The sequence below is a fragment of the Argopecten irradians genome, chromosome 4 (assembly GCF_041381155.1).
Source record: "Argopecten irradians isolate NY chromosome 4, Ai_NY, whole genome shotgun sequence".
NCBI classification, from domain to species: domain Eukaryota; kingdom Metazoa; phylum Mollusca; class Bivalvia; order Pectinida; family Pectinidae; genus Argopecten; species Argopecten irradians.
Window position 1 is genome coordinate 48,532,757 of NC_091137.1, and position 144,179 is coordinate 48,676,935.

The 144,179-nt window shown below is 34.0% G+C and overlaps 13 protein-coding genes and 1 pseudogene across 20 annotated transcripts in view; 2 read left to right on the forward strand and 12 right to left on the reverse strand.

Moving 5' to 3' along the window:
• Positions 1–2,475: 2,475 nt before the first annotated feature.
• LOC138321879 (sec1 family domain-containing protein 2-like) lies at positions 2,476–13,075 on the reverse strand. The gene is made up of 16 exons (XM_069265885.1): positions 12,943–13,075; positions 11,736–11,923; positions 11,023–11,256; positions 9,892–10,035; positions 9,224–9,301; positions 8,777–8,908; positions 8,207–8,379; positions 7,656–7,752; positions 7,089–7,216; positions 6,569–6,784; positions 5,979–6,075; positions 5,399–5,462; positions 4,413–4,515; positions 3,912–4,067; positions 3,470–3,602; positions 2,476–3,065 (listed from the first exon to the last, which is right to left on the reverse strand). Exons 2-16 carry the CDS (start codon positions 11,907–11,909, stop codon positions 2,982–2,984), a joined length of 2,013 nt encoding a protein of 670 aa, XP_069121986.1. The 5' UTR covers positions 11,910–11,923; positions 12,943–13,075; the 3' UTR covers positions 2,476–2,981.
• Positions 13,076–13,141: 66 nt separating this feature from the next.
• On the forward strand, positions 13,142–20,466 carry LOC138321880 (beta-lactamase domain-containing protein 2-like). Its single transcript, XM_069265886.1, has 8 exons — positions 13,142–13,653; positions 16,526–16,717; positions 16,989–17,088; positions 17,683–17,788; positions 18,399–18,521; positions 18,915–19,102; positions 19,411–19,656; positions 20,261–20,466. The coding sequence occupies exons 1-8, from the start codon at positions 13,511–13,513 to the stop codon at positions 20,450–20,452; spliced, it is 1,290 nt and encodes a 429-aa protein (XP_069121987.1). The 5' UTR covers positions 13,142–13,510; the 3' UTR covers positions 20,453–20,466.
• On the reverse strand, positions 19,812–25,834 carry LOC138321881 (failed axon connections homolog). The gene is made up of 7 exons (XM_069265887.1): positions 24,474–25,834; positions 23,550–23,673; positions 22,931–23,133; positions 22,501–22,578; positions 22,107–22,225; positions 21,433–21,549; positions 19,812–21,087 (listed from the first exon to the last, which is right to left on the reverse strand). The coding sequence occupies exons 1-7, from the start codon at positions 24,602–24,604 to the stop codon at positions 20,996–20,998; spliced, it is 864 nt and encodes a 287-aa protein (XP_069121988.1). The 5' UTR covers positions 24,605–25,834; the 3' UTR covers positions 19,812–20,995.
• A 3,202-nt stretch (positions 25,835–29,036) lies between these two features.
• Positions 29,037–48,217, reverse strand: LOC138321884 (failed axon connections homolog; annotated as a pseudogene).
• A 515-nt stretch (positions 48,218–48,732) lies between these two features.
• LOC138322334 (uncharacterized) lies at positions 48,733–49,446 on the reverse strand. Its single transcript, XM_069266371.1, has one exon. The coding sequence runs from the start codon at positions 49,444–49,446 to the stop codon at positions 48,733–48,735; it is 714 nt and encodes a 237-aa protein (XP_069122472.1).
• A 2,137-nt stretch (positions 49,447–51,583) lies between these two features.
• Positions 51,584–59,054, reverse strand: LOC138321885 (failed axon connections homolog). Its single transcript, XM_069265889.1, has 7 exons — positions 54,820–59,054; positions 54,113–54,236; positions 53,549–53,751; positions 53,156–53,233; positions 52,774–52,892; positions 52,083–52,199; positions 51,584–51,713 (listed from the first exon to the last, which is right to left on the reverse strand). The coding sequence occupies exons 1-7, from the start codon at positions 54,948–54,950 to the stop codon at positions 51,625–51,627; spliced, it is 861 nt and encodes a 286-aa protein (XP_069121990.1). The 5' UTR covers positions 54,951–59,054; the 3' UTR covers positions 51,584–51,624.
• A 1,986-nt stretch (positions 59,055–61,040) lies between these two features.
• LOC138321882 (failed axon connections homolog) lies at positions 61,041–71,562 on the reverse strand. The gene is made up of 8 exons (XM_069265888.1): positions 71,245–71,562; positions 70,798–70,921; positions 70,352–70,554; positions 69,616–69,693; positions 69,065–69,183; positions 68,673–68,734; positions 62,179–62,233; positions 61,041–61,716 (listed from the first exon to the last, which is right to left on the reverse strand). The coding sequence occupies exons 1-8, from the start codon at positions 71,373–71,375 to the stop codon at positions 61,625–61,627; spliced, it is 864 nt and encodes a 287-aa protein (XP_069121989.1). The 5' UTR covers positions 71,376–71,562; the 3' UTR covers positions 61,041–61,624.
• Positions 71,563–80,468: 8,906 nt separating this feature from the next.
• LOC138321886 (probable cytochrome P450 CYP44) lies at positions 80,469–89,460 on the forward strand. The gene is made up of 9 exons (XM_069265890.1): positions 80,469–81,405; positions 82,237–82,474; positions 83,448–83,638; positions 83,900–84,095; positions 84,437–84,611; positions 84,979–85,145; positions 86,605–86,683; positions 87,273–87,435; positions 88,331–89,460. The coding sequence occupies exons 1-9, from the start codon at positions 81,177–81,179 to the stop codon at positions 88,483–88,485; spliced, it is 1,593 nt and encodes a 530-aa protein (XP_069121991.1). The 5' UTR covers positions 80,469–81,176; the 3' UTR covers positions 88,486–89,460.
• Positions 89,461–89,559: 99 nt separating this feature from the next.
• LOC138321888 (phospholipase A and acyltransferase 5-like) lies at positions 89,560–95,126 on the reverse strand. The gene is made up of 5 exons (XM_069265893.1): positions 95,055–95,126; positions 92,426–92,544; positions 91,948–92,134; positions 91,061–91,190; positions 89,560–90,927 (listed from the first exon to the last, which is right to left on the reverse strand). The coding sequence occupies exons 2-5, from the start codon at positions 92,526–92,528 to the stop codon at positions 90,901–90,903; spliced, it is 447 nt and encodes a 148-aa protein (XP_069121994.1). The 5' UTR covers positions 92,529–92,544; positions 95,055–95,126; the 3' UTR covers positions 89,560–90,900.
• An 8,556-nt stretch (positions 95,127–103,682) lies between these two features.
• On the reverse strand, positions 103,683–110,957 carry LOC138321889 (phospholipase A and acyltransferase 1-like). 4 transcript variants are annotated; one of them, XM_069265897.1, is made up of 5 exons: positions 109,127–110,957; positions 107,098–107,216; positions 106,616–106,790; positions 105,315–105,434; positions 103,683–105,178 (listed from the first exon to the last, which is right to left on the reverse strand). In XM_069265897.1, the coding sequence occupies exons 2-5, from the start codon at positions 107,198–107,200 to the stop codon at positions 105,166–105,168; spliced, it is 411 nt and encodes a 136-aa protein (XP_069121998.1). In that variant the 5' UTR covers positions 107,201–107,216; positions 109,127–110,957; the 3' UTR covers positions 103,683–105,165. The 4 variants fall into 4 exon arrangements, with proteins under 4 accessions (XP_069121998.1, XP_069121996.1, XP_069121997.1 ...); XM_069265895.1 differs by having other exon boundaries at positions 107,929–110,957; XM_069265896.1 differs by having other exon boundaries at positions 107,098–108,093; positions 109,127–110,956.
• Positions 110,958–112,620: 1,663 nt separating this feature from the next.
• On the reverse strand, positions 112,621–118,531 carry LOC138321887 (phospholipase A and acyltransferase 2-like). 2 transcript variants are annotated; one of them, XR_011208361.1, is made up of 4 exons: positions 118,416–118,531; positions 115,384–115,564; positions 114,754–114,883; positions 112,621–114,091 (listed from the first exon to the last, which is right to left on the reverse strand). XR_011208361.1 is itself a non-coding variant. In XM_069265892.1 (4 exons), the coding sequence occupies exons 1-4, from the start codon at positions 115,822–115,824 to the stop codon at positions 113,927–113,929; spliced, it is 564 nt and encodes a 187-aa protein (XP_069121993.1). In that variant the 5' UTR covers positions 115,825–115,831; the 3' UTR covers positions 112,621–113,926. The 2 variants fall into 2 exon arrangements, 1 of the variants encoding a protein (XP_069121993.1); XM_069265892.1 differs by lacking the exon at positions 118,416–118,531 and adding an exon at positions 115,737–115,831.
• A 1,771-nt stretch (positions 118,532–120,302) lies between these two features.
• Positions 120,303–125,442, reverse strand: LOC138321890 (phospholipase A and acyltransferase 2-like). 4 transcript variants are annotated; one of them, XM_069265900.1, is made up of 5 exons: positions 125,288–125,442; positions 123,719–123,857; positions 123,376–123,535; positions 122,849–122,978; positions 120,303–121,997 (listed from the first exon to the last, which is right to left on the reverse strand). In XM_069265900.1, the coding sequence occupies exons 2-5, from the start codon at positions 123,843–123,845 to the stop codon at positions 121,830–121,832; spliced, it is 585 nt and encodes a 194-aa protein (XP_069122001.1). In that variant the 5' UTR covers positions 123,846–123,857; positions 125,288–125,442; the 3' UTR covers positions 120,303–121,829. The 4 variants fall into 4 exon arrangements, with proteins under 4 accessions (XP_069122001.1, XP_069122002.1, XP_069122000.1 ...); XM_069265901.1 differs by lacking the exon at positions 125,288–125,442 and adding an exon at positions 124,413–125,197 and having other exon boundaries at positions 123,731–123,857; XM_069265899.1 differs by lacking the exon at positions 125,288–125,442 and adding an exon at positions 124,400–125,189.
• A 3,534-nt stretch (positions 125,443–128,976) lies between these two features.
• Positions 128,977–135,931, reverse strand: LOC138321892 (L-proline trans-4-hydroxylase-like). The gene is made up of 10 exons (XM_069265902.1): positions 135,807–135,931; positions 135,194–135,225; positions 134,537–134,618; positions 133,902–133,983; positions 133,124–133,234; positions 132,710–132,804; positions 131,687–131,780; positions 131,066–131,195; positions 129,799–129,950; positions 128,977–129,587 (listed from the first exon to the last, which is right to left on the reverse strand). Exons 2-10 carry the CDS (start codon positions 135,204–135,206, stop codon positions 129,477–129,479), a joined length of 870 nt encoding a protein of 289 aa, XP_069122003.1. The 5' UTR covers positions 135,207–135,225; positions 135,807–135,931; the 3' UTR covers positions 128,977–129,476.
• Positions 135,932–138,951: 3,020 nt separating this feature from the next.
• The window catches only part of LOC138321893 (E3 ubiquitin-protein ligase RNF26-like), a 5,595-nt gene continuing 367 nt past the window's right edge, over positions 138,952–144,179 (reverse strand). Inside the window, exon 1 of the mRNA XM_069265903.1 lies at positions 138,952–144,179. This exon is cut by the window's right edge and continues 367 nt beyond it. Within this exon, the coding sequence (XP_069122004.1) occupies positions 142,371–143,618 (1,248 nt within the window). The 5' untranslated portion in view covers positions 143,619–144,179 and the 3' untranslated portion in view covers positions 138,952–142,370.

The following is a 144,179-nucleotide window of genomic DNA, read 5'->3' on the forward strand; positions in this document are numbered from 1 at the left end:
ATGCGATCTGCTTTTTATACTTTTCCTTACTAAAAATAGCATTAATAGATAGCACACTTTATTTTAAATATGGTCACCTACTCTACTCCCTCTTCTCCCCCTCCCCCTTTTTTCTGATTGGCATGTAATTTATGGCACCTAATTTATATTGTTTAACATATTGTAATGATATATTCAAATTATCATATATGAAAGAATACACAACTGTTTGTTTATGTAATAAGTAAGGACAATATCAAGATTATGTATTTATTCAAAATATCTTAATCTAAATTAACTTCATCTCATTCAAATCCATTGATATTTATGATATATTCCATCTTCAATGATAGTGCAGTTATTGTATTACTAAAACTTGAATATAATATCCCTGACTGGATCCAAAAATACATAGGTGGATGACCACTGGCAAATAAGCCATTATGGACATTTAGGTTTGTATCCTATGTGTGGATAGATCCAGTCATTTATATTATATTCCAATCTCTAAATTATGATTATATATATTTTGAAAAACAATAAACTTAGAACATAAGTATAATGGAGATGATATCTTAAATACTATCCTTATCCCAACATTATTCATCAATACAATTGCTACAATATATATTCATGAATATGTTTAAAATTAGAATTTTGTTGAATCATATGTACCAAAAAACATGTCCCGAGTTTGACGCTTTATACAAAATATTTTGATAGACGGAGGAATTTGATCTATTTACCATGAGAAAGGTAGTGATCTGCTCTGTACAACGATATATAACAACCCGGACAAATACCTTTTTGTTAATACCTATATTGAAAATTGAGCGAAAGTCATATTTTGCTAATTTTGCGATTTGTTCAGAAAATCAATAACTTTCATTTTAAGATTGGGCGCAAGGTCTCCGCCCTTCTTTTCGATGATATGATGAATTCTGTCTTTAAAATTCCTCACCACCTCACAATTCTGTTATTCTACTTCCTGGAATGGACTGCATACATGGGTGACATTTTCATAACATTTCATTTACTTTAAGTAGGGGATTTTCCAACAGCATTGTAGAGTTCAATATATTCAGCCTGAATCTTCATGGTGCTAGAAAGTCACCAAAATGGGACATCATCGATGATGTCATCATTTCTATTATGACGTAATCACACAAAATTATGATATAATATGTACATTTGTACCCAATTAAGTTAAATTTTGGATACTCCAGCTTACCAAATCATTTTGAATTTCCATAAGAAGTTCAGTATTGTGAAAGTTATTACCTATCAAAGTTGGGACATACTCATTGTTACTAGGAGAAACTAATATAGGCAATGCCTGTTGTTTAATCATTTTTCGTTATTCGAAATAAAATTTGTCGAAATGAAATGCTTATCATTATTTCTTAGAATTTCCAAATTATAAAGGATAACAATAATAATTTTGTTCTAAAAGCTTTTGTATGTTATTTTAATGAATGTAGAGAATATTCCACTGGACCCAATATACGATTGCACACGTTAAAACATTTTACAGTTTACCTCCAAAGCCAAATTTGCATTGCCATGAAGCAGCAAATTAAGGTTTATTTTCAGATTTTGCTAATTAATTTCGCTATTTGGATTGTTTAATTTGTATTAGATATCTAAGACAAATGGATATGTTAATTGTAATAATGTTATAGGATACGACTGTTCAAGTTGGCTAACTTTCAAATCTTGCATATTAAAGGGACAATCCAGTCTAAGAGAACATTTAAATTTGTATATATATCAGATAAAACAAGTTCTAATGGAAATTAGATCAGTCAGTTTAACTGTGATATGCCTGAAACGCATATGGTGGTGACACGTGTGTGAAATATTCAAACTTGCTCGCTGTCCGCCATTACACACTGTGGTTGAACTTCTTGTATGCCGAACCCTGTCCCTTGCTCGTAAAGTAATGCAACTTTTGGCTAGAACATCTCAAATCGCTCTCACAGTAGTGTGTTTACCTTATTAGGTGAATTGTCTTGCCTAAAAATCATTTTATCACCTTCTCAGTGGTTATGTAGTTCATTTGTTTAACGTGCGTGACTTTGGAATTTGAAAATTGTCATCTTACAATTCACGCGCTTTATACCTGGTGCAGTACTTTGCATCAATTTTGAACTTGACTCTTTACGAATTTACTTCAAAGTTGTGCAATGCAATTACGATACGACATAACTTATTTTTTATTAGTATGTATTCAATAGCTCTTTGCTGAATCGGACAGGTGAATTTACAGGTCCCTGTTTTTTTCCTAATAATCACAATCTGCATTTCAAATAAACAGCTTTCCATAAAATTTAGGTGCAGTAAAACCGGAACTGGGTGAATGAATTTGACTCTGTGTACAATATAGATGTGAAAATGTGAGCAATGGTTTAATATCTATATATCTATGATTATACAATGAATAATTGTACAATTCATTAAATTGGCATAATATATTAATAAATGAACAAGGACATGTTGCAGAAATACAATAAATATTTATTAGCATCTTTGTATGACCTCGTAAATAAAGAGATAATTACAGAAGTCACAATGTTTTACATCATCTATACCGTAGGAATACATAATGAAACCATCCTGTTCAGACTCACCTCCTCTACAAGGGATTCTCAAACACTCTCCTTACAAATATAAACTCGAACTATTACCGTATTCGACCGAATAAGCGCCCCAACCGTATAAGTGTCTTTTTCAGGCCTCAATTTCGCTTACAATGACAAAATAGAGATTGAAACTGAAATCCGAAAAGATTTCTCGGTTCAATTTCTTTTGCAAATAAATTAATGGCTTACATACTGTGCAATAATTTTGTAAAATGTTAGATCAAATTTGGTCTTATTAAGCGCTCTTTCATTTTTTTAAGATTCAATCGCCCTTATCGCATATAAGGACGAATGCAGTATAACATATACGTATACATATATTAAATCATATTGCACACAAAGTCACAAACTCTTTGCTGATTAGTCCGGATTCAGGTTGTCCTGACACAGAAGTGCCTCTACAATGTCCTCTGGCTGACACAGTTGTGTACTCCCTACAATCACCTGAAAGAAGAAATAATATTTATCATCATATTCAAAGTAATCGGTCTCTATTAGCATTATTATTTTAGCAAAAGGAGATAAAATATTGTTTCCTCTAAACGACGACATTATAAAACCTTCAAATAAAGAGAAGATTATATTAATTCTTACGCTAGTAGTTATTTTTTATGAATTTCAAAAATGACATTGCAAAAGTTACAAGTTTTGTCTTACCCAAATCCTAATTACAAGTGTAATACAATCGTCACTCCATATAAGACGATACATTCTACTGTATATATCATAATCATCTTCTAACATTTTACAATCACAATGAGCTAGTTTAATTTAGATCATCACTGTGACTATTTTCGCCATTCTACAAAATCTATTGGAAGCCATGTACCTGTGTGGAAGCCATGTACCTGTGTATCGTTGTTGTGAGAAGCCACGGTGTCCCTGATCAGTTTGGTCTCGGTAGCTGTCACACCTCCAACCACAAACACAACCAAAACATTGTTGTCACTCGGCTTTGGCTTCGCAACGGTCCGGAACAGACTGGAAATTTAAAAGTTTAAATTCAACCTCTTCATGCATATTTTCATAATCTTTATATCAAAGAATTAAATCATTATCATTTATAATCATCTAATTGTAAGTCAAAAGAAGATGCCTTAAGTTACTTTGAGGAGTGAATATTATTGTATTTGATAATTTGAAAAAATGTATATATCAAGATTATGTTTCCAAATTAAATATTTGCACTCTATGAGAAATAATTCAATGTAAAACAATATTCCTATACATGTAATATGGAACGCGAAATCTAGCTGATTTTAGAAAATGTGTTTAGTCAAGTAGTCTTACCCAAATCCTGATTTTAACAGATCTGTAAATCCACTTGATATATATCCTATATCTTGAATGTCTCCTTTACTATTGTCAAATGCCAAATCCATCAGCTGTTTTAAGAATGGTTTACCTTTAGCAGGACTGAGAGTTGTGCTAGGATCTACCACAGAGCTAAAGAAAAGAACATATTAATACTAGGTGAACTGATTAACACATCGTACACTATAAGCATATTCTACAATGATGTTTTCATCAATAATAAAACTGGATTAAAAATAATTAACCTGACTTGATGTTGAGATCAGAATGGAGTGAACAGGACAGGATAGATGTAATGGTATAGGAGGGACATAATATACCTTCCCAGTTCATAGTCACAACATGAAGATAAGTCGATGCGGTGAGGTATAAAATGAACTATGAAATGACATTATATAAATCATGAAATTACCGTTTTTGTCTGAGAGTTTGAAATCAGTCATTAAGGAAAATGATGTATTTTTAAAACAAACATACCTCAAATGTTTCAAATTTTGTCTAGCTGAGCTCATTGCATTTAGCTTATCAAACATATCGTCTATAATAGCAGACACTATTTCCTCGGTGACAGGATCTCCCACTGACAAAGGAAAGTATATTTTATATAAATATGTAGCTAATTCTTGTTTTCTGCATGACAGGAGATACATTTACAATGGCTTCAAATTTACATATTATATGAGATATTTCAGTCGACAATTCATATTCATATGACATTGTTCATTAACATTTACTAAATGAACAGTCGGGCAAGGATGGCTAAAGTCGGTAAAAATGGTGTGAATGTATCCAATATAATTTCTTATGAAATGGAAAAATAAAATCTCTCGTCAAAATCTGTCTGCGTACGAAGAAATTAATTTAAAGTATGGAAATTCTAAAACGTCCTCCCGGCTCACTATGTCCGTGGTTACATTTCCACGCAGCCTCGCTTTCAATGCTTTCAACTTTTCTTTACTTTAATGGTCAGAACTGGGAAAGTAAGCAGAACTTGACCGTCGTATTAATATGTGAGAACTTTTGGAAGGCCAATGAACGCATTTAGACTGGTTTTCTTTGCCCGACTATTCACTTTAACAATTACTAAATGAATATTTTCAACACATTAATATGACTGTACATGTACAATATATATTCATATCAATAAATAATAATATCTATTGTTTTGGTAAAAAAATATTTATATATTAAATTGCACATATTTTAAGAAGATATAAAATAAACCAGGTACATGTAAATGATTAATCATGTTCTTCTTAGTTTTCTTTTAATTTCCATGGTTTGAAAACATTCATAATGACTTTCTATGCCGCAATTGTAAGCTTAAAAGTTCAGAGGCCTGAACATATTTCACAATCATAGCAACATGTAGTCCCTTGGCTGCATTCATTTCAACATGATCACAATGTTTATATTACATATTAAATAAATCATTCTAAGCTAATAAACAAAACATCACTTACCTAACATCTTTGTAATTTTTGGAAGATAATTCTTTCCTTGCACGATTTTCTGCACCAATATTTTCTATTAGATTAAAAAGAACAAGAATATTGATAAGTCAAAATCAAAATCAGAAATTAAGAGATTAATGTGATGTAGGTTTTCGTAATTTTTCATATTTTGACCTCAAAACATTTTTTAAAACCTGTTACTTTATATACTGCCTTTTTCATTTCTTTAATCATTCCCCAATTGTTGTATTTCTAATACTATTTTGAATACAAAATGTATGCTTGACACTATGTATGTATAATTGTGTATTTATAATAATTTTTTATGTTAAAAAATAGGTTTTGCCAATAACTAATTACAAATGTAATTCCCTCCCCTGAGAAAAATCTGAAACCCCAGGGCCATATAATTCACGATTTAGATTGGATTTATGCATTTGACAGAAAATGTGTGCAAAATTTCATTGAATTTGCTTCAGCAGTTTTGGAGAAATAGTAAAAATAGAAATAAAATTGTTAACAGACTAACGTTAATGATGGACGACGCATGGCGACAGACAAAAGACGTTCATATTAGGTCTATAATTACCTTGATGGTATCCTCCTCCTCGCTGTATCTAACGTCCACCCCTAACAGGGAGTAAACATACACAATCTGTGTAAGGACACTATCCAGGGTCTGACACCTGTTTACAACAAACAAATCTTTATCTGACCATTGTTACATATAGCAGTATTTCAAAGTTTTTCTATTTTTATTATTATAGCCACATAAAACTATAAAGTAATACTAAATGCTCCTTAGAAATATAAATCCTTTGTATCACAATAAGTTCCATAAAAGTTTTTGACTTCTTTAAAAATCTGTTGGCTTTTAATATCATCTTGATATAAAGTGCCTTATACACAACTATATATTAGTCTCTTGAACTATAATATAAGAATATTACAGATCAAAGAAATAATACCATAGTACAATAAAACAATGTTATAGTGAACCTTTAGGGATCAACAAATGCACTTCTCCATAAACATAGCTTATTATAGACATGTATTACAGATACCTTAAAGAAACGTAGATAGGGAATGGTAGTTATTGCATTACAATTACATATTTGTTCTAAGCATTTTCTTTATAAACATCTTTTACTGTATACCGGATCCACACATGTGACGTACATTTCCTCCAGGGGTTTGTCCTGAGAAGCCTCCATATTCCTCAGCAGAACAGATAATGGTCCCTGTCCCTCCTCACTCCCAACACTCTGTAGCATTAACTTCTCCGACGATCCCAATAACTCATACTCTTTATTTTGAGAACTCTTCAGACACTGACAGGTTGCCATGGCAACTTGAACAGTTTCTAAGTGATTTGAGATTGCTTTATAGTTTCCTCTGCAAGAAAAAGAATATAAAAATACATTCTGGTTAACAATTCATTTAAAATGTATTGAAGTTAATACAAAAATGAATTGAAAATGAATAATATTCTAACTGAAATTTATCTTTTTAAGTTCAAATGGATATATACATGTAGGCCTACACATCTTAAAGAGAAATACATTTGTATCCTAGCAAATCAAACTAGCATTATATAAATGTAAGTTGGACATTAATATCATCTAAAAGTGCTATCAATATTAAATTACATTTTAATATCATGATACATTATTATTTAATACTTGTACTTGATCCTTACTTAAATAGCTTTAATGTATTATCAAGCTGTTCTGCTGTGACACGGCCAGGTTTGCCTGATAATTTGACGGGTAGTTTTTCTGTTGAGGCAGCTTCAACAATTGACCTATTGACCTCCATGAGTCCCTCCTGTAAGTGTAACACAGGTACAGTAAGTTATAGCCATACTCTCGAAAACATGTCATAGGAAAGAAGACAGTAGAGTTATGTTTTCTAAATTAAGACAAAAGCAAGTCAATGGATCACAATTCTATTGTCTTTCTGTCTTGTAAATAATCATGTGATTGTAAGTTTCACTTTTGTCTTATTTTTGAGCTAGAAATGACTGAGAGAATTCAATCAAAACAGCAAGCATATACATAGTGTTGATACATAGTGAAAAAATAGTGTCCTTAGCAACCACCTATGTATAAAGACCACCTGCTTAATAAGACCAATTTGAATTTCAAGATCCCAAAATGACCATTTCAACACAATTCAACATAAAGACCATTTTCTTCTGTCCCTTAGATGGTCGTTATAGACAGTTTGCTTTACCCACAGTCACATGACAAATTTGCATACTTACCTTTACTTTAGATTTTAGAAGTGGTAGAAGATGTGACTGAGTTGTCTGCCCTTTACTGCCTGCAAGACTCCCAGGTGCTATAATTTCCTTAGATTCACTACAACAATAGGAACAGATATACATGGTAACAGCAGATCTAAAATAAGTTATGCATACTGTTCGAGATTCATTTTGTATTTTGTGCATAACTACACATAAAAAAATTAAAATACTATTAAGTAAACCATACAAATACAAGTATTTCTCTATATCTAATAGTTATGTATACTTATAAAACTTAAGACCATGCACAATTTCAGAGCTGAAGGAAGACTATCTTATTGTGCCCTACCAATGAAGGCTCCAATTCATGATCTGTGGCACCATATCATATATGTTGCATTTTTTTTTATCAAAACTGATTTAGATAAATTAGTTTCAAATAGTTATACAGTGACACATGTACTCTTAAACTAAATTTTTTTAGAAATCTTCATATTAAGTAAAGTCCAGTTAAATGGGAGAAAATACAAACTAATCTTAATCAAATTTATCAATTGAATCAAACCTACCTGTTGACCCTACACAAAGGTGTCATGTCCACTTTAATATCATTGTGATGTCCAGATAAACGAGGTAAGGTGCTGGTCAGTTTGTCCATCAACACCTCAGACTGGTGCTGACATGGTGTCATTAAGTCCATGTGACGGTCAACCAACAACAAGGAAACCTTAGATTGTGCTGACTGAAATAAGTAATATTATAACTCCTATTTAATGTGAAAACATCAAACTCTTGCTAAAAGTTTTTTATTTTTATTTTTTATTTTCTCAGTCACTGCAAAGATTGATTTTAAGCCTAGTGGTGCTATACCTGCCTTTTGATGTTCTACTGCGCATGGTTGACTTTACTACTTAACGCAATTTTTGGAGAAAGATATTTGTTTGCCAAATAGCAAAGATAAAATTCATACATAACTGTAGGGAAAATCGAAAATTGGCTACATATAACATATCTATGTAAGTCTTTGAGCATATCTATGAAAAGGTTTGTCCTCAAAATAATAGCATCTAACACTTCACCTGAGTATGAAAAATATTGTATGGATCATTACATGTTTTGTTAACCAATTTTCACAATACCTTGCGTCTCAGTTTCGCTGGAGGATAACTAGCTAACTCTGTTGCCAAAATTTTACTGGTCTGACCAACAAAAAAGCAATCTTCCTGGACGTTAAGCTCGCCTAGCATGCTATCTATACTGCCAACCAGCATCTACAAACAATAAAGGCAGAAATTTCCACAATAAATTGTGATTTCACACAAACAAGCATCAAGAATTTGTCTGACACTGAATTGTACACATTAATAAATCCTACATTGATATCAATCTTAAATAATATGTAATAATTTCAATTCATCCCAAGATTAATGATAATTGTTAGATTGCAAGCTGGATCATCAAGAAATTTCTATTTGCATCATTATGGCTTTTTTTTTTTAAATTGTTCGTCTATTTAATAAAAATTATCTGTTTTCCATTATTTACATTAAAAAAGTATTAATATTGAAGATAGAAGTTGAACATACCTTGTACATAATTTGCAAAGACTTCGGCAGGTTAGCAGCTTCAACATCTTTTAAACTGGAAAAGTTCTTGTTATCTCCCTTTATAAGAATCAAAATGGAAATTAAATAATTTATATCAACAGTTTATTTAATAACCCTCACACATACGGGTGAGTTTTAATCAATTTGTATCCATGAGGTATTGCAATTATTCAAATAAATGCCTAAGATAATGATTTTTTTCCAGCGAGGATGCATTTAATAGAAAACAAACTTTCAGAGTCTGAAGCTTGTGAGGGTATTGGATGGCAGGCTTTTATTTCAATAGACAATTTAATTGCTGCAGTGTTTTGGAAACTGAGTCTTAATTGATACAAATTTAAACTGTACAGTATTTCTTTATAATCTGGATATTTCACATTCCAAAGTGTTTAAACTAAATGATGTGACAAATTCAGTTGAAAGTGGAAAATTATTGACATAGAAAACAGCTGGTGGGAACATCTATTTGAGATTGGGTGTATATTGGAATTCATTCAACAAAACTATCATTTATGAATAAATCTTTTCTTTCATACATGTTATTTTTCAAATAATTAGAAAACAGTACATAAGAACCAATTAAGTCCTGTAACAAGGACTGTTTACAGGCTATCAAAACAATAAAAATAAATATTAGTGAGACTTACCCTAGCAGACTTGTACTGAAGTGAGAGACGAGGAAGGTCTGAGGACATTAGCGGAAACAATCTGCTGAAAGATGGAGTTACAAAGAGGCCGGGACTCAGGCAGGTGGCAAACAGGGGCATGTGACATACTTCAGCTGTATAGTTCTAAAAAGTAAAACATGTGGCAGACTTCAGCTGTATAGTTCTAAAAAGTAAAGCATCTCCCTGATTTAAAGAGTACATCTTAAATGTTTTTTTTACACAGGTACTGCATGTATTTAACCCAATAAGTGCCTGGCCATGTCGCTAAAAGTGCCCCTCCCCTTTTTGAGGCCTCATTTCAATGGCCCAGGCATCAGACCAAAACTATCAAAACTGTACAGGTTTGCAATAATTTCATCTTATTAAGCACCTTTTCATTTTTTTCATTTTCTAAATGCCCTGGGCGCTTATTGGGTTGAATATGGTAATTGCATTACTGTAACATATAGGCTAGGAGTTGAGTGGGTGACAAACAGGGATATTTAACATAGTTCTGCTGTATAGTTCTAAAATGTAAAGCATCTCCCTGATCTAAAGAGTACATTAGTCTTGTAATGTAGGATGTACTCTTTATTACGATTGTATATATAGACTAACATATGTGTATATTTATAGGTAATTGTTATTAATGTAACATGTAGACTGAGAGTTAGGCAGGTAGCAAACAATGGCATGTTACATTTGATATTTACTCCAAATTCTCCTATAAAGTCAAATATATCCATGGTCTACAGATCCTAAAGTTTTATAATGGCCGACCGGCTCTGGTCGATATAATATTGCTTTCACATACATGTACATGTACAAGCACTGAAAGCAGTTTATATCTCTATTTACATTGTAACAGAGTAATCTGCCCTTACCGCTAGGTATTGAATATGATGTCAGGTGTGATTGCAAGCATAACATTATACTTTTCAGAGAAATGATGTGAGTTTTGCTCACAAAATAAATATGTTACAATGGATACTTATCCACAAGGGAGGTAACTCTATAATATGCAGATATTGTATTATATCATAGCATATTGCAGGGTTACTTCCCTTAGAGGTATATCCATTTTAACCATTGCTAATTGCAGAAGGGATTATCTAACAACCATCACCATACCATGTTTCCCATCCACTCAAGCATGCTCTCTTCAAATCGTTCAAAAATCACGTTTTCATCTCCATCAAAAGACCCAGTGCGGCTAAACATGTGGACAGAAGGACTCATAGTAGTAATGACAACAGCATACTGAAGCTTGCTGGCTTCAATGATGTTCTGAATTACTCGACTGGTCGCCTCTTGTAGTATAGAGCTCACAATAAATAGGGCTTTCTTCTGTGTAGGATCTACACTCTGCAATTTGAAAAAAAAACAACTTTAATTAGAGTTTTATATAACCATGATTATAGATAAAATTGCTAACTTTCTAAAGCTATATCCATGTATATGTATACCACTACCAGTCTATTGTAGGGCTAATAAATTAAGATAAATGATATATATCTTTTTTTAGTTTGTTTTTGTTTAAAATAAACAAACAACAAATGCAAAATCTTTATAACACTTTTGTCATTTCATGAGGGCAATTATGTCAATCTTAAAATATTTTTAATTCTTCTAGTTGCTGACAAATCAAGGTACGTGGTACATTAGTAAATACCAGGTATATACCATATATATACTAGCTGTATTCCCATTATTTAACAAATTGAATAAACTTACACAATTACATGGCAATGCAAATCATTATATATCAGTTTTACATCTTAGACAGATCAATGACATAAACTTGGGTGTAGATTTTCTTTATAAAGGGTAAATAAATTCTGCACCTCAAACGATGAGAATTCCTTGACATTGACAGCTCCAGCATCCAACAGAAGCCCCAAACCTCCATTCCAATGAAGGTTCTCAGCAACAGCATTATCAGCAAATACTACAGCCCTGTTCACTTTCTGACAGATTTTCTGCCACAATGACAGGGTACTTTGGTGTACGGATTTCATCCTGACAACTAAAACTGAAAAAAATAAAGATGTGTGTAACCCTGGTAAATACTAGCCGCAATATATCGCTCGGCTAGAGAGAACTTTATGTAGGGACTCGGAAATGATGCTTCATGATACCTACAAAGGAATCGTTGTGACCCCTGGGAACTCAAGGAGTTCCTGGAGGGGAGTATGTAACCCTGGTAAATACTAGCCGCAATATATCGCTCTGCTAGAGAGAACTTCTCTTTAGCTCGATCGGTTGAGCGTGAGACTAGTAATCCAGAGGTCCCGAGTTCGATCCCTGGCAGAGGCAGGTATTAAATTTATTGTAAATCCTGTACCCTGTCCCCTCCAGGAAACAACTCGTCCTCAAGTTTCCAGGGGTCACAACGATTCCTTTGCAGGTATCGTAAAGCATCATTCCCGAGTCCCTACATGGGCGCCAATGTTGTAACAGGAGAGGAGAAAAAATCGAAACCGGGACCCTCTGAACACTAGCCGAGTGCTCTACCGACTGAGCTACCTGGTCACCGATGATCGACCCAGTCCGATCCCGCTACACTTCTCCCACCTTTCTTGAAGTCTTGGCCCTCGAAGACATACGAGACCCTTCCAAACACCACCACCGTGGGTTATTTAGTTGGGCGCCATTTGTCATCAGTGTGTGGTTTTCATAAGACAGACCCGTTTATTGGTTTACATGAAATCAGGAAAATTCAGCTAACTTTCTTTAGGGGTAGGGGCCGAATTGCAGCCCCCTCCCCAACCCCCAATGTGATGTGCTGATTACCTGCAATTAACAGCAATGTAATGTCATGTATGTACATTGTATCTAACTGTCTAATGTAATGTATCGAAGAACAACTATATTGTATTGTCAAATTTTATTACTGAACCACGGGTACTTAGCTCGCTGACAAAAAAAAAATATATAAGTATATATATATTTTTTGTCAGCGAGCTAAGTACCTGTGACTGAACAATTGAATTGTCCAATCCAATGCAACCGGTCATACTTTAGGATCAATACCTCGTTTGACATACGTACCATGGTGTTATAATATCCTATATTGCAGCTGTGCTGAAACGAAGATCTGTCTGCTACACATTTAACCGGAAGTAGGTTAACGTGTTAACTTTTTCCGGAATACTTCGGACTTTATGATGATGCTTCAACCAAAGGTTTAGAAATGCTCAGAATGATATATTGGAACTCTTCAGAGATTCAAGGTGCTCGCTTTTGAGAATCCGCGGAAACTTCAAAGGGAAATTAGGTCTATTGTTTTAAGAAGAATAGATCTGTCATTATAATTAGATGCAAATAAGCGGACAATAACATCTTTTAGAGCTGAACATCAAAATATGAATTAATTTTTATATGATTGCATCGTTTGCAGTCTAGCATAATAATTCTAATGATTTGTCAACGTGCAGTAGGCCTATGGCCTGATTTATCAACGTGTGTGTTATCACTGGTAATATATAGTCAAAAGTTTATTGTGAAGGTTTGGCCTGTTATCGTGACGGTAAATATGACTGGCAGATAACTCTAAGCATTTGTTATCATCATTGTCGAGGTGCACTACGGATCTTTCCGGAAATCTCTAGTTTTAATTATGGGCTGGCGTAAACACCTTACTGTACTTTCTGTAGCTGTCTTTGTTTATTTTATGTACACAAATTTCAAGGAGAGACCTTTACCACCTGTTGTTGAAGGCAACTTCCACCCGGATTTCAGAGAGGTTGCTAATGTGTTCAGGTAATATATATTTATCTGTATCTGTATCTGCATCTGTTACGCCGCTATATCCCAAGACTGCGGCGGGTAAGAGAGAGCACAGGAGGTGGTTAGTAGCGCGTTTCGAGTGCTGATCTGAATGCCTCGATACTGCTGCAATGAACTACGCTATTTTCCAGGTGGTTCCAATCTAATATAGTTCTAGTGAAGAATGAGTTTTTGTATTGGTCAGTCTTTGGCGATTTAACTCTGAAGCCTCTGTCGTTGTTACATATAGATCTGTGAACGATTTTGATGGAATTAAAGTCACATAGGTTCTTAGCAGTAATTTGTCTTCCCTGTTTTTTTTGGTATAAGGTAATCTGATGGAGTTATAGCTTGTATTATGAACGGGAAATTTATAAATCATTGTGTCTAATATATAGATTTATTATGTAGTGAAGCTTGTAGATAATGCAATAATCTGATATCTAAATATACAATATCAATTTTACATTACCATGCATATACATTTACATGTCAAAATATATGGAGAATTACATAATTCATTATCCAAAAAGATAAATATATTGCTAATAAAATGCATTTTTAAAGACCGTTGGATTTCATCAAAGACCACATCATGTTTCATACACCATCCTTAACTTAATATCAAACACCAAACTATGGCCAGTTGCCAAACTCCCGCAGAGTTAAAATAGGAAATGAAAAATGAAATGTATGTTAAAGTTTGTCAAAGAAAATGTTGTATACTGCATTGACGGCATAGGCTTGGGTATAGGAGAATGAGAAATGTTGGAAGCAGATAAGAGATCATCCTTTTACCAGCAAATATAAAATTATATGAAATATTTACAATTGATGGCTAGCCAGATATTATTCCATGCTATGTGCCTAATCCAAAACACTGATAAATCATACGTAATACTCTGCCACTGCACATCGTATAATTGAGTTTCACTTCGCATTTAGTCCATACTTTATAATTCAAATGATTATGATTCAAATGATTCATCTGATAGCTGGCACTAACCCCTCCACGACCCTGTATAGATATACGAGTCTGTTGTGTCGACGTCTGACCTCTAATTTACATGTACATATAATTATACATGTATGTCAAGTACATTGTACATGTACATATATACTGTACATAGGCCTATATAGTATCATGTATGTATTGCCACACCACATGTGATCATGACTACAGGCACAGGAGTTTGACGTTCTGTCAATAATAGTAGACATATATAAAAATAATACCCCTATGTGTTTTTATATAGTATATAGGGGTATTTTTTTATATATGTAAAATTATTGACAGAACGTCAAACACCTGTGCTACAGGCCAGGTGATTTTTGCATGTACAACTACAAATGTACATGGTGACTTCATTTACAACTAGGCCTATATATATAGAACATGCACCTGCAGAAACATATACATAGAGATTGGCAACTCCACCATTATTACAATCGGCAGATGTACCTCGATCTGTATATATGTGATTAGGGGTTTTTAGATAAACTCTTAAATACAATGTAGTTAAATACAACAGAATCACTTTGGTATATTATGAAAGTTCAGTGTTTTTCAGACAGTTGTTTGAGTACAATTTTGGATAGAAAAAATAATAGTCTAACTTGTATATTAATAAAACAAAATGTACTTCCGGTTTTGAATGCCTGATTTTCGAAAAACTATGTAAAATTACTGATTTTCATGCTTTCAAAAATCATATTAAATAACACAAATCGGGAAAACTGGTCATATCAAACCATGATATAATGTTTAAACTTTGTTTTGATGCAAAGATATCATGTTTAAATTATACTTAAAAGTAGTTAGCCAAGGCTAGGGAAAATGCCTATAAACTGGAGGTCCCGCTGCCTGTCAACAAAGACAAAGAAGCTAGGAGTTTCCAATCTCTATATGTTTTTGCATGCACATACAAAATACTGTAGTACATGTACATGTATACGTAGCTACAGACATGAGTGTAGATTACTCCATTTTAAGGCATTATGAATATGAAGCTGTATACAGCTGAATGATGTCCTACTATAAAATGTAGAAATATTTCTACTTTAACAATATAGGATTATAAGTGTTGTAATAAGTATCAACACTCATTTTAAGGTAGAAAATAATAGATTTTGAGAATTTCAAGATGCCCAATGTGCCAAATCAATGACCAGGTTAAAGGCTCAATGTCAGGGTCGGCATTGCAATATGATGTTAAATTTAAGTAAATCACCATATAGTGCACAATAACTGTAACCCTTTACCCTCTACTTCCTACCATGCATGTATCCTCTACCCTGTACCCTAGTGTACCCCAACCGTCTCTGTACCACTTAATTGTTCTGCCCTGTATATGTATATGCCTTGCACTCTCTACCCCTACGCTGTACCAGATTCTGTTTACTTGCATGGTCATGCAGTTCAGGTATAGTCCAATATGTTTCCCTGCCTTGCAGGTAGTGCATAAGAATATGTACCTGCTGTTCCTACATGATCATAAAAGGCGACTAAATTTAGTATCTTATATATTTTCTTTCTTCTTAACTAACTTTTTGAGTGCTCGCCCCTGTGAGGAAAGGTCTTGATATTAAACTCCTTAAACTTAAACTCCTGCTTAGCACTCGGCAAATGAAGGAACTGGAATGACTAGTTCTCATGTAGTTCTCATGTTGTCAGTGTAATGTGACCCCGTGCATATGGGGTGTGTTGCTTGGTGTATTTGGTGGCATATGCTTCAGTGATATAGCACTGAAAAAAAGGCCACATTACATGTACAGATTTCTCATTAAAACTGTATTGTTATAAATCCTGTTAATAATATTGTTTATGCCTCTACTAATGAAGTTGTAAATGATTGATAATTTGTAGAAAGCTGGTAGAGGATGGGACTGAGAAGGGAGCATCATTTGCGGTGTACTACCGTGGTAAACCTGTGGTGGACATGTGGGGTGGCTACGTGGACCTGGAGTCCGAGCAGCGCTGGAGAAATGACACCATAACACTTGTCTTCTCCTGTACCAAAGGAGTAGCGGCCATCGTAGCAGCTACGCTTGCTGATAGGTTTGGAGACAACTCTTAATTTCAAACATTTCCTTTAAAGTATAATAGACTTGGAGTCACTGGGTCTAAATTATTGATCAAATGTTGTAGTGCAATCAGTAGAGCATCTACATGTAGCTAGTAGGGTGAACTCCGGTCTGCATGAGGTTGAGAAACCTACCAAAGAAAGCATACTCTTGAAAAAATATAGCTTGGACTTGCATGGGCATCTGCCTATATATAATAAGTCTTTCAAATAGACTTTACATAAGACTCTTATTTTATGTTTCAGGGGACATCTTGACTATCAGAAACTTGTTTCTCATTATTGGCCTGGATTTGGTAAAAATGGAAAAGAGAATATCACTGTTGAGATGTTACTTAGTCATCAGGTAATTATCCGATCGTAGTTATAAATTTCATTATAAAGAAAAAAAATATATGTCATATTATATAACAAGTACCTTTATATTGCCAATATGTTACTTTTGAAATACCAAACTGAAGATTATCTGTCCATAAGTCTCACCTTCCTGAAATTTTGACATCATATTTTGATGTGTTTTTAATGACGTCACAATCAACAGAAGATGAATCCATACTTCACCCACATCTTTTTGGCATCTTGAAATCCCTGTATTGATTTGGAACATTAAAATTATTAAATAAATAACTTCGCCTTGCATAGTACAAGTTTCATTTAGAGGCAATGGTGATCAGGTGGTGTAGTGGTTAAGCCACTCATTTTTACCAAGCTAGCTGAGGTTTGATGGATCAGGGGTCACCTGACTGACCCCATGGTTTTTTCTGCGGGCAGTTACCTTCCACTCAAAGAACTCATACATGCTTTGATATTTAGTCCATCAAAAATGATTTATATCAAGTAATAAGTGCAATCAATATGAAATGAATAAAATCTGTTTTACTGTAATATAGATTTTGTACTATTATATGAATGAACTCATTTTCCTTCAAAATTGTTTAAGGCAGGCCTTTTAACAACTAATGAAACGGTCCCTCTACACTGGCTAGATACTGATCCAGAGAGATTGGAGACATTCCTGGAAAATCAAGTACCGACAATTGAACCAGGTATGGAATTATCCGATAATCTGACGAAGTATGAGGGGCGTATATGTATATTTAAAATATCATATAAGAATAACATTTAACATTCACTAAAAGGAGATATTTCATTACCTATGTTTTTGTATCAATTATTTTGTATACCCCCAGCAAAAAAGTTGTACATGTACCCCTCCTAACAAAGTACTAATGTTGGAATGATGAGGTTGTCCATCTGTAGACATCACGATTGAATATCAAATCCTCCTAAACTACAGCAGGGATTTCAACGAATCTTGGTGGGAATAATTCTTATAATGCAGTGTAGATGTGCATAACATATATCGGAGTAAGGTACGTCCAAGGTTTGGAACATTGTACCTCAAATGTTTTTAGAGTTATTCCCCTTTGTCGAAAAACTGTCTTCCAACTTCTCTTTCTAAACTACTAGAGAAATTTCAACGGAACTTGGTGGCAATAATCCCGATACAGTGTAGATGTGTGTAATATATCAAAGCAAGATACATCCAACTTTTCAGAGTGTGTAAGGGTATACGTTGGCCTTCTGGACGACAATTCTAGGTGGTTCAATTTGCATGTAAAACTGCCGAATGATTATCAGAAAATTCCTTTATAGGTTCAGGTATTGCCTACCATGCTATCACCTATGGGCTGTACGTTGACCGTCTGCTACCCAAGATTGACCCAAAGGGCCGGTCAGTGAAACAAATGTTTGAGGAGGATATTGCCAGTCAATTTGGTAAGTTTACAATCCAATCATCGTTACAGTAATGTCTATAAATGGGTTAATGTTTATTCATGCTATGTGGTCTTGACTAGAACTTTTAAACATAGTTTAAAGTTTAAATAGACATACATAATGTAATTTTTTGTAAAAGGTGATCTCTGCATTATTCAGAATAACTGCAATATTGATTTAACATTTCAACGACTTGAACCTGTTTTAAATTAATAAATTTATCACAAGTCAAAATCAAAAGCATTCTTAATCTCTAAGATATTGAATATTGCCCACTGATTTAGTATATAGTATGAACGATGTCAGTGATTTATGTAACTTATTATTCTTGGGTCATTCATACCAGGTATACATGTAATTGTAAGCTCTAAGTATGGTTTTATTTTGTTCCAGATATTGACTTTTCAATTGGATTAAAGAAATCAGAAGATTATCGATTTGCCCCGTTTACATCTCTTGACGTAAATAACTTGATACTCAAGTTCATTTTCATGCCTTCTTATTGGGATGTGTTGTTGACGATTATGTGGCCCAACTCTCTTGCTCTAACCGGCACTACTGCCATCAAGGAAACCCAAAAGGTAGGCAATATTGATAGCCATTTGAATATTTAACTGGAAAACATCGCCATTAATAGAAGAAGTAGGTTGATCATAAAATACTTTCTGCTCAATAGGTATTACTACAATTTGATGTATATCCTCCTTCCTTTCCCCTTACAATCGTTCTTACTTGTTGGTATCTGTACCGTTTTCAAAGCTTTCCCATTTGTGTTTCTGTTGAATCATAGGGCAAGCCAAATTTATTTTTTATCACAGATATTCAACAAATTAGTGAAAGAATAAGTTTAATGAAATTTATTTAACTTGTAACTATATTTGCCAAACAGATTGCGATGTTCAGGAATCCTGAGGTTCGACAGGTTCCTCTTGTGTCTTCCATGGGCCATGGTAATGCGCGATCACTGGCCAAACTTTATGGAATTCTTGCAAATGGTGGACAGGCTGATGGAAAAAGTATGATGTCACAAGAAATGATCCAGATCTTGAATAAGCCAGTCGTTTCTAAGAAGAGTCTTGACTTACATAGACCATCTACTTTTGGTCTTGGGGTCATGTTCACTGATAATCAACAGGTATGGAATTCATGGTTTACTGAATTCATTACCTTGATAAACAAACCCTTTCTGTCTCGCCAAACTTTGATGTAGAGTAGAGTTTTCTTAATGATTTGTAATTGATATGTTGACGTTCATGAAAACCATCAATTAAAATATAATAAAATCAAATATTTATTTCGATTATAAAATTATTTATTCATTTGATATGCAGGTATGAACTTAAGCAGTAATTCCAAAATATGTGTGAAACATCTACATGTTATGGTATTCACAGGACTGTCAGATTACTCCTATAAGCATTTGACAATGATTCCAATTACAATGACTTAATTACAGAAAATAAACACAAAAACAACCTTGAACCGTAGACAGTTTCATTTCAAAGTGTCAGAATAAGCACACAACTAAATGTGTATTAAACATAAATGTTATTCATTTTGAGGATTAAAAGTATCAAATTCAGAATTCAACGTAAATATTGGCAAGTGAAAATATAGCATAGTGATACACGTTTAAAATGTAAAGTGAATGAATTAATGGTAACAGCTTAGTGATTTTCATTCCACGCCACGGTTCCTAAAAGATGCTACACTACTTAACTTCTGCATTGTCTTTTCAGGGTGATAAGGTGTTTGGCCATTCCGGTTATGGTGGACAGATGTCCAATGCTGACTTGAAACACCAGCTGGGTCTAGCTTACATCACAAATCATCTATCACAGTACTCCTTTGGGGACGATCCAAAATACCTTGCTTTACAAAGCGCCACTTACAAATGTCTTCAAAAACATTCCAAAAGATATTCAAATTAAATCATACAATTTTACTCTCTTTTGTTTAGCTTTTCCTTTTTCTTTGATATTACCTTTAAAAACTTCATCGATCTAACCGTATGTTATAAATTAATAACATAGTGGAAACATTGCTACATGAACCTTACATTGTAATACACGTACTTCGTAATATCTGCCATGGCCACAAAATTAAAGGGGACTCAATATACACTTCTTTGTTTTCACTTTAAGGTTTAAAATTTATCGCCAGTAAATCAGCCAATCGGAAAGTGGTCTGGCAAAAATAGTGATAAGCGTTTATAATGAACAACCTTAGTCAAACGAATGGATAAATTTCATATTTATTAATTATTGAGCAGACTCATTACTACTTATAAGATATAGCAATGTATTTGCTTGTATTAGACCTTCGTACAACCCTAGTAACAAACGATCTTGTTTTGCTATATTAGAAGTAGAGGTGTTTTTCTGGCTTATATTGTGGAGCAAAATAAGACGAGTTACACAACGCAATTAATCGCTCGTGTTTCTTGGTTTAAAGACTAATTGCATGCAGTTTGGTTATTTAGGATTGCTTTTCTGTATAACCGTGTCCCAGTCTGGCCAGAATGTCTCCTTCATTCGATCACAGTAATCACAAAGGTTTGGATATTCTGTAAAAGAGCAATCATACTATCAGGGTTTGTCTGCATTTAAATGTATTGTTTTTAATCTTCGCTCATTTTTAATTAAATATGCCAAATTTGTAATACAAAATGTCCTTTTTTGTGATCTACATCGATTTTAGACCGTAAAGGTGAGATTATTTTTGTTCTAAAGGGCCTGCTTAAAGTATGTAACATTACCGAAATGTATTTTTAAAAAGTACATTTTTTTAGCATATTACAGATATTTTATTTAGGGAATTGGATTTTTAAGAATATAGGAATAACAAACAAACACTGCGATGGAGAAAATCAAATCTCTAATGATATATTGTGTTTATGAACAAAACCTACCCTTAATGACGGACTTCCCAAACCCTCCAAATGATGCCCATCTAATTTCTGCCAGAATTCCGAATATGGCACAGTCAAATTTGCACGCTTTATCGCCAAACAAAAATGGCTTTGATCCTGAATAAACAAAAACGAATTATATTCCATTGAGGTAGCAATTAAACAAAGAATGTTTATTGAATATGAAATTATGTTGGATTTGCATTCGATCAAAGTCTTGCGTGGCCATTGACAATTTAATTCGTCACTTTACCGACTATTATATCAAACTCTATAATTAACACTTAGTGGTAGATTGACTATAATTGTTTTTGTGGCAGCCATGTGACTGTATTAGGAAGGAAAGTGCAAGCAAATCATTTTGTTTTGTTATAAATCTCTTGGATGACCGCTAAATACAAGGTTGACTGTATTGGAAGGATAGTGTCTCTAACGTGGCCGCTAAATTGTTTGACTGTATTGGAAAGGCGATTGATAGCAAATAATATTAAATCTCTTGGTATATATTTTTAAACCGTTCTAGTTATATAAGACAGTGACTTCTGGTACCGCGTGTGCAATTGGAATCTGTACATGGCGGATGTACAGACTCCACACCCGACAAGGAAAACAATAGTGCGAGAGTACACTCGCACTAAAAACTGATTGTCAGTATTCTACTGCACCGTACTTACCTAGATAGTAAGACAATGACTTGAGATCTTCTGACATAATATGACGGATTTCGTCAGGCGAATATCGCCCTATACCGTGTGTGTACAACGTCTTCCGTACACTGCGCTTGAAAATCGTCCTGTAATAAATCATAATATATAGAGGTGAAATAGACTTGCTTATTTGTTCTGTATTTTATCTATGAAAAATACCAGAGCATCATAATGACAATACAAAAAGGAAAGTGTGCTTTTTCCAAGCATGAATGACGGCACCACATAATGAACGAATGGCTACTTTTTCTTTTACATTTTTTAAACAGATCAATTGAAGAAAATGTATACGGAAGGGTGAATCTTGTGCATTCAAATAAATTTAAGTCGCAGGATGCTGGAATCATTGAAAATAACTTACGTCATCAGTGACGGCATACCGAAAGAATTCCATCCTTCACAGGTTTCATCAAACACCCATCGATCTATTACGACACACCTAGGCAATCAAAACCCGAAAAAAATCAATCCGAAGAAAATGGTATTTTACCAAAAGTATATGCATAATGCACACAGATGCGTAAAAGTACAGAAGTTATTGGGCCAACCAATTATGACAACATTAAGAAAAGGTTGAATGAAGTCAAAAGACTGAGGTTTTCCCCCATTAATCGATAACACCTAGGCTACAACACAAATGCTTTATATAATAATTGTTTATGTTGAAAACTTAATTCCGTTACTGAAATTCCGTCCATAAAATATCAACGTATATCAATATAATGAACATATTTTTATTAAAAAATTAAACAATAACATTAGTTGAAAATATTGAATCGGAATGGACCCACCAGTATGTATTTTCCTCCGCCATTTTCTGGAAGGCCCTGCCGATTCCAATCTGCTCCGGTGTGAGCCCTTTATTCAGGTCGAAATTTTTCTCTTTGCTCAGAAACTCTAGGATAAACTCACTGTCCGGTATCTCCTCTCCATTGTACTCTAAAAACGGAATCTTCTGGGTTTGCTTTGCTCTTCTAAACAAACTATGCTCCACCTTCGGAATTAAATCGCAATTTAAGTCTTACCTTTGTGACTTTGACGTAGTGAAATGTTAACTAATTTAAATGAAAAGACACGACCCTAAATCATCTTTGTGTTATTGTTGGGACAGTTTGATGAGTTGCGATTAGATCTAATATTGAAGATATTCTAGAATAAAAATTACGTACTGCAATGAAATAGCCGGTGTCAGTTGCACAAATACATCCATTGATGTTAGAATAGGTAGGATCTAAAAACTTCTAGGGCAAGATAGCAGTCCACGTTTGTATATGATGTGATAAAAAAGAGACATACATGTAGCTGGTTTTAACAATCAAGATGATTTATGTTTTATCTCAATACTATTTGTCGAATGGCTTCATTGGCTTATTATTTTAATTTTTTTGTCAAATTTGACTGAATACTTGCCTCGTAAGGAATGCTCTCCATCCGAAAGAACGTCTCTAATTTGATAGCAAAGGGTGAAAGGCTGGGGACAGTCAGACCTCGCCCCATCTGGTGGATAACTATGGTGTTCGTAGGGTAAACTTTGCTGTTCGAAAAAATATATGTACTAAAATGTGATACATGTGTATACACATTGCCCCAATCCACGATTTATATGACAACATCGTAAAACATCATTATGCATCGCTATATTAAGATACAAGCTTCGTCATATTTAACTTTTTTCGTGGTATTAAATCATCCGGACTTGCTAAAGCAAGAAAACAATGTTGTTATCGCAAGTTTAAACAGGAGTAATATAAAGTTATATGTGCAATCACTAAGCGAAATGTTACTTTTTCATCGGTAAACTATTGAAAACCATTAGATTTGATTAAATAAACTGTGTGAACCGACAAGCTATCGTCGGTGACCCGAGGTAATTGCACTACACTACGCTACGCAGTGAAAAGTATAGCGTAGTGTAGTGCAATCAACCGTGGGTCATCGACGATACCGACTAACATGTTTATGCCATATAAACATTAGCTACAACACAGGATTTATGTACTGTAAAATTCTTTTTCTTATGCCTTTTGCATGTTTAGATAGAAACATACATCATAAATCACTTAACAATCAGTAAAAACACTAAAAACGTGAAATGAAATTGTAGACCTTAACTTCATGGTCTGATTGTATGTACTCGTTTTTAGCTTGCAACATCGACGTTGTTTACTACCTACTTCACCTGTAGTAAATAAAGTATACACTATATCCTCTTCTATACGCTATGTCTTATTAGACTGTATCGTAATACGAAAGTGAGAGGAACCCGGCCTTGCGAACTAGCGATCAAGGATACTTATATATTATTTACTATTGTCGCATCACATTTATCCATACCTTTTGGAGTGACGTCCCTTGAGAACCCTCCATACAGCTGCCAGCACCGCCCCTGTCAGGACTGTTCCCCCCACAGCCCGGACACCTACAGGGAGGTCTGCTATCACATCCGTTACCTTTGTCAGCGCCATGTTGAAAAGGTCACAAACTAGAACGCTCGCCGTGTGTCAAATAACATCGATGTGCACACAGAGAAAAGTAACGATTTGTTTTTTCGTTATAACATTTTTGTAATTTTTTTATTTTTTTTCAAATTTTGTAACACATTCGACATGACAATCAAAATACTTTTATTCTTCACATACACACTCATATACACCTTATACTATCAAATAAACACATCTAGAGAGACGAAAACAAAAACAACAGAAAAGAAAAACAAAGAGAAAGGAAAGAAAGAGAGACAGAGAGATGGTATTTAGAGTGGCACGTACAGTAAGCGAAGATCGAAGAAATAGGAAAATATATCGGCAAAAAAATCTAAATATAAAAAAATGTACACATCTATAATTATTATATTGTGAATATTTCAGGGTGAGGAGTAAGAATAAAAAGTTAAAGTTTAGCTATTTTTCCCAATTTTTCAAGTCTTTCTCAAATTTAATTTTTGCTCTTTCTCATGGGCTGTAAGCTATATGTTATATATGTTAATGCTATATGTTTCTGAGTATTATAATAATCTTGTAAAGAGTTGACAAGACCATTGGTACTGAGAGACTTATGGAGACATCTCATTCTATAAAAATACTGTTTCATAACTAGCAGAGTAACGGTATTCTGATCTGTGTGTTATTTCCCTTCGATCCACTCCGTCATTTCTGACAAAATGAAACGGAACGACTTGACTGTGATGTATCAGCATGACAAGAAAAGGGTGTAGATAAATTGATTAGCAAAGGCGGCCTCAAAGAAATCCTTAAACTAGTACAATAATTATGATGAACAATTAGAATCAACATATTTTATAAACCAGACATATATGATTTGTTGATTCCAGTTTGTGAAGTCAGTAGGTCATTATTATCTATTGTATCGGGGAGATTTAACACCATATTAACCGACTCAAATGTTCTTTGTTTTTATATTAGAGTTTTTTAACGTTAATAACCTCATATTGATATAATTAATATTTCTTTGTTTTCGTTCTAAACCGACTTTCTGATTGGCAAATTCTTTTTTGCATACTACTATGGAAAAAAAGTCAGAGAATGGCGCCAAACTCTGACGTTATCGTGACATCACAATAGAGCCGTTGACGTTGCGTATTGATTCGGAAAAAAATATCCCTTTGGGGAATCAATTGACTCGTATGTGTAAATGTATTTTATTTTAACAAGTAGTCTAGAAAGTTAGATATTAAAGATGCTCCACCGCTGACAAATGCTATTTTTTTCACTATCAAAGACAGGATCAGACGATTTAGCATTTTTCTTCAGTTACAAAAGTTACTTACTTTACACCATTACCACCTTTGAAAAGTTTGAGCTTCTAATTTTACTTCAAGTTAAAAATATGAAAAATAATTAATTGCATCCCGAAAAAATTCCTGGGCACTATATCTATATGGAATGAAGTACTGATTGCGCATGCATCAAAGGAAAATAAATTATTTATTTTTATTTTTTCTGTTAATTAGACATATATATACACGATAAGACATCAATTATTGTTAAATTGATGAATATCATTTATGGTCTGTCGGCGGTGGAGCATCTTTAACATTGATGTCACTATTTTTTAATTTCATCGGGTTATGAAATAAATTTTGTTTGCAAACTTTTATGAGAATCTGCTACGCGGATTCACACCGTTTACAAACAAAATTAGTTTCAAATCCCGATGATTAAAAAATTGTGACATCAATGCTTAAATGGATGTTAATTACAAAAAAGAACGATTGCCTTTAGACGGGACTCACATTGACTACGTAATGTTGGTGACCACAGGCGTGCTAACAGTACATGTACATATCAGTACAGATTTAATTTATGCCACTACTTTTCACTAACATAAAAATCACAAAAACCACAATAAATTGTAAATTTACCTAGTATGTACATTTGTATATTATCATCTAATATAATATCAATAAATCATAAATAAGATAGGTGACCATTCGTTATATGTCATATTTGATAGTTGTTACTTCTGGACGGTGTTCGCTTAATATAAGTCAAGTTTATCAACATTCATTGGCATGCATGTTTAGGGATGCTGCCGTATGATTAAGTTTAGCTTCTCTAAGAATTTTACATTTTCCGGCTTATCACCCTCACATATTAAACACTGATGCGTATTTACCAAAGATTTTAAGATAATATACCAATCGAAGACTTTTACGGACAAACCAAGCATATGATACCATAAAGATTTAGTTTGTTTTCCAGTTTTACGGCCCATCAGCAACTAAGGTCATTTAGGGCTAAACTACAAATCTTGTAATGGATCCAAATATATAATAATAGCGTCTAAATGATCTGGTTAAAACATCGGCGAATGAAGACTGATTAGTGCAAATACTGTATTTAATGGAATCGGTATAACTCGGAAAAATACACAGGCATAATGTCTTCAGGTCAATTTCAGGTCAAATTGTCCTGAAGATATATTACAAAGAGTCAATTACAAATGTCTACAACAACATTCCAAAAGATATTTAAATGAAATCATACAACTGTACTCTCTTTTGCTCAGCTTATCCTTTTCCTTTGACATATACCAAGCTTAATTAATCTAGCAGTATGATATAAGCTAATAACTTGGTGGAAACACCAATTGGGCCCTAATTGACACCTATTTGTTTTCGGTTTAAGTTAATCTGTCAGACAATACTGATTTTGCTGTCTGATTCTATTTTGTTATTTTCAAATGCTTCAATGCGCTCAAATGTTAAAAACATTAATTAAAGTTGAATTTATCCTCATTTTTGTTACAAATATCCCATGTGAAAATGTACATACAAAATGTTTATGTTTTTTTCTCTGTTTCTCTATTTATGTATTTTTTCTCTAAATACGAAGTGTTGTTACCTTGACCTAGAACAATTAACCACGTGCCTTTCTGTAGTGTACCTTATCCGGTTTTTCCAGCGTTTATGTGTGAGTGCGTCCGTGCGAGACCTTGTGCTATATTTATGCTATGACAATGGTTAACAGGCGATATATCTGCGATTTGGCATAGGGTTTCAATCGGTTGCTTCTATTGCAAAGCGTATGGAGGACCAAATTTTAAAAAGAGTCGATATATTATAAACGTTAATTTCGATTTCTTTGCCCATGAACATGTTATTTATCGTGACCTCTTTGTTTCTAGTATAAAAGCCAGTTTGGCATCTGTAATACTTATGTGCTTACAATCACATTTTAAGAATATTAATTTTTGTCATATTTTATTACTATTACTATTTTTAGACATGGATGTAGAAAAAAATCCAGGTCCAACTGAAAATGAATTGTCTATATTCCACCTGAATACACGAAGCATAAGGAACAAATTAGAATACATAGAAAATATTTGTGATGAGTTTAACATTGTTTGCTTTACAGAAACACACTTAGATGATCGGGTGCCTTCATCTGATTTAACCCTATCGGGATTCATGGAGCCATTTAGGAAAGATAGAAATTTTGCTGGGGGTGGAATTTTAGTCTACTACTCTGATTTCTTAAAATGCATACGGAGAGATGATTTAGAATTTCAAGGCGGAGAAGTAATCTGGATTCAGGTGGAAATAGCACGTCAAATTTTTTTAATCTGTACTGTTTATAGACCCGAAAACTCACGTCATCCTTTTTGGGAGAATTTTAAATATTCAGTTGAAAAAGCTTTAGAAAGTACACCAAATGTTATTATTGTTGGTGACATTAATATTGATATGTTAACTCTATCAAATAATCACATTTTAAAGCAAATTATGTTGGAGCTTGACTTAAGCAATGTTATAAATGAACCGACCAGGTATGGGGCCACAAGACACAGTTTACTCGATCCTATTTTGTTAAGTGATATTTCGAAATGTATAGATTCACATGTAATTTCAGTTGATCGTGATATCAGCGACCATGACGCATGTGTCGTATTTTTATCTACGCCTATTAGCCTTTCACGAACCTATATTCGTGAAGTTTGGTCATACAAACATGCAAATTTTGAAAAATTAAATATATTAATAAATTCTTTTGACCGGGAAACATATTTTTCTAATTACACGTCAATTGATATTGCGAGCGTTAAATTTACCGAACAGTTTTTGTTATTTGCTAAAGAATGTATACCAAGGAAAAAAGTATATATACGACCACATGATAAATTATGGATGAATTCTGATCTGCGGAAAGCCATCCGATTGCGAGATAGGCTACACAATGCCTCCGTCTGCGAGTTAAGTCCGCATCCAACATCGATAAGTTTAAAAGACAACGTAATAAAGTCAATAACATGAAAAAATATGCTAGAGAAGTTTTTTATGAAAATGTGGGCGATGTTATTGATAATCTTAATACTAGTGATCCTAAAGCATATTGGAGATTGGTAAGGAAAATTTTTAAACAGTCGAACAACAAAGAAGCTATACCACCTTTATTAAACGATGATACGGGAAATGTAGAAATAGGTGATTCTGAAAAGGCAAACATTCTCAATAAATACTTTTGTTCTATTTCCACGATAGATGACAGAAATAAACCTCTGCCTATTTTTGAATCTCGTACAGAATCTGTGCTTGAATCTGTTGTGGTAACCAGTAATGAAATTTGTGATATTTTAAAAATTCTTAAATTAGGTAAAGCATCTGGTCATGATAATATTAGTCATCATATGTTAAAATATACTGCAAATACTGTGTGTAAGCCATTGGCTCTTCTATTCAATATGTCATTAAATCTTAATATTTTTCCAGAAACTTGGAAAAAAGGTATTGTTCTACCCCTATTCAAAAAAGGGGATAGGCATTTGGTATCCAATTATAGACCTATAACGTTGCTATCTTGTCTAGGTAAAGTTTTTGAAAGAGTTATGTTCAAACATATTTACAATTTCTTTTTTGAAAATTCATTGTTTTATGAAAAACAGTCTGGTTTTATGATGAACCATTCAACGGTTCATCAATTAATAGAAATGTATAATACTATATGTTGTTCACTTGAACAAAAGAAACATGCCTGTCTTATATTTTGTGATATCTCCAAGGCATTTGATCGAGTATGGCATAAGGGTCTGTTATTTAAATTGAATGCGTATGGCATAAAAGGTAATTTGCTTAATTGGATGAAAAGTTATATATCAGGTAGACAACAGCAGGTAATTGTTAAAAACGAATATTCCAGCACAGGTTGCACCAATGCTGGAGTCCCACAAGGAAGTGTGTTAGGGCCTCTTTTGTTTTTAATATATATTAATGATATAGTTGACAATTTAGATAGTGTATCACGTCTATTTGCTGATGACACTTCTTTGATGTATTCTTCATCCTCTGTTCACGATATTGAATTAAATCTTAATAGAGATTTAGATAGATTAAACAGATGGTCTCTAGATTGGCTCACTAAATTTAATCCTCAAAAAACGGACGTTTTACTAGTATCCAACTCTGAAAACCTGCATCCCTTGCAACTTTCTTTTGGTGATGAAATTTTAAGATGCGTTGACAGTCATAGGCACTTAGGTGTGACATTTAGTGCAGATGCTAAGTGGTCGTTACACATTTCAGAAATTCAAAAATCGTGTATGAAAAAAACTTTCGGCATTACGTAAGTTAAAATTTTTACTCAATAGGAAAACTTTATTAAGGATATATAAAGCATTTGTGTTGCCTGTGTTGGAATATGCGTGCGAAGTATGGGATGGTTGCTCTCTGGGAGATGTTAACAAACTCGAACAAGTGCAGCTTGAGGCGGCAAGAATCATAACGGGTATGCCATCCTTCTCAAGTAAAGACTCACTCTATTTCGAAACCAATCTTGTACCTCTAGTAAAAAGAAGAAAAAATAAAAAAACTTATTCTAATGTATAAACTCCATAATAACCTAACCCCATCTTATCTGACCAATATCCTTCCTCCTAAAGTTGGAGAGCGATCCGCCTACAACATGAGAAATAGAGAAAACTATGTTATTCCGAAAGTTCGTTTGTCATGTTCACTTGAATCTTTCTTGCCATCTTCTATTAGATTATGGAATTATTTGCCTAGCAATGTCAGAGAGCAGCCATCCGTTCGTACCTTCAAAACATTGATACAATCTGATGTAAATTCTTTACCCGTTTATTATTTTACTGGGAAAAGGAAGTTTAATATTTTACATACAAGATTGCGACATTCGTGTAGCAGTCTGAACTATGATTTGTACAGAGTAAATATAATTAACGACCCATCATGCGCATGTGGTAATCAATGTGAAAATGCAACTCATTATTTTTTTGAATGTAGTCTTTATACTAGGCAAAGGGATGTTTTATTCCGTAATGTTTCACAATATGGTAATATTTCAATTAATATTTTGCTTTATGGTGCTCCACACTTGTCCAATATGGAAAACCAAATGATATTTCAATGGGTACAAACCTTTATTAAAGATAGTGCTAGATTTTAGGTCAAGTCTGTAACAACAAACTCATTTTGATTTTTTTTCTATTTCTTCTTCAATATTTTCTGTATATATACATAATTATATGATTGTATGCTGTCAAAGTATTGTATATACATGTATTATGGAGAAGGCATTATTAAGTTGTGATAACTTGTGCCTAATCCATTATTGTATTTTTGACAATAAAAAATATGTTTGAATCGAAAATGTATTCAAATCTGTCAGACAATACTGCTTTTGCTGTACTGTATTTCCTAAAATAGCACCAGCTGTACAGGTATAGATACTGTTTCCAAGTTCGGACATCTGTGAAACAAACTCCTAAGAGGCTTTAAACCTCCAGTCAAATATTGGGTTTTAGTTTGTTTATCAGGTATGTATCTATGACTCCAGTCATATCAAACATTAGTTATAATTGCAGATTAATTAAAAATTGACCAGAAACTTTACTAATAGGATATAGCAATGCATGTGCTTGTATGAGGCCTGAATTCATATAACCTCAATGATCGAGACAATTTATCGGCCGTGTTTCTTGGTTTAAAAACTAATTACATGAAGTTTGGTTATTTCATTCTCGGCACCCATCGGCTGTCAAGCTATCGCTGCCAACTGACAGAGTGAAATGAAAGGAAGTAACTCTGATGGATGAGAATGGGTTATTTAGGATTGCTTTTCTGTATAACTGTGTCCCAGTCTGGCCAGAACGTCTCCTTCATTCGATCACAGTAATCACAAAGGTTTGGATATTCTGTAACAGAGCAATCATACTATCAGGGTTTGCCTGCATTTAACTATATTGTATTTAATTTTCGCTCATTTTTAATTAAATATGCCAAACATTGTAATACTTGTTTGTGATCTACATCGATTTTAGGCCATAAAGGTTAACTAAATTTTGTTTTAAAGGACCTGGCACCGATTTCTCGAAACAAAAGGGCAGGAAATGTATGACTTAAGTCAGTTTTTGACTTAAGTTTGTTTCGAGAAATCGGGGCCAGCTTAACAATGTAATATTACCGAAATTTATTTTTAATAATACAATTTCAAACATAAGGAATAATATTAATAAAATCAATCATGGAATTTTGTTTTTTGCTTATTACAGATATTTTTATTTAAGATATTTGAATTTTAAGAATATAGGAATAAAAGACAATTACTTCGATGGAGAAAATCAAATCTCTAATGATATATTGTGTTTATTAATAAAACCTACCCTTTATGACGGTCTTCCCAAATCCTCCAAATGATGCCCATTTAATCTCCGCCAGAATTCCGAATATGGCACAGTCAAATTTACACGCTTTCTCACCAAACAGAAATTTCTTTGATCCTGAATCAACAAAAACGAATGATATTCCATTGAGGTAGCGTTTGAACAAATAAAGTATATTGTATAGAAATCGCCTCCTATCAAAGTCTTACATGGTCATTGGCAATTCAATTCGTCCCCCAATAAGTATCAATATCATGTGATAGCCATTTTACCGATTATTATGTAAAACTCTATAAGTGTAATGGTAGATTGTTTTTGTGGCAGCCATATGATTGTATTGGGAAGTTAAGTAAAGGAAAATCATCTTTTTTTGTTACAAATCCCTTGGGTGGCCGCTAAATACAGATTTGAATGAATTGGGAAGGAGAGTAATGGCATCTTTGGGTGACCGCTAAATACAGGATTAACTGTATTGGGAAAAAGAGTGATAGCAACTAATCTTTTGTTATAAGTCTCTAAGTGGCCGCTAAATTCAGGTTTGACTGTATTGGGAAGGCGAGTGATAACAAATAATATTTTGAAGAAATGAACTGATTGGTCAGTATTCTACTGAACCGTACTTACCTAGATAGTATGACAATGACTTGAGATCTTCTGACATAATATGACGGATTTGGTCAGGCGAAAATCGCCCTATACCCTGAGTGTAGAACATCTTCCGTGCTGTGCGCTTCAGTAACGCCCTATAATAAATTTAAATATATAGAGAAAGAGACGTGTTTATCTGTTCTGTATTGAACCTTTGGAAAAATACGAGAGCACCCTAATGGCAAAACAAAAAAGAAAGTGTGCTCTTTTCTAGCATGAATGACAGCACCACATAATGAAGAATGGCCACTCGTATTTTTTAATAAATTACAATTAAGAACATGAATGCGGAAGGATGGATCTTGTGCATTCAACTACATTTAGGTAGCAGGAAGCTGGAATCATTGAAAATGTCAAAACATAACTTACGCCATCAGTGAAGACAAACCAACAGTCTTCCATCCTTCACAGGTTTCATCAAGCACCCATCGATCTATTCCGGAACACCTAGACAATAAAAAACACTCAAGTAAACAAATTGTTATTGAAAATGATTTTTTAATCTACACATATGCGTAAAAAACAAAAGTAATTGGGCTAGCCAATTAGGACAACATTACACAATTAAAGTCTAAAATAAAACACAAATTGTCAAATTAAATAGCCACTCATGAAAATAATGAAAGACGACCGAGGTCCACCCCCCCAATAATTGATTGCACCTAGGCTACAATACACATGTTTTATTGCTTATATTGCAAACCTAACTCCGTTTCCGAAATCTCGTCCATAAAACAAAAAATCTACCGATACAAATATACTTTACATAATTTGTTTTGTTAATGCATCACGTTTATAAATTAAAGGTAATTACAAAAGTAAACCAAATCAAATATATGTTGAAAATGTTAATAAATTAAAGTGAAATCGACTCAGCAGAATGTGTTTTCCTCCGCCATTTTCTGGAAGGCCCTGCCGATTCCAATTTGCTCTGGTGTGAGCCCTTTATTCAGGTCGAAGTTTTTCTCTTTGCTCAGAAACTCAATGATAAACTCACTGTCCGGTATCTCCACTCCATTGTACTCTAAAAACGGAATCTTCTGAGTTTTCTTTGCTCTCCTAAACAAACTATGCTCCACCTTCGAAATTAAATCGCAATTAAAGTCTTACGATTGTTGCCTTGACGTAGTGAAATGTTAACTAATTTAAATGAAAGGACACGACATTAAATTATATTTGTGTTATTGTTGGGCCGGTTTGATGAATGGCGATTAGATCTAGTATTGTGGATATTGTAGAATCAAATTACGTACTGCAATGAATTATCCGGTGTCAGTTATACAGACACTTCCATAGATGTTGGAAAAGCTAGAGTCTACAAACTTCCATGTTCAGATTGCAGCCCACGTTTGTATCTGATGTAATGAAAAATAGACATTGCTGGCTTTAACAATCAAGATCATTTATGTTTTATCTCAATACTGTTTATCGAATGTTTTTTTTATTACATTTTATCAAATTTGACTAAAACGTCGAATACTTGCCTCATACGGGATGCCCTCCATCCGTAAGAACGTCTCCAATTTAATGGCAAATGGTGAAAAGCTTGGGACATACGTACCTCGTCCGATCTGGTGGATAACTATAGTGTTGGGGGATAAACTTTGCTGTTTGAAAAAAATATATATGTACTAAAATCTGATACATGTGTATACACATTGCCCCAATCCACAATTTATATGACAACATCGTAAAACATTATTATTCATTTTTATAATTTAAGGTATAAACTTCGTCATATTAACCTTTTTTCGTTGCATTAAATCATCCGAACTTGCTAAATCAAGACAAATATGTTATCATTGCAAGTTCAGACAGACGTTTAAGTTATATATGCCATAACTGAGCAAACATATTGACATGTTATTTTTTTCTTCAGTAATCTATTGAATACCATCATATTTGATGGAATATACTGTGCAAATAAATCAAATGAACCGACAAACATGCTTACAACACAGTATTTATGTACTGTAAAATTCTTGTTCTTATGCCTTTTAAATGTATGTTTAGATAGAACTTGCAGAAATCACTTTACAATCAGTAATCAAAGTACTGAAAGTACTTGGACGGAAAAAACGTTTATGTACTTTTTGTCAATATGACCGTCCTTGGGTTTGGCCATATCGTTATTGTTGTCTGGTTAGTTAAGTATGAAAGTGCCTGAAGCCGCCATTTGAATAAATAGAGCTAAATTAATATTATAAATTGGATATCAATATTTCAAATGTTTTAATATTTTAAGGAATAGTATCATTTCGGTTAACTGCGGTCTTCAGTTGCATTCATACTTAACTCGATATCCCAAACCAAATACATTTGTACGACCATACATCCCTTATATAAAGTATCCATTCGACTGTTTCCTCTTCTTCCTAGCACCATTGTATCCCGTTTCTCAATTACAGTGTACATTATAAACCGGGATGTTTTGGAATTATTGTGATAAACATACATTATCTTTCATATTGTGTGTAGGGCTGTGGGGTTGGCTACATCAAATCTGTTTATAGACAGGCAGGGTTAATTAGATTTAGCGAAGAGGTAAATGAGTTTATGTCTATTTCAATTACTACAGCATAATCTGTATAAACCTCTGTCACACATAATAATGGTCTCTGTCATTATGCTATATGTGTATATTATCATGAAGATACATTGTTTCATACAATGACATTATATTACTGTTTTAGTACACGACATAGTGTTTTGGTTGATAAAGTCCACTTTCGAATTCAAGAAAATGATGACCATGACGCAAAAACAATTTATTGAATCTGAAATAGGATTTATGAAATAAAAAGTCAGTGTTTGAACTTACTGGAAAAACGAATAAAATATTAGTGTGATTTATATTCATGGCTCCTATTATTAAAGTTGTGTGACCTATATGCATGCTCTATGATGTATATTTGTTTTAATCTGATGTATTATATTTTCATATTGAGACGCTTATACAATATCAGAAACATATATTAGATGTTTCTGACAGTATACATATAGGGCAAAGAACTACTAAAGTAATTCTAACAGTGTGGACAAAAGATTGACGGATTTTCGAGGCGATCTGCAATTTTGTCAAGACACAAGAAGAACAAATAAAATTACATATTAAGGACGGTCACGGACGTTCACAAAAACAATGAACACATATAGAACATACAGATAAACTATAGGGCCGATAGCTTTGCGTATTGTCTGAATGGTCCCTGCGGTCAGTCGCTATAATGGGTTGCGATCGCCGAAGGCTTATTTAGTTTATGTATTGAAATGCATATAAAATGATGTGTTGTTAAAATTAGTTATAAATTAGAAATTATTTGCATTTGTAAATACGTGACAACATACATATATGTATAAGATGAATTTACGTGGTAAGACATAACAAAAGTCTTTCCCCTTCTGTCGACACTATCCTTAGACACATGTCTATAACGGTCCCGTTCGCCTATAGATAGATGTGATTAAATACCTAATCAGTACTTGTTAGGCCCTGTTATACACACTATATGCGCCTATTTAGCTTATCAATAAATCCCTAGCCACTATCTATACTGTTGGGTACGCAAAAAAGCAGGGGGATTATAAATCTAACTCTCATGTAATCAAAGCATGCATGCCCTAAACGGGACACCAACCGAATTATATATGTGGATATTTGGGAGGGGAGATGAAGCTTTGTCTTATATCTGCCTATATAAAAGTGAGGCCGTTACTGGGGCCGTTTTAACTGGGGCCGTTATTGCAGTGGGGCCGTTTTAACCGTACTCCGATGAAGTCACAACATGACACGAGTATTGGCTGTACCAAAAAGGCTCACACACATGCGAGTGTGGACTTTCCTAGTGTTTGACGTTCCATTCTACAAGTTCAATTATTTCCAAATGCAATCTCATACACTGGTTAGTGGTAAGTAGTTAGCCTGTTATCGTTCTGACCCAAATTCGTGTAAGCCACGGTACACGACAAACGATCACTGCTATACGAGGCCTAGTGATAAAACAATTAATCCTACCATATCGACTTTCATGAGATTCCCTCACTAATAAGAATTTTCTCCGTGTAAAGTTACTGTTTGTAGTGAATCTCTGACGTAGTCTGTTTTGATTGGCTGAATATAGTTTCCGGTGTGAAAACCGCATGCAAATTAGCCAGCATGAAAACGAATAAAAAAGACAGAAAGTTTTTCCGTCGAAAACTGTAAAAATGTGAAATGAAATTGTAGACCTTAATTTCATGGTCTGATTGTATGTACTCATAACGTTTTTAGCTTGCAACATCAATGTTGTTTACTGTCTACTTCACCTGTACAAAATGACATATACATGTACACTCTCTTCTTCTATAGGCTATGTCTATTATGACTGTATCGTAATACGTTAGTGAGAGAAACCCGGCCTTAACTAAATATCGAGGATACTTATATTATCTAATATTGTCGCATCACATTTATCATTACCTTTTGGAGTGACGTCCCTTGAGAACCCTCCATACAGCTGCCAGCACCGCCCCTGTCAGGACTGTTCCTCCCACAGCCCGGACACCTACAGGGAGGTCTGCTATCACATCCGTTACCTTTGCCAGCGCCATGTTGAAAGAGTCACAAACTAGAACGCTCGCTGTGTATGTAATTGTGATATATCAGAATGACAAGAAAAAATTGATAAGTAGAGGTGTAGAAAGTAAAGAAAAATATGTGGGGTACACCTTTTTATGGTACAGCATCATAATTTCCTTAACTCTGCTGCCTCACAGAAAACCTAAAACTAATACAATAAGCTATGATGAACAATTAGAATTAACATATTTTCATAAACCAGACATGTGATTTTTTATTCCTATTTGTGAAGTCAGTAGGTCACTATTATATATTATATCAGGGAGATATAATGTTATTAACTGACTCATTTCAACAAAATTTTATCTCAAACAAACAAGTTGAAATAGGATCCAACAACAGGCAGTGCCTATATAAGTTCTATCCTTGGTAACAAAATGTATATATACAAATGACACGAAAGAGTATTTGAAAACATTTGAAAGTATATGTTTCATAAGTCATGACAATATATCATATATTATTAATGAGATAATAGATAGTAGTTTTGTTTTTCAAAAAGTATAATAATAAAGAAATGAGAATACAGCAGCCATGAGGAAATTACCTTCACCCACCAGATACAGACCAGAAAGTCCACGTGGCTAACAAGCCGATGGTCATCCACCAATGGGATTCAGAAATTCTACCATGGATGCTGTATTCATGTATATGATTTAAAAGATAAAATGTTGCAGAATATTGAGATAAAGTTTGCTCTAAATTTATACTTGTCATGACACATGCATTAATTTTAACAATTACCTAAACAGATATGTAGCTAAGATAAATGTATTAATCATATATTTTAACAAGAGATCCCAGAGGGATCTTGGCGCCCACCAAAGAATGATCTATGTCTGACAATAGAAAGACGGATCTTTTCTCTGCTTTTCAACTTTTTACTACATATTACTACATATGAAATTTGAGAAAGATCCTTTCAGTACTTTCTGAGATATATAACACTGACAAACTTCAATAATCAAAATCAAAGATGTTGTTGACCGATTAGTCCCAATATGCAATATTCAGGTCCTAGGAGTACCTACATATAAAATTTGAGACAGATCACTTCAGTACTTTCTGAGAAATAGTGGTAACAAACTTCAATTATCAAAATTCAAAATGGTGGCCTGTCGGCCATCTTGTTGACCGTTCGGACCCAAAATGTAATTAGGGACCTAAGGGAACCTGCACATGAAATTTGAGAGAGATCCCTTCAGTACTTTCTGAGAAATAGCGGTAACAAACTTCAACTATCAAAATCCAAGATGGCGGCCTGGCGGCCATCTTGTTGACCGATCGGTCCCAAAATGAAATATGCACAACAAGGGCCCTAGGGGAACCTACATGTGAAATTTGGGAGAGATCCCTTCAGTACTTTCTGAGAAATAGCTGTAACAAACTTTAACTATCAAAATCCAAGATGGCAGCTTAAAGGCCATCTTGTCAACCGATCAGTTCAAAAATGAAATATGCACAACTAGGGCCCTAGGGGAACCTACATGTGAAATTTGAGAGAGATCCCTTCAGTACTTTCTGAGAAATAGCGGTAACAAACTTTAACTATCAAAATCCAAGATGGCGGCCTGGCGGCCATCTTGTTAACCGATCGGTCCTAAAATGCAATATGCACAACTAGGGCCCTAGGGGAACCTACATGTGAAATTTGAGAGAGATCCCTTCAGTACTTTCTGAGAAATAGCGGTAACAAACTTTAACTATCAAAATCCAAGATGGCGGCCTGGCGGCCATCTTGTTAACCGATCGGTCCTAAAATGCAATATGCACAACTAGGGCCCTAGGGGAACCTACATGTGAAATTTGAGAGAGATCCCTTCAGTACTTTCTGAGAAATAGCGGTAACAAACTTTAACTATCAAAATCCAAGATGGCGGCCTGGCGGCCATCTTGTTGACCGATCGGTCCTAAAATGCAATATGCACAACAAGGGCCCTAGGGGAACCTACATGTGAAATTTGAGAGAGAATCCCTTCAGTACTTTCTGAGAAATAGCGGTAACAAACTTTAACTATCAAAATCCAAGATGGCGGCCTGGCGGCCATCTTGTTAACAGATCAGTCCTAAAATGCAATATGCACAACTAGGGCCCTAGGGGAACCTACATGTGAAATTTGAGAGAGATCCCTTCAGTACTGTCTGAGAAATAGCGGTAACAAACTTTAACAATCAAAATCCAAGATGGCGGCCTGGCGGCCATTTTGTTAACCGATCGGTCCTAAAATGCAATATGCACAACTAGGGCCCTAGGGGAACCTACATGTGAAATTTGAGAGAGATCCCTTCAGTACTTTCTGAGAAATAGCGGTAACAAACTTTAACTATCAAAATCCAAGTTGGCGGCCTGGCGGCCATCTTGTTAACAGATCAGTCCTAAAATGCAATATGCACAACTAGGGCCCTAGGGGAACCTACATATGAAATTTGAGAAAGATCCCTTCAGTCCCTTTCAGAATAGGGTACAGGAAATGTACTGAGATAGCGGTAACAAACTTTAACTATCAAAATCCAAGTTGGCGGCCTGGCGGCCATCTTGTAACAGGTCCTAAAACAATAGCACAACTAGGCCTAGGGAACCTACTATAAATTTGAGAAGATCCTTCAGCCTTCCGAGAAATAGCGGTAACGGAAGAAATGTTAACTGACGGAAGGACGGACGGACGGACGGACGGACGGACGGAAGGACGGACCACGGACCACGGACAAAAAGCGATTTGAATAGCCCACCATCTGATGATGGTGGGCTAAAAAGTATGACAATTTATATAATAATATGTAAAATTTACAACTAATAAATGATAAATGCCCATCGGAACAGATGCTATTATAGAAGTGTTTTTCAGAACACTAATTTTATGAATTAAGGTATGTTATCTTTAACCACGATTAGTTAATCAATTCTTCAAAGTTATTGATGAATCATATAATTAGAAGTTATTATGATGGTGGTTATATGTTATGAAATCTATTAGTAGCCCTTACAAAATCTAGTGTACACTGAAAGATATTCAAGTTTGTTTCATTATTACAATCATTGCAGCCAGACAAAAGTATTTGAAGGTCAAAATGGTTATGAGTAAAATCTATTAACTTATTTTGGAGAGTTCTGCGCTGTTCATTGTAATTACTACAGGAGAAGAAGTAATGTTCAGTGGTTTCATATGCATTACCACACTCGCACAATGGTGATTCTGCTAAGTGATCATTATAAAGATCAAAGTTTAAATTACTACAGCAGTTCTGTAATTGACATATCAGAATATTATCTTTCCTTTTGCCTGAATTTAAAAAAGTTTTGTACTTAGCATTATCTGTGGGTGTAATATCACTAATATTCTGGTTTAGAAGTTTTTTAAATTGGTTAATAGAGGTGATATTGGTTAAATCAAATCTAAGTGCAAGTTCATTATAATCTTTCAGAGTTTTTTGGAATAAAACTATTAGCATAAATGGTAGATCTACTAAAAGGAATTGCAAATAATCTTTCATTTCTTAATAAATATGGGTTTTCATTATTAAAGTATTGTTCAATTAATTCGTTTAGATAGGAGGGAGCAGTTCCTGATAAAATTTTATAAAGAAGGACAAGTCTATGTTTTTTGCGCCTTGTGGCAAGTGTATCCCAGCCAAGTTCTGAGTAAAGTTTATAATGAGATGTTCCCTTACGCAGTCCAGTGATAATTTGGGCAGCATCTATTTGAATAGATTCAAGAAGTAATGCTTCCTGTTGTGTACAATTATCAAACAAGATATCACCGTATTCTAATAATGGTCTTATATATGAAACATATATTTTAGTTAAAGATTTTAGACTCAATTTATATTTAACAGTTTTTATAAGGTTTATACGATTACAAGCTTTTTTGTAAATGTAGTGAATATGGTAGTGCCATTTACCATCCTCAGAAAGAAATAAGCCTAGACGTTTGTAGTTCTTGACATTTTTGATAACCTCATTTTGGAATAAGACATCTGGACATATAATATTTCTTTTGCGACTGAAAGTAAGCGATTCTGTTTTATCTGGGTTGAATTTAATATCCCATTTTTTAGACCATTTATCTATATTTTCAAGGTCCTCAGATAAACTATTTGCTGTATCTAAAGGAGAAATGTCTGTGACCTTAAAAAGAGAGGTATCATCTGCAAATAGTCTTTTATCATTTGTTATACAATCAGTTATGTCATTTATATAGATTAGAAAAAGAAAAGGACCGAGAACTGAGCCCTGGGGGACACCCGCACTTACCTGACGATATGAAGAGGAGAAACCTTCAGTTATAACTCTGTGTTGACGATTGTCTAGATAACTTTTAAACCAATTTAAGACATTACCTTTAACACCATACATTTCAAGCTTATAAAGTAATCCGGGGTGCCAAACCCGATCAAAGGCTTTGCTAATATCACAAAAAATAGATCTAGTTTCTAGCCCTTCATCTATTTTTTTTTATAAATGTGTCATACATTGAGAGTAATTGATAAATAGTCGAGTCTCCTCGAATAAATCCTGATTGGAATTTTGATAACATTTCATGTTCAACAAGAAGATTGTATAAATGTTTGAAGATAATCTTTTCTAATATTTTACTAAGACAAGATGTGATTGAAATTGGTCGGTAATTTGAAATGTCATTATCACTACCTTTGCCTTTATAAATAGCATTAATATTAGAAAGTTTCCAAGACGAAGGAACAAAGCTAGTTGATAATGTTTTGTTGAATAAAATAGTTAAGGGTGTAACAATTGATGATAAAAGAAGTTTCAGGACTTTAGGTATTATGCCATCAGAGCCAGCAGGTTTATTTCCATTTATTATAATTATTTGATCTCTGACTTCCTGTTCCTGAATTAAAATATTATCAAGTATGTTAGGAGATTCTGGGACAGCAGGCAAAGGATCAATATTATCAGAAGAAGTTGATATTGATGTAAAATAGTCAACAAGACCTTCGGCTTTATCTATAGGATGGAACAAGAAAGAATTGTTATAATTTAATGGTGGAATAATAGAGTGTTTATTATTGAACTTAAGTAGAGTTTTTGCGGTTTTCCACCATTTAAACGAAGAAGTATTTATATCATTTAAAGATTTTTCTAAATTATCCAAATATACAGATTTTGCATTACGAATCAAAGTTATGGTTTCATTTCTAAGATTTCTAAAATTTTCCCAATGAGCTGGATTATTAGTTTGAACTGCTTTTTTATGAACTCTATTTCTCTGTCTAATTTTTAGCCTAATCTCACCTGTCATCCATGGCTTGTCATTAGGTCTTACAGTTATTTTCTTTTGAGGTATACATTCATTCATAACCCTATTTATAGTATCACTAAGTATGGAATTGAAACTATCTACATCATGGTGTTCACCAATACTTACCCAGTCAATATTATTTATCATTTGATTCATCTTGACAACATCCGCTTCATTATAGAGATAAATGTTTTTAGCATATGTATGTTGTTTAAAAACAGAATGACAAAAACTGAAATTAATAACAGAATGATCACTGCATATCGGAGGTGTTATATGTGTATTTTTAACAATGGTATTGTTATTTGTAAGAACAATGTCAATTGAGGTAGAGGAATCAGGTGTTACTCTAGTAAAATCATTTACAAAGTTTGTCATATTATATTTGCTGAGGAGTCTACTAAAAGTGGAATTAGGCTGTATGGTGAGCATATTTACATTGATATCACCAGTGATAATAATATCAGCATTTGTTTGTTTCGAGTCATCAGTAACATGATCAAGCATAGTATCAAGTTTATTCCAGTAGTCAATATTACTATCTGGAGGTCTATATATACAACCTAAAATTACTTTACTGTTTCCAAATACAATTTCAGTCCACAATACTTCTAAATCATTTGTCTCAAAATCAACCCTTCTCTTTACAATGACATTTTCCTTATGATATATTAAAATGCCACCCCCGGGTCGCAGGTGTCGGTCCTTTCTAAGAATTTTTGAAGAAAAATTTTCAAGGCATAAATCAGAATCAATTACTGTATCATTTAAATTGCTTTCAGTAAGCAAACGATATCTTTTTTATTAAGTTCTGCTTCAATAACATCAAGCTTGTTACGTACTGATCGGATGTTGAGGTATGCTATATCAAGACTGCGTAAAGGACCTGGATTTTTTTCTACATCCATACACATGGTTATAATTAACAAGATAGCAATAAGTGAGAAATGATCATTTGAGAAGAATATGGAGTAGAAAATTGTGTATCTTTCAGTATCGTCGGATAAAGAGAGGAAATGAATAAGACATAATTGAAAACTATATATGTGTTCTGATTTAATTCCTACAGTGGAAGTAAAGCCACTGGCAAATGCCCCATGCAAGTCAATCGTATTGACTGTATACATATAGATTCTATCCATTGTCAAAATGGTGAGATTTCTCAAAAGACAGCATGAGGTGACTGTCAGTGACCACAACTACTTCCACATAATTTCGGTGGGGTTCCGATAGGCATTCATTAAAGTGAATAGTCGGGGAAAGGAAACCAGTCTAAATGCGTTCTTTGGCCTTCCAAAAGTCATTGCATACCATAATTATGGTCAAGTTCTGCTTACGGTGTCCAGTTTTGACCATTGAAATTTTGGGGAAGCCCCGTGTAAATTTAGCACAGTTCTAAATATAAATTCGCTAAACATGTGTTTCTCAGTCGTGTCGGTTTCGTTTCGTGTGATAAACCACTAATGCGGTATGTAAATTGTTGTTTTGAGATGATACATTTGATGCAAATGAAGTATTCTTACATTAATGACAATGCTTTGTAATCATTTTTCGATAAAAGCATCTTTATACATGGAAATCGACACAAATATTCTGCCGATGCAGAGATGGGGCCCCGGCAAGGGGCAATTATTGCAGCATCGCATTCGTCGTATTTTACATCAACCGAATCATGAAGGTTAAATACAAATAATCGTAACATAATTTCCCATTTAAAACCACACGAAAACGTTCCATACAACGTCCATGCATGTAGCTGTCAAAGATGTGAAAATAAATTAGCTCATACATAGATATTTTACAAGTACAATATATGTGTTCAATTATTCGTGTAGTGTTTTGCAGAGATTTAATTAAATTATATGTATGTCTCTGTGTTTTTTTTTTTTTTTTTTTTTTTTTTTTTGTAAACAATATTTGAGTTTTGGAGAGAGATGACATGAATGTCCAGCTGGAAGGAAAGAAACTTTTATGATGTATATGTATTGTACAATGTATATATGTAAACGTACATTCCATGTAGCTGCTATAGAATTACAACTAGGAAATTCTCTCAAACATTGATAATATTTAATTCTTGACATTCATATAGGCCTATGCTGTGAGAATTAACACATCAAATATATTTCCAGAAAACATATAGGCCTACATGTATGTTACTTTCCTTTTCTGTTGTTTCCTGTTCTTTTTTGTGCTCTGGAGAAAAAGATGATTGAGTTGGAAGAAAAGTAATTAATTAAGAGAAATGTGTACCACAGTACTTTGTCTGTAGCCGAGGGGTTCTATACTGTTTTAATAGTCCAGTAATTAATAATTAAATTGAAAATTTCAAAATTAAGATGGAAATGTAAATTCCATTTTTGAATGCAGTGGTTCCCTTCCTTTGAGAGTACACAGTGTGTAAACCCTTTTTGGTTTTTAGGAATAATACCTGAAAAGGAACCTGAAATAACATGACAATCAATCAGGTATGTGTGTAACTTGGGTGGGGGGTTGAAATATAGAAGAAATAGCTACAGATAACTGAAAGTGGAATGGTGCTTTATCATTGATCTGGTCATTGCATATTTGGGGTTTACATGGCGTTTTTTTGGTTATTTAGTCTCATTGATTTTGGAGCAACTTTGAATCCATATGGTACTGTATATCTTTCTTTTTTCCATGTGTAGCTATTTCTTCTGTATTTCACCCCCCGCCCAAGTCACAACTTCCCAATAGGTACCACTTTTTTGTTTAGAACTCAAATCAAAGACAGATGTACATAGTACTACATACTACATTTTAGTCTATGTGTTTGTAATCACTGTTACTACAGTATTGATACATAAATGGTCTATGTACAAGTTACACATAGACAATAAATGCGAAATTTGGTTCAGACAAAAAGATTTGTAACATTTCAGATAACTTGCTAGTTTTATGATTTGATTTATATGTTGAGTCTACTCTTGTAAAGTAGAATTTAGAAATCTTAAGACAATGGTATCTATATTGCTATATGTAAAAAAAAATCCTTATATTTTAAAAGTAATTGAAAAGCTATCTCACAAGCCCTGACAAACAAATGGGCAGGCATATGGATGCAAGAATTATAATCACTGGATCTAGAGGACTAATATAAACAAATATTTCTACAAAGTTAAACAATGAAAAAGTATTGCATCATAATTTTATTTAATGATTACAGTTGAAAGAAACATTTAAAAATAAATTTAATAATAACTGTTTAAAAAATTCTGTTTCATGATCGTATAGGTCCATAATTTGGTAAAAGTTTACTTTCAAGAGTGCACTCAAATCAACATTCCTTCAGTCTTCAAATGTTGCTAATTGTATGTCTATGAATACAGTAAAAAACCCCCGAAGTATTTCCACCCCACTTTTTACCGCCCAAAACTAGCTTGATTCGCCATGAAAATTTTTCAGAACTGGATTTCCCCTCCATACAAATACACCTCGTTATTATCGCCAAACCCGCCTACCGCCATCCAGCCATCACATTTTACGGGAACAAATGAATAAAATAAACATATAAAGACCCTCGTTAATATCGCCAAATTCTGATGATAGGGACACATGTATTCGAAAGGTGCTTAACTGCCCGACTGACAGTAATCAGCTTACACACATATGGCCACGAGTACGTCCGTTGTGAACACAGTGAAATCAAATTAACCATTATGGGTTACACCTTTGTCAGTCAGTCTTCATATGATGCTAATTGTATGTATATGTATACATACACTTGTATACAGGTCCAAGGGATGATGAACTTTCTGTATTCATGTCACTATGCATGCATGGTGCCTGAAAAAAAAAGAACCAACAATTTTTTATATCTGTTGAATATGACAAAAATTGAAATGATCAAATTCAAATATATATAAATGAATAAATGTAGGTTCATTCTACAGGTTTTTTTTTTTTTTTTTGTTATGGTAGAGAAAACATTTTATAAGTTGTGAATGTGTCACTGATGCATTTAATAGAATCACATATTGTTTCAAAAAAGATACAAAATTCATTATCTATAGTTCCAACAAAAATTCAGAATAATTATAAATGATACATGGCTGCAGTACATTTCAACTCTGTAAAGTTTGTCATATACACATGAACCAGGTACAGTTGTAATAAATATACAAACACTATTTATTATTATGACCAGAAATAATACTGTATGTGTCCTCCATATATATCTAAAGAACAAGCTAAAACCTACATGTACATATGTATATGTGTATATCAGAACATATACAATACAATTTTACCAATTAACCTACAATGTAAATCCTACATACAATGTATGTGTATAACGTACACTACCAGAACATATACAGAACAATAATTTACAAATTAAAAATCTATAAATATATACATCAGAACTGTATGAATTGATCGGTAGCATAATATTATAGATTAATTGAAACAAATCTTAGCTTGATAATGCACTAGCGGTTACATTCTAACTGTACATGCATTACAACGGTACATTTTATAAATATACAGGGCATTCATTACCCCTAAAGAGGCCCCACGAAAGAACCGCTATTTACCCCAGGGTTACGTTTTACGCGATTGGGGAACAGGTATGAAACATGTGACCATATGTGACCACTCATTCATGAAAAAAATACTGCTAGGGACTATTTACATAATGATCAAAATACGAAGAGTCACTCACTCACTATCAGCTGAGCAGGGAGTACCGGGTAGTAGGCCTAGGTACGTACAGTAGCGGTCCGGAGCCGCGTACTCGTTTGAACTGTTCTCTTCACTATAACAAGTTGTATTAACACTCTCCATGCGTCGTAATGTTTACCGAGTCATTTGTTGGGATTGTCGCTGCTCCATTGCCTTTTCGTTCGCATTTTAGGTGAGTCAGTTGGTTGTTTTGGCGGAAACCTTTTGGTTCAAAACTACGGTAGTCATGTTTTGTTTACTACGGAGAGTGGTGGATGTTGCGCATGCGTTAAGATTGAACTGCACTGATAGCCGGCCGGGAGGACGCATTAGGATTCCCATAATAAATATTAATTTCTTCGCATACAGAGCGATTTTGATTTTATTTTTCTATTTCATAAGGAATTATACTGGATATATTAACACCATTTTACCGATTTTAGCCCTTCTTTGCCCGACTATTCGCTTTAATTGATAATATAGCTACACCAAGATAAATGTTTAGACACATTATTATATACAATATTAATAATATATACATTTGTGTTACCTTTGCATGAAAAACTTCCATGTACATAATGTAAAGGGGCGGATTGAGGATGGAGTTGTTTCGGATGATCAACGTCAGATAAGAGCTTATAGGTTGTCGCATTAGATAGTAACGTTAAATTCAAACATTTAATTGGGTCAGAGTATTGATTAAGCTAAAAGAAAAGGGATATTTAACTCGGTCCGGATAGTGAGTTACAATATATCATTAATATATTATTATATTTTTTTTCAGATGAGTGGGCTATAGCTCACATAGTGAATTTCCATATTTGTATATGAATAAAAAGTATAATAAATTTAGAGTTCAACAATTACATATCCAATTTGAGAATACAACATTGGTATATACAGTCTATTATATGTATACCGGTAAGACTAGAGGAGTTGTGTCCTTTTTATTAGTAGTAAATTACCCATACATGTATATAATACAAATGTATATGAACTTTGTAGACACAACTACTAATGTGTCATTTTCCTGTAATAGTAAATTTCAATAATGTTATAAAATTCATTTGCATAACTTAAATTGAAAATAATTACAGTAATAGTCTAATTATTTATTTAATTAAAGTACATTTAATTATGATATAGTATAATAATTATATTCATATATAAGGTACATATATGTACATGTTTAAAGTCAGAAGTCTTGAGACAGCTCCATGTCTCCATACACAGGCTGTAGAACAACTTAACTGGTGTTCTGCTGCGTTTTGCTGGGTCTGGTGGGGGTCTTTGGAGGAGGGTCCAGGTAGGCTCTAAGGTCAGAAAAAGTAGTAACTGTAGATTTTTGGCCATCGTTTCCTCTTACAACTATCCTACCATCCTGGGTCCAAGTGCCAGAAATCAACTTTTGCTTTTTCAAGTATCTTGCCTTAGCAAAAACATCCATTCTCGTTTTTGTGAGGGCTTCATTTAGGAAGAAGGTGATTTTGCCATTTTCATTCCTGAGCTTTCGATTATTAAAAAGGTCAAATCTTTTTTCATAAACAAAGGCTCGTACTCTATAAGATATGAAGCGCACAATTATATCCCGGGGGTAATTTGAGTTAGGCTTCCCCACCCTGTGGGAGCGGCTGATATCTGAGGACTCAACCATGACACCCAGAGTCTCATTGCATGATTTTATTATCACTTGGTCGGTATCCTCTTCCTTAGATTCAGGAATGCCTCGGAATTTGAGGCAGTTACGCCTTGAATATTGTTCAAGGTCATCAATCCTGTCTTCTAGCTTACTGACATGGTGTTTAAGATCTGTAATGCCGAGGGCCGTTTGGAGTGAAGTTTTAAATAAATCATTATCCATCAAACGTCTGACTATTTCATCCACTTGTTGTGGGTCCCGGACAGCCACAAGAGTATCAATACTTTTCTTTAGTTTATTACTGATTTCAGGTGTGCTCATTTTGACACTGAGTAACAGTAGACACAAATTAACTGACTCAAATGTTCTTTGTTTTTATATTAGATATTGAGTTTTTTTAATGCAAATAACCTCATATTGATATAAATTATTTTTTCTTTGTTTTCATTCTAAATCCGGTTTTTTGATTGGCCAATTCTTTTTTGCATACCACTATGAAAAAAATCTATAATGGCGCCCGACGCCCTGAGAACTCCGACGTTATGGTGACGCCACAATAGAGCAATTGACGTTGTGTATTGAAGAATCCATTAGGAAATCAATTGAATCGTACGTGTAAATGTATTTTATTAAGTAGTCTAGAAAATTAATTATAAGCATTGATGTCTTAATTTTTTTATAATTTTTCTGGACCAGGTGTAAGAAGAGCTGCTAAGCTCAACATATAATCAAGTTTAAATAAAGTCTATTTTTCATCGGGTTATGAAATAAATTTTGTTTGCTACGCGGATTCACACCGTTTACAAACAAAATTAGTTTCAAATCCCGATGATTAAAAAATAGTGACATCAATGCTTAAATGGATGTTAATTACAAAAAAGAACGATTGCCTTTAGACAGAACTCTGACTACACAATGTTGGTGATCACAGGCGTGCTAACAGTACATATACAGATCAGTACAGATCTAATTAATGTCACTACTTTTAACTTACAATGAAAATCATAAAACCACAATGAATTGTAAATTTACCTATTGATATCATTTTACTAATACATATTCAATAAATCAGAATAAGATAAGTGACCATTTGTAAAATGTCATATTTGATAGTTGTTACTTCTGGACGGTGTTCGGTTTATATAAGTCCAGTTTATCATAAATGAGAGTGACGAATTTTAAGAAATAACTAGAATATGAACAATCAGTAAATCAGGCATAACGTAGCAACGTTGCTCGAATTTGTAGATATTAACGTTCAAATATTTTACATGAATTGACTCTGTACTGGATTTTTTTCTTCTTTTTTGCTGTTGTAATCTCATAAAAATGAGGAAATAAAGAATATCTATCTATCTATCTATTGCACACTGATGCGTATTTACCAAAGATTGTAAGAGAATATACCAATCGAAGATTTTTAGGGGCAAACCAAGCATACTATACCATAAAGACTGAGTATTTTTTGTGTTTTTTTTGTTTTTTTTTTTGTTTCAGTTTTACGGTCCATCGACAACTAAAGTCATTTAGGGCCCAACTGCAAATCATGTAATAGGCCCCAACGAAATATAAATAATCATTGCGTCTAAAGGATCTGGTTAAAACATAGGCGAATGAAGACTGATTAGTACAAATATAACTCGGAAAAATACACAGGCATAATGTCATAATGTTAATTTCAGGGTTTTTTATTAAGGCAAATTGACCTGAAGATATATTACCCGTGTAGCTTTACAAAGAGCCAATTACGAAGGTCTACTACAACATTCCAAAAGATATTCAAATTAAATCATATAATTGTATTCTCTTTTGTTCAGCCTTTCCTTTTCCTTCGACATATACTTTTACGAGATTAATTTGATTTAGCAGTATGGTATAAAGATGCTACTTTTGTAAAATAATACTTAATAATATCGGTCATGGCCACTTATTTGGCCCCTATTGACACTTTTTTTGTTTTTGGTTTAAGGTATCTCGCAAGAGAAAGTGGTCTGGGTAGAAAATAAAATCCATCTTTAAATAGTGTTTGATTTGGTTTTTTTTTATTAGTTTTTGAACTGATAATTGATTTAGTGTATACAAGCTACTTTCAAATCTGCTATTAATGTAAAGTATATATTCAAAACTATTAGAAAATACTAATTTTGGTGTACTGTATTTCCTAAAACAGCACCAGCTGTACAGGTACAGATACTGTTTCCAAGTTCGGACATCTATGAAACTCGTAAGAGGCTTTAAACTTGTCAAATATTGGGTTTTAATTGTTTATCAGGTGTGTATCTTTGACTCCAGTCATATCAGACATAGGTTAACTGCAGGTTAATCAATTATTGACCAGCATCAGTAGTAATATGATATAGCTATGTGTATGCTTGTATGTGACCTGAATTCATACAACCTCAATGCTCTTGTTTTGCGATTATATCGTTGTGTAAAATGAGATCGTGACAATTATCGGTCGTGTTTCTTGGTTTAAAATTTTATTTCATGTTTGGTTATTTATGATTGTTTTTTCTGTATAACCGTGTCCCAGTCTGGCCAGAACGTCTCCTTCATTCGATCACAGTATTCACAAAGGTTTGGATATTCTGTAAAAGAGCAATCATACTATTAGGGTTTGCCTGCATATAATTGTATTATATTTAAGTACATATACCAAACTTTGCCATACTTGTTTGTGGTCTACATCGATTTTATGCCTTTAAGGTAAGCTAATTCTTTTTTTAAAGGACCTGCTTAAACTATGTAATATTACCGAAAGTTATTTTGAATAATGCAATTTCAAATTTAAGGAATATTTATATTAATAAAATCAATCATGGAAATTTGTTTTTGCTTATTACTTTTTTATTTAAAAGATTTGAATTTTAAAGGGTATATGAATAAAAGACAATCACTTCGACGGGGAAAATAAATCAAATCTTTAATGACAAATTGTGGTTATTAATAAAACCTACCCTTAATGACGGACTTCCCAAACCCTCCAAATGACGCCCACCTAATCTCGGCCAGAATTCCGAATATGGCACAGTCAAATTTGCACGCTTTTTCACCAAACAGAAATTTCTTTGATCCTGAATAAACAACAGTTAACTATGTTTCATTGAGGTAGCAATTAAACAAATAAAGTGTAATGTATATGGAATGGTATTGCGTTCGCCTTTGACTAAAGTCCCCCAATAAGTATCAGTATCATATGATAGCCACTTTACCCGCTATTACTAAAAAAAGTATATCAAACTATATAATTAACACTTAGTGGTAGATTGACTACAATTGTTTTGTCGCAGCAATGTGGCTGTATTGGGAAGGAAAGAGCAAGCAAATCATCTTTTTTGTTGTAAGTCTCTTGGGTGGCCGCTAAATACAGGTTCGACTTATGGGAAGGCGAGTGATTACAATTAATATTTTGTTAAACGTCTCTTTGGTGGCCGGTTAAATACAGGTTTTACTTAACAATTAATATTTTGTTAAACGTCTCTTTGGTGGCCGGTTAATACAGGTTTTACTGTATTTGGAAGGCGAATGATAGCATCCTTGGGTGACCGCTCAATACAGGATCAACTGTATTGGGAAGGCGTTTGATAGCAAATGACATTTTGAAGAAAAGAAGTGATTGGTCAGTATTCTACTGAACCGTATACATACCTAGATAGTAAGACAATGACTTGAGATCTTCTGACATAATATGACGGATTTCGTCAGGCGAATATCGCCCTATGCCGTGAGTGTACAACGCCTTCCGTATACTGCGTTTGAAAATCGCCCTATAATAAATTAAAATATATAGAGTTGAAAGAGACGTGCTTATTTGTTCTGTGTTGTATCTATGGAAAAATACGAGAGCATCATAATGGTAATACAAAAAGGAAAATGTGCTCTCTCCTAGCATGAATGACGTCACCACATAATGAACGAATGGCCATTCGTATTTTTAACAAATTACATTTATGACAATGAATGCGGAAGGGTGATCTTGTGCATTCAAATAGAAAGTCGGCGGAAGCTAGAATCATTGAAAATAACTTACGTCATTAGTGAAGACATGCCGAAAGACTTCCACCCTTCACAGGTTTCATCAAACACCCATCGATCTATTACGAAACACCTAGACAATCAAAAACCGAAAAAAATAATTCAATGAAAATGGTATTTTACCACATTTATATGCATAATGCACACAGATGTACAAAAGTAATTGGGCCAACCAATTAAGACAACATTACGAAAAGGTTGAACGAAGTCAAAAGACTGAGGTTTTCCCCATTCATTTATAGCACCTAGGCCATAACACAAATATTAATTGTTTATATTACTGGAATTCCGTCCATAAAAGTCAACTAATATCAGTATAATTAAACTAAACAATAAATTAAACAATAGCATTTGTTGAAAATATTACATTGAATCAGAATGGACGCACCAGTATGTATTTTCCTCCGCCATTTTCTGAAAGGCCCTGCCGATTCCAATCTGCTCCGGTGTGAGCCCTTTATTCAGGTCGAAGTTTTTCTCTTTGCTCAGAAACTCTAGGATAAACTCACTGTCCGGTATCTCCTCTCCATTGTACTCTAAAAATGGAATCTTCTGGGTTTTCTTTGCTCTCCTAAACAAACTATGCTCCACCTTCGGAATTAAATCGCAATTTAAGTCTTACATCTGTTCTTTGACGAGGTAGTGAAATGTTAAGTGTGTGTTGGGACTGTTTATTGAATGGCGATTAGATCTAGTATTGTGAATATTTTAGAATCAAATTACGTACTGCAATGAAATAGCCGGTGTCAGTTGTACAGACACTTCCACTGATGTTGGAATAGCTAGGGTCTAAAAACTTCTAGGGCCAGATTGCAGGCCATGTTTGTATCTGATGCAATGAAAACACAATACACAAAGCTTGCTTTAACATTTATATTTTTTCTCAATACTATTTGTCGAATATCGTGTTTATTACATTTTGTCAAATTTAACAAAAACGTAGAATACTTGCCTCATATGGAATGCCTTCCATCCGAAAGTACGTTTCTAATTTGATAGCAAAAGGGGTAAGGCTGGGGACGTGCGGACCTCGCACCATCTGGTGGATAACTATGGTGTTGGGGGGATAAACCTTGCTGTTTTAAAAGAAACTATGTACTAAAATATGAAACATGTGTATAAAAATTGCCCCAATCCACGATTTATATGACAACATCGAAAAAAGTATTATGCATTATAATATTTAAGGTATAAACTTCGTCATATTTAACTTTTTACGTTGCATTAAATTATCCGGACTTGCTAAATCAAGACAAAGATGTTATCATCGAAAATTGAAACAGGTGTTAAAGTTATAGCCATAACGGAGCTTAAAATTTGATATGTTATTATTTCTTCAGTAATCTATTGAGTACCACCATATTTCATGAAGTAAACTATGCAAATAAATCAGATAGACTGACAAACATACTCATGCCATACTGAAGCATTAGTTACAACACAGGATTACTGTAAAATTCTTGTTCTTATGTCTTATATCTGTTTAGATAGAAACATGCCTGCAGAAATCACTTTACAATCAGTAGAAAATGACATATACACTATCTTCTTCGATACGCTGTCTTATTATGACTGTAATACGTTAGTAAGAGGAACCCGGCCTTGCTAACTAGCGATCGAGGATATTATTTACTATTGTCGCATCACATTTATCCATACCTTTTGGAGTGACGTCCCTTGAGAACCCTCCATACAGCTGCCAGCACCGCCCCTGTCAGGACTGTTCCTCCCACAGCCCGGACACCTACAGGGAGGTCTGCTATCACATCCGTTACCTTTGCCAGCGCCATGTTGTAAAGGTCACAAACTAGAATGCTCGCTGTGTGTCAGATAAATTCGATGTGCAAACAGAGAATAATAACGGTATTCTAATATGTGTGTTATTTCCCTTCGATCCACTCCGTCATTGCTGACAAAATGAAACGAAGAGATGTAACTGCGATGTATCAGAATGACAAGAAAAGGGTGTAGATAAAGTGAGTAGCAAAGGCGGCCTCATAGAAAACCTAAAACTAGTACAATAAGTTATGACGAACAATTAGAATCAACATATTTTTATAAACCAGACATATTATTAGTTGATTCCAATTTGTGAAGTCAGTAGGTCATTATTATATATCATATCAGGGAGATTTAACACCATATTAACCGACTCAAATGTTCTTTGTTTTAAATTAGATATTGAGTTTCTTTTTAAATGTAAATAAACTCATATTGATATGATATGTTTTCTTTGTTTTCACATTACATCCAGCTTTCTGATCGGCCTTTTTTTACCTACCACTATGAAAAAAACATGGGAATGGCGCCCCGACGCCCCGAGAATCCCGACGTTATCGTGACACCATGTTGCGTATTGATCCGGATAAAAGAATCCATTGGGAAAGCAATTAAATCGTACGTGTAAATATAGTTTATTAAGTAGTCTAGAAAATTAACTATAAGTATTGATGTCACTCTATTGGTTTTTTTTTTTAATTTTTCTTGACCGTGTGTAAGAAGAGCTGCTAAACACAACATGTAATCAAGTTTAAATAAAGTCTATTATTTCATCGAGTTATGAAATAAAAAAAAAAATGTTTGTTATGCGGATTCACACCGTTTGCAAACAAAATTTGTTTCATATCCCGATGAAAAAAAATAGTGACATCAATGTTTAAATGTATGTTAATTACAAAACAGAGCGATTAGACAATACTCTGACTATACAATGTTGGGTATCACAAGCATGGGATCCAATTAATGCCACTACTTTTCACTAACATTAAAATCACAAAACCACAATAAATTTTAAATTTACCTATGTATATTATCATACTAATATAATATCAATAGATCAGAATTACATAAGTGACCATTCGTTATATGTCATATTTGATAGCTGTTACTTCTGGACGGTGTTCGCTTAATATAAGTCAAGTTTATCAACATTCATTGCATGCATGTTTAGGGATGCTGCCGTATGGTTAAGTTTAGCTTCTCCAAGAATTTTACATTTTCCGGCTTATCACCCTCACATATTAAACACTGATGCGTATTTACCAAAGATTGTAAGATAATATACCAATCGTAGACTTGATACGGGCAAACCAAGCATATTATACTATAAATACTGCGTGATACCAGTTTAATGTTCGCATTTCTGGTCGATGATTAATATCATTTGGTATTTATAAGTCAGTTCATATTTGGAAATTTAATCAAACGTTTCGATGCAAGATGGACACAAGCGAAAAGTAGACTTTGGTATGTATCCATCATCGGTAGCAATCCCTCCAAGAAAACATGAAAATAAAAGCATTTTATAAATGTCTTAATTTATTGATCAAAACACATACAAGACTTTATCACACATACATTTGTACTAATAACGATGGTTCACCCAAATAAGGATATTACATATGTCCACCTTTATGATGAAGTTGAGAGTATGTCGATGCTTATAGTTTATTAGATGTTATATGCCGACATATTTTCCGTTCTGAACTTAAAGTATTTAAAGTTATAACATCTAACTTTCAAACCGCAAACAATACATTTTCTTCTGGTTGAATACCAGAATATGCAGTGTAGCATATACATTGACCTAGATTACTCTGCTGTAAATGATTTAGGGCTTTCTCGTTAGCTTTTTCAAACGCTAAATTTATGTTATACATTTTTTTTGCAACTTGATATTGCTATCAATAAAACACCTAAATAAAGAAATCCAAAATGTAGAAAGATAGGGTAATTAAAATGTCATTGTCGTGCATTGTTTGTCATAGTTTGAGACCGGACATTTAGACTGTTGATCGTGACCAACCTCGGATGAGTCGAATACCCCGTATTCCTCGAACTATTGACCTGGTCCCCTGCTGTTCGAGTTATAGGGGTTTTACTGTATGTGGTAACACGATACCCGAACACATCTTTATAAAACAAGAGGCCCAAAGGGCCTTAACGGTCATCTGACTACCTTGACAATAGTAAAATTAATTATATATAGTGTCACTTTGTCAGGATCATGTCAGGATAATTTTCAATTTCTTACAACAAATTTTATTTCAAATAAGAGGCCCAAGGGCCTTAACATATAGGAAATTAATTAGATATAGTGTCATGGTAGTCATCTTCGATTTGGGATCAACCAGAGATGTAACAATACTTTGTCGGGACCATGTCAGGATCATTTCATGTAAGTTTCAGCCAAATCCCACAGGTAGAACTTGAGAAGAAGTTCAAAATGTGTTTTCAAGATGGCGGTTGTGGCGGCCATCTTGGATTTAGGATCGACCCGAAAAATAACAACACTTTTTCGGGACCGTGTCAGGATAATTTCATGCAAGTTTCAGCCAAATCCCAAAGGTAGAACTTGAGAAGAAGTTCAAAATGTGTTTTCAAGATGGCGGCTGTGGCGGCCATCTTGGATTTCGGATTGACCCGAAAAATAACAACACTTTGTCGGGACCATGTCAGGATCATTTCATGCAAGTTTCAGCCAAATCCCAAAGGTAGAACTTGAGAAGAAGTTCAAAATGTGTTTTCAAGATGGCGGCTGTGGCGGCCATCTTGGATTTCGGATCGACCCGAAAAATACCAACACTTTGTCGGGACCATGTCAGGATCATTTCATGCAAGTTTCAGTCAAATCGCACCGGTAGAACTTGAGAAGAAGTTCAAAATGTGTTTTCAAGATGGTGGCTGTGGCGGCCATGTTGGATTTCAGATCGACCCGAAAAATAACAACACTTTGCCGGGACCGTGTCAGGATCATTTCATGCAAGTTTCAGCCAAATCCCACTGGTAGAACTTGAGAAGAAGTTCAAAATGTGTTTTCAAGATGGCGGCTGTGGCGGCCATCTTGGATTTCGGATTGACCCGAAAAATAACAACACTTTGTCAGGACCATGTCAGGATCATTTCATGCAAGTTTCAGCCAAATCCCAAAGGTAGAACTTGAGAAGAAGTTCAAAATGTGTTTTCAAGATGGCGGCCATCTTGGATTTCGGATCAACCCGAAAAATAACAACACTTTGTCGGGACCGTGTCAGGATCATTTCATGCAAGTTTCAGCCAAATCCCACTGGTAGAACTTGAGAAGAAGTTCAAAATGTGTTTTCAAGATAGCGGCTGTGGCGGCCATCTTGGATTTCAGATCGACCCAAAAAATAACAACACTTTGTCGGAACCGTGTCAGGATCATTTCATGCAAGTTTAAGCCAAATCCCACTGGTAGAACTTGAGAAGAAGTTCAAAATGTGTTTTCAAGATGGCGGCTGTGGCGGCCATCTTGGATTTCGGATCGACCCGAAAAATAACAACACTTTGTCGGAACCGTGTCAGGATCATTTCATGCAAGTTTAAGCCAAATCCCACTGGTAGAACTTGAGAAGAAGTTCAAAATGTGTTTTCAAGATGGCGGCTGTGGCGGCCATGTTGGATTTCAGATCGACCCGAAAAATAACAACACTTTGTCGGGACCGTGTCAGGATCATTTCATGCAAGTTTCAGCCAAATCCCACTGGTAGAACTTGAGAAGAAGTTCAAAATGTGTTTTCAAGATGACGGCTCTGGCGGCCATCTTGGATTTCGGATTGACCCGAAAAATAACAACACTTTGTTTGGACCGTGTCAGGATCATTTCATGCAAGTTTCAGCCAAATCCCACCGGTAGAACTTGAGAAGAAGTTCAAAATGTGTTTTCAAGATAGCGGCTGTGGCGGCCATCTTGGATTTCAGATCGACCCAAAAAATAACAACACTTTGTCGGAACCGTGTCAGGATCATTTCATGCAAGTTTCAGCCAAATCCCAAAGGTAGAACTTGAGAAGAAGTTCAAAATGTGTTTTCAAGATGGCGGCTGTGGCGGCCATCTTGGATTTCGGATCGACCCGAAAAATACCAACACTTTGTCGGGACCATGTCAGGATCATTTCATGCAAGTTTCAGCCAAATCCCACTGGTAGAACTTGAGAAGAAGTTCAAAATGTGTTTTCAAGATGGCGGCTGTGGCGGCCATCTTGGATTTCGGATCGACCCGAAAAATAACAACACTTTGTCGGGACCATGTCAGGATCATTTTCATGCAAGTTTTCAGCGCATGATCAATCGCCAAAATCCCACTGGTAGAACTTGAGAAGAAGTTCAAAATGTGTTTTCAAGATGGCGGCCGTTTGTGGCGGCCATGTTGGAATTTTCAGATCGACCCGAAAAATAACAACACTTTGCCGGGACCGTGTCAGGATCATTTCATGCAAGTTTCAGCCAAATCCCACTGGTAGAACTTGAGAAGAAGTTCAAAATGTGTTTTCAAGATGGCGGCTGTGGCGGCCATCTTGGATTTCGGATTGACCCGAAAAATAACAACACTTTGTCAGGACCATGTCAGGATCATTTCATGCAAGTTTCAGCCAAATCCCAAAGGTAGAACTTGAGAAGAAGTTCAAAATGTGTTTTCAAGATGGCGGCTGTGGCGGCCATCTTGGATTTCGGATCAACCCGAAAAATAACAACACTTTGTCGGGACCGTGTCAGGATCATTTCATGCAAGTTTCAGCCAAATCCCACTGGTAGAACTTGAGAAGAAGTTCAAAATGTGTTTTCAAGATAGCGGCTGTGGCGGCCATCTTGGATTTCAGATCGACCCAAAAAATAACAACACTTTGTCGGAACCGTGTCAGGATCATTTCATGCAAGTTTAAGCCAAATCCCACTGGTAGAACTTGAGAAGAAGTTCAAAATGTGTTTTCAAGATGGCGGCTGTGGCGGCCATCTTGGATTTCGGATCGACCCGAAAAATAACAACACTTTGTCGGGACCATGTCAGGATCATTTCATGCAAGTTTCAGCCAAATCCCACCGGTAGAACTTGAGAAGAAGTTCAAAATGTGTTTTCAAGATGGCGGCTGTGGCGGCCATCTTGGATTTAAGATCGACCCGAAAAATAACAACACTTTGTCGGGACCGTGTCAGGATCATTTCATGCAAGTTTCAGCCAAATCCCACTGGTAGAACTTGAGAAGAAGTTCAAAATGTGTTTTCAAGATGACGGCTCTGGCGGCCATCTTGGATTTCGGATTGACCCGAAAAATAACAACACTTTGTTTGGACCGTGTCAGGATCATTTCATGCAAGTTTCAGCCAAATCCCACCGGTAGAACTTGAGAAGAAGTTCAAAATGTGTTTTCAAGATAGCGGCTGTGGCGGCCATCTTGGATTTCAGATCGACCCAAAAAATAACAACACTTTGTCGGAACCGTGTCAGGATCATTTCATGCAAGTTTCAGCCAAATCCCAAAGGTAGAACTTGAGAAGAAGTTCAAAATGTGTTTTCAAGATGGCGGCTGTGGCGGCCATCTTGGATTTCGGATCGACCCGAAAAATACCAACACTTTGTCGGGACCATGTCAGGATCATTTCATGCAAGTTTCAGCCAAATCCCACTGGTAGAACTTGAGAAGAAGTTCAAAATGTGTTTTCAAGATGGCGGCTGTGGCGGCCATCTTGGATTTCGGATCGACCCGAAAAATAACAACACTTTGTCGGGACCATGTCAGGATCATTTCATGCAAGTTTCAGCCAAATCCCACTGGTAGAACTTGAGAAGAAGTTCAAAATGTGTTTTCAAGATGGCGGCTGTGGCGGCCATCTTGGATTTCGGATCGACCCGAAAAATAACAACACTTTGTCGGGACCGTGTCAGGATCATTTCATGCAAGTTTCAGCCAAATCCCACTGGTAGAACTTGAGAAGAAGTTCAAAATGTGTTTTCAAGATGGCGGCTGTGGCGGCCATCTTGGATTTCGGATCGACCCGAAAAATAACAACACTTTGTCGGGACCGTGTCAGGATCATTTCATGCAAGTTTCAGCCAAATCCCACTGGTAGAACTTGAGAAGAAGTTCAAAATGTGTTTTCAAGATGGCGGCTGTGGCGGCCATCTTGGATTTCGGATCGACCCGAAAAATAACAACACTTTGTCGGGACCGTGTCAGGAACATTTCATGCAAGTTTCAGCCAAATCCCACTGGTAGAACTTGAGAAGAAGTTCAAAATGTGAAAAGTTAACGCACGGCGGACGGCGCACGGCGCACGGCGCACGGCGGACGACGACGGACGAAACATGATGACTATAGGTCATCCTGACCCTTCGGGTCAGATGACCTAATAATATTTCACCCAAGAGGCAACTATATATACGGTAACAATAATAAATGAATACTTCAAATATGTGTTATAATGAACATTTCTATTGTATATGATTTTGTAGTTTATGTTTCATATTCCTTATCATTTATACAATACACTCAATTAAGATATATTTGAAGTATCCATGGGTTTCTTCGTAACTAAATCTATAAAGAATGTTGTAAAATGTTACGAATTACTAACGAAGACAATTCCTCTTTTGAAAAATAGCTTCCTTCTTACATGTATGACAAATAACAAACAACAAGTTTCAGGGCGTAAATTGGTCATTTGATTATTGTTTGTTGTCCGGCTTTATAACTGTATCCCAGTCTGGCCAAAACGTCTCCTTCATCCGATCACAATAATCACAAAGGTTTGGGTACTCTGAAAGTAGAAAGCCTGAATGTTTAGCAAATGTATTTCAAAATGTGCAATAGTCTATAATTCATTCTTGCTTGAAACAAGCGTTTTACTGACTTCAAGATATAGTTGTATCAGAAAACATAACGTTATTGTTTGTAATGACGCATCTGATTAGCTGAATTATTGGTGAAAAAGCTTATTGCGTTCTAAATTCATTTTATGTACCCAAACAATTTAAAACCGTTCATGCCGTTTTATTTTATTTCAAACAGCCTAACAATTATGAGATTATTTATAATTCATTTGGCACGCACGCTGTACGATATTCGTATTGATGTATATTTCTTGTGTGTTGACACATGTCGTTAGTATACGTCATGATATGTATGTATACGTTGTTAAATTTCATACTATTTCTAAAACAGCTGCATGTATACAAATATTTTGAACGACCAGATATGAATTTTCGGTGACTATACTTACCCTTTATAACGACCGGACCAAACCCTCCAAAGGAAGCCCATCTTATCTCGGCAAGAATCTGTTATGTATGACACTAAATACATGTAGTTATGAGATAAGGGAGATAACTCCTATAGCTTTTTTTATCAATACATCCTATGAAGGTCATATCATTGATTTAGGTTATAGAACTTTCTAGAATATAATCATGTATAAACAAATATGTTTGTAAACATGTTGATTTTAAGTAGATATCTAGAATGATCTATTTCCAGAAAGTTATGTGTGTTTACTTGTTTACTGTTTTTAGTTAGATATTTCTAGAAGTAGGAGGTTCTCCAATATTCTTGAATTACGGTTTAGCTATATATACTCCAGCTGCCCAAGGCTAATCAGAACTGTAATGAGACCTGTAATGAGACATATCAAGAATTGTACAGCGCCATATAAGATTCTATTGGGAGAGCTATTGTGACTTTATCTGTGGATTATTACAACATTTTGTGTGGATTTATTCATATTGCCTGGAACGTTACAAATCATCGGTGGACATTCAATTTCCTTGTGGATTTGTGATTATTGTTAATTTGAAACCTGGAAGGATCAAGGATTATACCAGGACATTCGCATACAGATAAGTAACACTTTAAATCATCGTACTAGTCTTGTACCACCACCAATTACTTTAGATATTGTAAACCATCTCTGTATAATATTGTATATATAATTAAATTGTGTTTTGAATTTAGCTGCTGGTTTCTCCTTTCTGTTATTCGTTAATGTAACAGAAATTGGGGGCTCGTCCGGGATCGATATTCAATTTGTGAAATCTAACTTTGAAAAATTAATTAAGAAATTTTCAAAATTTGTGTACAAACTTTGAGTTTACATTTGAAACCAACAGCTAGATAAATATGACTACTATGCAAGTAGAACAGTTTGTTAAAGCGCCATCCCTGGAAGTTCTTTTGCAAGTTAGTAAGAAGGATTTACTGTTATTGGGTAAACATTTAGGCCTTACTATCAAAACTAATTTGAGGAAAGCTGAAATTAGGAATGTAATTATAAGATATTTTGTTGACAATGGCAAATTTGACTCTAGTGCATTAGATAGTATAGAGGAAACAGTCAGCTCAGAAATTCAAATTAGACAAATGGAACTTGAACATGAAATGAAACTAAGACAAATGGAAATAGAAAAAGAGTTAAGAGAAAAAGAAATAGACAAAGAAAGAGAGTTAAGAGAAAAAGAAATTGAAAGAGAATTAAAAGAAAAAGAGATTGAGAGAGATCAGATGTTAGAGCTAGAGAAGCAGAAAATTCAAGCTGAAACAGAACTTAGAATGAAAGAATTAGAGCTAGCTTCTCAAGACAGTTCAAGTAATCTAACTTTTAGGGGTTTACAAGGAAACAGAGGTTTTGATGTCAGTAGAAACATTAGGTTAGTTCCTCCTTTTCAAGAGAAAGAAGTTGACAAGTATTTTCTGCATTTTGAGAAAATAGCTGACAGTATGAAATGGCCTGAAGATAAGCTTACAATGCTTCTTCAGAGTGTCTTGATTGGTAAAGCTAGAGACATTTATTCTTCTTTATCTGTAGATGAGATTTCAAATTACCAAGTAGTCAAGAAAGCTATTTTGAAAGCTTATGAGTTAGTTCCTGAGGCTTACCGCCAGAAATTTCGAAACTCGAGAAAGAGAGATGAACAAACTCATGTAGAATTTGCCAGAGAAAAGGAACAATTATTTAATAGGTGGTGTGATTCTAAAGAAATTGATGAGGATTTCGGTAAATTGAGGCAATTATTGTTGATAGAGGAGTTTAAACGTTGTGTCCACACAAACATAAAAACTCATTTAGATGAGAGAAAAGTTGAAACACTTAGTGAAGCAGCTACAATGGCTGATGATTACGCTCTCACCCACAAAGGCTCATTTGTTAAAAACAGTTCTCAAGACAAAAACAGTACCACAGGTACTAGTAAATTTGGTCAGCCTAGGAACCCAACCTTTAGTGGCCCTTCCAACGACAAACCTAAATTAGGTGATAAAACTAAGTCTGCTTCTAAAACAGATGATAGGCTAGGTGTGGGGTCTCCTTCTGGTCCTGTTTGTAATTACTGCAAGAAAGTAGGGCATACTATGTCTGAATGTTATTCTCTCCAGCGTAAGGAGCAAAGGCGTAAACAGTCAGTTCCTTCTGTGTTAGCTATGTCAAAGCCTAGTCAGAAACTTAGTGATATTGTGGAAGATTCTAAAGTGTCTGTTGAGATTAAGAGCTCAGAGTCTGATAGTGTCTTGGAGAAGTACTCTCCCTTCATTTCTGAAGGTTTTGTTTCACTTACTAGTGATATTACCAACTTGAAACCTGTGAAGATTTTGCGAGATACTGGGGCTTCTCATTCTTTGATATTAGATGGCGTAGTGCCTTTGTCTGAGGAGACCTCATGTGGTAGTAGTGTTTTGCTTCAAGGTGTAGAGTTAGGTTTTGTTAATGTGCCTCTCCATTCTGTTTATTTAAAGTCAGACTTGGTTACTGGGCCTGTCACCATTGGTGTTAGACCGGAACTTCCCATAGAGGGCGTGTCGCTCATTTTAGGCAATGACTTGGCTGGAGAGAAAGTTAGGGTAGATCCCTTAGTGTCCAGTATTCCAGATAAAACAGATGATGCTGAGTCTATTCAACAGGAATTTCCTGGTATTTTCCCTTCTTGTGCTGTAACTCGTTCAATGAGTAAGAAGGTTTCTGATGTTGCAGTAGTTGAGGATCATTATAGTCCAGGGTTAGGTGACACTTTCTTGGCTCATGATATAGAGGATGTCGGGAGCAAGTGTGATCTTTTGAGCAATCCTGTAGACTTTGATAGTGATAGAGTTGTTCCTAACAAGGGTACTTCTTTGTCTGACATGATGAGCAAATCATCTTTGTCTAGAGAGGAGCTTATAGTAGAACAGGAAAAAGATCCTGAAATCTCCTTACTGTGTGATCGGGCTTTGAGTGAGGAAGAGGCGGAGAAAGTCCCGGTTTGTTACTTCCGTAGGTCAGGTGTGTTGATGCGCAAGTGGCGCCCCCCTGATGTGTCTCCCGAGGAAGACTGGAAGGTTGTCAATCAAATAGTTGTCCCACCGAGGTATAGGCAAGATATTCTAAGTTTGTCTCATGACGTACCTATGGCAGGGCATTTAGGTGTGACCAAGACTTATAACAGGATCTTAGATCACTTCTTTTGGCCCAAGTTGAAACGGGATGTGGCTGATTTTTGTAGGTCTTGTCATACTTGTCAGGTGGTAGGGAAACCTAATCAGAAAATCCCTGTTGCACCTTTGCACCCCATTCCAGCATTTGAGGAACCATTTAGTAGAGTCATTATAGACTGTGTAGGTCCTCTACCCAAAACTAAGTCTGGGAATGAGTATCTTTTAACTATTATGTGTGCTTCCACACGCTTTCCTGAAGCCATTCCACTCAGAAATATTAAGGCCCCTAACATAGTCAAGGCTTTGGTTAAATTCTTTACATTGGTTGGTCTTCCAAAAGCTGTCCAATCGGACCAAGGTTCGAATTTCATGTCTGGTATTTTTCAACAAGTCATGTACCAGCTCCAGATCAAGCAGTATAAGTCTAGTGCTTATCATCCAGAGTCTCAGGGTGCTTTAGAACGTTTTCATCAGACATTGAAGAATATGATGAGATCTTATTGTTTTGAAAACAAAAGAGATTGGGACGAAGGCATACACATGTTGTTGTTTGGCGTTAGAGAATCTGTACAAGAATCTCTTGGTTTCAGTCCATTTGAACTTGTGTTTGGACATACTGTACGTGGTCCTTTGAAAATTTTGAAAGACAAAATTTTGGACGAAGATTCTAAAGTGAATCTCTTAGAGTATGTGTCTAACTTTAAGCAAAGGTTGACAAGGGCATGTGAACTGGCAAAAGAAAATTTGGCCGTTACTCAAACCAAAATGAAAACATGGTATGATAAAGATGCCCGTGCAAGAAGTTTTGATCCAGGTGACAAAATTTTGGCTCTATTACCAATACCGGGTCAGCCTTTGCAAGCTAGATATTTTGGACCTTATGTTGTTGAGAAAAAGGTCGATGATGTTAACTACATTGTACAAACTCCAGGGAGGCGCAAGAAAACTCAATTATGTCATGTTAATATGCTTAAGAAATATGTAGATAGAGAAGAGAGCAAGACCTCTCAACCTATTGCTACTTTGGCCTCTGTACCATCACAAAGTGAAAGTACAGCTGATATTTGTAAATTAGACTTAGATGGTGGTGTACAAGATGTAGGTTTAGACTGTGGTGTTGAGTTACGGAACTCAGATGTGCTCGCGAACTTGGACAAGAAACTATGTCATCTATCGGAAAAGAAACGCAATGAACTTAAAGATTTGATACTTGAGTATAAACATTTGTTTCCGGATACACCAGGCAAAACAGATGCTATCTATCACGACGTGGATGTAGGCGATGCGCCACCTGTCAAGCAACATCCTTACCGTGTCAATCCTTTGAAAGAAGAACACTTAAAGAAAGAAATTCAATACATGTTGGACAATGATATTATTGAACCAAGCAAAAGTGAATGGAGCTCTCCATGTGTTCTGGTGCCAAAGCCAGACAAGACATACCGGTTCTGTACTGACTTCAGAAAAGTAAACTCTGTCAGTAAAACAGACTCTTATCCAATTCCAAGGATTGACTCGTGTATTGACAAAGTTGGCAAAGCCAAGTACGTAAGCAAGTTTGACCTGTTGAAAGGATATTGGCAGGTGCCATTAACAGAAAGAGCTAAAGAAGTGTCGGCATTTGTAACCTCGCAAGGATTGTACCAGTACAAAGTTATGCCATTTGGTATGAAGAATGCCCCGGCAACATTTCAACGTCTTCTTAACAGCGTGATATCAGACCTGGAAGGCTGCGATGGATACATTGATGACGTCATCAACTACCACGACACGTGGGAAGACCATCTACGCGGGATTCGTGAATTCTTCGAAAGACTCACTACCATGAAATTGACTGTAAACTTATTGAAATGTGAATTTTGTCATGCAACTGTTGAATTTTTAGGCCATGTTGTAGGACAGGGGCAGGTTAAACCTGTTCAGGCCAAAGTAGAATCAATTATAGATTTTCCAGCTCCTGGAGGCAAGAGAGAGCTGATGAGGTTTCTTGGTATGGCTGGATACTACAGAAAATTTTGTCAAAATTTCTCTGTTATAGCAGCTCCACTTACTGCTTTGTTAAAGAAAAATGTCAAATTTGTTTGGTCAGACGAATGTAAGTCTGCATTTGAGAAATTGAAAGCCATACTATCAAACTCACCAGTTCTGACTGCTCCAGATTTTAATAAACAGTTTAAACTGTTTGTTGACGCCAGCGATGTAGGTGTTGGTGCTGTTTTGATGCAAGAAGGTACTGAACAAATTGACCATCCAATTTGTTATTTCTCGAAAAAGTTTGACAAACACCAGAGAAATTATTCCACCATTGAGAAAGAATGTTTAGCGTTGATTTTGGCCTTGAACCAATTTGATGTGTATCTCTGCACTACAGTTGTGCCTGTGTTGGTCTTTACCGACCACAACCCTTTGACATTCATTGGGAAAATGAAAAACAAAAACCAAAGAATTCTCAGGTGGAGTTTGACTTTGCAAGAATACAATCTTGACATCAAACATATCAAAGGGAAAGACAATATTCTAGCAGATGCTTTATCAAGGATTTAAATATGACTTAATATTTGAAGAAAGTTTCCTTTTCAAGAAAACTTTCTTTTCTTTAAGGAGGGGTGTGTTATGTATGACACTAAATACATGTAGTTATGAGATAAGGGAGATAACTCCTATAGCTTTTTTTTATCAATACATCCTATGAAGGTCATATCATTGATTTAGGTTATAGAACTTTCTAGAATATAATCATGTATAAACAAATATGTTTGTAAACAATGTTGATTTTAAGTAGATATCTAGAATGATCTATTTCCAGAAAGTTATGTGTGTTTACTTGTTTACTGTTTTTAGTTAGATATTTCTAGAAGTAGGAGGTTCTCCAATATTCTTGAATTACGGTTTAGCTATATATACTCCAGCTGCCCAAGGCTAATCAGAACTGTAATGAGACCTGTAATGAGACATATCAAGAATTGTACAGCGCCATATAAGATTCTATTGGGAGAGCTATTGTGACTTTATCTGTGGATTATTACAACATTTTGTGTGGATTTATTCATATTGCCTGGAACGTTACAAATCATCGGTGGACATTCAATTTCCTTGTGGATTTGTGATTATTGTTAATTTGAAACCTGGAAGGATCAAGGATTATACCAGGACATTCGCATACAGATAAGTAACACTTTAAATCATCGTACTAGTCTTGTACCACCACCAATTACTTTAGATATTGTAAACCATCTCTGTATAATATTGTATATATAATTAAATTGTGTTTTGAATTTAGCTGCTGGTTTCTCCTTTCTGTTATTCGTTAATGTAACAAATCCCAAATATGGCACAATCAAATTTGCTTGCTTTGTCACCAAACAGAAAATTCTTTGATCCTAGAAAGTTAACAAAAAGAATAGATTAGCACGAATAGTTACTTTCTGATAAAAAATAATTTTATCAAATAAATCATTACTTAATTTCTATGATGAATCATGTTAATAGACTACGCTCGTTTTCAAAGAATATTCGAGTTTGAAATCAGAGAAACTACAATGAGTTTTTTGCGCTGCCCTAATATACAAAACATGTTCCGAATCGAATTTAATGTTTTCGAGAAATCGAACGATTCTGGTTTTCTTTTAAATAAGTTACTTTAATGTAATTTACTAAAGTGAGTTGACATGAGGTTACTGGAACTATGAAATGTGTGTTATAAGATTTACCAAGATAACGAGACAGAGCCTTTAGATCTTCAGACATGATGTGACGAAGCTGTTCTGGTGAATATCGACCTATGCCATGCGTCCAGAGCGTCTTCCGTTGTGCTCGTTTCACTAAATAACTGTTTTTGATTTAAACATATTTTATTTGTACATTATATATAAATCGGATTAGACGCAAACCACTGTTCAAACATCATCCTTACTTTATAAGCATAATTATACATGATAAGCCAGAAGCATTATAATTAATGGCAATTTGACAAATACATATAATTGTATGTTTTAGTGACATTTCCGATGCTTCTTAAAGTTGTTTGATATATTAATTTATTGAAATATATTTGGGTTATAATGTCCCGACTTTCATATTTCAAAAATATTACTGAGTGAATTTAAGCATTTTTGTTACACAATTTATACCATATTGAATATTTAGCTTTAATATACATACTTATCAAACCCCAATAAAGCCGAATTATTCCAGCAACGTTACTGCTAATGGATAATTACTTATTAATGTCTCCATTGACAGACAATATGGACATAATTACATGACAATCCAGGAGAGGTTGAAATGCTTGTAGATTGCACTGGATTCATCGAGGACCCATCGATCTCTAACAAAGCACCTGCATGACAAAGAAACAATTAATTAAAAGCATTTTCATTTGAAAGGACTGAAAATTTTACTTGTTTTATTCCTCAGTAATCTATCAAAAATCCCAAGTTTTCATGAATCAAGGCTGTGTAATATTCATTCAAAGGCACGGACAAACATGTATGATAAACATGTTTATAAACATTTGAAAAACCATGGAAATTGTGCACTATACTATTTCTTGTTTGGATGGAAACGTATGTGAAGACGCCACTATATAACTACTAACAAGTCTTAAAAGTTCATGAATCATTCATGAATATTCATGATGTCATGAATACTATCTCGCAGGGGTGTAGATAATGTTTGAAAAGCAAAGAAAAGATCCCTCTTTCCATTGTCAGACGTACCTTCATTCTATTCTTAACTGTCCTACCAAACCATCTTTCTTTATTTAGCTGCTCTACCAAACCATCCTTCTATATTTAACTGCCCTACAAATATCACTATAAAATATTATATGAAATAGTGGACCACAATTTGGCTTCTTTGTTTGACCATGTTCACTCAAACAGTTATATATCCATTTAACTGTATTTGTAGACGTAAGTATCGAAGTTTTAACAGTACTCTCAAAATTGTATTTGACTTTGTAAAATTGAGACCTGTGCAGCAACTGCTATGCCTACCAGTACGTATTTTCCTCCATCATTTTCTGGAAAGCTCTGCCGATTCCGATCTGTTCTGGAGTAAGTCCTTTGTTTAGGTCGACATTTTTCTCCTTGCTGATGAACTCTAAGATAAACTCACTGTCAGGTATCTCTTCCCCATTGTACTCTAAGAAGGGCAGCTTTCCAGTTTTCTCAGCTTTCCTATTCCAGTTATGTTCAACCTGAAATATATCGTGTATCATTGACATTGAATAAAACAATAATAAATAATTAAAGGTGCTTCGAATTCACCGCCGACGAATGGTAAGTTTTGAAGTTTTGAAGTTTAAATTTCAAAATATGAGCTTCTTATTTTGCTTCTCAGTGAAATCATTTGAAATATTAATTTGCATCCCGAAAATAAAGCAGATAAAACAATACACCAGATGAGTTCTTGATTATTGCCATATAATGGCATTACTTGCCTCATACGGAATGCCCTCCATCCGAAAGTACGTCTCTAATTTGATAGCAAAAGGCGTAAGGCTGGGGACGTGTGGGCCTCGCCCCATCTGATGGATAACTATGGTGTTGGGAGGGTAAACTTTGCTGGTGGGGAAATAAAAAAAATCAAAAACACCTATATACACAAAATATAGTACAAACGGCACATACATTAAAATCTTACTTAAATTTAATAAAATTGAGTGATTGATAGTTTTATTTAATGCCATGGTCGGAAGCAAGATTATCCAGAATAAAGCCACCTACCTTCGGCTAGAACTTGGTCACGGTGTTGTGTACAAAATCCTCTGGTCGCGCTGACAAGTAAAACATAGACTAAGGGGAATAACTCTTACCTATTCTGCTCTTACATAGATAATTACTACAGTATTATTCATATTTACATAAAAAAAATAATCAAAATATACCTTTTGGTTTGGCGTCCCTTTAGTCTCCTCCATACCACTGTCAACACAGTCCCCGTGAGGAATGTCCCTCCCAACACCTTCACGCCTATAGGGAGGTTTGCTAGCAGATCAGTCACTTTGGACAGCGCCATTTTGTAAAGGTCACACAATAGGTTAATACATGTGCAACGTTAGATGGACGTTTTATGTTTTACACATAACTATACGTCATGTCAACAGAATAGGCACGCATAGGATATATATCGTCTGCTTATTCACAGCCAACGTCTACAGAAGCACGTTGGGCAGATTGTGTGTACAAGTACACGTGTGTACACACACATACATACAGTTGAAATTGATGGAGCATGCAAATCTAGCTAGGATAGACTACAGGAAGTATGTGGCACAAAATGTCACAATTCTGAATAACAAAATATTCGTGACAAGAAAGTTTATCTACCGCAACAGAAGTCGATAAATTGAATACAACATTATGCATTATGAAGATAAAAAATAATTACCATTATAAAGACAATAGTAACCGATATGTACATCTTGATAATTCCACGAAAAATTAACGTTAGCTTATATATGTATCAATGTGTATTTGTAAGGTTTAAACGCAGAGCATGTGCCCGATATAAAAATATAATCAATTGATTGATAATAATATTCCTCCATTGTTGTCGTGCCATTAGATCTGTGGTATTTGTACATAAACCATGGTATTTGTAGATAAATCAATTACTTTTCTTCAATTATTCAAAATTGAGCGGAATAGAATTTTGCACACATGTAGAAGTTAGGTCAACTATACGATATTCATATTTGGATATAAAGTAAATATTTTTATCTTAAAATGTCTGTGCAAATGCTACTATAGTTTCTATATTATGCCCTGTCATAAAAAGCCCGTCATAGCAGGAAACTACACTGTAAACTTTTGAGTGTTAAGTTACACCAAAAACAGGTGGCACCACAGCTGCCTCCTTTTTTGGTGCAACATTACACCAAATTTTTAGGTTACACCACTGGTGTAAAGGTACACCACTGGTGTTAAGTTACACCAAAAAAGGAGGCAGCTGTGGTGCCACCTTTTTTGGTGTAACCTTAATCCTAAAAATTTGGTGTAACGTTACACCAGAAAAGGACACAGGGGGCCAACTCAATGAAAATGTATGTTTGTCATACATTTTTTTTGTATTTGGAGGATGGAATGATGAGTATATATGACAGTCATGTGATTTTTTTTCAAAAAATACGAGATTTAAAAAATTATTTAAAAAAATCTGGAAATTTACTATAAAAACAGAGAAAGGGACGACAGTCGCCATATTGGATTTTTTACCCCCACCTCGATTAAAGTTGATTTTTTCACAATAGTATACCTTTTTCCCTAGAGTCATAGTCACGCATCAGTCCTCCGATAATCCATAATCACACACATACCATGCAAAAGCATATAAACGATGTCTATATAGTCGAACGCAATATTTTAATCCAAAATTACCGGCGCTTTCTGACTTGTGACTTTATATAATTAAATAAAAAGTCTATACATTTCTATTCAGGTTATACGTATACCTATGAAACAACAAAGAGTTAAATTTATTTATATCATCATGTTGTTGCAAATTTGTAGGTATGTAATACATTGTATATTCCTGTTTGTCAAGTGTATATATGGTTCCGAAATTGTTGTTATTAATTGATTGTGTTGATTTTAAAAAAAGTATGTAAATTCATTAGAGAGTCATAGTACATGTACAATGTACCTGCATTTGATTAATGTGTCTATTATAGAAACATTTACGTGTACTGTACATGTATACTTTTATACATTCTAACACATGTACATATGAAAATTGGTTTGTATAGTATACAGTTAACTGTTTTCATGTTTGTACATTTAATTGCTGTATATGTATTAAACATCAAAACCTAAATCACTGTCTTTGTCAGTGACCATAATACAGTACGCAAGCGATTCTAAATACTATATTTTATTAGTAATTTTACATTTTTTGAGACTCCTCTCCAGAAATGTATTGCAACCATAAAAACTTCAAATTTGACAACATAAAAACTACTTATCTAACGCTTATTTTGAAATAATGTACATGTTCTTCCGTTGCAATGTGTGAGTTGTGAACGATTACATCAAAACAACGTTTGGTGACGCCGCCTGCCCTTTGTCTAAAGTAAAATGGCGTCATAAAATTACATGTCTACACCTAAGATCGATTTATCGACAAATATGGCACGGAATATATTTTAGATAATATGTATAAGCTGCAAAAATGTCCTTAGTCGGTACATAAAACCTTGTTACGATTGAATGTAAAATTACTTTAGAAATAACAATTAAAAATATGTAAAATTACTAATAATATATAGAAAAAAATTAACTTGCGTACTTTATTAGACAATTATGGCCACTGACTGTACGTTGTACGTAACATATACATTAACATTATATGTGGGGAGATAAATTGTACATGTAGATACCTAAAAAAATGTTCTAATTACTTACGCAACACATGTACAACCACCAGAATTGATAAAGCCTTTAGTTCCCATAAGTATCCAGCAATGGCTCCCCATTCTGTCGTGTCTCAGGTATACACTTGGCTTAATATGACCGTGCTGCTGGTGATAAACGACATTACTGATGTGGTTCTGTTGGAAAAGTTTATAAGCATTGTCATCTTTATAATGCCTGATCCGGTCTTGACCCCAGCCGGGTAGCTGCGACTTGCAACTTGATATCGTAAAAACATCCGGCATCAACAACCATCGTCCTCCTATTTCGAGATGTTTCTTCGTAATCGTGTGTCTCGAGAGACGATAAATTTAACTGGTCGACAACTTCGGCTAATTTCAAAAGTGCCCCTTAAGTTTTGTTAGATGTTGTTATTCCCCTCTCTGTCAAATGATCTTTGAGCTGGCCGCCATTTTGTAAAATAAAGTCCCTTAGGCCTGTAATGTAATTAATGTAACACTTCATGCGATGGTTTGGTGTAAAGTAACACCATTGTGATGTAAGGTAACACTTCAAACGAAGATCTTGTGTAAAGTAACACCGCTGTGGTGTAAGGTTACACTTTCAAGTTAAGATTTGGTGTAAAGTAACACTACTATGGTGTAAGGTTACCCTTTCAAACGAAGATCTGGTGTAAAGTAACAACGCTGAGGTGTAAGGTTACACTTTCAAGTTAAGATTTGGTGTAAAGTGACACCACTGTGGTGTAAGGTTACCCTTTCAAGTTATGATTTGGTGTAAAGTAATACTACTGTGGTGTAAGGTTACACTTTCAAGTTATGATTTGGTGTAAAGTGACACCACTGTGGTGTAAGGTAACACTTCAAACGAAGATCTGGTGTAAAGTAACACCACTGTGGTGTAAGGTTAACCTAGCAAATTAGGCTTTGGAGTAATGTAACACCACTGTGGTGTAAGGTTTCACTTCAAACGAAGATCTGGTGTAAAGTAACACCGCTGAGGTGTAAGGTTACACTTTCAAGTTAAGATTTGGTGTAAAGTGACACCACTGTGGTGTAAGGTTACCCTTTCAAGTTATGATTTGGTGTAAAGTAACACTACTGTGGTGTAAGGTTACACTTTCAAGTTATGATTTGGTGTAAAGTGACACCACTGTGGTGTAAGGTAACACTTCAAACGAAGATCTGGTGTAAAGTAATACCACTGTGGTGTAAGGTTAACCTTTCAACTGAAAAGTTGGTGTAAAGTAACATCACCTGGGTGTAAAGTTACACTTTCGAGTTATGATTTGGTGTAAAGTAACACTACTGTGGTGTAAGGTTACCTTTTGAAACGAAGATCTGGTGTAAAGTAACACCGCTGATGTGTAAGGTTACCCTTTCAAATTAGGCTTTGGTATAAAGTTACACCACTATGGTGTAAGGTAACACTTCAAACGGAGATCTGGTGTAAAGTAACACCGCTGTGGTGTAAGGTTACCATTCAAGTGAAAAGTTTGTGTAAAGTAACACCACTGGGGTGTAACGTTACACTTTTAAGTGAGAATTTGGTGTAAAGTTACACCATTTGGTGTAACGTTGCACACTTACACCAATTTTGGATTGAAGTTACACCAAATTTGGGTAAACATGACACTTTTCATTGTTTGGATTAACCTTACACCAGGAACGGTGTTATCGGGTATTTTACACTGATATTGGTGTTAAGTCACACGTTAAAAACACCAAAAATGGATTAAGTTAACACTAAAAGTTTACAGAGTACATCAGCATCTTGACATCTGGTAATTATACATGCAGCTTCAACATCCGACTGATTAGATCAGATATGGAGCAGTTTCCGGATGAACTTGTATGTGGTGACATGACCCGTAACTCATTCCAAAATATGATTGGTAAATTATACTGTGGAAACAAGACTTATAGTATGAGGATTTCAGAGCCACAAGAAACATATCACAAATCACCAGAAATAACGATGTTAATTGTATAGGAAATTGATCTAGTATATAGGATTCTGAGAGATCCTACAAAGGCAATATACGCTTGTATAATTAGAATTCACTAATGAAATATTTTTATCATTTATATTTTGTAAATATGACTTAAATAAAAAGCTCAATTCATTTAGTGTGTCACCCTGTAAAAATTAAATATTGTCACCAGTAAATTCACATTAAAATGCTTTCCCTTCTGTCAAATGTGTTTCTGACTTGCTGAAGCTGTATGAATCAAGAGAAGTGGACAGATAGACCTACAATGTTCAACGGATGACCATGGAATGATTTGACTTGTCATCTTGTATGAAATAGTAACTAATAAAGGATACATGAACTGATCGCATGATCAAGTAATGCGCAATGTAATCAATTCACATCAATTTAAAAGTAATAACAATCTATGCCGTCTTATTTAGCATAGACGAATTGTTTTTACTTGCTTTATTTCAATAACTATCCTAGTAGTTTGGATGAAGATGGCGCCATGAATGAATTAATGATATTTCCAGACTACCTAAATACATAGAGTTACCTGTATATAGAGGCAGCGATACATATCCAGAATAAAAGGTATCGGCAAAATAGGGGAAGGACGATATTAAATTGATATAAGAAATTCATAGCGACAACCTTCCTCGTTCGGTTTTCAACGAGCTCGCGATCGAACCTCCGGAAATATGGTGTTGGTGATAAGGCAATCATGTGATATCAATTGTTAAGATAATGTATAACAAAAGTTTCATCTTGACAAAAAAAACAACAACAGATATATATATATTTCCAAACAACTACAATATTTTTCCAATTGTAAAAGGTTGTGAAGATTACATGAAAAATAGCGACAGAATGAAATTGATTTTATCTAACAAGAAAATAATAAATTGCAAGCGTCAGCCTAAAAACCTTAAACGTATTTTATGTGCGTCAAAATTTGATTCGAAAATGCAAAATACTTCTGTCACTAAATGTATGCAAAAGCGTTGCAAAACATGTGATATTATTATAGAGTGTAAAAATTATACATTCAAAAATGGTTTTAATTTCAAAATTAAAACTAATATGAATTGTACATCCAAAAATGTCATATACGCACTTATTTGTAGCAAATGCTCAGATTTTTATATTGGTCAGACAGGAATGGAATTGAGAAAGAGAGTTACATTACACCGACAACAAACCAAAACAGACCATCTCAGATATTTAACAGTAAACGAACATTGTCATATGTGTGCTAATGATAATTTTTTTATTTTACCAATATATCAAATGTCCAATTCAGATCTTTTAAAAAGAGAAAATAAAGAAATGTATTTCATTCAACTTATGAAACCTATGCTAAATTCAGAACGGGACAAATGAACTTCATATTAGTTTTTATTTCGTCCTCATGTTTTTGTTATTTTCTTCCAGAACCATTCACAATATCTTTATGTACCATGTCATGACGTAATCTTACTATGACGTCATTGTACTATGACGTCATGTTTTACAAATAAAAGAATTCAAACCCCTGAAGACCGGCATGAGCCGAGAAAGCGCTAGGGAGAAAAAACTGTTTTATAGTTGTGTTTTTTATGTATATATATATATATACAGTAAAAACTTATGTCGGCTATATACGTTCCTTTGTTAGGCGGCTAATTGTTGAAAAACAGCATACACGTAGATGTTGAATTCATTCAAGATTTACTAAATACCAATCATAGATTCATTTTGTAGAAATTGTCGAAGAATAAATCCTAATGCGTTGTCCAGGAGTCCAAATTCTTAAGTTAAGTTTCAAATAGTGACAATCGTGTAACCTCAATGTATATTCCGAACAATTAAAGTTTTTTTTATTGAATCGTGAAATGTAAGATCCCGAATATATAAGTAATGACAAGTTATTACAAAAAGCTACTAAAGTAAATGTTATTATATCTCAACACAAAACTATGAACAACACAGTCCATAATAAGATTCAAAATAAGAACACTTCAAACACTTGTAATCTCTACAACATCTCAACGTTCAGCTTAGAAACTTTATAACTTTCAAACTGTAACAGGACAAATCAACACAAATAACTCTACCAAACGCCAACCCCTAATTAGAGCCAACAGCCCTTTTCATACTGACTGTTTTAAAGTAATGATATCACTTTCCACTTTTAACTACAACTCATATACCTACTTATACTACTAAAATTCTTATATTATAATATGGCATCATAGGTTCAATATCGGACCGTGACTACCACCATCAACTACCCCCTCCCCAAATAATTTCATATATATATTTATATATAAGAGCAACTACCCCTCCCCAAATGACTTCTCACCTATTTTTTTCAGAGTACCTTCCCCTCCCCAAGTGACCTCATACCTATTTATATATCAGGGCAACTACCCCTCTCCAAATTACCTCATACCTATTTTTATATCAGAGCCTGGCACCATGGAAAATCCCTATCTATGACCGCATATCTACATATGTATATGTTTATACGCTACAATCCCACACTATGTATCATGCTCATTTACATCTTAGAGACACGCTGATTAACACACTCTAAAATCACTCCTCTAACTGTCAAATTTACTAATAACACTTATATCTCTACTAATAAGCACTGAGAACACTACATGAGCCCTTATATGTCCTATTGTTAGTTAGAGACAATCTAATACAACTACCATGCACGGACCATAAGCTGTCCTTACACGATGCATCAAATATAAACTCACCTTAACCATACAAAATCAAAATTTATAATCCAAGGGACATAATCCTGTTCGATACCACAAACTAAAATTTCACAACACTTACTAACAAGTACTAGCTATAGTAGACAACCAGCAGCAAACATCAAGTATTGACTATCAAAATAATCACCATAATAAAACCAGTATAAAACAAAATTTGATTTATCTAAAGGTATTTTTTATAAAGTTATCATATCGACTCAAATTATCCTATTGGGCGTCGCGTCCTCCGGCCCCATGACGATAATTTTCAGGATTAACAAGCACAGTTAACTTAACAATGGTTCCCAACCTGCACAGTGTACTTCGGATTATTTTCTATGGTATGCACTATTTACCAAAATATATGTTGACCGACGGACAGATGGACCTACGATGGATGACGTACATTGCATGAATTAAAGGGACAACTCACTCAGGCTATTATTTTTTACATAGCCAAGAAGCAAAATATGGCATAAATGTATTGTTCTACATTTCTTATGAAACATATAACATAAATTATTGACAAACTCCACGTCATTGTTTAGTACTTTAATTGATACCGTTGTAAATACAAATCGATACGATTAAGGAGGAACAACATGTATGCTGTACCCATATCCGAGCTAAAGTCACGTATGTTGAACAAATGAACTACATAACCATTGTGGAGGAGATAAAATTATTTTTAGGCAAGATAATTAACCTAATAAGGTAAACACACTTCTGTCAGAGCGATTTGAACAGTTCTAGACCAAAGTAGCATTACTCTACGAGCAAGGGACAGGGTTCGGCAAACAAGATGTTCGACCACAATGTGTAATGGCCGACAGCGAGCGAGTTTGAACATTTCACACGCATTTCACCACCATGGGCTTTTCTGGCATATCACAGTAAAACCGACTGATCTAATTTCCATTAGAACTGGGTTTTTTTCCGATATATGTACAAATTTTAATGTTCTCTTAGATTGAATTGTCCCTTTAACGTGTCTCTGAGTCCTGGCTCCGATTTCTCGAAACAATCTTAAGTCAAAAACTGACTAAGTCATAGATTTTCAAAAAAGTTACATAAGGAGAAAAACTTAAGTTTTGACTTAAGTCTGTTCGATACTGGACGATAGTTCTTGATCAATACAAATGTGTTGCTTGCTGTGATCCGCATGAACCTGACCAGGGCAGACGCCAGTGGCTAATGAGGGTTGGTCCCCTTAAAAGTGCTTTAGAGAACCATTTATTTTAAACGATACATTCTATTTTTCTCACGACATGAAGTGTATTTTGTCAGTATATATCGTTTTAGTTTATATATATATTTAAAGCTTGTGCATGTTAAAGATTGATATTCCTTTGCATTTTGTTAATGGTGTCTGCTCCATTTGTGATATATCGTTAAATCTAAAATTAGCTACGTTCTGTTATTTATACTGCAAGTTTCTTAGCTTTATAACCTACAATAGTTTGTCGAAATACAAGCTCTTCTGAGCGTAGGCTGCATGTGTATCATATTCGACACTAAATAAGGCTTCTGTACCTATGACCGGTTATAAGATAGTTTCCTTAGGAAAATATCTGACACAATCAACAGACGCCTCTGTCAATATTTCTGTACTTATTTAGTGCGATTATTGAAAAATATATAGACTAATCCTCCTTTACATGTTCACCGAAGTGTAACTGTTAGGAAACATGTGTTCATCAATAAGACCGTGCCTGCTTTTCATATACAGAAATGAATTAAGAACTTTTCAATAACACATTGGTAGCGTAACGACTTGTAAGAAGAAAATTCGTTTATATCACCACGTACATTCTGTGAAGTCATTTGGAATGCAATAAAGCAAATACATACAAAGCTCTTACTTTACCTGTTGGCGAAGCTACGTTTGATGAAATGTATGTAAGTATATCGTTCTTAACGACTATATTCTGCTTGAATATTCATATGCTGTATCAAAATAGTTTTTTTGTAAAGTTATTGTTTAATTTGAGTATTGAATAATGGATTCAATGCAAATTTTAGTATTCTTACCTGAAATATAAGTTTCTGTATTTCCTTGTGATCCAAAACAAATATGTATTGTGTATTTGAAAGATTGTGTCAATTGTAGTCACACCGTGATTTTTATTTATTAATGATGATAATGAAAAGGCATTTAAGAGGGATGTAACTTTCCATAAATATTAGAATGAAAATTGTATATAAATTAAATGGAACGTCATAATTTGTATTTAAAAAACACACACTATATCATTATTAAAAGTAAAATCCGGTCTAAAAATTATTATTCTAAAATATTACAGTTATAACATTAAAACACGAAATGATAGCAGTTTTTTCTATGAAAAAATATATGTAGCTTCGCTTTCAATACATATACTATAATCATGTCGATGTTCACGAATGAAATTGTGTATTTTGTTTTTTCTTAAGTTCCATACTCAAAATCGTTGAATAGAAAATAACTCTAGCTGGTTTTGTCTGGTCGATCGCTCAGCCGGTACTATTGACAGGCGGATTTAAATGTAGGGGTCAAGCCGCTAGTCCACCTTGTTTATTTTCAAATGACCAGTTTTGGACATAACTATTTTTAACTCAGGACATGTATATGGTGTTTATGTGACGAGGACGAATTGTGAAAGTCAACAACACAGAACCAAACCAGAAATACTTACTTCATGCAGAATGGGATGATCTACGTGTTTAACAGATCCGCCGCAGTATGAAGGGTTTTAAAAGACGTTCTATGCATGACATCCTTCTTGTAAGAAGATATGTATACCATCGTTTGCCTAAATGTTTAAGGAAACGCAGTACATATATAGCGTCGCTGGACAGTCCTGAAGCGGTGGAAAGTAGTCATACTTTAAGTTATGACAGAGCTAAACCATTCCGCGATATTCCGGGACCAAAAGGTTGGCCGTTTATTGGAACTCTTCTACAATATACAGGTATAGTATCCATACACAGGTGTATTGTTCCGGTAAACATTAACCAAGCTTAGCGTTCTCTGCGAATGTCAACTTGACCTTTGTTTACAACGTGACCTTTGTTTACAACTTGACCATTACATTTGGTACTGTCAACACGTATAAACCGGTCACAGAAGATTGGGGCCCAGTTTCACGAACATTCTCGAAGTATATGATAAAGATTAACTTTCATTTATTCGTTAGCAAGCATTACACAAGAAAAGAAAGATCCCTTAATTTTCCTGAACTTCTGTAATTATTCCTTATGGAAATAATGACCAAGGTATTGATGAAACTAGAATCTGATTTTACATTATTTTAAGTTTACATTAAACACATTTTAAGTATACAATAAATATACTTTCGTTTGATATCAGCTTGCTTATCTTGATGATAGTATTTTCCATTTACTACCAAATTCAGAAAGCTTTGATCAATCTAAAATTATAAAGATTCGCTTAAAACATTTTAATCGCTGTTTTATCAAAAAAAAATTGGTAAAGTAAATTAACCTTTTTAATATTCCACTTTCATTTTCTGACTCCCTTTTCTATGCAGTCATAATGCTGTTATATCAGCCAATTAGAATCGACGTTACATGCGGCGATGCCTTTATGGTTTGATTAGCCATTATCAACAAAAGCCATTTAAAATGCAAGCAAAATTCAATTACTTTAATATACAAATATGAAAGTGCACTGTCAATCACTGTTTAATGATTTGTAATTAAGCCTGCTGCATTTAGTTATGACCATTTATTTCTGAAAATCACTAATGATTTTATCCAATGATATTTGTTCTTGTTGAAAGGACCTTTAAAAACGTACGATATTGACAACTATCAGTCCGCATTGGAGTCAAGATGGAAACAGTACGGACCAGTTGTCAAGGAAACCATTGGGAATCGCACTCACGTGCGTCTGTTTGACCCTGACCATGTTAAAATTGTCTACCAGCATGAAGGTGTTTGGCCAAAAATTGTTCCCATTTTGGAGAGTTCCCGAAAATACCGTGAAACAAAAGGCATGTCTCCTGGACTAGGGAATATGTAAGTTTTCATACACCATTTTTACTGGGAAAATTAGGGGTTTGTATGTTAAAGTATAGTGGAAAATCATAATATATTCAATATAGTAATATAACTACTTTTGTATGACGTGTACTGGTTAAGGACAAGGTGTTATAATGTGATTATAATACATTATAACTTGTCAAAATCCGCATAATTTACTCCGGCATAATTACAAATACTATATCGGCTCGATGTTTTCAGTTTTAGAAAATCGAATCGATATTTCTTTTGTAGCTTTGCAACCGGGTTGATAATGCGCTTGTGAACTTTAATACCTAAATGTTGAGTTTTCAGGGTGAATTCCATCGGATAATCATTTTTACATATACAAATATTCACTTTAAAATAAGAATATTCAATTGATTCAGTCCATTATTATTGTATAAATAGTAAAATATATCCCTTGGTAATTATTTTATTCTACCAGGCGAAATTAAAGGACTTTTACATATGTGGATATGAAGGAAATTGTTATCCTAACCGAAGGTAACACAAGTTTATAAAACCCGAAAACCCGACGCTTTCTCTTCCTTCTGAGGGTAGAATATCCCTTTCCTTCATCTCCATATCTCTTACCTCGACGTTTCATTGTAATTTTTACAGTAGCATGATATATTCCGCCATTTCAAAATAAGAAATAAGAATACCTCGACTGCAAGTCAATGAAACATGACAATTTTGTAGAAAAAACGTAATGAGAAAATAGTAATTTTGTTGACGCAATGACCTGACAAAGCTGTATTTGCGTTTGTAGCCATGTAATACAGTCTCAGGCGACATGAGTGTATTTCATTTGATAAACTAGTATTACACCTATATGTATGAGAGAGAAACACCACCTGAAACTCAACAAAGGCCCATAATTAATTAATATATACGTTAAGTTGATACCAGAAAAACATATATTTATATCATAAAGTAAATAGATATATTGTCAATATTTAAACAGTAATGGAAAAGAGTGGAATACCATGAGAAAAGCGATCCAGGTAGTCATGATGCGACCAAGAGATGTTGCTAACTTCTTACCGTTTGTGAATGAAGTAGCTGATGACGTCTTAAATGAAATAAACGCCAGAAAAGACCCAAATGGAAATGTCGAACATTTTAATTCCTTGGCTGGGAGATGGAATTTAGAAAGTAAGTATGTAATGTTAATATAAATAACCCGAATCGAACAATCCAACATATATCGCAACAACAAATGTTGAATGCCTGTAATGTTATGAGTAAGGGCATCGTGTATGCTATTCCTACGGTATAATCCAATATCTATCGACCATCATTTATGCTTAGATATCCCCGTTAAAATTTTTTATGCAAATTATGCTTAACACTTAATAAAGTATTTCATATCTGAGCATTAAACTTATTGTAGTGTTATAATTGTGTCCAAAACAGCTGCAGGGATGATTTGCTTTGAGAGAAGGCTCGGGGCCCTTAAGGAGGGATTAGATTCCCATTCACAGCGATTGCTCCAGGCTAATCACGATATATTTGATTTGTCTACCAAACTGATGTTTGTCCTTCCGTGGGATTTCATCACCCGTAGACGGCTCTCCAAACTTCACTACGCAGCGGAAGATTACTTTTATAGGTAAGAACGGGCCACTGATTATTTGTTTATTTGACTTTAAACATTTGTTTTTAGACTTAATTAACATTTTTTCCGAAGATATTTCAGAAATTTCACCATTACTTTAATTAAAATCACACCCTTTGGAAGCCACGTTTAATGTTCGGCCTGAAAATTCTGAGGAAATATGTGAGCAAATTATGAATAATAGCAAAGCGCGACGAATTAAGTTAAATGTTATCAGGGGAAATAGCTGAGCAAATTACCGATAATATGTAATCATGGCCAGTTATGATTGTAAAATATAATTTTGATATCATCACGCATTTGATTTTATTTTAATAATACATTTTGCACTACAGTGATGGCAGGGAACTCATGAATACGGCGGTATCTCAAATCAAAGATTTGGTCGACAAAGATGAACTTCGAGATGGAAAGTTCATGTTTCTGTCCTATCTTCTCTCCAACACCAACCTAAACAACAAAGACATAAGCATCACCGCTCTCACATTGTTAGCTGATGGACTGAATGCGGTGAGAACTAGCTTTTGTTACTTAAAGAAGCTTTTTTTGGTGTCCTTGTAAGTGCATAATGTATAATCTGCATCGTTTTGTTTTGTTTGAAATAGAAACATAATCTTAGCAGTCGAGGTAATTCATAATTTGAAAAAGTATAAGTCATTCATGTGTGACTTTCTTGTATTGATATTGGTAAATTAGTTATGAGCTTAAATTAAATTTGTACAGAAATAATGCATGTGAAAGGGTACGAAATTTCATTTATTCATCAATAAGTGTTCCTTTATTTGTTTATTCATTTATTAATTTGTTGATAAATTCATTTTTATTGTATTAGTTCTAACCAATCAGAACTGTGCTTATGTGTTATTATGTTCTACAGACGGTACCTGCGTTACTACTAGCAATGTATTGTCTCGCAAAGAATCCAGAAAAACAAGAAAAGGCTTTTGATGAGATACGACAACACATACCAGAAGATGGTTACATAACTCTGGACGTTTTAAACAAATTATCATACCTTAAGGCTTGTTTCAAGGAGTCGTTCAGGTAATGCCAGGGTACTATCTAGTCAACACTAGCCATGATAAGCTGTCCCAAAATGTCGTTGATAAATAATAATACAGTTACACATAATTAATGTACATCAGCTCAGAATGCATGCCTTAGTTTTGATTTGTTAAAGGCCTACTACCTTTGCGAAACGGCTTTTAATCTTTAAAATGGGAATATAAAATAAGATCGATAATTTTGTAGAGTTGTAAAAGTTATTAACTTACCATTAATACTACACGTATCACCACATTCTGAGCAATTTCATTTAAATAAATAAAATGTTAAGGTTCACAATGCGGGTCGTCTTATGTTTAGAGCCGTCGTCCTAAATACCGCGTGGTATTTAACTATCACTGCGCCAGACGGCAATACAGGAAGTTCTGCATATGTTTGGTGTTGCAAGCTTATCGGTTATATTTTCTGATATTATTAATGTTTCTACGACACCTGTTTTACTACAGAAAATTAGTGGACCTTTAATATGAAGAATTAATATATAATTATACAGTTCCACATAATTAATGTACATCCATGAGAATGTATGCCGTAGTTATGTTATGTTAAGATGAAGAATTAATATATACTAATGCAGTAAAACATAATAAGATGCACATCCATGATAATGTATGCTGCAGTTATGTTATGTTAAGATGAAAATTTAATATATAATAATACAATTACACATAATTACATGTACATCCATGAGAATGCCATCCTCGATATTCCAGGGATTCCGATCACTTACGATCTCTACACCCCTGGACTATCTCATAGTAAAACTGGAGGCAACAGAATAGAACAGGTAACTTAGTCATTTGATGTACACCAAAAGAACCGTATAACGGTACACTGCAGTTGACTCTGTGGCTTTGATGTTAGGCGTCGCTCTCTCTGTAGTCTTCAAATGAAATATTTGCTAGCCTGTGATTTGTCAAATGTTTTCCGCTGAGCTGCCTTCAATTTCGCTATGAGATAGTCCAGCGGTGTAGAGATCGTAAGTGATCGGAACCCTTGGAGTATCGAGGATGTGAGAATACATGCCGTTGTTATGTTATGTTAAGATGAAGAAACACGTGGGACTAGATTATATCAATTACGTACTGACCCTCCAATCTATCGGCTGCGCTTGACAATCACAGTGAGAGTTGGGCTGATTAGTTAAACGTCCAATTAACATCCAGGGTCATTTAGGGCCGACCAGGTTTATAACCTGGCAACTGCTCCACATGGGATTTGAACGTGAGACCAATATGCGCAGAGCTTGCTGTAATATGCGGGGATATCGCAGCCCAAACATTTCATTAAATTACCATTCTGTTTCAATACCCCAATCAACGGTGATTTTATTGTTTAATTTCTATATCATTGAATTAATGGACATATGTATCTTTAATGCAAATTGAATGTAATATATGCATTTAATTGTTTAACATAAATGTGTTTGTTTTGACAGACTTTACCCTTTAAACCTAGACGTTAAGAGGATTTTGGATACGAACATTGCTATTGGTGGATATCAGATACCAGCTGGAGTAAGCCTATTGTTACCTTACACTTGACTAAGCCCTACTCAGACTACCAAGACGTCTGTGGTAGAGACCATAGCTGTTCTGTGTATAACTGTACCGTCGTGTCCAATCATTCTGTTTGATTTCAATTAAATATGGTTCTATTCATTCATTCACCACCGTGGTATTGTGTAGTGAAAGAAAAGGCTATTATGTAATATCAACAAACTAATATCTATTGTATAAGTACGTAAAGAATTCAATATTTTTTTTTTCTGAAATATAATAATACGAGTCAAAGTGTATAATGATTTAACGAGCAGTTGACTTCTGAGATCGCCAAAATAATATAACTATCAGTTGTTCGGTAAAACGACCTGACTAATCTTGGAATGAACCCATGTACACTTTTTTTTTTTTTTTCTTTTTTGTGTAAAATGATATTTGTCTTATTTGCTTTATTTACTTATTTATTTGTTGTTTATGTGGGGGAGGGGGAGGACGATTATTTTTTTTTTTTTTTGCAATATTAGTAATATCTATTAAAATGGTGTTGTTTCGATTCCCCCCACACTTGAATTTTTAAAGCCAGTGACTAACGTTCTCTCCACAGACCGTTATAGAGATGTGCTCATTCGTACACCAATGGTCACCAGAATATTTTGATGATCCGATGGAGTTCCGACCAGAACGCTGGCTCAGAGGAAGCAAATACTTCAGGAACCATCATCCTTTTATTGTCATCCCATTCAGCCATGGTCCGAGGATGTGTATAGGTATGTGATATTCACCATCCGTTATCAGTTTATTTCACATGATATAGAAAGCAGCCAATATTTATAGGATATCAAGTTAAACCGGTAAATTTATACACCAAATACAGTTAAAATAATAATAAACCTGCATCAACATCATCAGTTTTGGTATTACTCAGTGAGTGTTAAGATGTCCAGACATATTACCACAATCACATATGAGGAAGTTATCAGGTACTGACCGCTGGTCGGTGGTTGCTTCGGGTAATCTGGTTTTCATCCACTATCTGACCCCGGCACATCCTAAATGACAATGATTTTTAGGGGACACTGAACTAATCAAACCTAAATGAACCATTATACTGACTTAGCGGTATAAAAGTCGTTTTTTTCACATTTTGTTGTCGAAAACAAATTTATCCTTATCGCGTAGTTTCTTGTTCTATCGAATTAAGATTTTATACTTTGTTTTGTATTTTGTATGACTATATATCACTTCCTAGGTATACTTGAACATAACTTAGTTAGTAAAATGTGTCTATACATCGGGTCTAACCTTAAATATTACTGTTTACTTGTTGATTGTTGTGTTGTTTGACAATCACCAGAATTATCTACGACTTAATAGTTTTACATATACATGTACCTATATGTTTATGCCTGATAAATACATACTTTTTATCAACAAAGTTATGTTTAAGTATACCTTAAAAGTGATTTTACAAAATATCATTAGTCTAAACAGGTTCTAAAACCAAATTTTAACTTCTTGAATTTGGTAAAATGCATAGATATATAACGTCTCACATACACGGATTAATCATTATTCTACTTTTGCTTTGTTAAGATTCAATGTTTTCTAAAAAAACAAAAAATGCAAAATGATGAACATGTATATTTTGGTCGTTAATTACAGGTCGACGAATAGCTGAACAGGACATGTACGTGATGATGGCAAAGCTACTCAATACGTTCCGGATAGCCTCACCGACAGACGGTTTAGGACTTAAATTTCAAATCATTCAGACGCTTGATGCACCAGTTACGTTCACATTCGAACAGAGACGTTAACAACATATATCAAAGAGTACATTGATCTTAATAACGATACACATGATTGTTTGACAATATGAGGCTACGTATATCCAAGTTCATCAACTTATCGTTCGGTAGCCTTATTAGTAATCGAATGGGACTTCAAATTGAAAAGTGAAATTAGAGTAGTTTTTATCAACTGTAACTTTTACTTTAATCAGCGAATGATTTTTTTAGTTTTCATTATTTATTTAATGAAAATGCACTTATTTTTTGCTTAATATGTATTCACTACAATAAGAAGAATGTTGTTTTCATTTTGTACGTACGTATACATAACAACTGTCTACGATGAAGACTAAACTCAGACATCTGACTTACAATGTATCAGTCTTACACTCAACCGATCGAGCTCAAGAGAACGTTAGGGCTAGAAGTTCTCCCTAGCCGAGAGGTATTTTCCGGCTAGTGTTTATCAGGGTTAGATTTGTAAACTCATTGTATGAAAATTTTATGAAACGAGACTTGTAACTGACGGATCGACAGCTGTCAATCAAACCACACGTGACTTTGCATTTTGTTTTGCGTGTGCTCTGACATTGAATAGAAGCACTTGAATTTGCGAGCTCGGGGCGTGGCTATATTACATTTTACGATAGGTCAATCGTTCGCGTCGTTCATTAACTTAGGGTGTTATTTATCAATTAACCGCAACAACATACATTTCGAAGAATCTTAACGTCGAATTGTGTTGCAATAATCTAACGGAAGGAGCCACTGTGTCTTCGAATCCGGACGTAATATCATTGAATCATGTCATGACGTCACAAAGAATATCCTCTACAGAATGGGATATATTATACAAAATATAACCACGGTACTACGTCGCTCCGGATTATATACATTGTATATATTTGCTTCTATATTCTATGTTGGTATCATCTGTCTGTCTCATTACATGTATTTGTTATTCATTTGTACAATGTAACAATATTATGGTTGAATTGAGAATGAGTTTTAGTTGTATCATTTAAAAATAGGTTCGTGCAACTCATCGTCAATACATCAAATATCTCAGCGTCTTCAAAAATGCATAATGTGGATGAAAATTTAAAATAATTTTAATTTTTAAATACAATTTATTGTGATACAGTTTGTCAGTAAATACCATATATTCGAACAGATACAACTCAATTCTTAATGAGGTAACCATGATATGAATTTCCTGAAGCAAACAATAAAAATGGCAGTGGAAGCATCATTCATAATAAATCTTAAATGCTGAAAAAACAATTCATATTCACTGCAGATTTCGTACAATATTATCGTATTTTTTAAATACAGTTTATTTTGATACAGTTTGTCAGTAAATACCATATATTCGAACAGATACAACTCAATTCTTAATGAGGTAACCATCATATGAATTTCCTGAAGCAAACAATAAAAATGGCAGTGGAAGCATCATTCATAATAAATCTTAAATGCAGAGAAAACAATACATATTCACTGCAGATTTCGTAAAAACGCTGTCATCCATTTTTTATTACAAACTTTTACCTACGAACTCACACACTCATGGCACTTTTACACTCAAACACAACACCTCTCAAACATACAATTCATCATAATCTGACTTCTCTCTCTCTCTCTCTCACACACACACACTCACACACACACACAAAAACACCTACATATCCCTACATGCAATTGTCATGTCACAACATCATCTATTCATCAAAGCATTAATATCATTACTTGTCCAACCACAAGCTATCACGTCCTATCAACTCGCACAACAAAACAACCAATATCATTTATTGTGGAGAACATTGTGGACAACTGATAGCTAATCTATAATTGTTACCCTTCTTTATAATACAACACAATACAAATTGATAATAAATAGTATCATCAAATCACTAATTAGGGTTTTTTTTCTCATATTTTACAATGCGAAACATTCAAATTAAAAGTTAATTACAAGTAGTATCATCAAATCACATAATAAACAATAAGTAGCTTCATCAAATCACTTAATTGAATAATAAATAGTATCAATAAATCACACGAATTCTTGTTTACTTCGAATTCAATGGTTGTTCCACACCAGAACAATCTTTTACTTATGTATTCAGCTTTCAATCATACTCGAGTCGTTGCAGCACCAAATATGTATATAATGTAGATCGTTGTAAAATATGATATTACACGTCGTTGTTACATATGTCTATGGATTTTTTTAATCTCTCTTGTTGCATTTAAAGAGATGAGTACATGCTGTTTAATTAGCGTTATAATATATAGTTTCTCCAATATAAAGAAAGGGGGAGTGTCAGTTTTGGCCCTCTGGTGGTACACATACTGTAATGGAAAAATACTCTTTGGACGTAGCTTAAACCGTAGCAACAGTGGTCATCTCAGTACTAACAGTGCTAACTCTTCTCCGACTTAATAATAGTTGTTATTTTTTTCAATCTGCAATAGAATAACTTGAAATAATTAACCATTTGTATGTTTATTGACACTTTTTGAATTAAAGTTAAGACCCTGCTTATAAACGCCAAATCCAACAATATCATAATTTGCTTCTTAAAATAAAAATCCTTACCTGTTTTGACCTCTTCACGCCATATCTAACGTTGACTGCGAAGTGTTTACAATTATTTGTAAAAAGGTTGTAGTCATATGCTCCAACCATTGTCTCCGCTTTTTCTTTCATCTTAGATGGGTCTAAAGGCCTGAAAGTGAACACACACACATAAATTTATTATGCAAATGAGACAATTATTTTAAAATTGAAAAGAGAGGAGAACTATCAACGTTTCAATTCAAAGTTTTGAGTTTCGAGTCAAAATGGTCGCGGTTTGTGTCTCTGTTGACTTGGGTTTTTTTCAGTATGATAGTAAATTTTGGAATACTCAGAATAGTTTGAAACATAATGGTGGGACATTAATGTCTTGTAATTAAGCATTATTTAGATGTTGCATATCATGACTACTTTAATGAATAATGCGATTCAAACTGTTCTGCATTATTTAATCTTAGCGTATTCGGAATCACATTAAAGTTGACATATAAGTTACGGTATCAAATTGAGCTATAGTATGATTGAAATATCAATATCTGACTTCAGAGATGTTTTATAAACAATATACTCTTGTTTTTCTACAATCAATCACAAATCGGAAATGCGTCTATGTTAAGTCATTTCTGAATTACCCAGAAACTCGATCGGATTCCGGTATTACCAACATGATGAAAAATATGCCTTCTTGGCTTCCACCTCAGAAACAAATGTCTGGCTAAAGGCTTTGACATTTTAGTAATAGTAATTAACATGTTGATTATAATTTCGAATCTCCTCATAATTATTGTGTAATATGTTACTATATAAATATACCATTTCCTGAAATGACATGATCTATGAGTGAAACAGTAAGCACGTTTCTAATTCTCGTTTATCAAATAAAACAGAATCATTCCATTAATATATACTTATAACACCGGTCCATTTCGTTGTTTCGTCTTGCTTGGCAACTGTTCTCAACGTTGGAGATGGGCTCTATCTTCACACAGACTTTGGGTTTAAAGAGGGTTATACCGCAAAATTTACTACGGAAGAAACGTGAATCACTCCTATCCTCATCATCACATGGAGTTATGTGAATAATGATGTCGTTACCTATCAAATATAAATAAATGAGAGTGAATTAAATCATATCACCTCACCCACATGTCAAAACGTAAAAAACTAAAAACATACATGTATTCTTACGAAATAATTAATCGCATAGCTGTTCGGTTTTGCAGATATTTTCGCGATTTTTGTTGTCGAGAATTATAAATAGTGGATAAATTATACGTACTCTTATCCGAAGATCGTGAAATTTTAATTTGCCAAAACAACATTTTCTGGAATTATGTAAAAGTTGCACCAACTAAACGTTAACTAAATATAATGTATAATAAATACCTAAGTATACACCGTAATGGTTATAAAATAGTCTTGGAAATTCGATCAGGTCTCCTTCTAGAAACTTTTCAACTCTTCGAGGGCTAACGTATGCTGACGCCATACACTTTCGTCTAAGTCTGAAAAATAAAACTAGAACCTAAGATCAATATTTTATAATAATCTTCTCCCACCTTTCACGGAATAGTCACGGGTTTTACCAGTGGGAGATTTTTTTTTTCCATTTAACCCCCAGAGTAAGATAGATTTGACCTTTTGAACTGGAAGTAGCACCGGAACTACATGTACTTCCGTTTGCTAATTGTCGTCTGCTATTTGTAAACAAGCGATTTTAACCAGATAACTTACTTAACTTCATTATGAAGATGTTTGAAATAGGGGACAAGGTGACATTTGGTAGTAATGGCAAAAAACAATGTAATTGGAACTGTTCTCACTATTGGAACATACTAAAATCTTCCAAGTACACATTTTTGACACCGTGGAAGCTGTTAGTACAGCCAAACATGAACGAGTTAAAGGGCCACCAGGTGAGTATTTTGACTTTACGATAGATGATTTCTTGGTTGAGTACATCCCCTTCTACAATCAGATCTACTAATACGTATAAAGGATTATTGTCGCCACTCTTAACGCCATTTATACCCAAATATATTTAATTTTCGCCATTGAAGTACCAGGGATTAAATTCAAACTGTGAACTATTATGGTTCTGTTTCTGATAACTAGGTGGTGCATGTATCTCGTTTAGTAGCATTGATGTATCGTAGCAGAAACGTGATTGACTTTGACCACTGTACATGTATCCACGGTATAACTACAGTATATAGCGTAAAACAACATCGGTAATTATTTCTTTTATTAATATGACCGAAGTTCAGTTTAGTAACTGGCATTGCGGAAATTGCCAAAAGTAGACACTGGCGAAAAACAAGCGTTATACAGTACTCCAAACTCTACATCAACAGCCCCATCCCCTGTGTCTGTGCCTTTCTATGAATCTCATCGATGCCAGACAGCTTCATCCTCAATATCGAAGTCTCGATTTGTTAAAATGGATGAGTTACTCACTGCGAAATTTGTGGTGGAGCAGGGAAACCACAATAAATGACAAAACTCTATGCAATATAAATGTGTGACATCTAAGCAGAAAATAAACAAAGACTTGTTCACGAAATTCCTGTCACTGAGCTTAACTCACACCTGACAAAAATTGTTATATGTGTGCGTCAAAATGAAAGTTCCAAGTTCCAGCCAGGATATATTTTTTTATATTCATTTTATTTTTCAATATTCTATAAATGTTCATAATTCCCTGAATTCATGAACAGTAAATGACAAGTCATATTTTAAATCTATATTCTCCTAAACCTGAGCTACTCTATTAAGTGACCACTCTCTATTGAGAGACCACTTTTCAATTTCCCTTGAGTGGTTGCTTGAGACAGATTCGACTGTATTTATGAGGGATGATGGGTGTCATTTGAGAGATACTTAACGAGACGCAGGAATGGCATGGCATAAGTCTAGCTATTGGCTACGGGTTGTCTGGTATGCGAGAGCCACTACAACCGAACAAAAAGAAAAAAAACGGAAATCAACACCATCAATAGTAGTGGGAGAAAGATCAGAATGTATGCTACGCCAAAAAACAGAACAAAATGACCTGCCCAAACCTATGAAGTTTTTAACTATAATAGGCTTTCCAACTACTGTAACAATAACTATCCATTTTATCTTGCTCCTGTAACGAATGTGTCCAACGCACAGTACGGAGTCCAGTTACACTTATGCTTTCAAAATATTTGTGTTCTAGGAGTCAACACTCAAAGGCGGAGGAGCTTTCAACTTCAATTTCCATAGACATACTATCAGTCACCCGTCAAAAGCGACATCGTATCATACACGATTCGGAAGGCGATTATGAATGAGTCGTGTCATCTTTGTATAGACATAGACTATCATAGTGATTAAAGTGATTGGAAATTGTGTATGAGCAATTTCTAATATTTCAAATAACTTTATATTATTCCTTAAGTGATTTTCAATAAATATTCGGAAATTAGTCCATGTTTCCTTGCGTTAGATTATATTTTTGCCGCGTGACATGAATTTATTAATTGAGAATTTATGCCCTGGCATTTTTGAGAATTTATGCCCTGGCATTTTAATTTACATAAGAATGCCAATCTCGATGTCCAATGATATTGATGGCGTCAAAAAAATATTTCCCTGCTTTTGATTTAAAACACCCTCGGGGAAATCCATGAATGTCCAAATCTCGGCAGGCTTCGAATTCGATATTCATTGATTCGTCCGCGGATTGTGATTTGACAATCCCGTGGCAGGGAAAAAGCTATTAAACATTAATAAATATTTTTTTTCTTTTAATTCTAAGGAACTTAAAATCCAGTAAAGACATTAAAGATGGGATATAAATCCTTGAAGATGCCAATGTTGGAGTACAATTAGGAATACTGTTGTGAAATTGTTCCGTGATAAACAAATACTATTCTAACACAAAGAATAAACAGTAACAAATCATGTCATGAATGCAATACAAACTAATAGTGAATTTACATTATTTTCACGAATTTATATGCAAACAGTTTAGAGAAAATATATTTACCTGTACAGTAATTGTTGCGACAAATTACACTCCTTTCCTGATACGCCTCCCTAATATAATATTGTATCAGCATATTCCTGATACGCCTCCCTAATATAATATTGTATCAGCATATCATGTCACTTAATCATTTGAATCTAATTACATAATATCTATCAATACATTCTACAATTATACGTCACTGAAATGATATCGAATTTCTATTGGTTGATTTTGTGTGGCCCTATTTTTATATCACTGGAAAAACCTACACATGTGCATGCAATTTTTAGCCAATGTTTATAAATAGATTGACGTTTTCACTCTTACTTCACTACGCTCTGTTTACAAACCATAGACTGATTAACGTGGGTAACCGACGATGCACTCTTAAAGGCGATACATGGATAGGATAATATATATAAGTGTTGATACATATATGCAGTGAGTAAAATATGACATTGTGCATATAACAGCTACTTCAACATGTATCTTGTACTCATCTTCATAGTTACCGATACTATCATTCATTTTGACCGGTAAATTTAACTGCTATTGTTATAAGGATACGCAATTGTTAAAAGATATGTGTGCGACAATAGGAATAACAGACGGCATAACAAAGAGTAATATTTTGAGATGTTATTTAAATGCAGAGTGGTGCAGATACATGTACATGCGTCAGTATCACACGTGTATGAACAATAGCGCACATTTCATTGAAAAATGACAAATAGTGATACCTACATGGATATTGAGAAATAATGTGAGATCCGTAGGTATAGAAATAACAACCAACTATATACATCAAATGAAGAATTATTTTGCTGAGATATGTAAATCATGTTAGTCATGAAGATTCAATAATGCGATCGCCTCTATGAATGATAAATATGTATAAATTCAGCGTGTAAATGGGATTAATGACTTTATTTTGCACATAACCTAGAGTGAGTTCAGGCATGTTAAATTACTTCAATTACAACTACGTCATGACTACAATATTGGCTATCAGTGCCACCTATGGGCCTAAGAAACTGATCAACTGGTCGTTAGACTCGGATCAAGGTGTGGTTGCATGCCAACTTAGAGTCCGGTATTTATCAGAAAATTACATAAATGTTGTTTTTGTTAATCATGTCAGTCTGCTCCTCTCTTCTGGCCGTCGTTTTGTCTGTTTTTGGTCATTAATGTACATTGTATGACAGAATTATTTTGGATATTAACTATAACGAATACACATACCATTAAAGGATTTGTGCAGCCAAATTTTTTTTTTGATAATACGTCAGGATATTGCTTTTGATGAATGAAAAATTAAGTCCCACCCAACGAATCGCCTAGCTTTTAGCGCTATCGGTTGGTTTTGGTCGTGATTTACGGGTAGTGTCGACTACGGTTCAGAGATAATGAGCTAGGTGGTCACGTGGTCTTGTGATGTCAGAGTAGTCCGCGGCTACACAAGGTAAGCCTAGTACTATACATACATACAGCATATATACGTATACGTTAGATCTACAATTTGAGTTTTTCGAGTAAATGGTTATTCTAGCTTTTTGATGTAGATATTTTCAGTTTCAAAACATTCCATTTACACCACTTCAAAAATTCAAACAAGCATACATTAAACTTTAGATTAGATAATCAGTCCAATTTGATAGCGATATCAAAATGATGTTCGGATCAGTCTGGACTGAGATTTAGATAGCATATGATGTAAATTTCAGTGTAATAAAAAAGTATAATGTAACACTATCTTTTTACGAGTAAAATCCCAAAATTTAGCATGAATATATCTAGAATCTGTGTTTTTATTTCATTCAAACTTCTGCTATAACGATGCAAACACGGCACAGTTTTTGAGTAAAAATAAAATGCGGACGGTTATCAGTTATGTGATATTGGAGTTACAGTACCGAACTTATACCGAAAATAATATGTATATCTATATTGTTGCCTTTGAAACTTTATCCATAACGTTTACTAAAAAGCAGAAATACATCAATGGTATTTCTGATATATGTTCCTATATTACAGTTTAAATGTAGATTTAAATTCATTATTTCAAAATTATACTAAATTCTTAAAATAGTATATTCATTGTCGACCGTTTTGTATATCATACCGAGATTTAATAGTATGATATATGAACATTTATCGTATAATCCAAAAAGTAACCACATACAGTGTTCAAATGAAAATTGAAATTACTCGTATACAGGCATTAAAAATAGATATAATATCTTGTACCTTTTTAAAAATATACTACGTGATATTTAAATAAGTATATTTAGTGTGATAATGTTGTAACCCTCCTTGTATGACTATACATGTACATTAAGATTCGAAACGGTGAAAATACATGCTAAGAATTTTTACTAATACCTTAGAAATTACTGGAGATTGCTATATGCCACGATTCCGTAATTACAGTCTAGACTGGAATAATTTTTAAGGTTAAACCTTTAGTTGAACTAGTTCTAAGAACCATTTTTGTTTCTGAATAAGTCACCTTCCATTTTTGTTTTACCTGCGTACGACATATATATGTGTGTATGTTATAATATGTATTCCTAGGTATGATCAGGTATATTTTATTTCCATTTGCTTTTACATCTTCATTTAAAAATGGACAGTAAAAAAACCTAGAGCATAGATGTACGGGGTTTCCATAATTCAAATCACAATCCAATTAATGGATGTCCTTACCTGATTGACAGTAAGACAATAGCAAATACCCGATATAGTCCACCGAATAGCAAATTGCCCGCGGCCAGGTAATTACAGGTGAGTTCGATGAATGGCGTTGTGTACAGGTAAATAACATCCTGGTCAAGGTATTGCATAACCATCAAACCAAAGGCATGGCTAATTATATATATATCATGTCGGTGTATCTACTCGTGTATCAATTAAAAATTGAAAGCGACCGCACGGTCTGAAAAAAAATAGTTTGTTTTGCTTAATATCTCAATATTTAGATCTTTTATAATATCAAAAGTAAATTCTTTCTACCACATGTTGAAACGTTTTACGGTATTGTAATAAATGTATCTCGATTTATTCGGTTAGCAACACACAACACAATGTTTGTAATGATAAATCATCGGTGTGTACGTATGTCAAGCATCATATCCTTGATGCTTTTAAGGATTTCTTCAATTGTTACGTAAAATTTCATTCTACAGTCACAAACTTTGCAATTCATAATGTATCAAAGATACAGACTACAGGAAAATATTATTTAATTAAAGCGTATTCGTTGCTGAACTCCTCGACAAAAAATCGGAAACTTTTATTTCTGTGTGGATTTTCTTTCATAAATACACGAAGATACCTGCTATTAGAGCATAAATTAGAGTATTTGAAACATCGAATTTCACTCTTTTAGTTATTTATATTCGAGACAAAGTTATTGTACGATTAACTTCACTCAAAAGTAATCATAAAAAAATCTTTGATCGGCTTTTCCTGTGACCGTCGATGTACGTGATAGCACATCAGTTAAAGTACAGCTATAAGCCACGGACTATTGTGACGTCACACGGTTTAGGGCTAGAAAATATGCATAATCGGGCGGTCAGAAAATTTGACCTCGATATCGGCGGTTTACAGGTTATTCCGGTCGCGCGCGGCACGGAGAGGTTTCTACACGGTCTAATAAAGCCATTTCCAGCATAAACTGAAATTATCATTTTTGACTGCATAAATCCTTTAATACAAATCATACAATCGGTTAATAAATAACTATTCTTCAACTGCCGCACATACTATTATCAAAATAAATCTTGGATTGTCATATAATAACCAACAGAAAATAAATGTTACATACGGATTACGTTTTACAAACGTTTGCAATGTCAACTGAAAATGAAGTCCTTAATATAAACAATTATTTCCACCCCTCCATTTTCATTCTTCCTGTTGTCAATGACTAAATCCTTCTTTCATTTTATAAAAATATGTGATATTACGTGTAACCTTCAAGGGATTTTACAAAGGATTTGGTTACAAAATTCTTACCATATAACGTTAAGTTTCAACGTTTAAACCTTGCAAGCTTGATTTGGATTTTTCCATATGGCATTATTATCGATTATTTATCCATGATAAGCTTCTAGTGTTTTCATTCGTTCTTTACCTGAATATGTTTGTACATTTGTTGTATATATTGGATTTTTTATTTTTCATCTGCTTAAATATACATTTTTGGGGTTATTATTTGAGGCAGCAGCTGTTAGGAATCTATCTTAAATTTTGAGTGAAATGTTCATCCCTACAATTAAATGTTCATGCCTGACAGAAAGGTCATGAGGCATCAGCAAACAGGTAGTTTCACTTTAATAAGGAAGGACGATACTTTTTATTTATTTCTTCTGATAGAGCAAGCTTATGGTTCAGCTTGTAAAATGTACGAGTATTGGACAACCATGTCTTACTGATCTCGCTATCGGAAAATTTTTATTTACACACCCATTCGTTTTAGTGTAAGTCTTCAGATCTTTCAAAGGCATTGTTATCCTGTTTTGATATCTTGCGCCAGGTTTCCTCAATGCATCTGTTAACCCATGACCATTCTACTTTATCAAAAGCTTTAGATTAATCTAGAAAACTTATCGCTCCTTCTGCATGACTGTTCTAAATCCGTATAGTCAAAAGCATCTTGGATAAGTATATTAATATCTGACATATTTGACAAAAAATAATAGTTTTTGTCCTAATTAATTATATCTTTTGGGCGAAATTGTATTCTATTAGCCAGAATGTGTGCCATAATTGTGTAATCGCCGTCTCATATTGTTGAATAATTTTTGTTCTCCTTTTGATATTACGTAATCATACTTTTAAAATGAGATTTAGAGAACGCATTAGAAGCATATATTTCTGTTAAAAAGAATTCCCGTTAATGAAGTGGAATTATCCATTACCAGCTAGACAAGGAACAAGACCATAGAACACGTAAAAAATAGTTCTGATAGAAAAAGATATAATTCATGGAAATAATTAGTATTAAATCGAATTGGTGTATATCTAAGGTACAACACTCATATTTACTTGTCTCCAGTTAGTCTTTTTGTATAGGCCTTTATTCCGTCATTCTATAGACTGTGGATTAATGGTTCACGGTGTTAAGCGATCGGCGTTCAGATCTGCATTGAAAATATGTTGATCAAACCCGATCATTAATTTATACACCTAATGGATCTAGACGGAAAGATAGGTTGACAAATTATGGTAAATGATAATAATTTTTCAATTAGATATATATTGAGGTGAGACTCCCTCACATAATTGTTTCTTCCGAAAGTACAATGTTTGTAGCTACCACCTTGATTTGATTCGCTTTGCAAACAAACCGCCTATCAGACATTTTTGTTTACGGAATCTGCTATGCAGCCTAAAAGTGATGTCACAATCAAATATGACGTTATTATAACTAATATCAGACTGGTAGCTATCCAATACAATATTTAAGGTTTTATTTCGTATCAACTGTGTTTTGTTATCCTGTACATATTGTGAAGTGTTGTAAATAAATAGTAAATATTACTTCAAGTGAATTTGTGGTGATTGGAAGAAAGAAAACAGAAGTAAAATGACTATAAATCGCGACTACTGGTGTCGAGAAGTGAAATTAGTCAAGGGAAAACACGAGTAGTAAAGAACGCGACAAATGGTGTTAGAAGTGGGAATATTCAGAAACACCAAACGCGACACAATATTACTATCATACTGGTGTAAAAACGACATTTTTGTCCATATACATGAACATTATTATTATGTGTATAAAGATTGATATCATTACATAATACCGAGTATTGTACCAATCGCAGTGTGAAAGCAGCTTGTACGAGTAGATATCTTCACTCCAGGCAAATATCACTTTGTTTTATTAATGTTTTTTTCACAGCATTCACTGATATGTAATGGGTTTAGCTATGATGAGTGATTTCTCTGTCAACCACTAAGGTATGAGAGCTCCAGTAAAACAATTACATGACTTTATTATGTCATGCGGAGTAATCGTGGCTTGCATTGTCGAAGACATCATCAATAATGGCGATCAACAGAAACATGTTCATTTTCTTGAAAATACCTCTTTTAATGCTATTATTTCAACTTTTCAGTTTGAATGTGAAAGAAAAACAATCATTTACTACTTATGAGGGTGTGGAAACGAAATTACCACCCTCGGGGAAATTCATGAATGTCCAGACTTCGGCAAGCATCGTATTAGACATTCATGAATTACCCGTCGATTGTGATTTCGTTGTCGCATTCCCTAGGTAGGAGAAGATTATATAAATCATTGATAGTTAACTTCATGAATCCATCCTTAATAATATTTTATTTTAAAACTAATCTAGCTGCAATCATTTCGTTTGCTACCTGGCATTATTAATATACATGTGAATGATCAAACAAAAGTGTGGCTATGTATATGTATGTCATTGAAGATAAAAAGATTACAAATGTAAACAGTCATTAAATCGTTCTAATGTGATATTGCATCATTGTTGTAGATGCATGTAGGGGGTTAGTGAATCAACGTAAATCTGTTGTTTTTACGTCATATTCATTTGCGATTGTTTGTGTAAAAGGAGTGGAAGCGCACAGAAAATAGAATGATATTGATACCACGTGGTATCGCGTGATGATTTGTTAGACACAGCAAAGTGAAAAGTGAATAACATGAAATGTTAATTTGTATTTAGATGTGACTTGTAACGTGGACACATTTCATATCCGATTGGTACATTCATGCCACAGTAACTTCACAACGTAATTACTTGATATTATCAATTATATACCGTTTCAGTGACAACAATTAGAAATTTACTTTTGTATTTACAAAATGAAAACATTTTTTTGAATCTCGTGTATAAATGTAATTTAAGGTTTTAGACCCTGTTTAAACTAGTGATATTTTGAATGCCTCTATATCACTTCTTAGGTATACTAGAACATAACTAAGTTGATAAAAAGTGCATCAGGCCTACCGGTATTACTGTTGACTCGAAAATTGTTATGTTATTTGATTTTTTTGTTTAGTGCACAAAGATGGGTAAATATTACTGTCACCAAATTATTTAGTTGGTAAAAAGTGTCTGTACATAGGGTCTAACCATAAGTATTACTGTTTACTTGTAGATTGTTGTGTTGTTTGACAAAGAATTATCTACGACTGAATTGTTTTACATATACATGTACCTATGTTAAGGCCAGATACATTCACACTTTTTATCAACAATGTTATGTTCAAGTATACCTAGGAAGTAATTGATAGGCATACAAGATGCCATTAGTCTAAACAGGTTCTAAAACCAAATTAATTATTATGCTACTATTGCTTTGTTGAAAATCAATATTTCAAAAAATTGCATGATGATAAACATACATATTATGGTCGTTACAGGTCGCCGAATAGCTGAACAGGACATGTACGTGATGATGGCAAAGCTGCTCAATACGTTCCGGATAGCCACACCGACAGACGCTTTAGGGCTTAAATTCCAAATCATTCAGACGCTTGATGCACATCCGAACAGAGACGTTAAAACATATAAAAGAGTACATTGATCTTAATAACGATACACATGATTATTTGACAATGTGAGGCTACGTGTACCCAAGTTCAACAACTTATCGTTCGGTAGCTTTATTGGTAATCGAATGGGACTTCAAATTGAAAAGTGAAATTAGGGTAGGTTTTATCAACCGTAACTTTTACTTTAATCAAAGAATGATTTTTTTTTTATTTTCATTATTTTTTCACTTATATTTTGCTTAATATGTATTCAATACAATAAGAAGAAAGTTGTTTTTTATTTTGTGCGCACATATACATAACAACTGCCTACGATAAATGCCAAACTCAGACATCTGACTTACAATGTACCAGTCTTACGCACAAGCGATCGAGCTAAAGAGAAGGTTAGCGCTAGATGTTTTCCCAAGCCGAGACGTATTTTCCGGCTTGTGTTTATCAGGGTTAGGTTTGTAAACTCATTGAATGAAAAATTTATGAGACGAGACTTGTAACTGACGGATAGTTAGCTGTCAATCAAACCGCACGTGACTTTGTATTTTGTTTTGTGTGTGCTCTGAAATTGGATAGAAGCATTTGAATTTGCGAGCACGGGGCGTGGCTATATTACGCTTGGCGATAGGTCAATCGTTCGCGTCGTTCACTAACTTAGGGTGTTATTTCTCAATTAACCGCAACAACATACGTTTCGAAGAATCTTAACGACGAATTGTGTTGCAATAATCTAACGGAAGGAGCCATTGTGTCTTCGAATCCGGACGTAATATCATTGAATCATGTCATGACGTCACAATGGATATCCTGTACAGCAAGGGATATATACTAAATGTATACACGGTACTACGTCGCTCGGGATATCAGACTGGTTAGGCGATGTACATATACATTGTATATATTTGCTTCTATGTTGGTATCGTCTGATTTTCTCATTACACGTAGTTGTAATTCATTTGTAACAATATTATGGTTGAATGGAGAAAGTTGTATCATTCAAAAATAGGTTCGTGTAAATCATCGTCAAAACATCAAATATTTCAGCGTCAACAAGAATACATTATGTGGATGAAAATGAAAACTAGTTATTAAGAAAACAAGAGTGGTACATTTCTCAACTTTGTTAATTGCACAGTAAGTGAAAGTATACAATGTTCTATATGAACAACCTTCATTATTATCACACAGTTATGTATTGTATTTATCAACCCATGGATAAATTGATTTTGATACAAATATATTTGCAATATTACCTGTAAAAAATCTGTTTAAAATAATTAATACAAAACATAACCTGCATTTGTATTAATTAATCTGTCAATTAAAAAGGTATTTTCATTCACTTGATATGCGTTCTTCACTTAAAATGATTTAATATTTGTTGAATATCAAAACTCCATATAAAGGGATAAAGGGAGGGAGGGGCATATGTTGTTAGCAAATGCGCTTGTTTCGCTATGGATGTAAAATAAATACAATTTATATTGATACAGTTTGTCCGTAACTATCATACTTTCGAAAAGATACAACTCAATTCTTAATGAGGTAACCATGATATTAATTTCCTGAAACAAACAATAAAAATGACAGATGATGCATAATTCATAATAATCTTAAATATGGAATAAGAAAATAAACTTTTAGTAAATTATATCAAAACAGTAATGGTCTTTTAAAATATCCTGAGATGGCATGGTGAGAAAACAATACATATTCAGCGCAGATTTCGTAAAAACGCTAGAATCCATTTTTTTCTATTACAAACCTTTAGCTATGAACTAACACACTCATGGCACTTTTACACTCAAACACAACACCTCTCAAACATAAAATTCATCATAATCTGCCTTCTCTCTCTCACACACACACTCACACACAAAAACACCTACATGCAATTGTCATGTCAAAACATGATATATTCGTCAAAACATTAATATCAATACTTGCCCAACCACAAGCTATCAAGTCCTATCAACTCGCACAACAAAACAACCAATATCACATACTGTAGGGAACATTCTGAGGACAAATGATAGCTGATTTCTAATTGTTTTTCCTCTTTACAATGCAACACAACACAAATTCATAATATCAATAAATCACTAATTGTTTTCTTTCATATTTTACAATGCGAAACATTCAAATTAAAATCTAATTTGTGAATAGTATCATCAAGTCACTTAATTAAATAATTAATAGTATCATAAATAATAAATAATATCAATAAATCCCTGAATTGTTTTTTCTTCGAATTCAATGGCTGTTCGACACCAAAACCATCTTTTACTTCCGTGTGTATTTAGCTTGCAATCATACTCGAGTCGATGCTGCACCAACTATGTATAGAATGTAAATCGTTGTATATATGTCTATGGATTTTTTTCATCTCTGTTGTTGCATTTAAAGAGGTGAGTACATACTGTTTGGTGAGCGTTATAATATATAGTTTCTCCACTGTAAAGAAATTTCGATGCGGTGACACACATACTGTAAATGGCAAAATACTCTTGCACGTAGCTTATACCCTAGCAACAGTGGTCTTCTCGGTACTAACAGTACTACCTCTTCTCCGACTTGAATAAATATTGGTTATTTTTTCAATCTGCAATAAAATAACATGAAACAATTAACCATTTGTATAATTATTGACATTTTTAGAATGAAAGTTATGCTAAAGAATAACTAATCCAACAATATAACAATTTGCTTCTTAAAATAATAACATAACTTGTTTTTACCTCTTCACGCCATATCTCACGTAAACTGCGAAGTGTTTACAATTATTTGTAAATAGGTTGTAGTCAAATGGTCCAACCATTGTCCCCGCTTTTTCTTTTATCTCAGATGGGTCTAAAGGCCTGAAAGTAAACACACACAAATCTATATAAATATATTATGCAAGTGAAACAATTACTTTAAAATTGAAAAGAGAGGAGAACTATCAATGTTTCAATTCAAAGTTTTGAGTTTCGAGTCAAAATGGTCGCGGTTTGTGTTCTCTGTTGCCTTGTTTTTTCAGTATGATAGTAAAGTTTGGAATACTCAGAATAGTTTGAAACATAATGGTGGGACTAATAGAATCTTACATGGGTCTGTGAAGTGGACAGGGATATCTCAACCCGAGTGAAAGATTTTGGCCGGTCAACCCGAGGCTTGCCGAGGGTTGACGGCCAAAATCTTTCACGAGGGTTGAGATATCCCTGTCCACTTCACAGACCCATGTTTGATTCTTTTTCTCTCATACTTAGTATCAAAAATGATGAAATTCCCCTTGGTTTCCAGCTTTTTCATGGCGCCATTATAGCAGGAACGTCGTTATGCGTCAAAATTGATGACGTCATCTACAATGCGCGGCGCAGTTACGCCGCATATATTGATGACGTCATGTTATTGCTAGCTCGTGTGAGCTGACTTACACCCCCCTGTGTAAGATAGGGATATCTTTTCCCTAACAACCGCGGGATATCCCTGTGAAGTATGGGAGAAATTAATGTCTTGTAATTAAGCATTATTATGATGTTGCCTATCATGACTACTTTAATGAATACTGCGATTCAAACTGTTCTGCATTATTTAATCTTAGCGCATTCGTAATCAGATTAAAATAATATTTCTACGGGTTGACGTGTAAGTTACGGTATCAAATTGAGCTGTAGTATGATTGAAATATGAATATCTGACTTCAGAAATGTTTTATAAATAACATGTTCTTGTTTTTCTACAATGAATCGGACATGCGTCTGTGTTACGTCAATTCTGATTTATTTAGAAACTCGATCGGATTCCGGTATTACCGACACGATGAAAAATATGCCTCCTTGGCTTCTACCTCAGAAACTGGTTAAAGGCTCTGACATTTTAGTAATAGTTATCATCATGTTGATTGCAATTTCGAATCTCCTTATAATTATCGTGTTCACCATATTTTTTCAGGTAATTAATACCATATCCTGAAATGACATGATCTATTAAAGAAACAGTTGGCACTTTTCTCGTTCTCGTTTATCAAATAAAATAGAATCATTTCATTCATACATACTTATGAAACTGGTCGATTTCATTGTTTCGTCTTGCTTGGGAACTGTTCTCAACGTTGGAGATGGGCTCTATCTTCACACAGACTTTGGGTTTACCGCAAAATTTACTACGGAAGATACGTGAATCACTCCTATCCTCATCATCACATGGAGTTACATGAATGATGATGTCATCACCTACAGAAGGTAAATAAATGAGAGTTAATTAAATCATATCACCTCACCCACATGTCCAAACGTAAAAACTAAAAACATACACGTATTCTTATAAAATTATTAACCGTATAGCCGTTCATTTTCAGGGAGATGATATTTTCACGATTTCGTTGAACCATATTGAAGTCGAGATATAATATATAAATATTGGTTTAAGTATACGTTATCACAAGATCGTGAAATTTTAGTTAACCAAAACAACATTTTCTGGAATTATATCAGTGTCGCACCAACCAAATGTTAACTAAATATATTGTATAATATATACCTAAGTAAACAGCCCAATGCTTATAAAAAAGTCTTGGAAATTCAATCAGGTCTCCTTCTAGAAACTTTTCAACTTCTCGAGGGCTGACATATGTTGACGCCATACACTATCGTCTAAGTCTGAAAAATAAAAATGGTACCTAAGATCAATCTTTTATAATAATGTTCTCCCACCTTTCACTAATTTGTCACGGGTTTTACCAGTGGGATTTTTTTTTCTTTTAACCCCCAGAGTATGATAGATTTGACCTTTTAAACTGGAAGTAGCGCCGGAACTTCTTCCGTTTACTATTCGTCGTCTGCTATTTTTAAACAACGATTTTAACCAGACAACCTTCTTAACTTCATAACGAAGATGGTTGACGAAAGGAGCTGTATGTGGTAATGGAATAAAGGGCCAGGTAAATGGAACTATTCGCCCTATTGGTACTTACTAAATGTTAAAAGTACACATATTTGATACCGTGAACGTTGTCAGTACAGCCAAACTTGAACGAGTTAAAGGGCTACCAGGTGAGTATTTTGACTTTACGATAGATGATTTCTTGGTTGATTACAACACACAAGATAATTCCCCATCTACAATCAGATCTACTAATACTGTATAACGAGTAATTGTCGCCACTCTCAACGCCATTTATACCCAAATATGTTTAATTTTTGCCATTGAAAGACAATCCTCAACCTCAAAGCCTCGATTTGTGGTATGAGTTAATCACTGCGAAAACTACAATAAAATTACAAAATTCTGTGCAATATAAATGTGTGACATTTAAGCAGAAAATGACAAAGACTTGTTCACGAAATTCCTGTCACTGAGCTTAACTCATACCTGTCGAAATGTTTTATATGTGTGCGCCCAAAAGAAAGTTCCAAGTTCCAGCCAGGATATTTAAGAGGGATGATGGGGGCCATTTGAGAGATACTTAAAGAGACGCAGGAATGGCATGGCATAAGTCTAGTTATTGGCTACGGGTTGTCTGGTATGCGAGAGCCACTACAATCGAACAAAAAGATTTGGAAAAAATGATTTGGAAATACATGTACATAACAAACGCTTAGCTGAAAAATAGATGCAAACATATATTTATGAAATTCAATCTGTCTCCCAACTTTAGAAATGAAACAACGATCCGCGGGGGATTTCCTCATATTGGTACAAAACGCGTGTTTTTGTAGTAAAAACGTAGTAAAACAGGTCACGTGGTTATACCTTATTCATGCCATTGGCCGAAATATAGAATAGAATAGTTGGTAACTAGTAATCACGTAATTGTGTGTTTACCATTAAATATAATGATTTCTCTGACCTGTTATTTGATATATAAAATTTGGTCTTTTAACGGAGATCTGATTTTCTTTGTGTTATATTTATCTAATCTAAAACCAGAAGCAGGTAAATAGAAATGTAGAATTCTACGAATTCAGCCGGGGGTAGCCGATCTTCGCTGATCCTAGATTAGACGGTTTGACCGACTGAATTGTCAATTCGCATTTATAGATAAAACGTGGAAATTGCGGTTTTATAACTCATTTCAGTCCATTATTTATAGTATAAAAGTACTTATTTTGGAGTGTACATATTTTTAAATAAATCATTTTTTTCGACAAATGGCAAGCAAACTATCACTCTATTTGAAAGAAAACACACAAGAACATAATGTTATTCTATATTTCAGCCAATGGCATGAATGAGGTATACGCACGTGACTTGTTTTTTTACTATAAAAATAGATTGAGATATAGAGTTATTAAATTTAATGGGGTTCCGACATTGGAGGTAAAACCACGTCCTGGGATAATTATCATCCCAAAGGTTGAACCAATATTATATTTTGTACATGGCCAGACCGTAATAAAAATCCGTTATGCCTTTATATAAGGTGTTACGAGCAAAAATAACAGAAATGAAAAACCAGCAGCTATTTTCAAAACACAATTTAAATATATTTTTATTATACAGAGATGGTTTACAATATCTTAAGTAATTAATGATGTTACAAGACTAATACAAGACTTTAAAGTGTTACTTGTCTGTATGCGAATGTCATGGTATAATCCTTGATCCTTCCAGTTTCCTAATTAATAATGTTCACAAATTTACGAGGAAAATTAATGTCCACAGATAATTTGTAAAGTTTCAGGCAATATGAATAAATCCACACAATGCGTTGTAACAATTCACAGATAGTCACAATAGCTCTCCCAATTTAATCTAACATGGTGCTTTACAATTCTTGATATGTCTAATTAGCCTTGGACAGCTGGAGTACATATATTGCTAAACCCTAATTCAAGAATATTGGAGAACCTTCTACTTCTAGAAATATCTAACTAAAACAATAAACAAATATACACACAGAACTTTCTGGAAATAGATCATTCTAGATCCCTACTTATAATCACGTGATAATATTCTAGAAAGTTCTATAACCTCTCCACAGCAGACAGACAAGCGAAAGCTTTAATATCAGCCAAATCTGTGTCGTTTTCATACACACTTGAGAATCTGGAGAAGTTTGACGTCATATAATACTTGGCCTAACACGCTCCCGTTACATTGTTACATTGTACAAACTATGAAAAGCTTTCCAACTACTGTAACAATAACTAGCCATTTTATCTCGCTCCTGTAACGAATGTGTCCAATGCACAGTACGGAGTCCAGTTACACCTTATGATTTCAAAATAGTTTGTGTTCTAGGCGTCTACAATCACAGGCGGAGCATTTTCAAATTCATTTCTATATAGCCACATTATCAGTCAGCCAGGTCTAAAGCGACATCGTATCGTAAACGATTCGGTAGGTGAATATGAATGAGTACAGAGGTTGACAATGAATGACGTCACTGTCGTGTCTTTTCTGTGTAAGTTTCGTGTCTTTTCTCTATAGACATAGACTACCATAGACGTATACTTTTAAGCGATTTGAAATTTAAAATGAACAATGTCTAATGTGTTATATATCAATATATTATTAAGTGATTTGCAATAAATATTTGGAAATTGTTCCATGTTTTCTTGCGTAAGAATTATTTATTGCCGTATAAGATGAATTTCTTCATTGTGGATTTATGCGTTGGTCATTTTTTGTTTACATAAGAATGCCAATCTCGATATAAAATTTAATAAATGGCGAAAGAGAAATAATATTTCACGTGTAACCTTCAAGGGATATTATAAAGGACTTGGTCACCAAACTCTTAGCATATAGCGTTAAATGTTAACGTTTCAACTCTGCAAGCTTGATTTGGATTTTTGTTTTCATATGGCATTATTATCGATTTATATGCAAACAGTTTAGAGGAAATATTTATACCTGAATAGCAATTGTTGCGACAAATTCCACTCATTTCCTGATACGCTTCCCTAATACAACGTCTTGTCACTACAGTACAAATGTCTATCAATGCATTGTTAATTTGTATGTCACTGAAATGATATCCAATTATATTGGTTGATTGGTCAAAAAGATGTTTAATTATCTATTTATATAAGATGGAAAAACCATAGCTATTTTTAGATCATTATTTCATCATTATTAAACATTTCAATGAAATGAGCAGCGATACAAAGGTTCAAAGGTCATCGTCTACACTCTTAAATGCGAAACATGATATACATGTAACTGTTGATACATAGATGCTGTAGATAAAATATGACATTGTGCATATACCAAATGATTACGGACATACTCCATTATCGTCTTATAGTACTTGATACAATCCTAGTGTTTTCACTCGTTCTTTACCTAGATATACTTATATGTATTGATTTTTTTCCTATCTTTTTATTACACATTTTTTCTTGGTTAATTTTGAAGCAGCAGCTGTTCGGAATCTATCTAAAATATTGAATGAAATGCTCATCCCTACAATTAAATGAGCACCCCTACAATTAAATGAGCAAACAAGTAGCTTCACTGTAATAAGGAAGGTCGATACTTTTAATACTTCAATTTCTTCTGATAGACCAAGCTATTGGTTCAGCATGTAAAATGTACCAGTATTGGACGACCATGTCTTACTGACATCGCTATCGGGAAATAATTATTTATATATCCATTCCTTAGTGTCTGCCTTCAAATCTTTCAAAATCATTATTATTCAGTTTTGATGTCTTGTGCCTAGTTTCCTCTATGAATAACATCTTTTGGGCGAGGTTTTATTCTATTAGCCAGAGTATGTGTCATAATTGTGTAATCGCCGTCTCAAATTGTTGAATCATTTTTGTTCTCGTTTTGATACTTTTAAAATGAGATTTAGAAAACGCATTAGAAGCATACATTTCTGTTAGAAAATCTAACATTTAGAATCATCAAATACAAGCTAGACAAGGGACAAGACCATAGAACACGACAAAAATAGTTCTGATAGAAAAAGATATATTTCATGGAAAGAATTATTATTGCATCCATTGGTGTACATCTGAGGTACATCACTCACAATCTAACATGATAATTATCTAATATTAACTTGTCTTCAGTTAATCCGTAATCCGCATCGTTCTGCTGTTCTGTCTTCTTTACGTATAGGCCTTCACCGCCTTCATTTCGTACTTCTATAGGGAACAAAATAAACAACTAAATATTTGCACTAAAAATCCTGAAATTCTAATATTATTACTTATTCCTTATCAAAATTGATATTTTGAACTTATTCTCAATATGAATTTCCAAATTGATATCATGGTTATCTAGGAATGATTGCCTGTCAGAAAACATTTCTACTTTTGAAATTCATAATTAGCCAGCCAATCAGCGGCGGGTTAAAATTCTATCCTGGGCTCAATACACAGGGGCCATTTCGAAGGTCTTTTTTATTTAGTTGATTGTTCCATACAGTCTGCATATCGGGTAAGTAAAAATACAAGTAAATTATTTTATTCCTAAGTTCCTATTTTAAAACATACAATGTAAATCAATATGACTATCATACCGATGTGAAAACGACATTTCCGTCCATATACATGAACAGTATGTGTATAAAGATCGATCTCATTACATAATACCGATTCTTGCACCGATCGCAGTGTGATAGTAGCCTGCAGATATCTTCACTCCAGGCAAAACTCACGTTGTTTTATCAATGTTTTTCTCAAACCATTCACTGATATGTGATGGTTTTTAGCCATCAGATATTTTTCTGTCAACCACTAGGGTATGATAGCTCAAGTTAAACAACAACGTCGTTATGGCATGCGGAGTAACCGTGGCTTGCATTCTCGAAGACGTCATCAATAATGGCGATCAACAGAAACATGTTCATTTTCTATTTGTATGTGAATGAAAATGAATCATTCCCTACCTATGAGGGTGTGGCAACGAAATTACAACCTTCGGGGAAATTCATGAATGCCCAACCTTCGGCAGGCATCGTATTAGACATTCATGAATTACCCATCGATTGCGATTTCGTTGTCACATCCTGTAGGTAGGAGAAGATTATATATTAATCATTGATAGTTCACTTCATGAATCTATTCTTAATCATATTTTATTTCAAAACTAACCTAGCTGCAATATCTTCATTTGCTACCCGGCATTATTAATATACATATGCAATGAATTGGATTCTTTTGTATCTATACATAATATATACTAGCATCAAACTCTCTACTAAAGCATATTATTTTTGCATCTGAGATCGAACACAGTCATGATTGATTTACTGTTCCTTGTTCTAGTCGTAACCTAGTCTAGGTCACAAAAACATAGAGACACCTTATACAGAATAGAGGTACAATTTATTCACCAAACACGTAATAAAAACATATTCTTCAATATGGCAGTATGTTTGAATTTTGTAGGTTTCATTCTGAAATGAATTGTTATTATTAAAATTAACAGTACAAACTAAATCCACGGAAATTGATTTCTAGATAAGATACAACTTCTCTAGCAAGGGGTATTCTGTATGATTCTCTTTCTAAAACCCTTGGCGGATAACTAAAATTCCGGCATTGCGGCACCTGCTGGATCACCGCAGTTGCGCCCCTTCCACGAATTATATACCAATAATTAAAAATACCAAAGATTTACATGTGTGTGAGTTATTTGTTAAATTAGTTAAGATAAATTGTCACGAGATCGAAGTTTATCTTTTCATACTATTTTATCTACATGTATATGGATAGCAACATATCCAAGTACTTCATTTAGCTAGTCTAAAACAATAATGTTTTGACTTAATAGTAAATATGACTTCGCTGTAAATCTGTTGTTGACAAACATGGTATGCCTCAATGGTCACTACCATCACAGCTGTTCAGTTTTGTTCACATATAAAAATAGCGTTTATATTAGTCGGCTGAACCTAGCCGCATCCAAACAGAATTTGAATTAGGAAACTTTAGTTTTGACGCGTGATACACCAAGCGTTTCGGGGAGAGTATTGTACTGAATACCATTGGCTATCAAAGTTGGATGAAACACATCCGTCCTGAGGTAAACAATAAATTCAAGAATATTTCTAATCTGTCCATAAATAAATGAAAATATTACAACTATATCATACATCCTTAACAGTAATCTACCTTGCACTGTGCCAAAAGCTTCACCGTTTTATACGGATTTCTACTTCTTCTTAGACAATGGAATATCAGAAACTTTGAATACACTTCGGCATAGCAAACTAATATCTAGAAGTGTCAATTATCCTGGTTACCGGAACATATCAAGGCGCCTACGCCAAATGTTATTACAAGAAATATACTTGGACAACCTATATTATGTCGCGGTGTACATGTAGGACAACTGGTATTGCATCACACAGAAATGTACCACATTAAACAAACTGAGGATACAATCCTTCATACTTTGTTGAATTTCACTACTTCGATTCAACAGTTGCTAGTGAATTCCTGAGGAATCTGATAACAACTGCTGCTACAAGAACGAGGCCAATGAACGCTAATGGAGTGTCACCAATGTACAGCATGAACCTGCCCACTGCTATTGCACCTAGGCCAAACGTGCAACCAAATATATTTTCAATCTGCAATGAAATTAAAAGGGTTATTTGTTGTTAATTAGAGACACAGCTTTAGAAGTAAATTGATAGTATATTAAAATGTATTGTTGTTTTTAGGTATTTCCTTTCATTGAAGACATGTGTTCAATATGTTCACCGTATTTACATGATAATGATTCGAGGTTGAAAATATTAAATATTATTGTAATCTATCAAAACCTCTTTTCATTTGAAATGCATTATATGTCATACTTATTTTGAGTGTCAAAGCATCAGCATTGGCATCAATACATATTATAGACTTCGCACAAATAGCGCAATTAATACAATAAATGGATAAAGTGTCTAAACGTAAATGTATAGAATAACAAATACCGCTTAATCAAGACAATGTAACCTTAATTCATCATCTCTTAAACACGGAAAACAGGAAATAAAAGAGCCAGGTTTTTATTTACATATAGCATTTTAGGATATTGATTTAGGTATTGACAATTCACTCCTACACAATCTGTATATCGATTAATATTACTATTATTATGTATCTCAATACCATGTTCAACATCTTAAACATGTCATTGAATGTATAATTTAAATATGACAATTATGTCAACGTTATATATGTTCAACGGGCGTTTTAATTAGTTTTAATTATATGTATTTCCTGAGATCATATCCAGGCTCACCTGCACCGACCACTTTACGCCATATCTCAGGTAAACAGCGAAATGTTCACAGTTATTGGAAAACAAGCTGTAGTCGATCGGACCAATCATTTTCAGCGCTCTTTGTACTATCTCAGTGTTGCTAAGAGCCCTTTAAGTAAAACAAAATACTGTTATGTATTTTTTACTACGGCAATATTATCCGAAACAAAGAGAGAAACAATCAAACGAAACACGATCATCTCTCCTTTTAATTTTTAGTTCAACCTATTTTAGAAAAAAACTTTAGGTTTCTGACATTCTGCCCATGTAATGCGTAGCCGTGTTAACCCATCGGTTTAATTGCCTGAAATTCTGGCTGGTTGAGTGACGTATAAAAATCAGAAGTCATCTGCCCAATCACCTGAGTTTTCGCTTGGTGCTTTGGTTTCTCCTACTACACTACCACTTTTCGTAAGCTTACACCCAGAACAAAGAAAGTGACATATATTTTTTTAATTAAATTTTAAAAAGTTTATAGAGGTTAACTAAAGTCTTGTTAATTATTATTAGTCACAACTTCCTGTGTTTCCATAACCTCGACTTCCTTCAATACAATATAATGTAGTTATTAGTTACTTTGTAGAACAAATCACTTCCCTGAATACTAACCTTAGATAATGATCCAATCTATTGTTTCGTTTTGCATTACCACGCTTGTCAACTTTAAAAATGTCCTCAATTTTCACACAGGCCTTGACCTTAAAGTTTACGTCACAACATCGGTCCTTCACACGTGACTGTTTTCTACTAGCATAGCCAAGAGGTGTTACATGAACGATTTCCCCGTTACCTAAAAACAGATATATATATATACTTGATGTCAGGTATAACAAATAAGACATACTTATGTAATGCACATTAATTGTAGATTTCTTCGTCCATCGAATTGACTTAAACACCTTAACGATATATTGAAAAATGACTTAACGAAATTATCGAAAATGGCTTAAAGAAAGAAGTACCTAAATAAACACCCCAGTGTGAATATAGGCCTATATTTCTTCGAATTTCAATCAGGTCTCCAACTTTCCACTTTTTGTACCGGCTCATGCTTAAAGCAAACTTCTGTAACATAAGTGATGAAGCTCATGCTTAAAGCAAACTTCTGTAACATAAGTGATGAAGCATTACTTCATTTGATACTTGACATTGTGTGGAGACGATATAATTTAGAGATGTGATAGATTATTTGCAGAAGTCATGGTGGCCGTGAGATGAAACTGTCCTGAAATGTAAGTCTCATTTAAGTATTGATATCAGCATTTTTTAATTTCATCGGGTTATGAAATAAATCCTGTTTGCAAACTTTTGTGAGAATCCGCTACGCACACAGTTTGTAAATAAATTTGTTTTTATAGCCCGTTCTGACCCACATCGGGAATGATTCCATCAATTTTCCAAGGGATTATTTTTTTCCAAATCCATTCAGTTTTCGAGCCATTTTCTGGTTTTATTTCTGCATAAAGGTATGAAGAAAAATAATCGGTCAATCAAAAAGTTGAATTTAATATGAAAACAAAGATTTTTTTTTATCTTTAAGTGCGAGAGAGGTGATGTGTGTATAACTATACTTCTATCTTATAGAGCATATTTTTCAGTTATATTTTTCCATTTTTTATTCATGTGATTGCATAGTTACATGCACTATGTATATATTATGTGATGCATAAATTACCTCTTGAATGAATCTATTTAAAAAAAACATATGTTGCCACAAGCCCTACACCTTTTAGTCGCGAGGTCGAAACCCATTACAGTTGTCAGGTACTGACCGCTGGTCGCTAGTTATTCTCCGGCTACTCTGAGTTTCCACCATTTTAAATGACCCTGACTGTTAACAGGGTGTTCAACTAATCGATCCTACAAAAGGTAGGTTATGTACATGTATGTTATTGTAGATACAAAGGTTACAAATATAAACAGTCAATAAATCGATTTAATGTGATATTGCATCATTGTTTATAGAGGCATGTAGGGGATTCGTGAAATCAACTAAAGCCTTTTTCTGTGTAAGTGGAAAAATACGTGTTACTGCGTCATATCCATATCCGATTGTTTGTGTATAAGGAGTGGAAGTATACAGAAAATAGAATGTTATTATACAACGTGTTAATCGTAAGAAGGCTGTTTACTTGTCTATTTTTAGTTTGGAAAAACAAACTATTGTAAGCTTTATATACGAGATATCAATTACATATCTTACTTTTTAAGGTTTAAGAAAATATCTTTATCTTTTAATAAATTAAATGATCTATTAATTTAAGATGAGAAGTAATGCACAAATCATTTCCGTTTGTTTAATTCTTGTCCCAGTAACTTCAAAGCGTAACTACTTATAACTGAGGGTCACTAATAACATCCATTCATTTATTTTTGAATTCAGAATAATTTATCCTACTTGGGGTTTTTCTGTTTATTTTACCGTTTTGATGCAAGAATGTCTCTTGCGTCTAAATAAAATATCACTAGTACATGTACATGCAATATCAAATATTAATATCGATAACTGTATATAGTACAACATAATGATACTTATTGTCGTATATTGTGTGAATAGAGATACTACGGTTCACGATTATCATAGTCTTCTTATTTTCAATTATATACCCTTTCAGTGACAATTAGTAGAAATTTACTTTTGTATTTACAAAACGTAACAAATTTTTTGAACTTCATATACGTATAAATGTCATTTAAGGTATCAGACCCTTTTATAATTAGTGATATTTTGATTGCCTAAATATCACTTCTTAGGTATACTTGAACATGCCTGAGTTGATAAAAAGTGCATCAAGCCTTAGCGTAGGTATTACTGTTGACTGGAATATTGTTGTGTTGTTTGTAAGTCTTTGGCAAAATATGCAAAACATGGTACATTTCAATTTAGTAAATCCACAGTGTTCGATACATGTACATATTTCTGTCACCATATAACCATATCATTATGCTAAATAGTGTTTATAGTGTACTAGGAGTGCTTATTTGACCGGATTCCACTTTACAGATATTGCCATTCAAATGTCAGCTATAGTTTATAAAATCTATACCCATGGTCTATGTTATAAAACTTTCACATTTAATAAATATAGAAAGATTAAAGACAAAAACACATTCAACTAAATGAATAGTGTCTTACCTGCTGCCGATCAAAAGGGCAAGGTACGTATACAGTATATATAGATAGATAACAGACAAAAAAGCCCTTTATGTTATTGATCGCAAATTCCGTGTCATATATCTTGCTGAAAATCGATAAGATTATCATAAGTTTGTGGACATTTATCCAGGTCAAAATGTTTGGCAACCAATGCGTGAGCTGAAGTGAAAGTAAAATTGATTCATTCCGGTCAAACTTCTAAGTGCACATCATTCCAGTTAGGCCAACTTTCCTTTCTTCACACCTTGGTCAGACTTGGTCACACCTGAGTGATTATCAGTTATTACAATTAATGAAGCTCTTTTTTGATTGGTCAAAAATTTGGAAGAGAGACAGGGAATTCCATGTGTCTATTTGTCAACCTCTGAACTGGTGTTCATTAGTCTCAGGTTGACATTGCATTTTGTCAAGACCTGGCTGATCTGTCTAGACCAATGAGAAAACGGCAAAACTCACAGTCATATAACAAAAGAAATTATCTTACCCTTCTCGAACAAAACTATTCCAAAATTGGTAGAAATGGTTTCAAAAATCACATGTTATTCATATTGCTACCTCTGTACTCACTCTACCCGTTTAATCATTGTACATATATATAGGGTAGGTTAAAACAAGTGAATTCTTGTATTGCTATGTTCAGTATTTTAAAACAAACGACAATTCCGCCCATATATACATGAGCGTTATGTGTATAAAGACTTATAAAGGGGTATTCTACGATGGCCGAGAGCGGCCTGCCATTATTTTTAAAAAATAAAAATGTCATGACACTTTTTAGTCGAAAAGTGTCGGGCAAATATTTTTTAATAAAAAAAAATCTGTCATGACACTTTAAAGTCAAAAAGTGTCATGACACATTTTTTACTGTGAGGTAGAGGAATGAGAGGAATGTCAATGTGATATAGCACAGAATGTGTTCTGTTCTCAGGTTTAATCGGCAGGATTAAGTTGATGAAAGGCGGCAAACAACAGTATTTATCACAACATGAAATGGATAAAATGATAATTCCGGTCATAAATCGTACTATACCTAACGGATTGACAATGAGATGAGAGAATATTTACACAATGCTGATTAACAAAATGAAAAGTAGAAATTTGAACTTTCTTAGCGTGTAGGTGTAATATTTCATGCTGTTATCGTTTTACTTCTGAATGTATATCTGGAGAAATGTTACTCAGTACTAAAATATCTTTAACTATTACATGAGTGATGATAGTAACATTATTGAAATAATATATTTGTAGCATAGTTCCCTATAATTAAACATATACTTACCACCAGAGTCTCCTGTAACGATTGATTACACTTGAATGACTTGTTAGTTTTTATTGTCTGGTACTCTAAGCACTACGGTAAGTAAGTGTAGAAGTGTAATGTTGGTTAATAACATATGAAATCACAATATGCATTGTAAAAAGCGTCCTATTTGACGTACATTATAGTGTAACATTCAATTATCATTTTATCCATTTCATGTTGTGATAAATACTGTTGTTTGCCGCCTTTCATCAACTTAATCCTGTTGTGATTAAACCTAAATAAAATCTGTCATGACACTTTTAAGTCAAAAAGTGTCATGAAAGATTTTTTTTTTATTAAAAAAATATTTGCCCGACAATTTTTGACTTAAAAGTGTCATGACAGATTTTTTTTTTATCAAAAAAATATTTGCCCTACACTTTTCGACTAAAAAGTGTCATGACATTTTTATTTTGTAAAAAATAATGGCAGGCCGCTCTCGGCCATCGTAGTATTCAGTACGATTCTGAACCTGCGCCGATCGCAGTGTGATAGCTGCCTGTAGATATGTGATAGGACCGTTATCTGCTAAACGTATGACTAATATAATCTGACACGGGACGTCTGTCATTTGGGGAGCGATATATCAACCCGAGTACGATATTTTGGTTAGTCAATCCGAGCCATGTAGGCTAAGGTCGGGGGTTGATATAACGCCCAAAATGTTTCACAGGGGTTGAGCTATCCCTGCCACAGGACAGGCCTATCCTATGCTTGATTCTTTTTCTCCCATGTTTAAACGGAAAATGATGGAAACTAAGTTGTTTAGAAACATCTTTATTTGACGTCAGCACATGGACCTCGCGATACGTCAAAAGCAATGACGTCGCCGACAATAGTTGACGCATGACTTCACGACATTGTCTTGTGCGTGTGTTTTCCATAGCAACCGCAGGACTAATAGAATCTTACATCTCAAACTCATTTAACAGTATATCAATATATTATTATGCATCTATGAGCAAACCGCCATCATTGATTGACTGAGTGGTTGATGAGGGTTCTAACTGCCCTTGCTTAAGTAGAGGCCGTGTGAAGGACACGACAAATATAGAACCAACTCATACATACTGTAGTAGATACACAATTTATTCACCATAAACATAACAATAAAATATTTTTAACAACATTGTATAGCATTCTATTGGCAGTATGTTTGTTTTTTGTAAATTTTGAAATACAGGAAGTAATTTGTACAATGATAGTACAAAATAAATGCACGAAAATTGATTTTCAGATGAGATACAACTTCGCTAGCCAGGGGTATTCAATACGTTTCTCTCCCTGAAATCCTTGACAGACATCCAATCAAAACTAAAGTTCCCGCTTTGCGCCACCTGCTGCATCAACGCAGTTGCGTCCCTTCTATTTAAGCTCCTATCATTGTTCTATGTTGTGAAAAATGCAGCACCCTTTGAAACATGTGTTATATACGAATGATGAATGAGCTATTTGTTATATTAGTTCAAATTATTTGCCACGAGATCGAAGTTTATCTTTTCGTACTTTTTTATCTATTAATACATTTAATTATTAACTAAATAGCAAACATGACTACGCTGTGACATGTTGTTGACAGACATGACATGCCTCAATGGTCACTGCCATCACGACTGTTCAGTTTTGTTGACACATAAAAACGTGTTTCATTGGTCGGCTGAACCTAATCGCATCCAACCAGAATTTGAATGCAGAAACTTTTTGATGCGATATACGCCAGGCGTTTCAGAGAGAGTATCGTATTGAATATCCTCGGTTAGCGAAGTTAGATGAGACACATCCGTCCTGAGGTAAACATTCATTAAAAATATTATTTGACAACTTAATAAAATCTCAATCTTAAAGCTAAATAACACAAATGATTTTTGCAACAGTGTTCCGTCTTGGAACAAATGGCCCCAATGATGACTCGTGAAGGTACGCTATGGTGTGTTTGATTTTCATAAAATATCCTTCCAAATGAACACTCATTTAAGATTTATATATCCATCCAAGAAATCACATCAATACCTATCACCTCACATCAACATCTATCCACTTTCCCACTTATATAACATTTATACCTTTCAACGTACACGTATTTCATAATACACTCTTCCAGCCAGCGTATGATAAAAAGACCTTACTAAACCTGTATGTACATAAATAAATGAAAATATCACAGTTAGATTACAACCTCCTTAACAAAGTTATCTCCCCTACCCTGAGTCAAAAGCTTCATCATTTTATCTGTTTATGCGGAATTCTACTCCCCGAGCATTACATCTTCGATCTTACACAGTGGAACGTCAGAAACTTTGAATACACTTCGGTACAGGAAACTCATATCTACAAGTGTCAATTATCCTTACCAGAATGGCAAAGTGTCACAATTTGCATAGATGTGTCCACATTAAACAACTCTTAGATTAACGCGACTATGCCAAATGCTATTACAGGAAACATGCTTGGACAACCTATTATTGTGTCGCGGTGTACATGTAGGACAACCGGTATCACACAGGGATGTACCACACTAAACAAACAGATGGTCCAATATTTGTTGCATCCGAATCCAATCATCCTTCATAGTTTGTTGACTTTCACTTCTTCGATTCAACAGCTACTGGCGAATTCCTTCCTGATGAATCCCATAACAGCTAGTACTACTGCTACTACTAGTACCACACCTACGAAGGCTATGGTAGTGTCACCGTAGTCAATCATAAGTTTGCCGACTTCTGACGCACATAGGGCAAACACAACACCAAGTATTTTTTCAATCTGCAATGTAAGAAAAAGAAATATTTGTGGATATTGTTTTAAGCATTGTTTTTTTTACCTTTATATGAAGAATTATTTTCAATATGCTCATCGTATTTATATGTATATAATAATGATTCGAGATTGAAAATATTAAAGTAATATGTGCCGTAACTTGGCGAAAATGTTGGCATATTAATTTTTCTTCGTTATTATACTGAAAACCATAAGGTTTGATGAATTACGCCGTGAAAATCATTCAAATAGCTTCAGATGTCTTATAAACGTTAGTTACAACACAGAAATTATGTACTGTAAAATTGTTTTTTTTTATGTCTTATGTATGTTTAAATGGAAACTTTCCTGCAGAAATCACCTTACAGTTACTAATAACAATGTAAAAATGTGAAATGATATTGTTGACCGCAATTTGGTTTCATGGTCTGACACGAGCAGAAAAAAACGGCTCATATAACTTTAAATATAATTGCAATATACCAAACTCTTTTCAATTGAAATGTATTATATGTCATACAGTGGTATATTATTTTGAAAGTGAAAACATCAAATTATGCATTAATGCATATTACAGACTTCGCACAATTAATACAATACGTGGGTAAGTGTCTAAATGTAAATGTATAGCATAGCAAATACCGCTCAATTAACACAATGTAATATGTAATTCTTTATCTCTTAAAAACGGAAAACAGGAAATAAAAGAACATGGTTTGGCTCTTATTGAAATATAACATTTCAAAAGGTATAAACAAATTTGATCTTATGTTACAAAAACTTTTTCATAACATCGACCGGCAAACTTGACCATAATTTTCATTACCTGTATTTCCTGAAATAATGTTTAGACTCACCTGCATCGACCTCCTCACGCCATATCGCAGGTAAACAGCGATATGTTCACAGTTGTTGGATAACAAGCTGTAGTCGATCGGCCCAGCCATATCCTTTGCTCTTTGTTCTATCTCAGATTTGCTAAGAACCCTGTAAGTTTAACAAAATTTTGACTACGGCAATATCTTCAAAAGCAAAATAAGAGAGAAATATGCAAATGAAACACGATGATTTCTCTTAATAATCTTTAGTTCAACATATTTAGAAAAATAACTAATGAAATGGAGTGACGAGTTTTTGCTCAGTACCCCGGTTTCCACCTACAACACTACATCTTTTCGTAAGCTTACATCAAGGACAACAAAAGTGACCTAACTTTTGAACACTTTTATGTTTAAAAAAAGTCTATATTCTCCAAAAAGGTTCACTTGTAAACTTTTGTTCTTAGCTTCCTATGTTTCTGTGAACTCGCTTTCTTCAATAATATATAATCTAGTTATTAGTTTTCAGGTTCTCTTACTCAGTACACTTAAACACTAATACTAACCTAAGATGACGATCCAATTTATTGTTTCGTCTTACATAACCAGCTTTCTTGACAACTTTACAAAAGTCTTCAATTTTCACACAGGCTTTGGCTTTCATGTTATATGAATTTGTTCTATTAGCATCGTCACGACCTGTTACATGAGCGATTTTTTTGCCACCTACAACAGCGAAATAAGTTCATGATATCAGGTATAAAGAGTAAGGCGCACTTTCGGCGTAATGCACATTAATTGTAGCTTTTGTCATGCGTCGATTTTACTAAAACGGTTGTATAACGACATACATTTGTATTCATAAATGACTTAACGAAAATATTGATAATGGCACAAAGAGGAAATTACTTAGATAAACACCCCAATGCGAATATAGGCCTAAAATTCTTGGCATTTCAACCATGTCTCCAACATCCAATGGCCGCTTCTTGATCCGGAAACGCCGTGATCGCTTGTATGACTTGCTGTAGTTCATTACCAGCTAAGTCTGGAAAATAAACCATACTTTAAATCAAAATTCCGTGACATCATTCTATTGTTTTAAATAAAACATTGTGTGGATACGCTAAGATTACATTGTATAATTGTATGAGCCACGCTGGTCTAGAGGTTAAGATGCCCTGACATACTGCCACACGCCCTACACATCTTAGTCGCGAGTTAGAAACCCATGGCAGTTGTCAGGTGCTGACCGCTGATCGATGGGTTTTCTTCCTGATGCTCCGCCTTTCTGCCATGGACTCAACCTGCCGCATCCCCCCCAATTAACCAATCAATCAAACAAAAGAGTGATGATGTACTTACTATTATATCATTATTAGATCAAATCCTATAAACAAATCAATATTCAATATGCCATGATTGTAGAAAGAGACAACATACTACGTTTCACCATCACATGTATCGCCAACTCATACTTATTTTACTTGTGTAGTTTTAAAATGAAGCTCATATACACACACACATATATATATATATAAACAGGTCATTGTACATAGACAGATAACAAATTTAAAGTAAAAAACGTACCATCAATTCTTACCTTATACAGTTTTCTAACAACAACATGATCGCATCATTGTTTGTACGGGCATAAATACATGAGGAGAAATCGACGTAAATCTGTGTAAGTGGCATAATAAGTGTTACTTCATCATATCCATGTGAGATTGTGTTTGTGTAAAAGGAGTGGCAGTATACAGAAAATAGAAAGTTATTGACACCACGTGCTAATCGTATGACGATTGTTTACTGTCTATTTTTAGATTGGAAAACCCATAACTATTTTAAGCGTTTAATACGAAATAACAATAACTTTACTATCCAAGGTTTCAGGAGAACGCCTTTTCTACTTTTAATACACAGCATAATATAGAATGACATGTGAATAACATGGAATGTGAATTTGTGTTTAGATGAGAAGTATAACGAGGACAAAATTCATTTCAATTTGGTAGATTCTTGCCACAGTAACTTCACAGCGTAACATGTTATTGTTCAAACTACAATAACAAACTGAATGTAACATAATTCTGATGAAATCAGAATAACTAGATCATGCTACTTGGTTTCTTTTTCACATTTTCGATTCAAAAATGTCTGTCGCATCGAATTATCAGTAGAGCATGTGATATCAATATTGATATTCATACCTGTAAAAAGTGTAACATAATGATAAATATTGTCGTATATTGTGTGCATAGAGATACTACGGTTCACCAGTATCATGCTCTTTTTGCTTTTCAATAATATACCGTTGCAGTGACAACTAGTAGAAATTTACTTTAGTATTTACAAAATGAAAAAAAATATTTATATATATATTATAAAAAGATTATAAATAGTGTCTTACCTGTTGTTATTCACAAAGATAAGGCACATATAAATAGACAGATTACAGATAAATACGTTCCTTACCTGCTATTGTTGACAGATGCTGTGTTGTATGTACTGTCACTTTCTCGCAAATCGATATATGATTGCATCATTAACATAAGTATATTGCGACTTTACTACTCAAGAAGCATGCGCAACCAAGTGACACAAGTAAAAATTAAAGAGGTCCAGAGGTATTTCTTAATGTCTATATTTAGACCGAGGGTCAGGTTAATGATTATCTGATAAAAAGTATGTGGTGGTTGAGTGAAATAAATAGAACATAGAACTGTTACTGAATCAGATCCATATCAAATTGTTCAAATAGAAGGGCCCACAGTTAAATATTTCGAAAGGGACAGTGAAAATATAGTGATAATAGTTCAATATCTAACTAGATGAGAAAAGGTGGAATTTAAGATCTATAAATAGCATGCCTAAAATACCAGTGTTACAGATTTCAAGAGGTCATCTTCTTCACTTCCGATTTAAATGGATATCGGATCGTGAATATGAGAAGTAAATTAAGATGTTATTACAAAGTTACTACACAAGTCATTCCCACAATATGAATGTCAATCACTGTACTTAACTGAGTTACTTGGTTCCTTCATGTTTTCTTTTTGAAAAGTGAATGCATTACACTTCCTAAATTCGGTATGATCAGGGAAACGTTAACTTTCTTTCCGTTTTGATGCGAGAATTCATAACGCATCGGATCAGGAGAACTTAAGTTAAATGTTGATATTCGTAGCTTGAAAAGTTATATAACAGTTGTCAAATAGGTGCAAGTTTAAAATAACAAATCATATTATGTTACTAATTGAATACAGTATTCCATTATCTTTCTGACAACTATTATTACGAATGAATACCATTGCTGGATGCATTTTTTTAATTTGTAACCGTCTTCAAATAATCACGTGATTTAGTAAATATTACCAGAGCACCATTTCATCGTATTTTGATGCAAGTAAACCTTATTGACTTGATCTCCATACTGTATAACATTACTATAGAAATGTGCTATAAAGCGTAGAAATGCACATTTTACTCGCTGTGGATGGCGTAGACATATAACTAGAGGAAACATAACGAGTGATTGTTGGGTTGGGAATTTATTTCAAAATTACAAAAGACACGAGTATTAATTGTAGATGGCGTAGTCGCCTTGCTATTTAACAGCTGTAGATGACGTAGAAATGTAAATATAAGGTAGATATGAAGAAATGAATAGGAGGTATTCAAATCATTTAAGTAACTTAAGCTTCAAAAACGATTTTAAACCCATGCTGGGTCTTTAAAGTGAATCGATTGTTTCAACGTCGCACTATGAAGTCTTTTCTACAATAGAGTTTACATCACCGGAAATGATGATTGCAGGTGTGTGCCACTAAGGTGTGTTACCTTCATGCGCACGTCTGTCTCTGCATATGACAAATATATAATATAGTGAGACAGTAAACACGAATATAACGAATATCTGGGGATCAACGAAATCACCTTGTTATATACCTATTACAGTCACATTATTGGAACACTGACGAGGTCTGGAATAAAAAGAGAATGTACTGCATTATGACTATATGTTTGTTGTAATCGTGTTCATAACTTTAACGTGTTTTACTGAATACATGGATTAAGTTAGAGTGATGATTCTTTGTTGTAATCGTGTTGGTAACATAAACGTGTTTTACTGAATACACAGATTAAGTTAGAGAGATGATTCTTTGTTGTAATCGTGTTCATAACATAAACATGTTTTACTGAATACACAGATTAAGTTAGAGAGATGATTCTTTGTTGTAATCGTGTTCATAACATAAACATGTTTTACTGAATACACAGATTAAGTTAGAGAGATGATTCTTTGTTGTAATCGTGTTCATAACATAAACATGTTTTACTGAATACACGGATTAAGTTAGAGAGATGATTCTTTGTTGTAATCGTGTTCATAACATAAACATGTTTTACTGAATACACGGATTAAGTTAGAGTGATGATTCTTTGTTGTAATCGTGTTCATAACTTTAACATGTTTTACTGAGTACACAGATTAAGTTAGAGAGATGATTCTTTGTTGTAATCGTGTTCATAACTTTAACGTGTTTTACTGACACACAGATTAAGTTAGAGAGATGATTCTTTGTTGTAATCGTGTTCATAACATAAACATGTTTTACTGAGTACACAGATTAAGTTAGAGTGATTATTCTTTGTTGTAATCGTATTCATAACTTTAACATGTTTTACTGAGTACACAGATTAAGTTAGAGAGATGATTCTTTGTTGTAATCGTGTTCATAACTTTAACGTGTTTTACTGAGTACACAGATTAAGTTAGAGAGATGATTCTTTGTTGTAATCGTGTTCATAACATAAACATGTTTACTGAGTACACAGATTAAGTTAGAGAGATGATTCTTTGTTGTAATCGTGTTCATAACATAAACATGTTTACTGAGTACACAGATTAAGTTAGAGAGATGATTCTTTGTTGTAATCGTGTTCATAACATAAACATGTTTTACTGAGTACACAGATTAAGTTAGAGTGATTATTCTTTGTTGTAATCGTATTCATAACTTTAACATGTTTTACTGAGTACACAGATTAAGTTAGAGTGATTATTCTTTGTTGTAATCGTATTCATAACTTTAACATGTTTTACTGAGTACACAGATTAAGTTAGAGTGATGATTCTTTGTTGTAATCGTGTTCATAACATAAACATGTTTACTGAGTACACAGATTAAGTTAGAGAGATGATTCTTTGTTGTAATCGTATTCATAACTTTAACATGTTTTACTGAGTACACAGATTAAGTTAGAGAGATGATTCTTTGTTGTAATCGTGTTCATAACTTTAACATGTTTTACTGAGTACACAGATTAAGTTAGAGTGATGATTCTTTGTTGTAATCGTGTTCATAACATAAACATGTTTTACTGAGTACACAGATTAAGTTAGAGTGATTATTCTTTGTTGTAATCGTATTCATAACTTTAAACATGTTTTACTGAGTACACGGATTAAGTTAGAGTGATGATTCTTTGTTGTAATCGTGTTCATAACTTTAACATGTTTTACTGAGTACACAGATTAAGTTAGAGAGATGATTCTTTGTTGTAATCGTGTTCATAACATAAACATGTTTTACTGAATACACGGATTAAGTTAGAGTGATGATTCTTTGTTGTAATCGTGTTGGTAACATAAACATGTTTTACTGAATACACGGATTAAGTTAGAGTGATGATTCTTTGTTGTAATCGTGTTGGTAACATAAACATGTTTTACTGAATACACGGATTAAGTTAGAGTGATGATTCTTTGTTGTAATCGTGTTCATAACATAAACATGTTTTACTGAATACACGGATTAAGTTAGAGTGATGATTCTTTGTTGTAATCGTGTTCATAACATAAACATGTTTTACTGAGTACACAGATTAAGTTAGAGAGATGATTCTTTGTTGTAATCGTGTTCATAACATAAACATGTTTTACTGAATACACGGATTAAGTTAGAGTGATGATTCTTTGTTGTAATCGTGTTGGTAACATAAACGTGTTTTACTGAATACACAGATTAAGTTAGAGAGATGATTCTTTGTTGTAATAGTGTTCATAACATAAACATGTTTTACTGAGTACACAGATTAAGTTAGAGCGATAATATATAATCTATAAGTATGGACATAACAAAAAAAATATTACTGTAAACTAAATGTAAAATTTATTTATTTTGGTAAAGGATGACATGAGAAGTCGTGAAGTGTTTACATCATGGTTATAATGATAAATGTATGCGATATGAGTGATTCTTACTCAAGTTTGGTCCGGCACCATAAAACTATTCTCAAACAGATTTTTTTACTCAAGTCTATAATTTTACATAGGCTTGAGTAAAAAATCTATTTGAGAATATTTTATGGTGCCGGGCCCTGTTTATTTTCTCAATTCTTCATTTTGCTCAGAGCGAGTTCTAGGGTATTGTTCAGGTTGGTAATCAACGTCGTGATATCATTTCATAGTAAGTCCTTTTATCAAGACCACGTAAGGCCCAAAGAAAATATTTGCCAATTTGGAATGCATTACATTTTTAAATGTTTTCGACATCTGATTTCACCTTCGATCGGGTAGGATGTAAAATGAAAATATTCTGAAAATAATATAAAAATGTCTTTTTTTAAAGAAGTCAGTCTTCCACAAAAAAAGTCTATTTTATTTCTGCTCCTTCTCTCCTGCCGTCGTTTTGTCTGATTTTGGATCCATAAAGTCCTTTCCAGAAAAGTCCGTGTAATTAGTGCATTCCTTGATGGAAATATCTTTCACCTGAAATATGAATAATGTTTTAAAACATTAGATGATAATCTTAAATTAACATTATATCAGATACACGTATATCAGGCGCTGATCTTTAAGACTTTGTAATTAATGGGGAAATATAAATCTCAATTATGATTTATAAATCGAATGGTGATATTGGAAAGATTTACCTTGTTAAGGAGTGTATAATTTGGCTTGAGATGTCAGAAATATTTACCTTACTAAGGGGTGTATAGTTTGGATGGTGATGCTTGTATATCGGGTCATTTGATTTCTTGTTGTAAGAATGAAGCAATGCCCAGCGTCTCTTCGGACTGGTGTTTGGAGCACTGGTGTGGATCAGGTTGGCGTGGAAGAAGAGTGCATCACCTTCAAAGAGAAAAATCCCTATCTAAACAATCACAAAGTTTAGGGTAAAGTCCTCTCAAAGCTATGCTTGCCAAGAAAAGACAGAAGGGTTGGAAACATTAGCGTCTGTTTATTTTACTTCAATGGAATTAAATTATAAATACTATATATCATTACAGTATTTCGTATTTAATATCGTGTAACCTTTATTCGGCGGGGTTTTTATTTTCGCGATTTCGCGAGACATTGCTATGAACGCATACACTTGATTTGCGAAAAATAATGAGATATGGTTCATAGGTTCATTCATATATACCCTGAAAACCAGTAATCCCAACAGTCTAGACAAATTAGAGCAAGGCAATCCGCCTCTTTATTACGACATATCATTACACATATAACTAGAAATTGTAAACAATTCCTTCATTAGTGATTTAGACCATAATATCTGCATACCGCTTCACAGGCAATATATCTTCAGGTAAATTTGACCTGAAAAATATTGACCTAAAATCCACCTAAAAATGAGACCAATTCCACATGAAGAAAACTGTCATGTGGATTTCATGTAAATTTTACCTGAAAATGTTAACCTGAAATTAATTTGAATTTACATGAAGACATTATTCCTGTGTACCGTTGCCTACAAATAGAGCAGCTAAATACTGATTTTTCTCTGATTGGTCTACCACAGAGTATACTATTGTACAGTTCTGTTATTATCTGGTAGTATCCTTATTGTACAACATGTAATGAATCCAGCGATATTGAGGTGTTGAGACTTTGTCATCTTTAATGGCGCAAACGTAAGGTATGCCGCGAATAGAATGAAATATATTTAGTTGATTTGCTATCTATAGACAAGGATAGAGGAGGGGTCAAGGTCGTTGCTGTCGTGTTATATTGATATGGTAAATGATCACTAATGGTAATAAGAATCGGATTTGTCGCCCGTTTCGAAGACTTTTAGGGAGCGCTTATATGTAGGGATGTAATATACAAAAAAAAATATTTTTTTCTGATCAATCGGAGTTGAAATAAGTTCTATTATTGACCACCGCTATATCCTATTTCTGTACATTCAGTCTGTATAAATATGGCCCAACCAATGACACCACTGTTGAATCTAAACAAACCAGGATTTAGTTCAACATGCTCCAGCAGACACTTTTCTTTGATTGCATTAAGTCTTTCCATGTCCGCCATTGTCTGTCCAGCTTGAGGCTTGTGTTCAATCCTACCGCATTTATGTGAACCTTTCAGTATCTGTATGTAACACAACGTTAAACATATTCACTGTATTACTTCCTATGTTTACATTTCAAAACAGATTTTCCATCACAAAGCTTTTAATCAGAATGAATTGTTATTTGACACTATACGCATTGTCGGAACAGCCTCGAAACTTACTGAATAATGTAATAACTTTTGTCTAGACTTTTTTGAAAACTATGTTACATTGTAACTTCTGGAGCGTAACAAAATAGAGTTCTGCAATGACGACATCTTTTTTGCCGATGTCAACGAAATACTTCAAACATCTACATGTTCAAATTAAACAAAATTTAAAAAAAAAACCGAATCGGAGCCTCCAATCTTTTCATTTTAATGTATCCGTTCAAGTCAGTATTTTGTGGGAGAAAATTGCATCGTTTCGCTAAAAAGTATGACGTTACGCTCACAAAGACATAACGTAACAATCAATATCAACAAGTAAGGGGAGATAACTTTGTAATATGCAAAGATGGTGTAATTACCTGAAGGCATCCATTCTCCTTCTCACACTTATCAATCGCGATAAAAACCGTGATCATTTCCTCCGGAAACAAACATCCATTCTGGTACCAATATCTAAAAATAGAAAAGAAATGTGTATGAGTGTAAGAAATCCCCTGGCATTCCTCTACGGACAGAAGCTAACGAATTAGGTAGATATTTAGCTCTTACTCTTATCATCAACTGACAACGTAATCGTTACTAATAGTTTAGTATAGTTTCCGTTACGCACGTACTGAACGTGCCACTTGCTGGTTTCAAATACTTTTTAAGTGGAACCACTTTGCCCCGGAGCCCATTCAGGTTTACACATTGAAAGTAAACCTAGCGAATTATTTTCAAATACTGTATTTTTTATTACTAATGTTGACGTAACACAAGATAGACAGACAATTGTTTTGTTTTTAAAAATTGCAATGTAAAATTACATGACCTGTCCAGAAGGTTTCATGTGGTATATCTTCGAATTTCTATTCTCCATTTCAACGCCTCTGACAATGTATGGCAAAATTGGGGAAAGTTCCGCCATTATGGCTGTACTAAATCATACACTACCCCTACTTCTAAGTTAAAAAAAACACTAGCCATGTCGACCTCTAGTTATTTACTAAGAATCCGTATCTTTATCGACTTCTAAACAAGTAAATCATAACTTCGTTGACCTCTGAGTAAGAAAACACTAGCTTCGCGATGTCTACACCTTATCTTTAAAAAAACCGTTGTGTGTGGTTTTTAATGCTGTATGTGTAATTCTATGTTTAGATCTGGGTTTTGCATAGTGTCTATTTTAAAAAAAAGGTTGTGCCAATAATGAAAATAACTTAAAATTACTTTTGGTTAATAACAAATGTATTGGTTGGTTAGAGTTTATGACATTATCAGTGTACCCCCTCACTACCCCACATCACACAAAACTAAATTCTTCTAATCCCGAACACATACTAATTAAGTTATAGCATGATTTGCCGCTAGAATTTACCTCTTTAGAATTTGAAGACTCTTACCCATAGTCCTGGTGCCACAGGTGACAGCCACCATCAAAGGCGTCCTTCCGGATAAATTTTGCGTGATAGTGATACGCCTCACCACCGCCCATTAACTGTTAGAAATCGATCACCAAAGGATTTAGGATGAATGCAATCTCAATTATTGGATATTTATATTTGTATAATATTAAAGCATATTTTTCCGTACAGTCTATTTTACAGTTTATGTATTTCAACCGCATTAATGCTTAATGCTTCCATGTTATTTTCACCGAATTAATTAATATATTGTACACTACGTCAAAGGTATACACTATACTTAAGTAATAGCAATTTCAAGACATATAATACATTAATTGGATTTATGAATTTGTTAAAACATATCGTTCCAATTATTTATTGTTAAATCATAATTCAATCATGGTGACTTACCTGCTCGCAGGTGTTTACAACTTTCTCACATCTGGCAACCATTCCTGTTACGTCATCTCCAGGATGGCACCAAATAACCATCTTAGCTTTGGTACCAAGGCCGTCAGGAACCTACACCAACATCGCCATTTTAATTACCACTACAATCACCATTTTAATTATCATCAAAATCAACATTTTAATTTTCATCAAAATCGCCATTTTAAATACCATCAAAATCATCATTTTAAATAAATCAAAATCACCATTGAAAATATCATCGAAAATACCATTTTAATTATCGAAATCGACATTTTAAATTTCATCAAAATCACCATTTTAAATATCATCAAAATCAGCATTTTAATTATCATCAAAATCGCCATTTTAAATACCGTCAAAATCACCATTTTAAATATCATCAAAATCACCATTTTAAATATTATCAAAATCACCATTTTGATTATCATTAAAATCACCATTTTAGATATCATCAAAATCGCCATTTTAGTTATCATCAAAATCGCCATTTTAAATACACATGTGTATTATCAAATTCACCATTTTAACTATCATCAAATCGCCATTTTAAATATCATCAAAATCGCCATTTAAAATATCAACAAAATCGCCATTTCAAATAATGAGCGTTCATTTCATTTGAGATTTTATGAAACAAGAAGGTTTCATTTTGCTGGCTATTGTCTACAATAATACACAGAGAGGTTAATCTGACCAATCAAAAATGAAAGTACAAAAACCATATGTATACTATACAATGATAAAATATTCTACTTACTCCGTATCCATATTTGTCAATCAAATCTGGGTTTTCCAGAACTTTCAAAATATTGGCAATCTCTTCTTTATCAAGGAATTGCCTGGAATAGTTACATGATATGTGTAATCATAACATGATTGTAAATGTTTCGTTATAAGTAAATGCATTGTATTCATAAGTATAATATTTGTATGTAAACATGTTTCAGCTAATCTAATCCCTTCTTTTTGATCACATCTATTTTAATAATCAGTAGGGATCTTATATACATTTGTATATGGTAACCTCAGATCTCAGCGTCTTCAAAGCAACAGAACAAAACTGATAATAAACTTTCTGTTTACAGCTATACTGTTGCAACATGCTTATTGTTGTCCATGATACATATCAACATGATTAACATTTAAATCCGTTAGTAAAACAATTCTGAAAAACTGTATTGATGCAAAAGAGTGTTATAACAACTTATCGACCTTGATAATAAATCCGAACGTAAGTGTTCCATTATTAGTGCTTGGACAGTATAAACTATTTCATTACCAAACGTAATTGAAGGCTTTCGAAACACGTAATATGATTTAGTAGTACGTTATCATTACATCAGTGTCATTATATATGTGGCACGAAGTATTTTGTAATATTAAATAACTTACTTATACACCATATATCCGTTGTCATCATAGTCTTTTTGCATAGCCTCTGTCACAGTGATGTTGTCTTTGTCAAACTGATAGTCTGTGGATGGAATGAAAATCGATGTCATTACATTTTTTAACAACTGGTTATTTTTCCTTTTAACACAGCTTGTACTCAATCCACCTAGAGTTGTGATTTTGGATAGTTTCATCAATAGTCTCTAAAGAATCTCCTTATTAAAAGTCTATAGTGGAATGCATTTAAGAATTTAAGAAAAAATAACTTAGTTTTATATTGTTTCTTTACTTTTGCAATGATTTATTATGGATAATTTATATAAGAAGTTTCATTAAAGATTGATGAAACTTGTGTGGAGTTATATCTACATAAACATAGTTGCTTAAACTGTATAACATGAATTATTCATTGTACATGTGTCAAAACTTTCGTTATATTTCAGTGCATGGGTAAATAACATATCGTACAGCAAGACTCTTTATTTTAATATCATTTCGGTATTAACAACTTTCAATATCTCCCGGAAGTGCATGTAGCATAGATTATATAAATATACAATTTCTTGTTGTTTTGATGTGGATTGTCGCTTCTTTTACGACAAACAATGATTATTAAGATTAATAGGGCTGCTTATTCAAGATTTGTACTATACTTACGACCGGACGCCATTCTGAGAGGCGCGTTGAATCTAAATAGAAAAAAAAGTAAAAAAGGAAGTAGAATGTAAAAACAAATATAAGTATGAATACTAATTAAGATGATTATTAATTACACTTCAGATTCCTCAAAAGAGCAAGATTGTATAAGCGTGTGTTATGAAAAAGTAAACAAACGACATTCATCATCCAATCCAGGTCAAATGTTAGAGCACACAGCAGTATCAAGCACATGTACCGTTACAAGCAGCGAATATATAGAGGACTGTTGCTAGAATGAAATTTAATTTGAGTATATACATACGCACTGACAATATCAGTTAAACCATTACGGAGGCGTCTACCGTCATATTTGTTAGTTCTAAGGGTATTAGTTTCTCAGTTCTACATGTATTTTCAATAAAGAACAAAATATAAATATGTACATCAGTTGGCACAGATAATAGACACCGTATCGCTGAGACATACGAGCGAGGTTTGTGTGTGTGTCGAAGCACTATAAGCGCTCGCAGGCCCATACACTCCATTGCAAAACAACTTCCACCAACCATACATCGATTATTGTTACAAATTTGATTGTAAAGATTCAATACGCAAACGTTGAATTACTTACCTGCTCAGCAGTGGGAGGCGTTAACGTTGTGTCTGTTCAAGGTAATATATACTGATATATAGGGGGATTATAGATAACAAGTATTTACTCTATCGTTAGATATGGAATGTTGACTTGACGAGACTAATAAACCATTACACCACATCACGTACACCACAGAGGGGGCAAACTCAATGAAAACTGATGTTGCCATACATTTTTTGTAGCTCTTTTTGGTGGATGGACTGTTGAATATATATAACATGTGATGTGGATTGGTTTTTTTTCAGAAAATGCGAGATTTGAAAAATTATTAAAAACATCTGGATAGATGTCTATTTACAACATAAAACAGAGACTGTTTTATAATAAATATCCAGATTTTTGAATATTTTTTCAAATCACGTATTTTCTGAAAAATATCACATGACTGTTATATATATTCAACAGTCCATCCACCAAATACAAAAAAAATGTATGACAACATCTATTTTCATTGGGTTGGCCCCTGTGGTACACCGCAAAACCCATCAGCCTTAACTAGCAATGGACGAGTATAAACTGTAGTCTCTATTCCGGCCAAAGACAGAAGCAGTTGGCACACAGTTTTTACTGACCGCAGATGTCTGTTTTTCCTCTGGGTATTACTGTTTTATTACTGTATACAATTATGAGCGATCAAAACAGCACCTGCATCAACGTGTCGATGGTTAAATGGAAGACTTTAAAACACTTCGTAAGCTTGGAATTTCATCACAAGATGATCTCTCAGTAATAAATGAAATTGAAACAGTTAGGAAGTCGATGTCCACTGCAAAATGAGTCGTAAAGCAATCTCTTATACAAGCTATGATGGATGTGCACCTACGTATACACTTGTATACAATGTCATATCAGTCCATTTTGAACACATAAAGTATTTTGTTAACAAAGAAGCTCCACCACTGACAGAGCATAAACGCTTCTCATCATTTTAACAATAATTGGTGTTTAATCGTATCAATATATATATTTAACTAACACAAAAAATAATATATAATAATATAAAGTAACCAATTTTGCTTTTGGTGCATGCGTAATCAGCATTTCATTCCATATACGCCATAGTGCTGTTATTTTTTGTCGGGATGCAATTAATCTTTTTTTTTAAATATTTTTATCTTGAAGAAAATCATAAGTTCAAACTTTTCAATGATGGTAATGGTGTAAAGTAAGTAACTTTTGTAACTGAAAAAAAATACCAATTCGTCTGCTCCAGTTTTTGAGAGAGAACAAATGCCATTTGATAGAAAACGATTGTCACCGTGTCCATCATGTAATATGGTCAATCGACATACTTCCTCTCTGCATGTGCCTGGTGTATTATATGAAATTGATGTAATCAACAAATAAACATAACAAAAGCATCCCAAAGGAGTCTATTCGACCAGGATTGATATCCACCATAAAAAACATATTTCATTATTATTAATTTTTTTTAAATTTTAACCTATGTATGTGGTTTTAAATATGCATCGCTGTTAATTTTTCTTCGGTTTCTACTTTCATTATCGAATTATATCTTGGTGGTCGACCTTAATAATTCTACTAACACTGCCCGCGTCATCAAATTTCATGACAGATATCAGACACTGATTCTGGACAGGGAGTAATCATTTTCGGCCTTTTGCTGAAATCCGGTGCTTATTTGAGATATGTTATATAACAATGAGACTTCAATTATATAATATCTTAAAGATGCTCCACCGCTGACAAAAGGTACTTTTTCTCCATCAAAACAGCACCAGACGATTTAATAATTTTCTTTAGTTACAAAAGTTATTTACTTTACACCATTACCACCATTGAAAAGTTTGAGCTTCTAATTTAACTTCAAGATAAAAATATTAAAAATAATTATTTGCATCCCGAAAAAATTCCGTAGCACTATGTCCTATATGGCATGAAATACTGATTGCGCTTGCACCAAAAGCAAAATAAAAAATTTTATACTATTTTTGTGTTAATTAGACATAAATATACACGATTAAAACCCAATTATTATTAATTAAATGCCAAACCAATTAAGGATGTATTCTTCTTAGGTTTCAGTCCCGTTGAAGTCTCGTTTCAACATAGATCAAAGAAGTTATGAGATTTTCAAATATAATTTATCAGTATCTGTAGCAAGTTGCCAGATGCAAATTTTGTCAAAAAATTACATTTCTATTTTTAGTAGATTTTTTTATACGGGGATTTTAAGAAATGGCCCATTTGGCGGCCATTTTGAAATTGTGTCTTTTTTCGCTTCAAATAGAGCAACAGTAGTTTTACCATTTTTTACTGAAATTGTTTTTACTTAAATCATCACTGCGCCAGTATTTTTAGCTGTATTTAGCTATTTTTTGCTGTAAATCGTTACTAGATTCGTAGTAATTAAAATATTGAGCATTAATATGTTAAACGATACACTTTTGTGACTTTATTTTTATATTTAATGGTAATTTGGGAACTTTTATTTTTTACTCTAAAATACTGAAAAATAACAGAAATTCAAATGGGGCAAAAAAGTAAGCACACGGACCCCCAATTTTTTCTTCCTGATTTAGAAAGAACAACTGTTTCCCTATTGATATGCAAAATAATAGCAAAAGTTTAATACCAAAACTTTTTCTATAAAGGGTTAAATTTGGCAAAAATGGCTGAAAATGGTGCATTTTGTAGCACAAAATTAAGGGGTAGGGGTAGCATATATTGTTATTCTGAGAAAAATATTAGTCTAATTGATCAAAACTGGTATATTTTTAAAGAAGACTACTAGAAAATGAATTCTACAAACATTCATACATATCAAACACCTCATTAGGAAATTATGGCTTTAATCTCTATCTTATATGGTCAAAACGGCAAAATTCCCATAAAATCCAATATTTTGTCAACTAGGTGTCTTTGAGTGACAAAAGCTCAAAAACAAGCACACGGACATATGTTTTTTCTTCCATTTTCTTTTATGGTATGAACTCCTTTTTCCAAAATTCTATATGAGAGAAAAAGTTTGATACAAGAAATTTTTGACTTCTCAGAGGAGTACATCCTTAAATGATATGTATCGTTTATGCTCTGTCAGCAGGGAGCATCTTTAAATATTATAACAGACATCTTATTTATCATTTAGTTTTAGATTTATTCAAATCAATAAATAAAATGAGATGTTTGATATATGTATATATATACGATATGTCTTATACAAATCTAGGTTATTTCTTTTAATTTCCTTTTAAGATATATCATAATTAACATTAATTTTTGCATTTAAAATCTTTGATATATTACATAAAGTATAATAATCTGTATATATTAGTAAAATTATGACCAGTAGTCCACAGATAGATAGATGGACGTACGGACCTAGCTATACCGTATAAAAGGCAAAAACAGACTGTGTATCAACCGGTAGTCACCCTTTCAGAAACAGAATATCAAAACAAGGACCCAATGGGCTCGAATCGCTCACCCCTATCTGGTAATCATGCTGTATACTTAAAGATGCTCCACCGCCGACATAGCATAAATGATATTCATCATTTGAACAACAATTGGTGTTTAATCGTATATATATATGCCTAATTAACACAAAAAAAAATAACATAAACTAATTTATTTCACATTTGGTGCATGCGCAAACATTACTTCATTCTGTATAAGATATAGTGCCACGGAATTTTTTCGGGATGCAATTAATTATTTTTCATATTTTTAACTTGAAGTAGAATTAGAAGCTCAAACTTTTCAATGGTGGTAATGGTGTAAAGTAAGTAACTTTTGTAACTGAAGAAAAATACTAAATCGTCTGCTCCTGTTTTTAATAGTGAAAAAATACTATTTGTCAGCGGTGGAGCATCTCTAAAACAGAATTTCTATGTATGACCCAGATAATATCAGGTCTCTAGGCCTCAAGAAATTGTTTAAAGATTTTAGCTAATTTGGCCCCTATGACCTTGAATAATTGTCAACGTCATTCATTTAAACAAACTAAGTAGCAAATTATCCCAGCATGCCACAGGCCTATTATATCTAGTCTCTAAGGCTTTGAGCCATGTGACCTTGAATGAAGGTCAATGCCATATGCATTCATTTGAACAAACTTGGTAGCGCTTCATCCTAGTATGTCACAGGCCCATTATCAGGTCTAATTGCCTCTTCGTTACTGACAAGAAGTCCTTTAAATATTTTAGCCTATTTGACCCCTGTGACCTAGACTGAAGGTCAAAGTCATTTATTTTTGTAAAGTTGTTACAATCGCATATCGCAATTACATATCAGGTCTCTAGGCATATTGCAATTGCAATTGGCTATCAACAAGGAGTCCTTTAAATATTTATGCTTATTTCACCCCAGTGATCTTGAATGAAAATTAAGACCTGATTTTGGGCCTGTCATAGCATGCTGAGATAAAGGACTATAAAGTTTGTTTAAATGAATAATCCTGACCTTCATTCTAGGTATAGGGGTCAAATATGAAAACATCTTTATAAATAACTTTTTGCCAATAATCTAAAGACATAAAATGTTGGGCTTGTAGTATGCTGGGATGAAAGTCTACCGGTATATATGAATGACCCTGAAAGTCATTCAAGGTCGTACAATGTAGGTGTTTAAATACTTTAAAATCTTTAAATAAATTCTCGTTTATGATTGAAGAAGCATAGAGACCTGGACATGTAGCATGCTGAGAGCTAGATCACATTTGTTGAATGACCGTGACCTTCATTCAAGGTCACAGGGATAAAATTTGTTTATTTCATGTGCGACTTGATAAAGCCGGGCAGACTAGCATGAACATCTTTAGCAATCTATTTTGTCAATACAGTTGGAATCACTTCCTTACCAAATGTTATTAAAGAAAAACATACAATTTACCATATATAACTACCATTGGTCAGATAATAACTATGAGTATAGTCTAATCTACTTGTTTGTCTAATCTGGCATTCTGACCTATCAGAGTTGCTTCCCCTTTTGTTTCACTTGCCATTATGGTCAGTACTGAAACACAGTGAAACAATATAGGGGAAGTAACTCTCATCAATCAGAATGGATGTCAGTGAAAAGCAGGCTTGATGTTTTAAATCTATGAGTGTATTTGAATCAGCTAATTGATAATTGGTACAATATGGCCTCTCTCACTTAGCTGATCATAGTGTATATATGGCATCCTCAATACTCCAGGGGTTCCTATCACTTATGATCACTATGCCCCTGGACTTTATATCTCATAGTTAAACTGGAGGTAACAGAACTGAACAGGTAACTGTACACTATGGTTGACTGTGGCTTTGACATTGGACATTGTTCTCGAGCTCTCTGTAGTCTTAAAGGAAATCTTTGCAGGCTTGTGATTGGTTCAAATGCTGTCCCCTGATCTGAGCTGCCTGCAGTTTTACTATGAGATAGTCCAGGGGTGAAGAGATGGCAAGCGATCAAAACCCCTGGAGTATCGAGGATGGGTGTATGGTTCAGCTGGAAAATCAGTTACAACTTATAGCTAGCTTAATTAGCTTGATGCTGGTGATGCACTTGACAGGATTATGTCAGTCTTCCAACACTTTTCTTCATGTAGCTAATAATTATATTATTATTTGGTATTGAAACTTGCATTTGGATATCATTTAAATTAAGTTTTAATTGCCATATCGACAAATAATAAAGAAGTAATTTTGATTATCAATGATATGAAATTCATGATCAGTTTTAGCTTTTTATCAAAACTTGTGCAAGGTGGGGTTAATTTTCATAGATTCCTGAAGAAAAAAATTATAGGTCAAAATTTTAAACCAGTTACTGTATGCCATATTTAACTTCATAAATTGTCAAGAAAAACAGGTTTTTAGAGATGCAGTTAAAATAGTCTACGACTTTAAGTAGACTGATGCCCAAGACTAGTAATTTTCAACCGGACTAGTGCCAATTGTAATGAACTAGTCCGATCGGACTAGTGGCTCCCCACTTGAATAAAATTAGTAAATAGTAAATACTATTTTTACAAGAGTGGTGGTCTATTGCAGTAATATTTTCAACACGTTTTGAGTGCATTCTGTGTGCGATATTTCTGTCGGGATGCATCATTGTGTGAGAATTTGTGTTCAAAAATCGTAAACTGATCATGACTGTGGTGCTTAAGCAAAACAGCTGTATATTAATTTGGACTAGTGATTAAATAGTCATCCTAGAAAAACTTTGGGTTTACTAGGTAGTCTAAATAACTAGCATCGAAACAATTAACGTTTCAAAAAAAGAAGTATGGAACTAGAGGTCACAGAATTTGCGGCTGTCTGGCTGATTGTTAGAGTGTTTTTGTTTTCTAAGTAGAAGATTTAAGCTTATGTTATTATGTCATATTTTTATTAGCATATATATATGTATAGTAAAATATGCACAAACAATTTAAATGCGAATTAACTTGTAAAAGCAAACAAAATAAATGTTCTAGATAAATACATGTGTACATATATATGTATACCAGTATATAATGTGTACATATATATGTATACCAGTATATAATGAACAGCACCGCCAGTGTCTTATTATGATTTTTTTTAAGATGTCTCACACATAAACATTCATTATAGTTCTTATTTTCTGTCTACACAGCGGACATGTTCGGCGGGCTACATTTCTTGCCCTTGCAATCTGGTTACCACAGTCCACACATAGACACATGTGTCTGCATGGAAGGATGAGCACTGACTTGTTCTGATCTTGACAAACTACACACTTTTGACGTTCTCGTTCTTTCTCTATTTCATGTTCAAAGTCATCTTGTCTGTCGTAGCTTGGTGTCGTGGACCTTCTAAGGTTGTATCGTGCATTTGTTGTTGGTGGAAGTTGGATATCAATATCATTACTTAATGTTGTGCTTGTTCCATCACTATCATCAGAATCATCTGTCACTTCAAATTCGATGTCCTCCTCTTCATCATCATCATCGTCAGACAAACTTTCATTATCTATCTCGCTGTCTACTTCACTTACATTAACATCATCGTCTGAGAATTCAAAATTCCCTTCATCAGCCATTTCCTCCCATTCCCTGCTTGGCTGTCCAAAATAGTTGAGAATAGGAAACGTCATGTCTCGATTGGATAACTGATTTAAAACACTGATTACAACTATATACAGTAAAAGAAGCGTAATGAGACCTAGATAAGTTTCCTTAGGTATATTTGGTAGATAATAAACCAAGAAGAAATAAGTCTGATCGGTTAAGAAGCGCACACTCTCAGCAAATCCAAACATGGCATTGTCGATTAGTTGCCATGATAAAGAAAGCAAATAGTTCATGGCATGAAATGCATAGTTAACAACACCTGACGTGATTTCCCAAACAAGTGCAACAGCTCCTGATGAAGTCTTGAAAACGCCAGTAGTAATATCCGAGATGTACACATACCAACTGTAGGAATTCAGTTTTATATTTATACAGGCACTATATAAGGCACTTAAGACACTCTTTAATCCACTCAACACAGCGTAAGTCAGAAGCTCAATCGCACGGAACACTATATCCAGCATACTTGCAATGAATCTTGAAAACTTCCATATTAGCATGAAGATCCCATAAAGAAAGTTACAGCATTCGTTTAGAAAATCTACACCCGATGAAATGACGTTGTATAAAACGGTGAGAAGAACGGACACACATTGGTGCACGACTTTCAGTGTCTGTACACAATAGTATAAAACTGCTGTGACCATTTCATAATTGACGCGTATCACGGTACGCATGATACCATACAAATACTCGGCCCCCTGCAGCACATACGCCATCGCGATACGTAAACCTTCTTCACCCATCTCGCTTTAGTAGCAGGCATAAAATGGATACACTAGTTATCACTATGCTAACGGGATGACAAGGTGCAAATTGGGTGGATGTAACCCATTGTTTATGGACGAATAAAGGCCTCACAACTTCCTAGACACAAGATTGAAACGTAGCGTAGTCCAAGTTCCAGTATGTTTTAGAAAGTGGTTATTATAAAATACAGAATGTCCTTGAAACTGTCGGAACGCATATGTAGATTTTATTAAACATTTTTCAATAAACAAGCAATATAGAATTATTTATGATGTGACAGTAGAATATTAAATAAGGTAATACAATAACGACATAATATCGACCGCCAATTTTATTCATTTCTTTTAATTCCACGGGATTCGTTTCGCTTCTGTCGACTATATATTGTAGACCGAAAACGAAAGCGGAAGTAGAAATGTGCACTGCATATATGCGAGTTAAGTTCGACTACCGACGGTGGCGGATGTCTCGTTATTCTATTTTCTTTTTTTCATTTTTTTTCTTTCTATTTTTTTATATTTTTTTTTATTTGATAATTGTTATTTTTATTACTCACA

Bases quoted from the DNA above. Each gene is read 5' to 3' on its own strand.
- LOC138321879 (XM_069265885.1), bottom strand. From the start codon at position 11,909: ATGAAATCCGTACACCAAAGTACCCTGTCATTGTGGCAGAAAATCTGT. The intron at 10,036-11,022 runs GTATGGTGATGG...TTTACTTTTTAG, and splicing joins TTGAGTGGATGGGAAACATG to AACTATACAGCTGAAGTATG. The intron at 7,753-8,206 runs GTAGGTTTGATT...CTATTGTTGTAG, and splicing joins CCTTTGTGTAGGGTCAACAG to TGAATCTAAGGAAATTATAG.
- LOC138321880 (XM_069265886.1), top strand. From the start codon at position 13,511: ATGGGCTGGCGTAAACACCTTACTGTACTTTCTGTAGCTGTCTTTGTT. The intron at 16,718-16,988 runs GTTTGGAGACAA...TTTATGTTTCAG, and splicing joins GCAGCTACGCTTGCTGATAG to GGGACATCTTGACTATCAGA. The intron at 19,103-19,410 runs GTAGGCAATATT...TTTGCCAAACAG, and splicing joins CCATCAAGGAAACCCAAAAG to ATTGCGATGTTCAGGAATCC.
- LOC138321881 (XM_069265887.1), bottom strand. From the start codon at position 24,604: ATGGCGCTGACAAAGGTAACGGATGTGATAGCAGACCTCCCTGTAGGT. The intron at 23,674-24,473 runs GTATGGATAAAT...TTTTTCGAACAG, and splicing joins AAGGGACGTCACTCCAAAAG to CAAAGTTTACCCTACGAACA. The intron at 21,550-22,106 runs GTAAGTACGGTG...TTGTTTATTCAG, and splicing joins GTCATTGTCTTACTATCTAG to GATCAAAGCCATTTTTGTTT.
- LOC138322334 (XM_069266371.1), bottom strand. From the start codon at position 49,446: ATGAGCACACCTGAAATCAGTAATAAACTAAAGAAAAGTATTGATACT.
- LOC138321885 (XM_069265889.1), bottom strand. From the start codon at position 54,950: ATGGCGCTGGCAAAGGTAACGGATGTGATAGCAGACCTCCCTGTAGGT. The intron at 54,237-54,819 runs GTATGGATAAAT...CTTTTAAAACAG, and splicing joins AAGGGACGTCACTCCAAAAG to CAAGGTTTATCCCCCCAACA. The intron at 53,752-54,112 runs GCAAGTATTCTA...TTAATTCCGAAG, and splicing joins TGGAAGGCATTCCATATGAG to GTGGAGCATAGTTTGTTTAG.
- LOC138321882 (XM_069265888.1), bottom strand. From the start codon at position 71,375: ATGGCGCTGTCCAAAGTGACTGATCTGCTAGCAAACCTCCCTATAGGC. The intron at 70,922-71,244 runs GTATATTTTGAT...TTTCCCCACCAG, and splicing joins AAGGGACGCCAAACCAAAAG to CAAAGTTTACCCTCCCAACA. The intron at 70,555-70,797 runs GCAAGTAATGCC...GATATATTTCAG, and splicing joins TGGAGGGCATTCCGTATGAG to GTTGAACATAACTGGAATAG.
- LOC138321886 (XM_069265890.1), top strand. From the start codon at position 81,177: ATGAAGGGTTTTAAAAGACGTTCTATGCATGACATCCTTCTTGTAAGA. The intron at 84,096-84,436 runs GTAAGAACGGGC...TTTGCACTACAG, and splicing joins GCGGAAGATTACTTTTATAG to TGATGGCAGGGAACTCATGA. The intron at 84,612-84,978 runs GTGAGAACTAGC...TATGTTCTACAG, and splicing joins TAGCTGATGGACTGAATGCG to ACGGTACCTGCGTTACTACT.
- LOC138321888 (XM_069265893.1), bottom strand. From the start codon at position 92,528: ATGGCGTCAGCATACGTTAGCCCTCGAAGAGTTGAAAAGTTTCTAGAA. The intron at 92,135-92,425 runs GTATTTATTATA...TATATTTGATAG, and splicing joins CCATTACGGTGTATACTTAG to GTAACGACATCATTATTCAC. The intron at 90,928-91,060 runs GTAAGGATTTTT...ATTCTATTGCAG, and splicing joins GCGTGAAGAGGTCAAAACAG to ATTGAAAAAAATAACAACTA.
- LOC138321889 (XM_069265897.1), bottom strand. From the start codon at position 107,200: ATGGCGTCAACATATGTCAGCCCTCGAGAAGTTGAAAAGTTTCTAGAA. The intron at 106,791-107,097 runs GTATATATTATA...TACCTTCTGTAG, and splicing joins GCATTGGGCTGTTTACTTAG to GTGATGACATCATCATTCAT. The intron at 105,435-106,615 runs GTATGTATGAAT...GTTTACTTTCAG, and splicing joins GAAATCGACCAGTTTCATAA to GCCTTTAGACCCATCTGAGA.
- LOC138321887 (XM_069265892.1), bottom strand. From the start codon at position 115,824: ATGAGCCGGTACAAAAAGTGGAAAGTTGGAGACCTGATTGAAATTCGA. The intron at 115,565-115,736 runs GTACTTCTTTCT...ATCTGTTTTTAG, and splicing joins ACACTGGGGTGTTTATTTAG to GTAACGGGGAAATCGTTCAT. The intron at 114,884-115,383 runs GTTAGTATTCAG...TTTTACTTAAAG, and splicing joins AGATTGGATCATTATCTAAG to GGCTCTTAGCAACACTGAGA.
- LOC138321890 (XM_069265900.1), bottom strand. From the start codon at position 123,845: ATGAACTACAGCAAGTCATACAAGCGATCACGGCGTTTCCGGATCAAG. The intron at 123,536-123,718 runs GTAATTTCCTCT...TCGCTGTTGTAG, and splicing joins GCATTGGGGTGTTTATCTAA to GTGGCAAAAAAATCGCTCAT. The intron at 122,979-123,375 runs GTTAGTATTAGT...TTAAACTTACAG, and splicing joins AAATTGGATCGTCATCTTAG to GGTTCTTAGCAAATCTGAGA.
- LOC138321892 (XM_069265902.1), bottom strand. The intron at 133,235-133,901 runs GTAAGTAGAATA...ATGTTGGTGTAG, and splicing joins TTGACAAATATGGATACGGA to GTTCCTGACGGCCTTGGTAC. The intron at 129,951-131,065 runs GTTTGTTTAGAT...TTCTCTTTGAAG, and splicing joins GCATGTTGAACTAAATCCTG to GTGATGCACTCTTCTTCCAC.